We start from the raw sequence: 113,356 nt of genomic DNA on the forward strand, positions 1-113,356 counted from the left end.
AATTTTCAATCATTGGCTAGTTCTACAGAAAACCACAAAAAGGGAGATGCTAAGGGGATTCTGAAACCATCCTCAGAGGTAATGACCAAATTCATCTTGGGGAGAGGAATGTGCTTTGGTTGGGTGAATTGCTTTAATGTGCCTTTTAGTTCTGCAAAGAGAAGCCTAACACTTGGGAAGGATAGCAGAGACACAGATAAAGGGTATAAAATTTTGCTCTCATAAAATTATAAAAGATGTCTATACTGGTAGGAGAGGTGTTTTTATGTTTGGTGTTTTCTAATTTCATTGCCTGCTCTGAAAAACCAAAGCTTGAACAGAGGCTAAAACTTACAGAATAACATAAAGAGAAGTTAGTCTGTTCAACATGGCAGGAAAATGGGGTGAAGATCAGAAGGGGTTCCTCACAATGCTGGATGTTTTCCACCCAGCTTCATGTTTATATATGAAGTTTTATGTATGAAAACTTGCCCTCAGTCACCCCAAGTCTTCAACAAAAACCATGTTAACCACTAACGATGGCAGCCTTGTGTTTGCATTGCCTTAAGGAATCAAAGGAGCACCATGTCCGTGTTTTGGGATGATGCAGACCAAATATGCCTAGGGGAGCATTAAGAAGTAACGATGAGATGGCTGGGGTGAGGAGGAGCATTTGGAAGCAGGAGGTCGGAGGTGTTAACCAGGAAAATGTAATTGCTTACAGGAATTCTTGGAAATTTGAGATAGGAAACAGAATGTCTTGCAGTCAACATCACATCAGTATTTAAATAGTAAAAGAAAGGGGACCCTGAAAGAATGGAGGACTTGTAGACTTTGGGGTCACCCTGGGTCACAATATTCAGGCTTGAATCTCAGTGGTTATCTAGTTTTCAAATATTATTTAACCATAGAAGGTTTTTTATCAAATAAATTATAATATGGAACCCAATGTGTAATACATATAAAAATTGAGCTACCATGATGAAATGAGATAGGGGTTTGAATTTATGCCCACTTGGCCTTCCTGTTGGATCTCACGTTGAACGTCAGGCACCTCCATGGAATCCCAGTACTCCAGAAACACAATTTAAGTACCATCAATCTAGAACCCAAAGCAGGAATCCACTCTTTGATATTCCAGACAGTTTATCGTTCTGCCTGAGTGCTCATAACCCACTAAGCAACATGCCCCTTAGCCAGCTGTCACTGATGGGTGGTGTTCTTCCTTCTCTTCAACTGAATTCCTCAACTTCTACCCATTGGTGGGACTTCTACCCACTGCTCTTAGTAGAAAAATCAAAATCAGGGTAATTCCTTCCATGTAACAGCTCTTCAAATCTTCGAAGACCTCTTATATCCTTCCCTAAGATGTTTTTGTTCCAAGCCAAATAGTCCTCATTCTCTTAACTATTCTCAAACTATTATAAAGTTCATATATTACTTGGGGATCTGAAATTACTGATATTAATAGTAAAAACAAGTTCAGCATAGAAAGAGAGTTCTCTTACACCAAAACAGGGGTACATGAAAGAGAGGCACACTTTGAGGGTAGTGAAGGAAAATGAGACGCATTGATCTCCTGCTCTAAAAACAGCTCAGGATATACGTTCCGTCATGAGTACTGTGAGGGGGTGGAAATCAACTCCAACTTCACTCAGCTCAGGGATGTGCCTGGACTCACACCCTAGCCCTAGAAGTCACCAAATCAGGGACCTAAAGAGGATGGCTATTGGCAGCAGAGGCACTCAGCTCTTCCTAATAGTATTCTTGAAACACCCCTTAGCAGCTGGGCTCAGGAATTCAAGCCAAGAAGTGCTTAGCATGAGTTAATTTCACCTGATGTTAATTGGCAATTTGCATATCCAGAGAGTTACTGATGCTTGGACAATGACATGGAATCCTTTTTTTTTTTTGAAAGAGGGTCTCATTCTGACACCCAGGCTGGAGTGCAGTGGCAAGAACATGGCACTGCAGGTGAGTGCTACCATACCTGGTTAATTTTTTTGTATTTTTAGTAGAGACAGGGTTCACCCCATTGCCCGGGCTGGTCTCAAACTCCTGGGCTCAAGCAATCAGCCTGCCTCAGCCTCCCAAAGTGCAAGGATTATAGGTGTGATGCACTGTGCCCAGCCCATGGAATCTATTAATTGGCAATAAGTGACATTCTACATCATGGATCCATCAGTTGTTTCAGAGCAGGATGTATCTGCCTGTTAGCACTGTTTAGTAATAATCATTGGATTGATGTTGCACCTGGTTTTGGTGGAGCCTGCGGGAGTGAGGAAAGTGAATTTCAAAGGTTATGCCTATCACATAGCTAGAAAGTATCTGTGACCAGCTCACCTTCTATGAGAGACCATCATCACCACAGACGAAAGTTGAGCTCCCTGGCATCAAGCTGCAACACACATACACTGCTGGTAATTAGAGGCCTGGAGACAATGTGCACACTGTGCAACCCAGTAGTGGGAGGTCAGTGAGGCTTGCGCCTGAGATCTCAGGACCCTTTCCAAGCCTATCCTTCTGGGGGAAAGAGAAAGTGTGTGGCTGTACTGTCTCCTCTGCCTGTCATAAAGCTGTTCCACCAATGTAAACTGTCTGAATCCTGTGTAAACTGTGGGTTCTTTCAGCAACTCAACACTTGGGATGATTAATGGGTAATGAGCACAGTGAGGATGAGAAGGGTCTTCAGATACAGCCCTCAGAGGCCTTAAGGACGCTTCTGATGGGAGAGTGTTGTGTTTGGACTTTAAGCATACATCCTAGTAAGTGTGTGTGATGAGGTACAACACTTTAATTCTGTTGGACTTTGAGGAAGTACCTCCAGAAAAACAACAAGAACATGTTCTGGTTTGCTCCAATAGAAAAATATTTCCGACTTTAACAAAAAATACGTCCATCTAATGTTGCCAGGTGTGTATGCAAACAGAGAATGACCCAGTGTTAATCCTCATTTTTCCCCCCACAAGCTTCTTCTAGAAGCAGAATCGTGTTTCATGTATGATAAAGTATTTTCTCCACAAACAGAATGTTACAGACTCTTCTGAACTCTCAAACAACCATGTGAAAATAATGCTGGGCATACATGAATTAAGGTCACATCGCTATTGAAATAAAAATCAAAGTAACCCCATGTCTTCCAAGAGTTATGACAGCACCAACAACAAAACAGAAGCTTAGGAAGGAAGTCAGTTCTGGGGGGAAGAGAAAGTCTATATATGCATGCATGTGTGTTCACACACACAGTTCTCACACACCACATATATGTGGGGAAATGATCTATGTAAGGAATGAAGCAAAATATAATCATTCTAGTCTTACATCAGAATTTGAGTTGTATCTAAATCCGCACTCTGCCACCTGCCAGCTGTGACTGAACAAGGTTAAGTTATTTAACTGCTCTGAGACTAGTTTCCTCAGCTATAAAATGGCAACAATTTTTATTCTGTAAGGTTTTGATGAGGATTAAAAGAGAGAATTCATGTGCTGTACCTGTTATTAAATTAATAAACATCATTGACAGATTTCCAGGGGAGCAATTTTGACCAAAATTTGCTGACTTCCTTCCCTCCCTCTGAGGCTCTGTGTTATATGAAGAGGAAGGACAAAAGGAAGGGAAATGAAAATCAGAGAAGGGACAAGGAAGAAAAACATTGCTTGACAATTCTCTAATACAACGTGGAAATCATATGAATTTAGTTCTACTTGTCTGTACTAGAATAAAGCCCAAGGATCAACCAAGAAATCTCCCATCACTTGGCAGACAGAAGCTGCTAACACATGGATCTCCTGACCCCAGAGCCCTACCTTCCATCATCCCCTTGCCACAGAGTCAGAGACAGGAGGGTCACTCACTGGGGAGTGGAGGGCTGTACTTAGAGGATTTCTGGAGTCCTTTGTCATGTCATATAAACTACAAAATGCTGTGCTATTCCACATGCTTATTTAACCTGGTGTTTATAATTATCCTGAGAAAAGGCATAACTATAGGATCTGAACCGCCCGAAGCAATTATCTTTTAGGGGCTCAATCAAAATTCATACCTAGTTCTTCCCATCATGGTGGTTTTCTCCTTTATACCAGAACTGCTTCCAACCTGATGGCAGATGCTGCTGGCACTTGGTCCCCTTCGCCCCCGGCTAGTGAGGGTGCATGCGCAGTTGCGTTAAACAGGTTTCGCCATACCTTCTCAGGTGTCTGGATTTCTCATTAACTCTTGATGAGGGCTTTCTCAGGACCAGGAAATGCAGCTTGGAAAGGTGGGGGATGGGAATGACTGCAGTCCATCTTCAACAAGAGGGGATGGACAGGAATTCAGTGCCAGCTTCTGGCACATTCTGTGTGGTTTCCAGAGGGTCCTCCAGCACGGGAGAGCCCAGCTGCCCACAGTGGTAACAACCCACTCATAACACGTGTCCTTTAGTGACTTTATCCACTTCCTCAAATGTTCTTCCTGGAATCACCTCCTAGGTAAACAACAGGCACTGAGTCTTGAAGTTGGTCTACTTTTGGAGGAACCCAAACTGAGACAAATTCTAAAATTCATGTGGTTACACATTCACACCAAAAACAAACAAACAAACAAAAAACCAAACCAAAACAAAAAAGCAGCCAGTAATAATGACCATGGGTGGCTGAGCAGTCAGAACCTGAGGATAACATTTTCAAGGATTGAAAAAGTGAAGCTAACATTCTCCGCAAAGCAGCAAGTTATTTCTCCAGTTTCACCAAGACTCCATCTTGCCAGCAACTGCTGGAATTGCAATCTGGGCGGTGATGGCCTCCAAGGGCTCTAGTATGGCAGTTACAGATCCAGTTTGGATTTTCTAGCTATTAAACAAGAGATTTTAGAATATACTCAGAAAGGAGGATATTTTTTCTCAACTCAAGAAAACATCTGGGCCAGGTACGGTGGCTTACGCCTGTAATCCCAGCATTTTGGGAGGCCGAGGCGGGCAGACCAACTGAGGTCAGGAGTTCAAGACCATCCTGGCCAACATGGCAAAACCCCATCTCTACTAAAAAAGAAAATATAAAAGCCAGTTGTAGTGGCACATGCCTGTAGTCCCAGCTACTCAGGAGGCTGAGGCACGAGAATCGCTTGAACCTAGGAGGCGGAGATTGCAGTGAGGCAAAATCATGCCGCTGTACTCCAGCCTGGGTGACAGGGTGAGGCTCCATCTCAAAAGAAAAGAAAAAAGAAAGAAAACATCTGAATTCAAGTTGTAAAGTGTTTTTTAAAAACTGCAAGTATGATCAACACATTTACATTATAGAAGACAAGCACAATCATCTCGACATACATTCTAGATTTATCCACTTTGCACACATATTTTAGAAAGATTTTCAGGGATTCAGTATAATATCTTTAAATGACCACTTAATTTTAGTAAAAATAGATTCCCAGCTTCTGTTAATTGACTGTAACTATGGTCTGAGAGTGATTAGATTTTAAAGTGTTTGTGTGTGTAAAATTCTCACAGGAAAACCAGTAGTAGTGCACCGTACTGACGTGTGATGAGTTTTACTCTGCAGTTTGTCCTGCTCCAGAGATGCCAGACCAGTAAATTACATGGAGTAAGTTCACATAACACGACTGGTTTTATAGACTCTAACCATTTATTTAACAAATGGAAATTTCTAATATATAGCACTTTTCTACATTTAAAATTTTAGGGAGGAGAGACTCATGTTCTACAGTATACATTATTACAAAAGAGTTCATTATGAATTTAAATCAGCTAAAACACTTTCTCTAATAATTAGGATTATCATCCTTTAGTGCAGCGAGGTGACATTTTGTGGAAAGCGTCCATGTCTCTTTGTCAGAGGAGATGTCTTACCAGCACAACCTTCCTTCACTCTGACCTATCCATCAGAGAATTTCCTTTACCGGTAAAACAGATGGAAGTCCATTTCTCTTTTTTGGTTCCCAACTCAAGTGCAGACCTTTTAATTTAGGAAAGAACTCAAACTTATATAAACTAAAGAGTGAAGGTTGTTGTTTTCATTCTGTTTACTCACACACTGCTCTGTAAAGTCAAGGTTTTCTTGTTGATTTTGCTCACATGCTGATTGCTACGCGTGCAGCCATCATTAGTGCAAATGTGTGGGAGACTTTTTGAATAATGTATAGCACCCAAAGGAATGAACAGCAGACCCCCCACCCCCAAATTTAAATCACTGCTCTTGTAAATCCTGAAAGCCAAGGATCACTTGTGCCTTACAGAATCCGGGGGTTCTATCCCCAGGTGCAAAGTACATTTTCCAGGTTTCTCCAGGGCAAAGGCAGGGTGGACACCCTCATTAAACCTGTGCCTGATGAGGAAGAGCAACTGGCCGCTCTCCGCGTTGATGAAGATAAGTCTCTGGTTGCTGTAGTCCAGCAGGATGCCCACTCTGGCTGGACGCTCAGTCACGTGAACATCACTCACGATACCACTGTAGAAAAATGTGTATCTGAAATGAAAGAGAATGGGAAACGTAAAACTCTGGAACTCTCAAAGACCTTGATAAGGAAAGTCACTTGGGAATAACCAATTCTTCAGTTATTAACTCCACTTCACAATAAGGACTTGCAATAATGCTGTCCCAAATACTTTCTCTAGATTTCTTCTAGATGCTAAAATGCAGAGCTCATCCCAACAGATGAGCATGTTTAATAATTTTGCTCCTTCTACATCAGGAGGCAGTCCCAGAATAGCCAACATGCCTCCCTTGTGATTTTTCTCCACATTCTAATTCTCTCCCAGTTGCCCACATGTTTTAACTACCGCATTCATGGCATGTCATTCTTTTGAATAAAACTCCTTTGAGGCTGCCATGTATTTTTAAAAGTACTACAGGCTTGCCTTCCATACAATGTATTAATTTTACAGTTTTAAAAATTTATAGGTAACTTACATAACGGCCTTTATGAAGTTTAAGAAATATTTCATTATTTGCCAACTTCATCCTTTGTTTCCACTCCCCCTTCCCCAAACCAACTTTCCTTTTCATTTTCTCAAGGTTTTCTGCAGCCTTGCCACCAGAGGGGTTGCCTTTGATTCCTCTCTCTAATTCAGACAAATTCAACTCAACAATGATTCCTTGCACATATCTGTGTATCCAGCACTTTACTAGGCGCTCTGGGGGATGTGAAGGGCATGAAGTACTGTCCTTGCCCTCTGGGATCCCATACTGTATGGGGCAGGAAGGAAAAATTGCCCACACTTGAAACTCAGACCAGAGCTGGGAATACCTCTCAGGGCACAGATCGTCAAGTGTTTACTAGACACATTTAATGAACCTGTTTTGGTTGTGAAAGGAAAGGTTCAAGGCCAGGCTGGAAAGGAGAAAGTGCTGACCAGAAAGTTTGGGGTTTTCTCCTAGTAGTCTTTGAAACTGAGAATGGGGCCCTGAAAGTAGGGGAAAGAATGGAATGAGAGATGGAAGAAGAGAGATGAAGGAAAGGTCTATGGATGTGTAGGCTGTAGGGGTGGGAGCACAGCAACACCAGGGCAGTTTGGACCTAAGAATCTGGGTAAGTGACGGGTCTGGCAGGGAGAGCTGAGGATCTTTAAGACTTGCAACATCTGTCTTAAGGCCCAGAAGCTCAAGTGTAAGTATTTAGGGGATGGCAAGTTGGCAACTTCATTGCAGAAAGAAGCTCAAGTGGAAGGGCAGAGATTCATGGTGGTGGGGAGATAAGTGAGACTTTTGAGTTGATAAAGGACGTTTTCAACGCCTTGCTAATGAGAGAGATGCCAGAACACTATGACATTCTGGAACCTACAGAACAGCCTAAATGTTTCAGGTAGTAATGATGGGGACTGGCAGTGTGAGCTGGCTCTTACAGAAGGCTTTGGGAGCACATGGGCTCACACTCAGTCAGATAGGACAGGCAGGACTTGAATAGGTGAAAAAGAAGGAGAAAAATCCACACAGTAAGGGCAGCAGCAGTGATGGTGAGGTGGCCGAAGAAGCCCGTATGTGGCAGAGAACATCACCATTGGCCTGTTGGGTTTGGACAGGACACAGGGATGACTTTTTGGATGTTACGTGGATAAGTCAGTCAGGGGCCAGGCTCTAGATTTGCCCTGTCTAACACAGTAACCACTAGACATGTGTAACCACTTTCATTAAATTTAAAGTTAAACAACATTTAAAATTAAACAAAATTTAAAATTCAGCTTTTCAGTCCTACCAGCCACACTTCAAGTGTTTAATAGCCACATGTGGCACCATTTTTTCTATTATTGTAGAAGGTTCTATTGCATAACGCTGGTCTGGAGGGTTCTAAATGCCTAAATGAGTCATTTCTCCTCCCCTGCTTGGAAGGTCCCCGGTTCCTGCAGGCCCAGCGTTGGTCATTCCTTGAGCCAATCCCTACCCCGGAGGCCAAGTGGGGAAAGGTATTCCCTGAATCCTTGTCTCCACCAGTTCTGCAGGATGCAGAACCTGACCAGCCCTGCTTCTGTCTCTATTTCTGGCTTAGCACGCCGTTCTTCCACTAACCTCAACTCTGGCCCGAAGCCAAGCCTGCCTGCGTGGGGCCTCTCTGCCTGGCTGGCTTTGAACAGAGACCTGGTTGGTCTCTGTTCAAACAGGAATCATCCAGAAGCCTGGCTCTGAACACCTGCATGACCCAGGAACTGCTTCCCCTCCCCCTGGTGGACTGAGGACCCTTACTCCCTTGAGTCCCACCTCTGGCCCACACTCAGCGCAGACCCCTTTGGACACTGGTGGTAACTCCCCTCAGGGCTCCTTGCCCCAGCCTGGCCACATTCTTTCTGGCTGCTCCTCTTCACTGTGTCCTGCAGGTGGTCCCACCCAAGTTCTGACACCACTATAGATGTTTGTAGATTTTTGAGCAGAAAAAGCAGGGACATGATGAAAATGATGTTTTAGAAATATTTCCCAGTTGCAAGTGGGTAGAGACTAGAAGTGAGGGTGCAGGCTGGGTGGCTGCTGCTGAAACTGCAGAGGAGGTGCAGAAGCCTTGAGCTAGCATGGCAAGTTTAGGAATGGACAGGAAGGAAACCAGCAGACTCTCCTGAGACGATCTTCATGCCTGCTTTCCAATTGTGACATCTGAAAGCCTAGATTCTGTGAGTAGAATCAAGAGTAATACAGGTTGATTTAAAATCATTAAACCAGAAAAAGTAGAAGACAGGAGGGGCTGCCACAGGAGCACTCTCAGAGTCCCAGAGGCCAGGGTGCCCCAGGTGAAGCCCTCGAAGGATGACATGAGGGCCCCAAGACCCCGTCTCTCTGTGCTGAGACCACACAAAGGGACACACTCTTTCTCCCAGAATCTATGGCACCCACTCCAAGCCTGAAAGAGCCAAAGGCCAAAGCTGTAGGTTGAACTTGTCAACAAAATGTACAATTCTGTTTTCTAGAGTCCAGGAATTTGTTATTGGGGGTTAGTCCTTGGTGTGGGTTTTTTAAAGATTTGAGTAAGGACATTTTCATGAAATTAATATGCAGTTTCAGTTCTGAATCTACTAACTGTAAACTGAATTTGAGTGATTTCAACTCTGGGTAGGGGCTGGGTCCTTAAGCATTGCACAGCACTGAATATCAATTAATCAGAATTGCTCTGACTTGATGAAATGTGACTTTAAGTAGTGCTTGGAGATGGTGTCCTTATGAACCATCTCAGAGAATCAAACTGTCAAGCAGGATGCAGGGAGAAATGTGCAGCCAGAGATATGCAAAATCCCAATCTGTGGGCCTTTTCTGGGAACTTGCAAGCATTGAAGGCTTCTTTTTAAAGCATTACATTTAAATAATGCCTCACATTTGTATGATACTTTACTGTTCCTAAGCTCTTCCCTGTACCTGATTTCATGTGATCCTCACAACCCCAAAAGGTAGCAAGCCAGGCATTACTGTCGCCTGCTGAGCTAGATGATATAAGGTATGCTCAAAGGGTTAACCCACTTATGGCAAACAGTCAATAGGAGGCTAATTGAGGATGGAGCCAGAACTAAAATTGGAATCCTGGCTCCTAGTCCAGTGTTCTTTCTATTAAACCATACTGTGAGCATATTCAGATCAACATATGCCTGTCTGATCGCTCTGAGACTAACACAGGCTAATGGCTTTTTCACATCAACCAACCAAACAATACAGGTAATATAGAAGAGAGATTGGCAAACTTTTTCTATAAAGGGACAGATGTAAATATCCTAGGATTTGGCAGACATCTGTCAGCTCCACCATTGTAGTGTAATATAATGCATAAACAAATGAGCATGACTGTGTTTCTGCAAATTTATTTACACAGACAGGCAGCAGGTTATATGTGGCTTATGGGCTATAGTTTGCCAACCCCTGATATGGACCAATGTTGGGGGAGATGTTGGAGATCTACTTCTTCCTCACTCCTATTGATTCCTTCTCTGTGGAGGGACTCCTTTTAGCATAGAGACTCCTTGTGGTCTCTCTCCACCCTGTGGTGAGTTTAGAAGGAAAAACTGTGATGCAAAGCCCATCAGCCCCTCCCTCTTCCCTGTCTCTTACTGCTACCATGGAGACACACCTCCTTCTCTGCTTCTCCAGGCACCAACTCTGCCCTGCAGAGCAAGGAAGCTGACCTGGCCCGGGCTCTGGTTGGGTAAGTCTGCCTCATAATAGGGTTTAAGATAAGAAACCCTCTTCAGGTATGATTCACACACTCTAAAATCAGCTTCCTCAGTAATCAGAGTCAGAGTTTCATCTCCATATACTTGACTCTTGTTTTCTTTCTTAGTTGGCTCAGAACTTGGGCATGGAAGTGGGTGCTATTTATCAGGTCCCTCAGAGAGCCCTGCCTGGACACCCAAGCATAACATTTTGATGAAGAGGGGAGGGGCAGGGCTCCAGCTTACCTCTGTGGCTCAGAGCAGTGCATGTACCATGAGGTCTCCCCTTGTCCCAGGGCACCTGCCCGCATGGCCGAGCTGGAGCAGATGCCGAGTCGATATGCTGGGCAGTCTGTGACTGTGGTTTCCCAGTAATGCTGGCCACAGGAAGGCAGCTCCTCACCCAGCACTGACGGGATTCTGCGGGTGAAGTCAATCGGAGTATGATTAGCACAGGAATCGCCAGCCTATATTTCATGAGTGTAAACATTCACGAATTCACACAGTTTAGGCAGGATACTGCCCTTGGAAACTGCTGGAATTTAACTAAAGATACTCTTTGTTCATTGTGTCCCTAACCTTAACCAGATCACCACAGAACTCTCCAAACTCTCAACAGGCATTTGACATATTTCCAGTCACATACATACAACATGCATGTTGTATGCTGCATCTCTTAAAAGAGCCAGGAATCAGGAAATAACTAGAATAATGGTAGGACAAAAAGAAATGCTGCAGTCTCTGCCTATAAGGCGACTTCTCTTCATAAATACAAGGGAAGCAGGTAGGAAACATAATTTGCATAGTTTTCTTCCAAAACTTGCAAAAAAGAAATCTCCAAAACCTTAACCATGACTTCTATGCCTCCTGACCTTACTGGACACAGCCACCAAATGAGGTGCAGCTCTTAAATGACAAGACAGCTAGTGCTGGCCAGAGCCAAGTGTGGAATTAACCGAGTATGATTAGCGGTCAACACAGTCCGTAAGATTCTGGCCTCTTTGAACTGTAGTAGGTGCCCCTAAGAGGTTAGTTGAAGGTTTCCTTTTGTCTCACCTTAGCTATTTTTATAAGCACCTCAGTGAAATGAACCAAAAGCACTTTCAACTGCTGATGGGTGACCTTGTTTGCAAGAATTGCTCAATTTTGCTTGGAAATGGCTGAGACAGCAAGGAAGCATTTTTAATTTAAGCAGCGTTAACATTCAGTCAGCACCTCTCCTTCTCCCCTTTAACAGATGAGAAAATGATTAATGCAAGGGAATGTATTTCACTTTTCATGTCTTTACTCAACAACCTCATTTCAGAGAGGTGGCTACTGACAAGCCCTCACTCTGGAGCAAAGCCCAGCTGCCTGATATTTATGAGCTAATTTTCAGGTTAATAATAAATACAATTCTATAAAACATATTACAGTTATCATCAGTTATTATCTGTGAACTCTTACCCTCCTCCAGTCTATTTATTTTCTTTTAGATTTTTTGAGGAATCCAAAAGACAGAAAAGCTCAATCTATTTCTTAAATATCTTTTTTCCCTGAATTCACTCATTTGTATATTTTTAGCACCTGCAATGTTCCAGGCCCCATGCTAGATTTGAGGGATTCAAAGATGCACAGGATGGGGCTGCTGCTCGAAGATGACAATGATGAAGTGGCTGACAAATGACCCCACAAGTTATCTGTTCTTTTCCACAGACAAGATCAAAGGGTGCCAGGGTCCAGAGACGCCTTGGCCAGAACCAGGAGCAGGTAACACCTGAGCTTGACAGGCAAGTAGCAATGTGACAGGGAAACAGTGCAAGTCACTGCTGGCTGGCTCAGTGCCTTCTTGGGAGCACCTGGCAGCCGCCACCGACACCAGGGCGCATCAGCACCATCAGCAGCCTGTGTTTCATGTGTGTTATGGTTTTCAAGAGTTTCACATACCTTCTCCCATTCTGCCATTTTGATCTGCAAAATAACCCCCAGAGCTTGCAGGCAAATCACAGGGCAGTTTCCCCCACCTGTCCTCCACCTTTGCCTCTTCTTTTCTTTGATGCTTCCTTTTGCAGCAGCTACTATGGGAGCAAGATTCTGTGGCCCAGAAACTAGGAACTCAATAAAATGTCCTTCTCTTCCATGCCTTTTTTTTTTTTTTTTTTTTTTTTAAAGACAGAGTCTTGTTCCCAGACTGGAGTGCAATGGCACAATCTCAGCTCACTATAACCTCCGCCTCCGAGGTTCAAGTGATTCTCCTGCCTCAGCCTCCCAAGTAGCTGAGATTACAGGCATGCACCACCACATCTGGCTAATTTTTGTATTTTTAGTAAAGATGGAGTTTCACTATGTTGGACAGGCTGGTCTCGAACTCCTGACCTCAAATGATCTGCCCACCTTGGCCTCGCAAAGTGCTGGGATTACAGGCATAAGCCACTGTGCCCAACCTCTTCTATGCCTTTTCAAGAGGGTTGATAAAATATCTGGTTTGCTATAGAAAAATAATAAAAGAATTACTGGACCCTTTTGCCCCCCATTGAACCAGAGATCATACCTTAAATAGCCAATGTTTTAATCAAACCATCTGTGCTTATATTTCCAATAAAAATATTGACACTTGCTCCAAGTGATGAACTATCACTCAGTAGGGAACCACAGCTGAACAGTGTGGATGTGCACACACTGATATTTGAGACCACATCCCGATATGTTCACTGCACCATGAATATGCTCAGGGGAGGCCATCCTGAGGTGACACACACTAAGATCCTACTGCCAGGCCATCAGCTCACTTGTGCTTTCTTCTTCTACTTACTCTGTCAGCCGTCTCCTCTCAGCAAAGCTGATCACTGTCCCACTTGAGGAAATGTGTAGAGCAGGATGAGCTGTTTCTCTCAACAAGAGAAATCTGGTTCCTATTGCAGGTGAGAAAAGAGGATTAAAACATTGCCATGACGGCCGGGCGCGGTGGCTCAAGCCTGTAATCCCAGCACTGTGGGAGGCCGAGACGGGCGGATCACGAGGTCAAGAGATCGAGACCATCCTGGCGAACACGGTGAAACCCCCGTCTCTACTAAAAAAAAGAAAATACAAAAAAAAACTAGCGGGGCGAGGTGGCGGGCGCCTGTAGTCCCAGCTGCTCAGGAGGCTGAGGCAGGAGAATGGCGTGAACCTGGGAGGCAGAGCTTGCAGTGAGCTGAGATCCGGCCACTGCACTCCAGCCTGGGTGACAGAGCCAGACTCCGTCTCAAAAAAAAAAAAAAAAAAAAAAAAAAAAAATTGCCATGAGGACCAGTGCTGTTCCTAAGCTAAGCCCCACATTTCAGACCCTAGACTCTCTTTCCCCTGACATCAAAATCCCCCACGCAGTGTCTTCAGATCCACAGCTGAAAATTTCACTCATGATAAGGCCTTTGTGGATGCTGGTGGCTGGTTACCTCTAGCTGGTGCCGCAGGTGCGTCCTCACCTCTACACCACTAATAGAGGGGTACCCTCTATCAGTGCTCACCCGCTGTGCAGTGTGCTCCTTGCACCAGCAGCATCTACATCACCTGGAAACTAGTTAAAATTTCAGACTCTCAGACCCCACCGCAGCCCTCCTGACTTCAAATCTGTATTTTAACAAGATCATCAGGAAATCTGTGTGCATATTAAAATTTGGGGATGCAGGCTGGTGAGATGGTTCACGCCTGCAATCCCAGCACTTTGGGAGGCCAAGGCAGGCAGATCACAAGGTCAGGAGTTCGAGACCAGCCTGGTCAACATGGTGAAACCTTGTCTCTACTAAAAATACAAAAAATTAGCCGGACATGGTGGTGCGCACCTGTAATCCCAGCTACTCAGGGGTCTGAAGCCGGAGAATAGCTTGAACCCAAGAGGCAGAGACTGCAGTGAGCCAACATCGTGCCATTGCACTCCAGCCTGGGTGACAGAGCAACACCCCATCTCGAGAAAAAAAAATTAGGGGATGCACCGGTATAACCTAAAGGAGAAACTAACAATGGAAGAACAGGCACCATGTGGGGACTGCGGGGAGAACACTGCTGGAAGGGCAGCCCTCGCATCTTCTCTTCGTAAACATCAGGCTGGCCCTGACTATGTCACAAACAAGGCACAAGCACAAGATGTTGCTGGGTAAGCAGATCGCTTGTTGTGCCCACTCAACCTTGTGCCAGCTCTGGGTCTAGGATGAGATAAGAAAATGATCCTCTTTCCATTCCTCACTTCCTTTCACAAAAATTGAAGAGACAAACATTTTTTGTTGGCATCATCTAGGTATTTTCCCAAAAATGTCACTGAATAGTTTCATTACTTCCTTGAATTACTCTGTTGGTCATTCGTTCAACAAACATTAACTATCACAAACTATGTGTCAGGCATCAAGAATAAACAGAACAAGGCTGGTAACTTGTTCACAGAGTTCAAAGAATATCCCCAATCTACCACACATATACACACACCATACCCACAAATTATAACACATTGTGAGTCCAATAAAAATCATCTGGAGAGGCCAGGCGTGGTGGCTCACACCTGTAATCCCAGCACTTCAGGAGGCTGAGGCGGGCGGATCACCTGAGGTCACGAGTTTGAGACTAGCCTGGCCAACATGGCAAAAACCCATCTCTACTAAAACAATACAAAAATTAGCCAGGCATGGTGGACATGCCAAATCCCAGTTACTCGAGAGGCTGAGGCATGAGAATCACTTAACTCAGAAGACAGAGGTTGCAGTGAGCCAAGATCATGCCACTTCACTCCAGCCTGGGTGACAGATTGAGACTGTCTCAAAAAAAAAAAAAAAAAAAAATCATCTAGAGAGATTTCTAAAAACATAAATGTTTAAGCCCATCTCCAGATCAATTAAATCAGGATCTTCAGGAGTGGAGTGGAGGAGTGGAGGCAGGGAAACAGTATTTTTTAAGCACCCTGGCTGATTGCTAATAGGTAGCCAAGGTTGAGAACCTGTAAAGCAGAAAAACAAAAGAAATATCTTGACCTTTGACCAACCTTGGGTCCTCATGACAAAAACCTACCACTGACAGTAGGTTGGGAGTTTATAAAGTTGCCCTCTAGGACATCTTCTCTGAGGGGTAGAAAGGAAGGAATCGCTTGGAAATAGCTCACTGTGTGCAAAGGAGAAAGTACCTCTGGTGGAGATGAGAGCAGCTTCACTCTGTTCACTTGTCCCAAATGCATTGATGGCTCGCACGTAGAAAAAGTAGTTATCATTGGGTTGGAGGTTAACTTTCAGCTGGAGTCCTTTGATTCCAGAGAAAGATCTAAATACAAGAGGAAAATAATAATTTTAAATATAATGCCACGTGCTAAATGATTCCTATTTCAATTTGGTAGTGAATGAACATCTTTTATTAACAACAAATAACTTATTTTCTTCCCCTTTTATGACCACTGGATTAGCAAGCCAGATCCTACAAAATGGCCATTGTCCACTAAGATTACTTTATCAAATAATTTCTATTATGTGCTTTCCAGAACGCTCTTTGGAACAGAACCAGACACTTAAAAAAATTCAGAAAACAGACTACTATTGTGGTTAGTGAATCGCCAAGAATATAGCATTTTCTTTATCAATTTTTGGCCAGAGGGCACTTTTGGATTAAGATGATATTAAACCAGTCTACGATGATTTTGTACATGATCATCATGCTGAAGCCATCAAAGTTAATAGAAACTGAAGATCTTTAAGGAAAACGAAATCTTTTTTTTTTTTTTTTTTTTGAGACGGAGTCTCGCTCTGTCGACCAGGCTGGAGTGCAGCAGCATGATCTCAGCTCACTGCAAGCTCCGCCTCCCGGGTTCACGCCATTCTCCTGCCTCAGCCTCCCGAGTAGCTGGGACTACAGGCGCCTGCCACCATGCCCGGCTAATTTTTTGTATTTTTAGTAGTGACAGAGTTTCACCATGTTAGCCAGGATGGTCTCGATCTCATGACCTCATGATCCACCCGCCTCAGCCTCCCAAAGTGCTGGGATTACAGGCGTGAGCCACCATGCCCAGCTAGAAGACCAAATCTTTTAAAGCAAACTCGGTCTTGGCAAGAAAAGAGAATTCTCATTGAAAAAAAAAAAAATCCTCAAAGTTGCTATTCCTAAACTGCCTATTTAACTTAAAAGAAAAATGCTGATAGTGGTGTCTAATTGGCAGTGGGCTTGGCAAGTACACTGTAACAGCCTCACCACTTAATACAAATGGACTTGCTGGATTTGAAGATGGAGCTCTCTGAATCTGCCAACAAGCTAGAATAGTTTTGTGCTTCTTTCCCATTCTCTTTAATCTGTTTGATATCATAGCCTAGAGCATGAATTAAGAAAAAAAAAAAAAGCAAGCAGGGCTCTTTCTTTAAACTTCCATTTGGAGAGTCCTTAGAGTTACAAGTTAGATTCCTCGCTAACGAAAGTTCCTAACTTGGGTGCTGGAGAGCAAGAGTCCTGCTCCCAGGAGATATAAGTGTCAATGAATATAATACTACAATAGCCTTCATGTTCATTCTCAGAAGGGCAGAGTTTTTTGTCTTGGTTTGTGTTGTTTTTTTTGTTGTTGTTATTAATGAATATACCACAAAAGCACCAGAATCAAAGAGTGGTCACTGTTCCACAGATGAATTTTTTTCCAGGTTATTTCTACTTTTGCTGACTTCTTTCACTTCCTAATACCTGTCTTAGAGAATAACATGGAGAACTAGAAAAAAGAAAAAGTGTTCTTGACCCAGAAAACAAACTAATTTCAAACTTCTTAAAAGCAAAACATTTGTAAAGAATAACCACCCCGCCCCGACTCCATGTCTAAAAGGACAAAACTCACGTTGTGCTCCTCAGAAGGCAGGGGCAAGGGAAGCACTCTGGACCTGCTTGTGTAACTGCTGTTTAGTGCCCGTGTCCAGAAAAGGTCAGTGCAAATTCCTCAAATCATATTGGTTGTTATTTTAGAACTGATCACCCAACCAGGCCCTCAGGAGAGGACTGTCCTTAGATACACTCAGACTGGATCAATGACATTGAGCCCCATGTCCACTGACAACTAATTAGGCTTCAGTAATTAATGGAAAACCATGTCCTATGATTGAGAATGTAATTTCTGACTAACATCTAGAATATTATTTTGAGGTAGATGTATTGCTTATCTTACTGGAATCGATGACTGAAGAAGTGTTTTAAATGAACATTAATTATGATTAGTAACAAAATTATTGTCTCACTAAGCATACTTAGCCTGAACTAAATTTCAGACTTCATTCGCTCCCTAAATAAATACGTATCGATCACTTATCATGTGCCCAGGCCCTGTCTCTGCCTGTTATTCTGAGGGCTTGTTGAGGAGGCGGGAGTGGGAAGGGGGAAAGTGACAAGGATTGGTGGGGATATTTTAGCTTTAGAGACAAAGAGAACACACTGGCTTCATTTTATAACAACACAGTTGTTAAACAGCAAGGATACTCTTTTTTAGTTAAGTGTTTGCCCTTAAGATGATGAAGTCTGTCAAAGAGAAAATTCCACATATATAGTCAACTGCATGCTCTGTCTCATTGCTCATTTAAAGAACAAAGGTTCACATGGTATTGAAGTCAAAATATGGGATCCGTCCTGCTTTCAGTGCACGAAACAGGTCAGGCAGATTTGACAAATGTGCACAATGTCCTCACTGAATCTGTGAAGTAAAAGCAGCAGGCATGCAAACAAAAGTAATACGAAATGTGGTGGTGTTTTGTTGTTTACAAGTTGCCATCTTATGCTCAAGCACCAAGAACAAAGCAAAAAAGGTTAGAACAAATGGTTCGTTTCCTTGTCTGCTTATTCTGACTCCACTCAGATGTCACCAAAGTCTTCATGTCAGCTGTCCCTGAGTTTTAGCCTAACGAAAACTTCAAAAATTCTGGAATTTGAGATCTAAAGAGTAGCACTCTTCCAGAGATTATGATTTTTTTAATTTTAGAAACAAAAATCTGTCATAATTGCAACTAAGTCCATATGACTTATAACAAGCATTGCATAGTTTGCAGTAGAATTCAATTTCACAGAATACCCAAACTAAGGTGAGTGATCAGACAGCAAATGAAGCCACGATAGTTTGTTGGTGCTTAGGGATTTTATACCAGTAAATAACATGACTGACGTGACTATGATTGGAAGTCTACAGCCAATAATAAAATTTGAAAGACAATTAGAAATTTGACTCAAATGGTCTCATTTTGGGCCCTAATCGTGGGCTCCTCCCTACAAGCGCCATAGTGTAATGGAAAGAGATGGCTTTATGTGTGGAGGTCCCAGAGACACGAGGGCAGTGAGCAGCGCAGCATCTAGTGCCTCTGAGCAGCAGCCATGAAGTTGATTGCTGGTGGATGATAAGCTCGAGTGGAGCTGAAACTTATCACAGAGCATTGTGCCCAGCAGGCTTCAGAGGCCTCTCAACCTGCTCATCTCGCCCTTAGTAGCTCCACTGCTGCAAAGCAGAGAGAAATGACTTAGAGGAGACTCGCTGTCTCCTCAGAAGGCCTTGGGCTACCCTGTGAATGAGAGACGGTCTCTTTCTCTGTTGTTTCAGAGGCAAATGAGTGGAAGCCCTCAGCAGCTGATGCCTGTGAGGATAGCCTCTCTAGCTTGGGCCCTTTTATTCTGGAAAGTTTGCCATGACTAAGATGGACAATGGGGTGAGAATCATTTATGGTAGGAATTGAAAAGGATTTTTACGAAGTAAAAAATAACTGGGAACATAATGGTTAAGGGGGATATTAAAAGCATTCCCATTAAGTCAGAGAGAAACATGAGGTTAAACACATTGGGAGGTAGGAGGTAAAATTACTACGATTTGCAGATGATGGGACCGTTTATCTAGAGAACCCAAGAAAATCAGCTGAAAAACTCACATAATAAGAGAATTCAGTAGGATGGCTAGATATAAAACTGATACAAGAAATCAAAAGCCTTTATATACAAATAACAACTAGATAGGAGATAAAATGAAAAATCTTATTTAGAATAGTGACAGACATAAAAATATATAAAGATATAAGATCCATATAAAGAACATTTTTTTAAGATGCTACTGAGGGAAACACAAAAAAAGACTTGAGTGAAAGGAAAGGCATATCAGTTCTTGGATAGGAAAATGCAACATCATAAAAATTTCAATTCCCCCTAAGTTATTCTATAAATTTAACATGATCTCTAAAAATAACACATCATCAGGAGCAGGCTGATGGAGGAAGCTACGCATCCTGATTCTAAAGATCATATAAAATATAAACTAGAAAGTAGAAAAAAAAGTCAGGAAGGGACAACCTAATCTACCAGGAATTCTAAATTATAAAGCTATAATAATATAACCAGTATGGTCCTGGGGCATAAATAGATGGATCAATAGACAGATTATAAAGGTCAGGAATAGACTCAAACATACAGTCTCTTGAGTGTATAATAATGGAAGTATTTCAGATCAGAAGGGAAAATGATGGGTTTTCCTGTTGGGACAGCTAGATAGCCATACTAAAATAAAAAAAAAAAAAAGTACAATTTCCTACTTCACACAATCTACTGAGATAAATTCCAGATGATAAAATACCTAGTTTTAAAAATGAAATTACTGTATTGGCTATTACAAAAAACATGAGTGAATAAACATACACTCACACACACACACAGAAAGAGAGAGACAGAGAGAGGGGCAGGGGGGCATTTTAAAATATGCTACCCAAGTTAAAAGCTATTTTCAAAAGACATTGATAAATTCAACTCAATTATTATAAAAAATATACACAGTAAAAATTTTTTAAAGATTAGAAACTTGTATCTTAATAGGAAAGCTAACTTCGTTAAAAAAAAAACAAAAAAACAAAAAAACAGAGCTTCTACAAATCAAAAAGAAAAAATACCACAATCCAAGAGAAAAAAAATTGCTAGGAAATGAACAGTTTATAGAAAAGGAAGTACTGTACATGGCTCTGAACCATATGAAAAGATGTTCAACCTAATAAAAGAAATGCAGTTAAACTAAAATAAGATTTCATTTTCTACGAATTGTCAGAAGATCAAAAGCTTTATCATCCCATGTTTAGGCAAGGGTAGGAAGAACTAAGCACTCTTATACACTGCTAGTCGGAGTCAAATAAACAACTAAAACCTCTGTAGAGACAGTTCAGTAATATCTATCAAAACTCATAATGTACACACTTTTTAACCAGTTATTCTACTTCTAATAATTTAATTTACAAATATATTTGCACATATATGAAATGATATATGCACAGGGTTGTTTACTGCAGCATTGTTTGTGATGGCAAGAGAATAGAAACAACTTCAATGCCTCTCAATTGGTAAATAAGTTAAATTATATTCTTTTTTTTCTTTTTTCTTTTTTTCTTTTTTTTTTTTTTTTGAGATGGCGTGTTACTCTGTCACCCAGGCTGGAGTCCAGTGGCATGATCTCGGCTCATTGCATTCCCCACCCAGGTTCAAGTGATTCTCCTGCCTCAGCCTCCCGAGCAGCTGGGAAAATAGGCGCCTACCACTGCGACTGGCTAATTTTTGTATTTTTAGTAGAGACGGGGGTTTCACCATCTTGGCCAGGCTGGTCTTGAACTTCTGACCTCATGATCCACCTGCCTCGGCCTCCCAAAGTGCTGGAATTACAGGCGTGAGCCACTGTGCCTGGCCTAAATTATATTCTTAATACAATAAAACTTTTTTAAATTTTTATTTTTATTTATTTTTTAAGATGCAATGTCACTCTTGTCACCCAGGCTGGAGTGCAATGGCACAAGCTTGGCTCACTGAAACCTCCGCCTCCTGAATTCAAGCAATTCTCCTGCCTCAGCCTCCCAAGTAGCTGGGATTACAGCTGCCTGCCACCACGCTCAGCTAATTTTTATATTTTTTTTTAGCAGAGATGGGGTTTCACCACGTTGGCCAGGCTGGTCTCGAACTCCTGACCTCAGGCGATCCACTCACCTCGGCCTCCCAAAGTGCTGGGATTACAGACATGAGCCATCACACCTGGCCTAAAATTGTTTTTTCTAATTAAAGTAGTTTCATATGTATTGATATGGGATGCTTACCAAGGAATATTTTTAATCAAGAAAAGCAAAGTGGTGAAACATATATAGTATGCTACCATTTGTTGAAAAACTATAGATGTTTGTATGTCCACAGACTATCTGGAAGGATCAATATGAATCAGGTAGCAGTAATTGCTTCTGGGGAGGAGAATTGGGTAGATAAAGGATAGGTAGAAAGAAGACTTAATTTCCACTGTATTCTCTTTTATATCTTTTTAATTTGTACCATAAGTACATATTCTCTATCCAAATTTAATTAAATATTTTACTTTTAAGAGCTATATTACCCGTTCAGAAGTTCAGGAGTTGGTTGAATTTGTTTGCACAATCTCAAAGGGGACATTAGTTTGAACACTGTAAAGTAGCCTCTCCAGGAATTCGATAATTCAGCAATTTGTGTGGGATAGAAAAAAAGGAAAGGCGTATGTATGTGCTTAAGATAACTTCAGGGGTTGACAATTACAGCGTGTGGTTGTTCTCTGCACCACCAGGTCCAACCCCTGGATCTAAGCATGCTTTCTCCTCAGGGGAGCGGGGCAGCCTGTGTACAAACAGTATGGAGGAATCCAGTGCCATGATTCCTAGGAGCAGCCAACAGTTAGTGTCGTCACTGCAGTGTACCACAGATGGCTAAGTAGCTATTGTTTTTTAAAAACACAGTTGGCTCTTACTGACATTCACATTGGCAGCACTAACACTCAGGCAGTCAGTCAACACCACGTCGTATGAACTGTGAAGAGTACATGGCTGGGCCCTGAAAGACCAGCTAGTAAGGCAGTGTTCCCCAAGCCTGCCTGGGCATATCAGACCTTCTGAATCGGAATCTTAAGAGGGGCCTTCGAATCTAAGTGTTCAGTAAGCATCCCAGTTGATTTTTATGACCATTAAGGTTGGGAAAGATAATCATAAGATAATGTGGGGTAAGAAGGGGTGGGAAGGAAAAAAAAAAAAAAACTACTTGAGAACATGAGCAACACTAAATATAAAAAACTAACTGAATAGCCATGGCTGTTTGAAGCTACTTATAAAATCTTAACTAACTGTAAAATGGAACTTTTTGTTTAAGGTGAAACACTTGGTTAAATCAGGATTGAGAAGATTTTCCTTTTTAAAAAAGTTGGTAAATAATTTTTGAACAGAATGATTTTTCTTTTGATAAATGATGATATTATGAGACTCGATGGTAAGTGTCTTACTCTTAGTTCATAATAGTGTGGAAAATAACATGGGGGCTGAATGGTCAGGCTGGTCTTGAACTTCTTGGCCTCAAGCGATCCTCCCACCTCAGACTCCCCAAGTGCTGAGATTACAGGTGTGAACTAACATCACTCTTAGTTCACAATCATGTAGAAAAGTAACATGGGGGCTGAATGCTAACAGCCATGGGGCTTAGGCTTTTCTATAATTAGACATTCTTGCAAAATCAGCATAAGCAAAGGTCCCAACAGAAAGATTCTAGATTTTTGTTTTCTCTCTAGTTACTCTCCAAAGGCTGAATGGTATCATTTACATTCCAGGCAGAGAATCCCAGGAGCTTAGTAACATGCATTCCTCTGGATTCTCTAGGCCCTCCTTTACCCCTCCACAGCCACACAGGCAAAGAATTCCTTGAGATCCTCATAAAACTGCCTGCCTAGAATGGTGACTTCACATTATGCTTTCAGATCCTGTTTAAAATAATGGTTATATAGAGAACGTTTTTGTAGCTTTTGTAAAACTGCTCTTAAAGACAATCACTATTATCTTGTTCAATAGCCTTTATATAAAGATCTACATGAAAGATTCATCTTAGAGCTGAATGTCAAGAAATATAATTGTCTCTCTTAGTGAAATGTGCTTCCTTTTAAAAAAACAGTTGAGTTATATAATCTCTTTTTTCCTCTTGCTGTCTCCCCCTCTCTCCTGTTTTCTCTTTAACTGCCAGTAAGTTCAGATTTAAATTTTGTGTTCTGTGGAGGTTCAGTTCTTCACTTTCATTCTCCTCAGTCCTGCATTATTTGGCTCTTGTTCTCACAGGATTGTTTTACTGGTTCTACTATGTCTGGGTCCTTCATTGTGGACAACCTGAATTCTTTTGGAAATTGACAGGCCTAAGTTAGAAGTGAAGGAACTGACTGGGTTTCCATTGACTGAGGTTTTACTGTACAACTAGGAGGTGTATGGGAATTTAAATGATCAAAGTCAAATAAGGGTCACTTGGGAAAAAGATTTCATTTAGGAAAAGCCAAATGCCAAGATACTGGGTGCGATGGACAATCATCTTCGCAAAACTCCCTCTCCCAAAGGCTCCCTACAGAGGGATATGACAACTGGGTCAGGAAAACAATTTCACATACAGATTGGCGACTAGCTTTCAATTACTCAATGAGAATTTTGGCCCAATCATGTCAGTCACCCTCCTATCACCCTGGGAAGAAGGAGCAGGAATGACTGCCTCCTTTAGCCACAGGGTGCAAGGAAGCTCCAATCTCTTGCTGTTGACCACTGGTCAGTCATCACCTTTCCATCTGAAGGCCTAGGAAGAAAGATTGAAAGAAAAGAAAAATGCTGCGATTCCTCACTCTGCACTAAGTTCATTAGGAAACTTACCCTTATTTGTCCGTATTCTACAGACAGAGCAGTGGGTGTCCCCAGCTGAAAACACCCACATATGACAGGCAATTCTGTTCCTGCTCCACCAGGTGGGGCCCCAAAACCTGGAAGAAGGAGGAATATGAGCTCACAGGCTCAGCACCCTGAGCCCAACTCCCTGGAAATGCTTGCCCTGGAAGATGGCCCCGGGAGGGTCTCCCCAGCCCATAGCCTCAGCCAGGGCCAGGGAGCAGGAGACTCACTCCCAGCTACTTTCTGGCATATTGACTCTCACAGATTTGTCATTCAATACACGGCTTCTCTCGCTGCAGCCCACACAGCTAATCCCTGTACTATATTTCTCTCAGTTTTCCCTCCTCCACCCACACTTCTTCTGACTTCTCTCCACACAGGAGAGACAGAACAGCTGAGGAAACAGCAGAACGGTGGAAAATTTTTGAAAGTGTTTCGAGCCCACCCAACCTGAGGAGAGCATTCAAAGAAAAACAGGAAGAGGGTGAGTAGGAGCTCCCTCATCCCCCGCGCACAAGCCGGGGATTGTCACTCCCGCCTACCCCAAACCCAACAGGGGCCGACTGCTGGGACCGAGCCTCGGTGCCCACACGCAAAAATATGCAAATGTTTTCTGTGAGGATTATGGAATGGAGGCAATTGCTCAGCTATTTCAGACACTGCGTCATGGAACTTGGGGGCACAGTAGGCTCATTCCATTCCAACACCCACCATAAAAGTTCAACTAGCACTTTTGGTCTTAAATTGGAATCGCCAGAGGCCATCATACCTGGGGAAGGACTGCAGGTGTGAAGATGGACGTGTTTCTGTTCTGGCAACCAAAATTAGATTCCCTAATCTAGAGGACAAGCAATGCCCTGGCCCTCTCTCCGTGTGTGTGTGAGATAATATTACTCATCTTTTTTTGCCTTTTTGTTTTTCATTTCCTTTCAACTTGTCTTCCTACACCATACCAGAGCTTTGAAGCCTGCTTGCTTTATCAGGGCTTGGGGGTGGGAAAGACATGTGAACTCATTTAGCTCTTGTTCCCTGTCTTGTTTGCTGGTGATCCAGCCAGTTAGATGACTTGAAGTGGGCAAGGACAGAAAGAGATTGGCTAATCCCATTCATTCATTCATTCATTCACTCATTCGTGAAACAGACCCTTATTGAGTATCTACACAGGTAAGTCCCCCATTCATACCCTGTTTATGGTCCAGGCTCAGTTAAACTAAGCCACAACAAATGGAAGTAATCTTTGATCCCCCTAATTTCCCTCAGGGACCTCTGGATCAATTTTTGGATCTAGTTTAGTACTATAGAGTTTTTGCATGAAATCCAGAACCTATGTAAGGGTTATATAACCAATGGATAAATAAGCTTGTAAAGTCCTTCCCTATGAGTGACCCATGGGAAGGTTTCCAGTCCACAGATTAGACCAGTCCTATCTCCTGGTTAAGTATCCAAGCACTACAAATCATTCATTCATCCATTCTTCTTTACTTTGCTGGCACAATTTATTTTTTCCCCCATTTTAAGTAAGAGATTATCCTCAAAGCTAGACTAACTTTTTTTTATTAATCAGTGTTATGTGTTTGATGCTAATTGATATTTACTCATTCCAGTAACACATATTTATTGAGTAGCTACAATATACCAGGCACTGTCATAGGCACTGAGATGACAACTTCACGCAATGATCCCTTCATGGAATCAACAAAGGAATGAGATCAAACAAATCTTAGCTTGCTGTTCTTTTTCAGAGACAAGGTAACTTTATCCATTGCTGTGCAGAGAATCAAAGTGAAAAACGGGGTTCTAATACAATGAACAAAAAGGAGGAATTGTTTGCATTTATTGACTAGAGATGATCAAGTTTTGAGCTTCTTTATATATCAATTCCACTGTAAGACTTGTACTCCACAGCTGACATCTTAGAGATTGAACTACATAGATCGTAGTTAAATAGTTAATGTTTTACAGAATTTTGAAGCGTCGGACTGTGTAAAGAATGTTTTAAAGTTGGTTGTGAAAACCAGATGGTCAAAAGAACCACAACACATGGCCACTCCCAAAGAGCAGAATTTTCCTTCCGTCTTGAACTTTTACATTAAAGAACCAAAGAGATAAAAATTAGTTTTGTAGTCCTGGGACTCTGAGATTAAAGATTATTTCAGTCTGTTGATGCCAACCTAGGGAATAAGACATTGAGGCCTGTATTGATGGGGGATGGCTCTGATGTGGTGTGTCAGCAGTAGACTTAGCAAATGAACAGGGTAGTAATTTGTGGCCAATAAATTTTTTCCTGCTTCAAAAAATTATCTATTGCTAGACTCAGCAGGGATCCAGAGGTTGGAGAGTCAAACCTGGGCTGTGGACTGAACATACCATTGCACTTCCTGGCACTGAGGGGCCTCTTAGTACCTAAATAGAAAACAACTCCATCTCCAACACAGCATTAAACTATCAGCAGGGTTTCCCATGTGGAATTTCCCTTTATTTCTAAATTTACTGGACTATAACCACTCAATAGCAAAGAACCCCTTGTATTGTTCTATAACTACTATAAATTTTTGCTTAGACGGTCCCTAATATGTTTGCCTGCAACAAGAAAAATAAAAATGAATCGATTGGCAAGATCTCAAACAGAATAAGCTAATGACAAGCCTTATGTTTTAATAAGCTCGATGTTGGTCTTAATGAAATTGGTGGATGGTCTTTTTTTTCCTACATATGGAACTGTCATTGGTTTCTTTGGCTTTCACAAAGGATTTTTTGAAATGCATTGTTGTTATCAGAAGGAGTCTTTTATTTTTCTTTTTTTTTTTTTAATTGCAAGGGCCCTAGGATAATCAGGGAAGGGAAAAACACTAATGAGAGGGGATTTGAATGGTAGTGCCTTCTCTCTTCACATCTATGTTTTTCATGGGACAGAGAAAACTAAGGATGCACAGTACCACCCAGTTGTCAGGCTATTGAGGGATGCCTCAGTCTATTCAGGACAGCAGTTTTAAAACTAGTGGAAAGAAGAAGACAGGCCTGGGTTTGAATCCTGACTCCATACTCTCACTCCATCATTTCATACTTTGGCCAGATTATTTAACCTTTCTGAGTCTGATTTAGTGGAGATCACTACCTGCCTCATAGGATTGCTGAGAAGGTTCACTGAGAGTAGGCAAGTTCCTGGCCAGCTGAAGGCCATCCCCCCACCGTCCCTTCTCCCTGTAGCCATATTTATGAGATGACATGACTGTTCCCTAGTGAGACGGCTACTAGGTCTCAGGGTTTCCAGATTTCTGCTGATTTAAGTATTCAACTGTGCTGATGTGATTTATGCAAATGCCAGCTGGGGACGGATGCCACAAAGGGAATGAGTCATTTCAGAGCCTTCATTAGCAGGCTCATCTTGCCTCTGAAAGAGCTGGGTTTTCCTTACTGATGGTAGAAAACGGTGGGAGAGATTACTCTGGGACTCCGGCACTCCTGATACAGGGTTCTTCTCATATAGCATCAATGAATTTTCACAGTTAAGGTCCAGGACTCCCCAAAGTGACGTAAAGCAAGGGTTAACAGCTTAGACTTCGAAATCTGACAAAATGAGATTTAAATCCTGACTGCTAATATGAGCTTAGTAGCCTCTCAAAGTGTCTGTTTTATCTTAGAGTTTTTGTGAGGATTAAATGAGGCAACATACCTAAAGTACTTGGGATAGTGATTGGCACATAGTAAATGCTCAATAAAAGTCTGGTTTTTTTTTTTTGTTTGTTTTTGCTTTTTTTCTCTTCCTCTGTTTTGGCCAGACTTCACCTCTCAGCTATTTCCTAAAACCGAAGCCCGCCTTCCAGCAGTTGGCACATTAAAAGAGATGTTGTTTCTTGAACATTTATTATGTTTACACTTCTGCTTAAATGCCTACATCTTACCAAAACCTCCCCACCTGATATTAATTCATCCTTTGATCATTATTTTGTGAAGCCTGTCTCCCACTTGAAAGAAACTATCATCATTCCTCAGTCATATAAAATTTCACATCATAACTAAATAAATAGTTGTTGATCATGAAGATAAACAAGAGCTTAAATAATACACTTTATTTAAAGCTGTCCAGAGGTGGCTGGCAAGATGGCTGAATAGGAACAGCTCCAGTCTGCAGCTCCCAGCGAGATGAATGTAGAAGGCAGGTGATTTCTGCATTTCCAACTGAGGTACCCAGTTCATCTCACTGGGACTGGTTAGAGAGTGGGTGCAGCCCATGGAGGGCAAGCAGAAGTAGGGTCACCCGGGAAGTGCAAGGAGTTGAGGAACTCCCTCCCTTAGCCAAGGGAAGCCACGAGGAATAGTGCATTCCAGCCCAGATACTATGCTTTTCCCATGGTCTTCACAACCCACAGACCAGGAGATTCTCTTGGGTGCCTACACCACCAGAGCCCTGGGTTTCAAGCACAAAACTGGGCGGCCATTTGGGCAGGCACTGAGCTAGCTGCAGGAGTTTTTTTTCATACTCCAGTGGCTCCTGGAACACCAGTGAGACAGAACCATTCGCTCCCCTGGAAAGGGGGCTAAAGCCAGGGAGACAAGTAGTCTAGTTCAGTGGATCCCACCCCAAAGGAGCCCGGCAAGTTAAGATCCACTGGCTTGAAATTCTCGCTGGCAGCACAGCAGTCTGAAGTCGATCTGGAATGCTTGAGCTTGATGTGGGGAGAGGCGTCCACCATTACTGAGGCTTGGGTAGGTGGTTTTCCCCTCACAGTATAAACAAAGCTGCCAGGAAGTTCAAACTGGGTGGAGCCCACCGTAGCTCAACAAAGCCACTCTAGCCAGACTCCCTCTCTAGATTCCTCCTCTCTTGGTAGGGCATCTCTGAACAAAAGGCAGCAGCCCCAGTCAGGAGCTTATAGATAAAACTCCCATTTCCCTGGAATAGAGCACTTGGGGGAAGGGGCGGTTGTGGGCACAGCTTCAGCAGACTTAAACATTCCTGCCTGCTGACTCTGAAGAGAGCAGCATATCTCCCAGCACAGCACTCGAGCTCTGCTAAGGGACAGACTGCCTTCTCAAGTGGGTCCCTGACCCCCATGCTTCCTGATTTGGGAGACACTTCCCAGCAGGGGTCTATAGACACCTCATACAGGAGAACTCCAGCTGGCATCTGGCAGGTGCCCCTATGGGATGAAGCTTCCAGAGGAAGGAACAGGCAGCAATCTTTGCTGTTCTGCAGCCTCTGCTGGTGATACCCAGGCAAACAGGGTCTGGAGTGGACCTCCAGCAAACTCCAGTAGACCTGCATCAGAGAGGCCTGACTGTTAGAAGGAAAACTAACAAATAGAAAAGAATAGCATCAACATCAACAAAAAGGATGTCCACACAGAAACGCCATCTGAAGGTCACCAACATCAAAGACCAAAGGTAGATAAATTCACGAAGATGAGGGAAAAACCAGTGCAAAGCAAAGAGGCTGAAAATTCCAAAAACCAGAACACCTCTACTCCTTTAAAGGATCATAAGTCCTCACCAGCAAGGGAACAAAACTGGATAGAAAATGAGTTTGACTAATTGACAGACGTCAGCTTCAGAAAGTGTGTTATAACAAACTCCTCCGAGCTCAAAGAGCATGTTCTAACCCAATGCAAGGAAGCTAAGAACCTTGAAAAAAGGTTAGAGGAATTGCTAACTAGAATTACCAGTTTTGAGAAGAACATAAATGACCTGATGGACCTGAAAAACACAGCACAAGAACTTCATGAAGCATATACAAGTATCAATAGCCAAATTAATCAAGCAGAAGAAAGGATATCAGAGATTGAAGATCAACTTAATGAAATAAAGCATGAGGACAAGATTAGAGGGGGAAAAAATGAAAAGGAACAAACAAAGCCTCCAAGAAATATGGGACTATGTGAAAAGACCAAACCTATGTTTGATTGGTGAACCTGAAAGTGACGGAAAGAATGGAACCAAGTTGGAAAACACTCTTCAGGATATTATCCAGGAGAACTTCCGCAGCCTAGCAAGACAGGACAACACTCAAATTCAGGAAATACAGAGAACACCACAAAGATACTCCTCGAGAAGAGCAACCCCAAGACACATAATTGTCAGATTCACCAAGGCTGAAATGAAGGAAACAATGTTAAGGACAGCCAGAGAGAAAGGTCGGGTTGCCCACAGAGGGAAGCCCATCAGACTAACAGCAGATCTCTTAGCAGAAACCCGACAAGCCAAGAGAGAGTGGGGGCCAATATTCAACATTCTTAAAGAAAAGAATTTTCAACCCAGAATTTCATATCCAGCCAAACTAAGCTTCATAAGCAAAGGAGAAATAAAATCCTTTCCAGACAAGCAAATGCTGTTTGTCACCACCAGGCCTGCTTTACAAGAGCTCCTGAAGGAAGCACTAAATATGGAAAGGAAAAACCAGTACCAGCCACTGCAAAAACATACCAAACTGTAAAGACCATCAACACTATAAAGAAACTACCTCAACCAACGGGCAAAAGAACCAGCTGGCATCATAATGACAGGATCAAATTCACACATAACAATATTAACCTTAAATGTAAATAGGCTAAATGCCCCAGTTAAAAGACACAGACTGGCACATTGGATAGAGTCAAGACCCACTGATGTGCTGTATTCAGGAGACCATCTCACACGCAAAGACACACATAGGCTCAAAATAAAGGGATGGAGGAATATTTACCAAGCAAATGGAAAGCAAAAACAAAACAAAACAAAACAAAAAAAACAAAAAGCAAGGATTGCAATCCTAGTCTCTGATAACACAGACTTGAAACCAACAAAGATCAAAAAAGACAAAGAAGGGCATTACATAATGGCAAAGGGATCAATGCAACAAGAAGAGCTAACTACCCTAAATATATACGCACCCAGTATAGAAGTACCCAGATTCATAAAGCAAGTTCTTAGAGACCTACAAAGAGACTTAAGACTCACACACAATAATAGTGGGAGACTTTAATACCCCACTGTCAATATTAAACAGATCAATGAGACAGAAAATTAACAAGGATATTCAGGACTTGAACTCAGTTCTGGACCAAGTGGACCTAACAGACATCTACAGAACTCTCCACCCCAAATCAACAGAACATACGTTCTTCTTAGCACCACACTGTACTTATTCTAAAATTGACCACATAATTGGAAGTAAAACAATCCTCAGCAAATGTAAAAGAATGGAAATCATAACAAACAGTCTCTCAGACCACAGTGCAATCAAATTAGAATTCGGGATTAAGAAACTCACTCAAAACCACACAACTGCATGGAAACTAAACAACCTGCTCCTGAATGGCTACTGGGTAAATAATGAAATTAAGTTAGAAATAAATAACTTCTTTGAAACCAATGAGAACAAAGACACAATGTACCAGAATCTCTGGGACACAGCTAAAGCAGTGTTTAGAGGGAAATTTACAGCACTAAATGCCCACAAGAGAAAGTGGGAAAGATCTAAAACTGACACCCTAACATCACAATTAAAAGAACAAGAGAAGCAAGAGCAAACAAATTCAAAAGCTAGCAGAAGACAAGAAATAAGTAAGATCAGAGCAGAACTGAAGGAGATAGAGACATAAAAAAAACCCTTCAAAAAAAATCAATGAATCCAGGAACTAGTCTTTTTTGAAAAGATTAACAAAATAGACCACTAGCCAGACTAATAAAGAAGAAAAGAGAAAAGAATCAAATAGACCCAACAAAAAATGATAAAGGGGATATCACCACTGATCCCACAGAAATACAAATTACCATTAGAGAATGCTATACACACCTCTATGCAAATAAACTAGAAAATCTAGAAGAAATGAATAAATTCCTGGACACATACACCCTCCCATGACTAAACCAGGAAGAAGTCAAATTCCTGAATAGAACAATAACAAGTTCTGAAATTGAGACAGCAATGAATATCCTACCAACCAAAAAAAGCCCAGGACCAGACAAATTCATGGCAGAATTCTACTAGAGGTAGAAAGAGGAGATGGTACCATTCCTTCTGAAACTATTCCAAACAACAGAAAAAGAGGGACTTTTCCCTAACTCATTTTATGGGGCCAGCATCATCCTGATACCAAAACCTAGCAGAGATACATCAAAAAAAGAAAATTTCAGGTCAATATCCCTGATGAACATCTATGCGAAAATCCTCAATAAAATACTGGCAAACCGAATCTGGCAGCACATCAAAAAGCTTATCCACCATGATCAAGTCAGCTTCATTCCTGAGATGCAGGGCTGATTCAAAATATGCAAATCAATAGGCATAATCCATCGCATAAACAGAACCAATGACAATAACCACACGATTATCTCAATAGATGCAGAAAAGGCCTTCAATAAAATTCAACACCCCTTCATACTAAAAACTCTCAATAAACTAGGCATTCATGGAATGTATCTCAAAATAATAAGAGCTATTTATGACAAAGCCACAGCCAATATCATATTGAATGAGCAAAAGCTAGAAGCACCAGGCACGGTGGCTCATGCCTGTAATCCCAGCACTTTGGGAGGCCGAGGAGGTCGGATCACAAGGTCAGGAGATTGAGACCATCCTGGCTAACATGGTGAAACCTCATCTCTACTAAAAATACACAAAAAAATTAGCCGGGCTTGGTGACATGCACCTGTAATCCCAGCTACTCAGGAGGCTGAGGCAGGAGAATCGCTTGAACCTGGGAGGCAGAGGTTGCAATGAGCCGAGATTGCACCACTGCACTCCCGCTTGGGTGACAGAGCAAGACTCCATCTCAAAAAAAAAAAATAAATAAACTGGAAACATTCCCTTTGAAAACCCGCACAAGACAAGGATGCCCTCTCTCACCACTCCTATTCAACATAGTATTGGAAGTTCTGGCCAGGGCAATCAGGCAAGAGAAAGAAAAAAAAGGTACTCAAATAGGAAGAGAGGAAGTTAAATTGTCTGTGTTTGCAGATGACATGATTGTATATTTAGAAAACCCAATCATCTCAGCCTAAAATCTCCTTAAGCTGATAAGCAACTTCAGCAAAGTCTCAGGATACAAAATCAATGTGCAAAAATCACAAGCATTCCTATACAACAATAATAGACCAACAGAGAGCCAAATCATGAGTGAATGCCCATTCACAATTGCTCCAAAGAGAATTAAATACCTAGGAATACAACTTACAGGGGATATGAGGGACCTCTTCAAGGATAACTACAAACCACTGCTCAAGGAAATAAGAAAGAACACAAACAAATGGAAAAACATTCCATGCTCATGGATAGGAATAATCAATATCATGAAAATGGCCATACTGCCCATAGTAATTTATAGATTCAATGCTATCCCCACCAAGCTACCATTGACTTTCTTCACAGAATTAGGAAAAAATACTTTAAATTTCATATGGAACCAAAAAAGAGCCTGCAGAGCCAAGACAATCCTAAGCAAAAAGAACAAAGCTGGAGGCATCACGGTACCTGACTTCAAACTATACTACAAGGCTACAGCAACCAAAACAGCATGGTACTGGTACCAAAACAGATATGTAGACCAATGGAACAAAACAGAGGCCTCAGAAATAACACCACACATCTACAACCATCTGATCTTTGACAAACCTGACAAGAACAAGCAATGGGGAAAGGATTCCCTACTAAATAAATGGTGCTGGAAAAACTGGCTAGCCATATGCAGAAAACTGAAACTGGACCCCTTCCTTACAGCTTATACGAAAATTAACTCAAGATGGATTAAAGACTTAAACATAAGAACTAAAACCATAAAAACCCTAGAAGAAAACCTAGGCAATACCATTCAGGACATAGGCATGGGCAAAGACTTCATGACTAAAACACTAAAAGCAATGGCAACAAAAGCCAAAATCCACAAATGGAATCTAGTTAAACTAAAGAGCTTCTGCACAGCAAAAGAAACTATCATCAAAGTGAACAGGCAGCCTACAGAATGGGAGAAAATTTTTGCAATCTATCCATCTGACAAAGGGCTAATATCCAGAATCTATAAGGAACTTCAACAAATTTACAAGAAAAAACCCCATCAAAAAGTGGGCAAAGGATATGAACAGACACTTCTCAAAAGAAGACATTTATGTGACCAAGAAACATATGAAAGAAAGCTCATCACCACTGGTCATTAGAGAAATGCAAATCAAAACCACAATGAGATACCATTTCACACCAGTTAGAATGGCAGTCATTAAAAAGTCAGGAAACAACAGATGCTGGAGAGGATGTGGAGAAATAGGAACACTTTTACACTGTCAGTGGGAGTGTAAATTAGTTCAAGCATTGTGGAAGACAGTGTGGCAATTTCTCAAGGATCTAGAACCAGAAATACCATTTGACTCAGCAATCCCATTACTGGGTATAGATCCAAAGGATTATAAATCATTCTACTATAAAGACACATGCACACGTATGTTTATTGCAGCACTATTCACAATAGCAAAGACTTGGAACCAACCCAAACAATAGGCTGGATAAAGAAAATGTGGCACTTATACACCATGGAATACAATGCAGCCATAAAAAAGGATTGATTTCATGTCATTTGCAGGGACATAGATGAAGATGGAAGCCATCATTCTCAGCAAACTAAAACAGGAAGAGAAAACCAAACACCTCATGTTCGCACGCATAAGTGGGAGTTGAACAATGAGAACACATGCACACAGGAAGGGGAACATCACACACCGGGGCCTTTTTGTGGGGTGGAGGGGTAGGGGAGGAATAGAATGAGGAGAAATACCTAATATAGATGATGGGTTAGTGGGTGCAGCAAACCACCATGGCATGTGTATACCTATGTAACAAACCTGCATGTTCTGCACATGTATCCCAGAACTTAAAGTATAATTTTAAAAAAAGCTCTCTAGTTTCATTCCATTATTCCTAAGTTCCATGTCCTACCAAAGTAGTTTATCTCAATAAGCTTGGTTTCAAAGAAAAACTAAAAACCTCTCTATCAAAATATGAATATTAAGAATGATCTGAATATTAATCATGATACATGAAGCTGCTCCACAGCAAGGAGGTGGGAGGCTAAGAAAACACCACCTCGGTAGATAAGTTAACATTTACCAAATGCCTAATGGATGCACAGCCACTTACTGATGAATGTCAGCTTCAGCATCTTAGTGAGAGAGCGTCACATTTCTTTTTTCCTAGAAGAATCTCTTTACATATTTCATGCTTTTGGAGAGGCAGGTATGTCTCCATGATAATATATATGTAATTAGCTCCTTTATGTTACCAATATATCATGGAGACATTCGGATTTACATTATACACAAGCTCACTATTAGTTTCCTGAGTTAGGTGGTACGGATTCTGATCTAGCTAGTAAAAAACCCATAAAATATGCATAAATCCTGCCTAATGACTGAAGTTAAATATACCTCAAAGAATGCTCTATCATTAAAATTCACATACATTTTTCTTACAAGGGAGTTATTCTGCATTGTAGCATGTGTTTTATTACAAACTTGGAGTTCATTGATGAACTATGATAGAGCTGCAAATCAAGTCAGCAGCTTCATTAGCTCAGCAGGATTTTAGGCTACATTTCTCCCTTGGTGAGCAGAAGCCAGAGGGTAGTTTAGGGCCAGGAGCTTGGTTCCTGGGCTCTGGGCAGTCTCTCCCATGGAGAGGGCCCCTTACCTGAGGCCCTCGCCCTCAGAAGAGTGCTGTCTGCAGTACTCCAGAGTGTAGGTCTCCGTGGCCTCTGGGGTGGTGGGCCGCCATCGGATAGTGGCTGTGTTCCAACACACAGTACAGTCCTCAGCGCGGATCACAGGGGTGGAGGGTGCTGCAGAAAGAGAGTCAGGACAGTCGTGGAGCAATGCCAGCTTGCTTTCCTGGGATCTGAGAAGCACGTGGTCTTCCATGGCTTCAGCATGATTCTGTTTTTAATTTTTTTATCAGAAAATGAATTCTGTTTTAAAAACCCAAAAGGGATCAAATATAGATGGTGAAGTCTCTCTCCCTTCTCTGCCTTCCACATTGCCCAGTTCTCACCCATCCCCAAACAGCCCCTAATAGTAGCTTCCTATAAAGCCCACCAGACTTTCTTTATACATATACAAGCAAATCAAAATAAAGATTCTTTCCTCTGTCCCAGTACAAACAAGTTAGCAACGATCTTGTCCTCAGTAAGCGCTCAATAAAGGCTTGTTTTAAGTGACAATCTTGTCCTCAGTAAGCGTTCAATAAAGGCTTGTTTTAAAAGGCAAGAGGAAAGGATAAAGGGTAGGAGTAAACTATCTCTTCCCCTGAGGCAGGTTGCCATTATCTTAAAGGCAGTGCAGCCTTGGTTTAGGCTTCATACCCTGTGGAAAAGATTTCATCCTGAGAATGCATTTACAGTTAAATACCACTGCTTAAAACCTTTTGGGGGTTCCCAGCACCCACACACAGCCCAAGCTTCTTACTTTGCAAACATGGCCTCTCTATGTTAGCCTTTCTCATCTTGTCTTACCTTTGCTTAAGTCTAAGAAATAATACCAAACTTCTTAGAGCGTCCTGCACACTCCATACTGTTTCTTGCCTTGATGCCTCTGCTCATGTCTTTTTCAAGTGGAATATCCTCCTTTAACGCATTACTTCCTATTGATCCTTTAAAGCATTTTCTGCAGGCATCAGTTCTAGGAAGCAGTTCTGATCCTGCCCCTGCCCCAGGCCAACTTGAGTGCCCCTCTGGAGTGCTCTCATAATAACTTGTGTATATCTGGATATGGCCCTTACCACACATTTTCTATGATCTTCTGTTTTTCCATCTCCCCACCTGAGCATGAGCTTCTTGAGAACAGGACCCCAGTCTTATTCATCATTGTATAACCAGCACTTGGCACAACACTCAACACACAATAGGTGCTTAATAAACACTTACTGGCTGATCTCAAGAGTCCGTGAAGAATTGAGCTTTGTCTTCTGACACCCTTAGCATCCATAAGTGTTAACACTTATGCTAGCACCCTTAGCATCCATCTCCTTACCTGTCCTAAAGATTGCCCTTTCACTGGGCAGGCTACATCCAGTGAAGTTCACAGCCATCACCCACACTTGATAGCATCGGTCAGGTTCCAAATCTTCAAAAATGCAGTAGCTTTCTTTCACTGTCAGTCTGTATTCTTCTACCAACTCTAGCATAAGACACAATTAAAATCTAAGATGTCTTCCAAAGTTAATTAAAAGTTATAGTTATTGGAAAAAGTCATCCATGATTTTCTTTCAGTGGAAAACTCAAACTGATAACCTTACAGATACCATTATGTGAAAACCAGCTCCTTAGAATACATATGAAAGCAACAGCATTCTGAAAAGAGACACTTAGGATGACATAGTACTACTTGTTAACACTTATCAGAAAATAAGAGCATATTAGTAAGATTCTGAGCTTCATATACCACAATTAAAGTAACTTATTTCAGTAGCGAATATTAAAATTACATAAAGTATATGTTAGCTTAAATCTCAGTAACACATTCTCAAGAAAAACTTAAGAATCCCTGCCAATATTTCAGAAGAGTGTGTCCTAAAAAAAGGACAACTTCATGGTTTTTAAACATCTTTACAGATTAGTAAACTATTTTGGTATTCAGTATGACCTTCCAGGTTTCAAATCCTGGTTCCTTCTCATGAATTCCAGAATTCTTTCCACTAGAGATTTCCACAATTTATAGAAATACTTAAATAACTTTGATAGGTCATAAGCTACTCTTAAGACATTTTTCTTCTAAAATTTTAAAAATTATTTTACTTTGAATATTTTAGTAATAAACATTATTCAATATCATTCTGAACAACCCTACCAATTTGGGCCAATTTGATTATTCTTACTGAAATTTTATCTCCTTTAAAACATATGGTTTTCTTTGTAAATTTTGCCTATGGTAATTTCAGTTATCCCCCCCTTATTACTCTTGAATGTCACATCTTCAAAACTTTTCCACTTAAGAACCCAGACTGTTTCTTTAAAAGAAAATCGGGAGCTCTTCAACTTAGCAGGTCTCTCAACTGCCTCTCTCCTTTCCAATGAGCTGTACTTTCTGGACAGAAAGTTCAGTTTAAAGAACGTCATAAGGACTTGTACACTGAAGAATATTTCCCCCATATCCCAGAATTTGTGTCTGCATTTTCACTGGAATCATTCTTTCAGGCAAAGTCCTATGATACGGTTTGGTTCTGTGTCCTCACCCAGATCTCACGTTGAATTGTAATTCCCAGTGTTGGAGGAAGAGCCTGGTGGGAGGTGATTGAATCATGGGGGTGGACTTCTCCCTTGCTCTTCTCATAAATGAGTTCTCAAGAGATCTGGTTGTCTGAAAGTGTGTAGCACCTCCTGCTTTATTCTCTCTCTCCTCCCTGCCAGCCATGGGAAGATGTGCTTGTTTCCCCTTCACCTTCTGCCATGATTCTAAGTTTCCTAAGGCCTCCCCTGCCATGCTTCCTGTACACCTTGTGGAACTGTGAGCCAGTTAAACCTCTTCTTCATAAATTGCCGAGTCCTAGGTATGTCTTTATAGCAGTGTGAGCATGAACTAATACATCCTATTACCCTAGCACTCCCTTTAACAATGCGCATAACATATGTGACTAGAGACCCTACTAAACATGGCACGGTATCACAGACTAGATTATCAGATTAGCTAACTGTTATTAACACAGTTCAGGGCACAGAAACAATGAGACACAGGATAGGGAAGTGTTTGGGGTGGGGGTGGGGATGAAACCCACTAAAAAAAAAAGTACTCCAAGCAACAGCTATTTGATAAGAAGGGTCTCAGAGAGCCATGGTGTTTCAGAAAGCAGCTAGAAATAGATAGAGATGAAGTATAGTGTAAGAAAACACACACAGAGACAAACAAACAAAAGAATAAACTTCAGAGCTTGAAAAATGTGTGTTTGACCCCTGCCCCTGTCATGTACAAGTTGCAAGGCCTTGAGCAAACTACTTAACCTTACATCAGTTTTCTCACTTGCAAACAGGGATAGTAACATTTACTTGGTTGTGCTGTAACAGGCATGTGGAAATAGGTCAATAAAACAGGAGTCACTACATTACAGATTTAGATTTAGCCAACTTTACAGTGTGCCTATAACTGCTTTTTTATACTTTTTTCTAAATTAATTATCACATGACATTTCAAAAGACTTAAATATTAGTAATAGTATAATATATTACCATTCATTCCTGATTACAAATTGGGCACCTGAGTTAGGATGCCAAGCCTGCCACATGCTCATCTGGTTTCCATAGTATGTGGGTCTGCCTTCAACAAGCAACACAGAACGGCAGCACTCCCAGCTCTGATTCATCAGGAAGCACAACCTCAAACTGCCTGGCTTCCAGGGCTTATAAGAAGTCCTTCTGAGCCGAGAGATACTTACAGAGGCTCAGGTATAAGACATACCATCCATTCACCCAACTAAGCACTTTCATTTCTATCCACACATTAATTGGGGACACAGGAAGACTGCACCATACCTAGGCCCATGCCTTGGGAACTGTGAACACTGAATGAACCTTGTGGCTTGTTGGTGGCTTTTAGCAAAGACAGACCTGAGAAACTGCCACCCATTACATCTCATGCTTCATCTGCCATTCAGACCATTGCGGATCACACTGTCCTCTCTATGGCTTCTTCCCTAAAAGTAGAACATGTGACACTTGTCTTTCAGGCTTTTGTACTGATTAAAACTTTATTTTCCTTGAAACACTGGTATGTTATCTCCTTTCTGAAAATGAGAACCACTTCATTGAGCCTGTTATTCTGAGAGCTCAAAGCCAAATGTGAATCTCAATTACAATATTCGTGTTGACTATTATAATGTGTATGCCATTTTGTTTTCCTTGATCTTGATTCCCAAATTTTGCTTCTGTAGTTATTATTTCATTATATTGTTGTTGGAGTTTTATTGTTGTTTTGTAAGCAGCTATAAATGCTTTGTGGGAAGAGTCATAATACAGGTATATGTTTAAATACTTCACATGAAGATGCCTGAATATGCATATGCATTTGTATTTGTGTTAGCCATCCTACCATTTACTTCTTGGTCATCTTGTGGCTCCTCCATGCAGTAAACCTGAAATGAATCAATGACATCATCCTTGTTCATGCTCCAATAAACTGCAATTGTTGTGCTGGTGGCAGAATTTGGTTCCTGAGGTTCTAATCTAGGAGGCTGTGGAACTGGAATATAAACAAGATTTATTGTAACTAATGCTGTTTTTATTAATTTGTTGGGCAAACATTACCTACGCTTGTTGAAAAAAATTCAAACAATATAGAAATATATGGTATAAAAGTAGAAGGGCTTCCTTGTTCCCCCAAACTCCCAACCCCAATTATATTTTTTCATTTTTTAATGTAATTTATTTATTTATTTATTTTATTTATTTATTTTTAAGATGGAGTCTCACTCTGTCATCCAGGCTGGAGTGCAGTGGCACGATCTCAGCTCACTGCAACCTTCGCCTCCCAGGTTCAAGCAATTCTCCCGCCTCAGCCTCCCAAGTTGCTGGGATTACAGGTGCCCGTCACCATGCCTGGCTAATTTTTGTATTTTTAGTAGAGATGGGGTTTAACCATCTTGGTCAGGATGGTCTCGAATTTCTGACCTCAGGTGAACTGCCCACCTCGGCCTCCCAAAGTATTGGGATTACAGTCGTGAGTCACTGCACCTGGCCATTTTTTCTTTTTTTTTTTTTTTTTTTTTGAGATGGAGTCTCGCTCTATCACCCAGGCTGGAGTGTGGTGGTGCAATCTCAGCTCACTGCGACCTCCGCCTCCTGGGTTCAAGCAATTCTCCTGCCTCAGTCTCCTGAGTAGCTGGGATTACAGGCACGCACCATCACACCTGGCTAATTTTTGTATTTTTAGTAGAGGTGGGGTTTCACTATGTTGGTCAGGCTGTTCTTGAACTCCTGGCCTCAAGGATTCCACCCACCTCAGCTTCCCAAAGTGCTGGGATTACAGGCGTGAGCCACCGTGGCAGCCATATTCTTTACATGTAATTGCTGTTGCAGTTGAATGTGTGTCCCTCCGCAATGTTTTCTATGCTTTTGTACATATGCATATATATGATACACACAGAAATAAACAAAAATGTATTACAAAATGGGATCACTTGAGAATACTCTTCTATAGTCCTATAGTTGGAGCAATAAACTCATGTAGGTTAGAGGAAGCAACGACTGACTTGCTTATCCTTCAAAACAAAACACATGCTTTGCTAGATGACCAAGGTTGTATCATTCTGTATCAATATAGATTCTATATTCACAACAGAGGCAAACGAAACCCTTTTAAGATATCATTGGTATGTCTTCTAGCCTGAAAAATACTTGCAAAAATAAAATATCAAAATACACTTTCTGAAATGACCATCCCATTTTGTCTTTCCAATATGGCTATGCCTATCAATTTTTAAATTATTAACTTTTTAAAAATTAAACAAAATATAAAAACTACAGAAAAAGTAGCCTACTGATTCAGTATACATTTTAGACATCTAGTACAACTCTGTTGTTCTGAATTTTACTGACAACAAAATCCTTGAATGTTTTCCTAGAAACTTGTAAAGTTCATGATTATGTGTACAAACATTAATGGTATATGCAATGCCATAAATCAAGCTTCTATGCAATTCTCCCCCAAAACTTATGACACAAAATCTTTGAACATATTTTACAAATTAGAGAAAAAGATTATTCCCATAGTTGAAAAGATAGCATGATTTTTTTTTTTTTTTTTTTTTTTTTTGAGGTGGAGTCTTGCTCTGTCACCCAGGCTGGAGTACAGTGGTGCGATCTTGGCTCACTGCAACCTCCACCTCCAAGGTTCAAGCAATTCTCCTGCCCCACCCTCCCTGGTAGCTGGGATTACAGGAGCCCACCACCACGCCCAGCTCATTTTTTTTGTATTTTTAGTAGTGACAGGGTTTCACCGTATTGGCCAGGCTGGTCTCGAACTCCTTGACCTCAGGTGATCTGCTTGCCTCAGCCTCCCAAAGTGCTGGGATTACAGGCATGAGCCACTGCGCCCAGCCCAATAGCATGTTTTTACATTTATTTTTTGTGGTTATTTTTTTCCAGTCAACAATTTCCTGAGAGATAAGTTTACTGAAATATTAATAATACGGGCCAAATTTTATGAGATTACTTTATTAAAAGTGGACACCAAAGGAAAAGAAAACTAAAGGTCAGTTCAGCAAGAAGGTAAAAATGAGAAAAACATAAATGGTTCTAAAGAATGTAACAAAAAGAGACAACCTGAGAAGATGCAATAGCAATAAAGAGCTGAAGAAACACACAGTTGTGAAAAACGAGAAGCAGAAGAGAAGGGTCAAGTTCATGGACTTCAGTGCAGAGTGGCTGGCCCAAGGTTAAACACCAGATCCACCCCGTTACCTTAGCCTCAGTTTTCTCACCTTTAAAATGAGAAAACATTTTAAAGCATTACCTTCCAGGAGCGTTATAAGAAGCAAATAATATCTATCAAGTGCTTAGCAAAGTGGCTGACAGGTAACCAGCGCTAACATTCAGAAAGCAAAGGGGCCTTGGCCAGGAGCACAGGAAACAGCGGGGCGAGGCAGGAAGCTCCTGAAGATGAGGGCTGAACGAGGGACCCACCATCTGGAAAGCCACAGAGGCCACAGAGGTAAGACCTGTGGAGCGAACTGCATGCTAACGCAGAGGTCGCTGGTGAGAGCGCCTCCCCAGGGATCGATCACAGGTCAGAGACCCTCATACTGTCTTGGAATTTATTGCTTGTCTTCCCAGCAGGAAATGGATGTCACATTCTAAATGAGTCTGTCCAGATCAATGTAGTTCAGTAAATTTTCATGTTCCCCAGGTCTATAAAGGGACCAAGGGGAATGTTTCAACGATTGTCGATCATCTTTGAAGCAATATTTCAGAATTACTTGAGGCGTGAACAATGGAAATGCTCCCCCTTTTACCCTATGAATTATACATGGAGCTGTATCTGCTTTTTAAAAATGAAAACATCTTTCACATCTCTCTCTCTCTTTCTTGGGTAAATTAACAAACTTAAAAACTGATTAATTGATCCAAGAAAATCACTTAATTTTAAGGAAAAAGCAAAGTATGTAAGTTAGAAATTTTGTTTTAATGTGCTCCTTCCCCCAAAAGCATTAAAGTTAAAACACCTTTTTTCAGAAACAGGAAATACTTTTACTTTTCAAAGAATTCTAAAATGAAAAGGGAATAAGAATATTCCATAGATATAATCTAATAATAATGGCTGAATTTACAATTCTTATGTGGTAGAAGAACATCAGAGACCCGGAGTTTAGCAACTATGTTCACACTTTCACAGTAATAAGCTTGAATAAGTGTGATGCCGGCCAGGTGTAGTGGCTCACGCCTGTAATCCCAGCACTTTGGGAGGCCGAGCAGGGCAGATCACTTGAGGTCAGGAGTAGGAGACCAACCTGGCCAATGGAGCAAAACCCCATGTCTACTAAAAATACAACAATTAGCTGGGCATGGTGATGCGTGCCTATAATCCCAGGTACTGGGGAGGCTGAGGCATAAGAATGGCTTGAACCTGGGAGGTGGAGGTTGCAGTGAGCCGAGATGGTGCCACTGCACTTCAGCCTGGGCGACAGAGCGAGACTCTGTCTGAAAAAAAAAAAAGGTATGATACCAAAAAATACCAAAATGAAAGTTTAGGGCTTCATTATAAGAGGCTAAGGAATTGGGTAGAAGAATCACTCCTCTGCCTGATGAAACGTGCCCAAAAAGAGCTGCCACATTTGGGGAGTTAAGCATTAACCAAACTGGACTTCGGAATCTGTGGCCATATACAGATTTCCACTCAACCTGGCCTTTGGAACGTCCTCAGGAGAACAGCATTATTCACAATAGCCAAAAAGTGGAAGCAACCCAAGTATCCACCAATGGATGAACAGATAATGTAAATGCTGTGTGTATTTACAATGATCCAATTCCATCCAATACAATGGAATATAAGTCAGCCTTAAAGAGGAGGAAAAGTTTCACACGTTACAACATGGCAAGCCTTGAGGATATTACTCTAAGTTAAAGCCGTCACAAAAAGAGAAATACCATATGATTCCACTTAGATGAGGTACTTAGAATAATCAAATTCACAGAAACAGAAAGTAAAATGGTGGCTGCCAGGAGCCAGGGGAAGGGGAGAATATGGAGAGTTAGTGTGTAATGGATATAGAGCTTCTGTGTTGCAAGATGAAGAGTTCTGGAGAGGATGGCAGTGATGGTTGTAACACAATGTGAATGTCCTTAATGCCACTAAACTGTACAATTAAAAATGGGCAAGATGGTAAATTTTAAGTTATGTGTATTTTACCGCAATTTAAAAAAAATCCCCAGGTGCCAGCATCCAGGAAGCCTAGATTCATGTTTGTTTATCCACTATCTGTTTCTCTCACCTTTCTCAGCAGCACTCTGCCTTTTCGCTGTGGGGCAGACTCTGAAGCCAAACTCCCCTGCCACACACACCCCAACCGGTTGTGTTGTCTTGAAAATAGAACATTTTTCTTTTTTCTTTTTTTTTTTTTTTGGAGACGGAGTGTCGCTCTGTCGCCCAGGCTGGAGTGCAGTGGCCGGATCTCAGCTCACTGCAAGCTCCGCCTCCCGGGTTTTACGCCATTCTCCTCCCTCAGCCTCCGGAGTAGCTGGGACTACAGGCGCCCGCCACCTCGCCCGACTAGTTTTTTGTATTTTTTAGTAGAGACGGGGGTTTCACCGTGTTAGCCAGGATGGTCTCGATCTCCTGACCTCGTGATCCGCCCGTCTCGGCCTCCCAAAGTGCTGGGATTACAGGCTTGAGCCACCGCGCCCGGCCGTGAACATTTTTCTATTCCTCTCTTTCCTCACCTTTCTTCACCTGTCAAATGGCAATAACAAAACCTCCCTCCTTGGGTTGTGGTGAGATTAGATGATTTGATATGCTTAACAGTTCCCACAATGCCAGACATTGTGTAAGCATGGAATAAATCGTATGGGCTGCTACTTCTCATTGGAAAACTCACATCCTTTTCTCATTACATCTGCTTAGTTTAGGTAGGGGGTCATCAGATCAACTTTTCAAGTAACAGGTGAGGACTTCCGAGAGGTATCACAAAATGAACAAAAACTATTCAGCAGCAAGTCAACACCCTGGGCTCCAATTTTGTGAAACAGATGCACAAAGTAATATTTATGGCTCTGAGATCAGTCTCTCCATAAAAGGCTTCGAACCACAGGGACCGCCACTTGCACTTGCTGAGTTAATTGTTAACACTTTGTGACATTTTGACTCTGTGACCTCTAAAGTATATTAAATGTCCTCTCAATGCCCATTAAGTATTGAAAAGCATATCCTCCTAAATGAACAATGCCATATAATGAATCCCTTAAAAGCAAAAGACCAGCTCTGTTAATCAAACTTTCTTAGTTTGCAATCACTGCCCTAGTCTAATCCCTCTTAAAGACATTACAAGAAAACACTTTGTTTTGAGACATTTCTAGAGAAAACCCATTAAGATCAATGATCGAGTTTTTAATTTTATAAAGGGCTGGTGGAGTTTTGGGTTTTTGTGTGTTGTGTGGTGTTGTGTTGTTTCTGTCTTTTAGACATACAGTAGCCTTTTTAGTAGTAACTGAACTAAAACTCTTGATACAGGAATGAAAGTTAATCACCAATTTAAACACAACAGCCATCGTTTTTGTTTTTGTTTTTTGGGTTTTTTTTTTTTCTTTTTTTTAGAAATGGAGATCTTACTATGTTGTCCAGGCTGGATTCGAACCCCTAGGCTCAAGTGATCCTCCCGCCTCAGCCTCCCGAATGGCTGTAATCTTTGAGGTGATTTTGGAAGACGATAAAATCTTTTAAGGAGGACATCTGAGCACATTGTACAGTAAGAAAAACTTGGTAATTTCACTGAAACATGGCAGCTTTGAAAAATCTAAATAAGTTTCATTGTCCTGTTTGTTAAAATAGCACATTAAAAAATATTGTGAAGAGCTGGCAGGATGCTTCTGACAGCTGAGTAGGAGGCTCCTGGCTACAGACCATGGTGCTGAGCTGATAGTTCTCTAAGCTCATCTGTTTAGTTTGAAAAAAGGGGAAAAGAACTGAATTGAAAAGGGGAAAACCACCCATAAAGAGAAATCTGTTTGACACATAGAAAAACATTTGACTTCTTTTTTCTTCTATACCTGGCTGCTGGTATGAGGCAAACAACTCTCAAGAAGAGAGGGAGAGAAATCCTATTTTTAAATTAAAAAAAAAAAAAGAGGAGACCCTTTGGTTTCATGGCTCCTTCCACCTCCTCAATCTCCAAGCAAGTCATAAAGCTTCAGATGGAAATGCACAGAAATGAGATGCTCGTCTCATGCTCAATTTCAGAGTCTAGCTGTAACATTTTACAACTAATACTTTTCTTTTTCCAGTTACATGTCTTTGCATGCAAAATCTTTTGTATATATCATTGCATACAAAACAAACAAGCAAAAACTGCCATATTTCATCTAGGTAATTAATATATTAAAATGCTTACCAGCCACTTGTTTTAACATCTGGTCACTTCTTGCCGAGCTGTCATCATAATGTTCAAAAAGGGAAAACGCAGCAGGCATTTTCTCTAAAGAAGCAGTGCTCTCCATTGCAGAAAGCAACCTATCAGGGGAATAGAGCTCTACATAAGTCAAAAAATTATTAACATACGGAGTGAAGGTGAAAAACAGTTGTTCAAAATGAAGCTGGTGTTGGTAGTGGTGGTTTGCATAAGGCAGGGCCTCTCACTCTATCCAAAAAAGGATTTAAAGCTTTAAAGTCTTGAAATATATGTCTAAAATCTATTCTTAGGCAACTGGTAATATTGGAAATTTCATTCCTATATCCTCTAGTTAGAAAAGATTCTATCAAGCAATACAGTCTTAAGGGTTTTACCTATAAAGTTGGTCCTAAAAATTACTTCATTTTAGTGATTATTTTCTTTATTTCCTAAAGGGAAAGGATTTATATCCAAAGCTTTTCATACCCACTGAGGTTTCAAAGGATAAAAATGCTAAGAGCATATCCAGAAACGTATACACTGTAGATGTCTTTGTTCTCAAACCTCAATATTAAGCTTCTAATCATTTTTTCATTCAAAACATGTTTACCTACTATGACCCAGGCATTGTGCTAGGTACTGGGGAAAGAGCAATGAGAGAGGATAAAGCCTACTATTCATAAAAGACTAAACAAGCCACAGTTTCTAAATCAACAGCTTTATGGACTCAACACCCTCATTAGTTGGAATGCCAACTGATGCTAAGTATTTGTATCCAGATGAAATGTGGATTTAGACAAACAGCGACAAAAAGGTTAACTCCGAAGGGGAAAGAGGAAACAGAGAGTTTGCAAAAGAATTTATTTTTAGCATGAGAGGCCTCCAAGTAGATTAGCAGCTCTCCTCTGTTCACCTCTCTCACACAGGACTGGAATTCTCTTCTGGCAACTCAGTCGGCTGCAAGGAACTGCGTCGGCTTCATTTCCATGGACTTCTTGGTTTTCCCAGCAGACCCACTGCACTTGCTGTTGGAACTTTGTTCTCCCAGACACTTGCTCAGCTCCTTCCTTGACTTAATTTAGATCTCTGTTCAAATGTCAGCTCCTCAGAGAGTACGCTACTAATACAGCCTTGCCTGCCCCCTCCATTCTTCGCTAGGCTTTGTTTTACTTCCCCAGACTTATCACAGCCTCTTCGGTTTTTGTCTGTCTGCTTCACCAGAATAGCATTTATATGCGGGAAAGGACTTTGTTTTGTTCCCCACTGTATTCTAATGCATTACTTGGCACATAGTGGGCATTTAATAAGCATATTTTGAATAAATAAGAGGCCAATAATTTTGTGTGGGCGAGGATACCAGGATCTCAGTGATGGTGGATTTATGGTCAGCATGAAGGAAAAATATTATAAAACAAAACTGAATATTTAGAGTGACTTCTACACTTAAAACTGTCAGAAACAATAAAATTCACTATCATTTGATTTAGGGGAGGTGGTTCCAGAGGGGCTTCAAAGAGGAGGTAACATTTGGACTGGGTCTTAATGAGTGGGAGTTTCCTAGGCAGAAGAGAGAATAAGTAAGGGCGTTGCAGACAGAAGAAGGACATGAACCCAGGTATGGAGATGTGGCCAACTACAGCACATTTAAGGGCCAGAGGGCACCGTGGGAATTGAGAAACACAGACGGTGAGGGATGAAATAGAAAAGTGCTTTGTGGCTTGACTATGAAGAGCCTTTCATACCCACTGAGAGTTCAATTTTGTCTTTTAAGGCAGGGAGAGCCACAAAATTGTTATAAAAGGGAAATTTAGACGACTGTCTTGGCAAGTGTCTAAGGAAGGATCAGGGCAAGCAGAGGAGACAGGTCTGAGGTCAGGCGGGAGAACCCCACAGGGTCTAGATGAGGGAAGACAGCACCAGCCTAAATTAAGGCTGTGCAGATGGAGAGGGTGGAAATGATAGGCTCAGAATGAACAAAAATGGTGCCCCATACATGCACTAAGCCCTTTAAAAATACACATCACTGATGTGTATTAATGTAGGACATTTTGTAGCACAAAAGCTCTGATTGTAGGTACCACGAGCAAAATGTTCGAGTTTTCCCTTATGCACTGACGTATTCCAGTTTAACATCAGCATATGAAAAGGCAAGCAGACATCCTTTTAGAAGCAGGTCTTACAATGGTTGCAATTCCTTTTCATTATTATAACACAAAAGAGCAAAACGGAGAAAAAAATGAATCCCCTCAACAGAACAGCATTTTCTAAGCAAATGTGTTTTTCAAGACATGCAAATGTTGAGTCTAAATATGCTTGACAGCATTCCTTAATTTAAGCATTTTTAGTGTTGAGAGAAATCATTTAATAGACAAGCACTGCCTTTAGAGATATAATGTGAAAGGAGGGAGAAAAAGTGGCAAGGTAAAATAAACTACAGCTGACTCTTGGGCAAGACGGGGTTTGGGGCACTGACTCTCTGCACAATTGAAAATCCATGTGTGCCGTCTGACTCCCCAAAAACTTAACTACTAACAGCCTACTGTTGACTGCAAGCCTTACCAATAAGCCTTACCAATAACCTCAAGAGTTGATTAACACACATTTTGTATATGTATTATATACTGTATTCTTAAAATCACATAAACTAGAGAAAAGAGTTCTTCAGAAAATCATAAGGAAGAAAAATACACCTACAGTACTGTACTGTATTTATTAATACCTTAAGTTTACATCATCTCTTTACAAGATGAATCACCTGAAATGGAAGGCAAAGGTGGCCACAGACCTCAATCTACTGAAAAGATCAAACAATTCAACTTCTTCTTGTAATGTCATGACTTTTCTCTGTTTCCTGGGAGGACATCCAGGATCACTAGTGCCACTTCCTATGGGAATCATGGTGTTATTCAAGGTTTATGGTATTGCACTGAATATGGTTAAAAAAAAAATAGGCAAGAACCTAAGGAGATCACTTTTTACTGCAATATGCAATTTACTGGAGAGACTAACTGCTCACGGAGAGATGATCAGCATGACACAGTGTTTTAAGCAGAGATTCACAACACTTGAGCTCATTACAAGAGCAACAGGAGGTGGTTACAAAATTATGAAAGTAGTATGGTAGTAGTATAGCTGTAGAAATTATTTGAGTAGTACAGTATTACTACAGTTAATTTTATGCAGTTATGATTTAATACTGTATCTTTCTGTTTGTTTACATTTTTTCCCAACTGCATATGGTGCTATGGACAGTAGTGTTTGTGTGCGTGTTGATGTTTCTAATTTTTATAATAGATTTGTGTATATTTTATGATAGTAAATGATAAAATAGACTAATATTTACATATATTTTATGTACTTGTGACACACCTAACATTTCCTTAATTTTTCAACATTTCTGGGCTATGCAGTTCATCTTCTAGTTTTTTTCAAATTGTCACAAATCTCAAAAAAATTTTCCAATATATTTATTGAAAAAGATTCATATATAAGTGGACCTGCACAGTCCAAACTCGTGTTGTTCAAGGGCCAACTGTAGATAAGTAGCACTTCTTATAGAAAGGAACATCAATAACATCAAGACTTTGAGACAGAAGTTTTCTTGAGGACATGGAAACCTTTTTAGTGATGGGGTCCAGCTTCATCAAGTGTGTGCATGTGTACATGCACGTCTGACAGTGCTTTCTTTAATTGTTCACCTTTCTTCACCAAATCCCAGAATTTTGTTGTCTTTTTTCTTTACAGAAAATAATGGTTCACCCAAGTGTACTCTCCTTTAAGTGACAGGCAGCTTTAGCAAAAAATTAATTCACTGTCAACTGGACAATGAAATAGAAATTAATTAAAATGACACACAGATGAACACATTTAAGCACAAAGCTGAAGAAACAGTATTTACTATTAAGTGGATGTCAATTTATATTTGCAATATTCCGATGGTTAGAAAGGTAAAAACATTCTATTGCATTTTTGCAACTTTTCACTCACCAAATTTTCTTACTGAGCAGTAACTTCTGTGAATGGATAAAATATAAGCAAGCAAATATGCATCTACACTGTCCAGTATAGACGGAATGGCACTGTAAATCCATGGACTTTTTGGATAAAAAGAAATGTCAATAATATTTAGAAAAAAATATAATTTTTTTTTAAAATAAAGGAAACTGGAGGTGGGCGGATCACTTGGCCTGAGGAGTTCAAGATCAGCCTGGGCAACATGACAAAACCCCATCTGTACTAAAAATACAAAAAATTAGCAGGGCACAGTGGAGTACACCTGTGGTCCCAGCTACTCAGGAGGATGAGGCGGGAGAATTGCTTGAACCTGGGAGGTGGAGGTTGCGGTGAGCCAAGATCATGCCACTGCACTCCAGCCTGGGTGACAGAGCGAGACCCTGGCTCAAAAAAATATAGATGGATGGAAGGATAGATAGATAGATAGATAGATAGATAGATAGATAGATAGATAGAAAAGATAGACTGGAAACTCAGAATAAGGCCTGGGTATCAGTTTCCAGACCTGACTGGTGTGTCTTAGACTCGTCTGTGGGAATTGGTAACAAGCAGATTCCTGGTCTCACTCTGGAAATTTTGATGTAGTGGATCTGGGGTGGGACCGAAGGATCTTTGGTTAAACAAACTGCACAGGTGATTTAGGCACAGCCAGTTTGGGGAACCACTGGGACAAAGGATAGATTGTATAAACCAGAACTTTCAACCCTGGCTGTGCATTAGAATCATCTCAGAAGCCTTAAAAATGCTCAGCTATACCTCAGAGCAGTTAAATCAGAATCTCAGAAGATTCAGGCATCAACATTTTTAAAAGCTCCTTGGGGAATTCTATTCATAACAGAGCCACTGTTATAGAACACTTATTGATTAATGTCAATACTAGTATACAAATTGTTTTCAAAAACTAACTGGTAATATTCTGTTGAATAGAAGTTGTTTTAGGTAAATAGGATTCACCTGTGTGATTTCAATTACCTAAAAAAATCATATTTCTAATCTAAATCCTTTTTTATATTATAATACATTATAGATACAAATTTCTGATTTTATTCTATACTGTATCACAATTTGAATTGGAATGGAAGTAAACTGAAGATGATATTTACAATTTAGAAATTTACATTTAAAATTACACTGAAAGGAGAAAACATTAGGCTCAAACCAGAAGGAAAGACCTCAGGTCTTGCTATGGGGCAGGAGGAAGAATGTGTCAGATCTGTCGGAGAATTTCAGTATGAGATGCTCCGAAAGATAAACATAAATCTCATGTTACATGTTTTTATAGACAATATGTTTTCTTGTTGAGTGTTTTGCTTTTGGAAAGAATGAAGAATTCTCTTAGATGAAGTGTTAAATACAACAACAAAACAAAACAAAATCAAAAGAGGGAGATTCATTTAGGTTAGCTGAGCAGAAAGAGAAGAGAAATGCATGACTGTCTTTTGAAGAGAAAATGATAGAACAGTCCATTAAAATTACATAAACCACAAAATTACTCAAGGCAGATATGAATGATTCTTTCAAATACTCATATTTAACCAATGCATCTAAGTATCTGCAAAATGTTCTATATGCAGTGACAGGAAAGATGGCCTAGATTAGGCTGAAAATGCAGAATATATCTTGAGGAAGCAGTTAAAAATCTACATTATGATAATTGTTATTTAACTAAAGCACATGCAGTTTTCTTTCAAAGCTGTCATTTAGCTTTTAAAAGCACTGTGTCTAAAAGTGAAAATATTGTAGCCCACTAAATATTTTTTAATTGGCAGCTCATTTTCCATAAAGCACCAAAATATTAAAAAGCAAGCATCCAGTCATGCTATTTGCCACTACATTGTACCATGTTTTATATACCTTTCATTGATTTCCTCAAACGACTTAGGGAGAAAGAGAGAGGAAGGAGGAGGAGGAGAAGAAGAGAGAAAGAGAGAGAGAAAGAGAGAGAGAGAAGCTAATTAACAACAGAAAGAAAAAACAACCAGGAGCATTAAGATTACCCACTTTTGAAAATCATAACCCCCTAGCTTCCCTGAGGTTGTTTTTCTCCCAGCCTGGGCAGCAAGGACATAAGTGCTCAGAAGGCAGGGTGCGGGGGAGGGGGAGTGGGTGGGATGGGCAGTGTCAGGACAGGGATAGAGGGTGGTTCATTTGCAGTTGGCTCTGTCTCTGTGATCAGCAGGACTGGCAATGAGTTGCTTATGCTCTGCTTCTCTGTATTCATCAACCAATGGCTTAGCTTCCAGAACAGAATTCTCTAAAGCAGGAAAAATGACTTAAATGTATTCAATGAGGGATAGGTATCAAAAAATGTAATCAGTATTTATCTGAGTGATATTTTCTGTGTGCTTTTCTATATTTTCCAATTTAAAAAAATGAGTAATATTACTTATATAAGTAGGAAAAATGCCATCTTTTTTTTTTTATTTACAGTTTGCTCTTCTAGAGAGAAGTAAATTATTCTTATTCTTATTGAACAAAGATAAGGTTCTCAGGGAACAAAAAGCACTTAATTAACATTATGCTTCACAAGCAGTGCCCAATTTATGAATAAGAAGCTTTGCCTTAATGACACACAAAACAATGTAATGAATTTAGTTCTCTTTGAGAATGGCCATGTCCACTTCACCCAAATTTGCCTTGTCAAGAGCTGTCCCCAGAGGCAAATCAAAAGGCTAACATTGTCCTATTTTGCCTTGCTGTATCTCCAAACTTTTCGAAAGGGTGGGAGGATGGGGAACTTTGAAAGGGAGGTTTCCAGTCATCCTAAGAGCCGTGCTTCCCGCTGTGTGACAGTTAGGCTTGGAACTGCCTTCAGGGGAAACATCTCCACTATTTCTGCTTAATCCTGGCTTCATGGAGAACCAGTGTCTCACTGAATATTCTAGGGAATTGCAGGGAGCACAGAGGTGTCTCTGCTGGTGCAATTTGAGGAGCACCCAAGGGAATTTCCATGTCTACAAGTTTCCTGCTTGAATTAAGAAATCCTGTCCCCAAGAAACCCCTTGTAAAACCAACATATTTATTACCTGAGAGGGGTATCCCATTATGTCATCCTTTTGCACACCCAAATGTTACTCCCAGCCCCTTGGCCAGGTCAGAGGGGGAACAGTCCATATAAGTGGTCACTTCAGCTTGGGGAGTGAAGGGGACAGCCCCAGGAGCCAGTCTGAGGACACCAGCTGGCCCTCAGAGGGAAAGCATGGCAGGAACAAGGCTGCTTTCCCTCCCTCTTAGACAGTGACCAATCAATCCAGTGGGACACAATGGAATGATGATGCTGCAGGCTGTCTCCATGTATCTTTCAGCTGGATCTGGGTGTTAAGGCTTTCAGGGTTTGCTGGGCCTTTTCTATAGGCATCAGGCATGCCCAAATAATGCTTAAATGCCAGAATTATATAAATCCCACACAGAGATATAAATAATCTTAAGGAATAGTGAAAAATGAAGCTTTAAAAGTAGATGTGCCAGAGTGGGCGCAAGGTGTTTGAGCCCATTTTACTTGGCACTTACAGTCAAGAAGACAGCCTCGTCAAGCTCCTCTGCTTCTCTCACGATGGTCTCCAGGGTGTCCTTGGCAGTGTCCATGCTCTGCAGAAAGTGGACCATCTGCTCATGCAGGAACTCCATCTTCTTCTTCTTCACTTCCTCAAAGCTCTGGGCTTTCTCATCATACTGTGCTAAAACCTTCTTCATCATTTCCTCATTCTGTTCTTCTAGCTTTTTCTCATTTTTACTACAGTTTTCCTGAAAACAAACAAGCAAAAAAGCCCACTTCTGAATGAAGCAAGAAATGCATGCTTTTTTTTTTTTTTTTTTTTTTTTTTTTTTTTTGTGTGTGTGTGTGTGTGTGGAAACACTAGCCTTTTAAAGAATTGAGCTCTGGCATACTGATCGGAGAATCAGACATTACATGCACAGTTCAAATTTTTAACCTACCAATCCCTTTCACACAATTAGCTTTGCAATAAAGCAATAGAATTTACTATAACAGTATCATCAAGAAAGTTTTAGTTACCATAATACAAAAAAAAAAAATATATATATATATATATATATATTTGTATGGAAGTCTTGCCCACCTGTACTCACACATGATGAAACTTGAAAACGGCATCATGGTGAGTGAGGATCCCTGGCCTTCATGTGGTAGAGAGGCATCACTCCACTAAAATCACACTGCAAGGCAGAAAGCAGCCCAGATATGGAACGGGGGCTACCTCCCCAAATGTTCTCCAGTGAGATGGCAGATTATCCCACAGTGGGAGAAACTTTGTTGCCTGTCCAGACACACCCAGATGCCTGGCTATCCTCACTAGTGGGGCTAGTAAGATGAAACCAAAATTTACTCTCTAAAAAGGACACCTGGGGAAGGGGACACCAGAAGCAACTAGCATGTACTAGTTGATCTACAACATGAATTAAGCAGACCTCTCACAAGCAAACTGGGACATGGAGTGGCCCCAGGAGTAACGGAACTGTGCAGGAGCCTCTGCAGTGGCCTCAGGCCCTCTGCCAGTCCTGATTGACTGGTGAGGGTGCCTGGGCCATCTCTGTATAAGGATGGAGCATTGCTGGTCCCTCTCTTCCCTGCAGAAGGGACAGGAGCCAGCAGCTAGGAGAGCATGAACTCATCAGAGATAGTTGTGCTATGAGAGGCACTCACTGGCCCTGGGCATGGGACACTGGACAGTGACTCAGAGCATTTCTGCAGAGTTAACCCAGTGAGAGGCATGAAAACGAGGAATGTACTCTAAGACTTGGTTTCTTATCTATACAATTGGAACAATAATAATAACACCTATCTCATATAATTGTGAGGATTCGGTCAGGTAAAGCATATAAAGAATTTGCCCTATTTAAGTGTCTAATAAACGCATGTCTGTTGTTAAGGGCAAATCTTTTATCCATAGGCAGAAAGGAGTCTCACTGATTATGCACAGAGAGAAGATTTTAAGTATCCTCGCTTTGAATGGAACTGAACTAACAATGGCAAACAACACATACGCACAAAATCCCCAAGTCAGATCCCTTCACCTCAGAATCATTTACTTCTGATACTGTGAACAAGCCGGGTTAAGGTAAAATGGGTGTGTTAACTTACCTCAATGGTATTAAAAAAGGATTCTATCTCACTAACGAAGGCTTCAATCCTCAAGGATTTTTCTTGTAAATTTTCTAGAAATTCTGCTAATTGAACCTGAAGAAAAGAATTAAGATATCCTTAGTATATGACATTTAGGAAAAGGACTTCAACCAGTGAGCTCCAAATTCCTTATAAATTTACTATGTTTGGTAGAGACTTACTATACTATATCCACTAACAAATCAATCCTTAAATCTTCTTTACTGCCTCATCTGACTATAGATAATTCTGCATGATAAACAATTAGGAGGTTTTGAGTGAAAACCTCAAAACAACTACACAAAGACAGTATATCTTCTTAAGTGAAAGAAAAGACTTTCTTGGTAAATTGATGAGCTCAAAACATACTTGTTTTAATGAACTATGGATTTGAATGCGTTCTCTCTAGTAAGGCCTTGGTTTTTGTATGTTCTGAGAGAGGAGTCGTTTTGCTAAACTGGTCCAATATACTTGAGTAGTTTCTTCACATTTACACCAATGGCCTGAGAAGGTGATCAGAGTGCCACAAGGCCTGAAATCTAGCATACCAACTGAGAGAAACTGTCTACTACAGGGACCTAAAAGTTCTAACGACCCTCAAAGGGTTAAAATACCCAAGGGGTAATAGCCAACTAGAAAACGTATGGGGTGATAGGGGAGCATGGTACTCACTTTAGTGGTAGTTATAAACCTAGCAACAGTCAATCTTGCTAAACTTAAAAAATAACAAAAGAGAAAAAATAGCAGTTTCAGCTGTCTGATTCACTACCACAGACTGATGGAGATACAACATTGATGGAGGGCTCTTCAGGATCTGGTCTCTACTTCCCTCTATGGCCCTTACCTCTTCTCCACAGCCCCCAGGCTCCAATCACACAAGCTGAATTTTGTCCTTGCACTCTTTCTCATCTGTGCACCTTCATATGGCATTCCTTGGCTCTAGAATGTTGTCTCCGCTCTTGACTGCTAGAAGAACTCTATCTCATTTAAAGCTCACCCAAGCTTCACGTTTTAGACACCTTTGCTAACATTCCCCTTCCTACCCCACCATTTCACTCCCAGAAGGTTAGTTTCTCAGAACATTGTGCTTTCACAACGTTGTATTGATTTTGGGAATCTACAAGTCCATATTCCTTTTTTTTTTTTTTTTCATTCTCAATGATTAGCACAGTTCCTGACACAGAAGAGGAGATAAATTAACAGTGAGAATGCAGGAAGGGAGTGAGCGAATGAAGAAAATAAGTAACAGACAAAAGATAAGCACATGACGGGGATGGACTCAGGAGGGGACACAAGGACTTGGGTGATCTGTAACTGCAGCCATCAGCTCCTGGAACAGGCACAAATGCCTGCCCTTAAGATGCTAGAAAATTCTTTTTTTTTTTTCTTTTTTATTACACTTTAAGTTCTAGGGTACATGTGTATAATGTGCAGGTTTGTTACATATGTATACTTGTGCCATGTTGGTGGGCTGCACCCATCAACTCGTCAGCACCCTCAACTCGTCAGCACCCATCAACTCGTCATTTACATCAGGTATAACTCCCAATGCAATCCCTCCCCCCTCCCCCCTCCCCCCTCCCCGTGATAGGCCCCAGTGTGTGATGTTCCCCTTCCCGAGTCCAAGTGATCTCATTGTTCAGTTCCCACCTATGAGTGAGAACGAAAATTCTCAAGCTACAATTTTTTAAATTGCAACTGGCCAACTGCAGTGGCTACTGCCTGGAATCTCAGCACTTTGGGAGGCCTAGGTGGGAAGATTGTTGGTAGCCAGGACTTCGAGACTGACTGGGCAACATAGTGAGACCTTGTCTCCACTAAAAATTTAAAAAGTAGCTGGATGTGGTGGCATGTGTTTGTAGTACCAGCTACTCAGGAGGCTGACGCAAGAGGATTGCTTGAGCCCAGGAGGCTTCAGTGAGCTATGATGATCATGCTGTTGCACTCCAGCCTGGGCAATAGAGTAAGATCCTGGCAAAGAAGAAAAGAAAAAAGGAAGAAGAAGAGGAGCAGGAGGAGGAGCAGGAAAGGGAAGAGGAGGAGGAAGAAGGGGAGGAGAAGGAAGAGGAAGAGGAAGAAGAAGAGGAGGAGGAAGGGAGGGGGTGGAGGAGGAGGGGGGAGGAGGAGGAATTGCCAACCAACCAACTCTTACTAATCTTCATGACTGACTTAATGAAATGAAGGTCGCTCCTTAGCTTTAGTCAACTGGGTTCCCACCTTCTCCTTCTCATACTGTTTAGAGAAGATCAAGAATTTAAAAAAAAAACTTTAAAAATGATTTTAAGGCAGGAGATGTCATATCTCTCTACTTACAAAATTTGTTTTAAATTGATAATACTTAGATGATTATTTTTTAATATCTAAAACTCATAGAGATAAATAAAACATATTAAGAAGGCCAAAAATTTTCAGTCTTCTTTCTGCTGGCAATGCTCAGTAGTTGTGGGTTAAAACAAAGTGTCACCACAGAACGGGGCCCACTTCCACTGGGGCTTATGCATCTGATGTCTGAGATTTCACAAAAGAAGTTGCCCTACTCCCTAATCCCAAACTTTAACAAGTAAAATTTCAACAAAATTCTACCCTGGAGAACTAGAACCAATATCAGGCAAGTTGAGAAGGATTAATTTGGAAGTGAAAAAATGCCCAGATTCTAATATGTTATCCTATTGAATCCAAATGAGTCTGATAATTCTTTAACAAGGACCTAATTGAATGATCATGTTGAAAATCACTACCATTAGCAAGGTACTGAGCCAAGCAGTATGTGTATACAGTCAAGAACATGAGCTCTGGCATCAGAAAATCTGGGTATCAGCCCCAGTTCCACCTTCCATGACCTTGGGCAAATCATTAAAACTCTCTGAGATGATTTTATTATCTGCAAGCTGATGACAGTGATAGGGCTGTCAGAAAGATTAAAAGATATCCTGTAAATAAAGAACTTAAGACTGGGCATGGCGACTCACACCTGTAATCCCAGCACTTTGGGAGGCCAATGCAGAAGGATCACTTGAGCCCAGGAGTTCTAGACCAGCCTGGGCAGCATAAGGAGACCCTGTCTTTACAAAAAAAATTTTTAAATTAGCCCAGGGTGGCAGTGCATGACTATACTCCCAGCTACTTGGAGGCTGAGGTGGAGGGATTACTTGTGCCTGGGAGGTTGAGGCTGCAGTGAGCTGTGATTACGCCGCTGCACTCCAGCCTGGGTGACAGAGCGAGACCCTGTCTCTAAAAACCAAAAACAAAAACAAAAAATAGTGCATGGCACAGAGTAAGTGCTCAATTGTTATTGTTATTTAGTAATTTTAGATAATTCCAGCTGCCCTATGGAGAATGGATTAAAGAGGTAAGAATGGTGAGACCAGTAAGAGGGCTATCGAAAGGTAGAGGAAAGTCTCAAAGACTACATTCCAACAGCATCTTGGGGAAGTGGAGTATTTATAGTCACTTAAAGGAGGACACGTGTTAGGACTAACTTACCTAGAACACTGAAGTCCTACAGACATAGCCAGAAAGAATGCAAAAAAAATTTCTGCTTCTAACATGAATTTTATAAATTAAAAGGAAATACAAAGAAAGTAAAAATTTAAACTGTCTTAATGTATTATTTATATATAACTTGCAATGAAATGTCTCAATGTAATGTAAATGTGTCTTTTTAAAGGATGATATTGTAGATAATAGGAAGGAAACTGTGTTTTTCGCAGTTTTTTGCTCAAAGGTAATTTTTTAAATTTCAAATTATTTGGCATTTTTGGTAATGTTAAGGACTATTGCCACAAAATACCAAGCTTCTCAAGGGCAATGACCCTGTGTTGTCTATCGTGCTAGCCCCTAGGCCTAGAAAAATGTGTGGCACACAGTGTACACAGCTGTCTTCAGTATCTGCAGAGGACTGGTTTCAGGATGTCAGCAGATACCAAAATACACAGATGCTCAAGTCTCTGATAGAAAATGGCATAGTATTTTCATATAACCGGCGTACATCCTCTCCTATACTTTAAATCATCTGTAGCTTACTTATAATCCCTGATACAGTATAAATGCTACGTAAATAGTTATACTGTATTGTTTTTTATTTGTATTATTTTCATTGTTCTGTTATTTTTATTTTATTTTTGAGACACAGTCTCACTCTGTCACCCAGAGTGGAGTACAGTGGTGCAATCTCAGCTCACTGTAGCCTTGACCTCCCAGGCTCAACTGATCCTTCCACCTCAGCCCCTCAAGTAACTTAAACTACAGGTGTCTGCCACCACGCCCAGCTAATTTTTGTATTTTTAGTAGAGACAAGGTCTCCCTATGTTGCCCCGGCTGGTCTCAAACTTCTGGACTCAAGCAATCCTCCTACCTTGGTCTCTCAAAGTGCTGAGATGATAGGTGTGAGCCACCACACCTGGCCCCCTCTTACTGTTTTGTGCTTTTTTTTTTTTTCCTGGATATGTTTGATCTGTGGTTGGTTGATTCTAAGCACGCAGAACTCAAGGATAAGGAGGGTGGGCTGTACTCAATGAATGTCTGTCAAGCCTACCTTAACTAAATTCTTGGAGAAATAGTCTTAGTTTGCTTTCAGACCATTCTGCTTAAAGATCAATGATCAAATATTAATCAACTTTAAAACTGAGAAAATGTAAAAGCAAATTAAATGTGTATACATATATTATTAATTATATGTGTTTTAACATCTATTTACCTTTACAGCACTTATAGCTGTGTCAAGAGTTGAAACCTCATGGTCTTTGTGGGTGCCAAACACTTTGTCAGTGGCAGAAATTGGACATTTGCAGGTGTAACAGTATGTGTCAATCTGGGACTTTTTCAGCTCTTTTTGTGTCTTTTCAGTTACTAACTCAGAGGATAATTGGTTTTCTTCTTTCCTCTCGCTGCCCAACTCTTTCTGTCCAGCAGATGTACTTTGTTCTGTCTCACTCACAAATTCATTTTCACTGATGTGCTCAAAGGATTCCTTTCCTTGAGATAAGACATCTTCAGGTCTGGATTCTGAAGACAGTTCTTCTGATAAAATGTCTTGAGGAAGCACTTCATAATGCAAGGATTCTGCAAATTCATACTCATCCTGAACAGGGCTATTACGGAGCCTCTCTTCGCTTGGCTCAGGTGGGCCCAGGATTTTAGGCTCTTCTAGTGGTGTTTCTTGAACATGAGTTGCACCAGATGCAAATTCTTCCTCCGGGAAGGACACTTGTACTGGGACATTCAGATTGACCTGTGGACTTGCATTTTCGACTTCATTACCCTGACTGCCTGCTTCATCTGCATGCTCCAGAACATGATGGGTGTCTTCAAATGGAACTGCATAACTTATTTTTTGGGTAGCCACTCTGATGTCCTCTCTGATGGGAGCTTTCTTCTGCATTGCTATATTACCAAGAGTCTCCACATGGCCTACTGATTCTCCTTCCCCATAAACACCTTTCTGTTCTTCCAGACTCTTCTCCCTGCAAATAGTTCCAAACTTTCCCCAAATTTCCCCTTCTGCAGCTATCAGTTGGTATGAATCATCCCTACCAACTCGTTTTTCTTCCAGACCTTGGCCCTGGTCCTTTTGAGTTAGAGATGTGTCATGGAGAATGTCATCTTTGAGTATGTACTTCTCAAAATATATTCCTGTTCCATCATCAGTGTCAGAATTTCTGCTGGGAAATGATGCCTCAGAATTCACACTGTCACCTTCAGAAGCTGTCTCCTCTTCCTTCTTTTTCTCTCCAACTGCTTCTTCATACAGATCCTGATATAAAAATGCAAGTGCAGGTGGCTCCTCCAGAAGCTCTGGATTAATGGCTTTAATAGTGGTAGGAAATATCTGGGTTCGTGACAAAACTCCTTCCTCTGCTTCAAATAAAGGCATCCCAGGTGACTTTGAGTCCACATCTCTCTTTACGTCCTTTGAAACACTTCTGTCAGCTGATTTTTGGATACCTAAAGACTTTTGGGTCTCTGGATGAGATAATATGTCGTGGTCCTTTTCCAGTCCATAAAAACTTTCATCTAATTTCACCAAGTCATATTCATGTTCTAGTGAACTTTCCACTGAACTTACTGGGAAAGAGATCGCTTCTTCTGTAACTTCCTCTGAGAGTTTGTCTTCAACATTTAATTTCTGTGGAGCTTTCTGTTTTTCTGGGTCTGGGGAGATGTTATAATCAATCAAAGTATATTTTTCAAAATAATCCTCTTCGCTGGGAATTGTGGGCTGAATAAAAGATAAATCACCAGTTTCTGAATCTGTGGATGTCTTTTCTTCTGTATGACGAGTTTCCTTTTGTTTACTTTCTTTCAATGATGTGACAATTGTTTCCTTTTGTTTACTTTCTTTCAATGATGTAACTTTTTCATCAGAATCTTCTAACCTGCTCTTTAATGTTTTGTGACAAGCAACTGTTTCACTATCATCAGGGAGTGGTATGGTTTTAAATGAGGCTTTCTCTTCCAAATATTCTAACTTATCTTGCATTTGTTCACTTTCTTCCTGATCGATTGAAGAAATAAAGGCAGGAGCATGAATATTCAATATCTCACAGCCTTCAGAAATGATACTAAAGGCAGTCTTCTGATCTTCTGAAAGTCCAGCTGGCTTACTAGTCACTGTAAAGTCTTCATCTTTTGCATATGTGTCTTCAGGCTCCTTGGACATTTCTTTATTAGAAACCATTTTATCAGCATTGCTTGCTGATGCACTATATATAAATTGAGCATAGTTGCTTTTTGCTGAAGACAGTGGTTCCTTTACACGGGTATCTTCCACAGCCTCCAAGTGGTGCTTTGAAACAAGAACAGATTGTTTAGGCACATCGAATGTATCATCTTTAGATGTCTGAATAGTATGAACCGTATGCCTTTCTGGAGTCAATTCTGATTGTGGCATTTCTTGTTTCTTCACTGCATTAATTTCTGGAGAGGCTCCTGAAACTAGAGTTTGTGGTTTCACAGATGACAGCAAATATGGCAGTGTTTCTGAGCTCTTAGTTTCATCAAAAGGATAAGCTAAAGTCCTTTCAGATTCTTTAGTTGGAAATCCTTGTTTCATACTTTCTTTTGTGATATCTACTGAACCACCTTTCGATAGCTCTGATTCTCTGAACTGTTCTTTTTCTTCACTGTGATCTGGCATATCTCTGCTTGACTTTTCTAATACTAGATTTCCTTCCTGAGATAAAGAGTGGTTCTCTATTTCATCACGACAAGAAAGAGCCACCGGCAGGAAAGTCTTGGTTTTCTCCACCAAAACTTTACTTTCTTCTAAAGGATGTGGTTGGGTTGCTACTGCCTTTGCTTCTCTGATTTCTGGGTGAGCCTCTGAGAGCATGGCTTCTGATTTTTCAGTAACTGATGTAGCTTTAACTAATGAAAATGACTGAGTTTCACCCAAAGAATGACCTAAAGAGATACCTGATTCTTTAATCATAGACTCGGCTACATTCACAGAATAAGGCTGATGTTCCTGCTTCTTCTTTTCTTCCGAAAGCACATATACCTGATTTTCTTTTTCTTCACCTTTCTCCTTTTCAGAACCAACAATGATTTTGGGTCTTTCACTGTAGTCTTCATTTTGATAGAAGTGCTGTGGCATAGCATTGGCTTTTGATTCTTCCAGTTCAATAGATCTAGATCCATGTGTAATTTGTGTCTTCCCTATTTTATTACTATCTCTAAGCTCTAATGGGGCCACAGAGTCTTGTTTTTCTGCCAGCACCTTCTTTTCTGCCAAGGTATATGATCTGTTTTCCAAATTATCTTTCTTCTCAGTTGGACTAACAGACCTGAGTTTTGTTTCCTCTTCAGAAATTTTCAAGGAAGTAGGACTTTGCATTTCTTTCTTTAGTCTGTCTTCACTGAGATCAACTAAACTGCCTTTTGATTCTTCTACTGGCAAAATAATTGACTCTGATTTCTCTGATTCCTTTGTGATATTTTTACTTGCCAAGTTGGAGGAAGCTGATTTTGGCTGTTGTGGCACCTTATCTACTACATCAAATGAAAGGAGTGATTTTTCTTTTTGATCACTTCTTGGTTCTTCCTTAAAAATAGAAATATTCCATTTAGATGGAGGAGCAATTGCTGGCTTCTGGACTCTTTTACTATCAGTAACATGAAGAGGAACAATAGTTTTGGCTTCTTCCATAATCAATTTCTCACTGATTAGTGAATAAGGTTGAATTTCAAGATGTTTCTCACCATCAGCAGAAGTAACTACTGAGTTTATGTTCATTTCCTCTGAATTGTCTGAGATTTCTTTTTTTCCATAATCTTCCCTAGACACCTCAGAAATGGATTTTGGCTGTTGTAAATCTTCTACATTTGATAAAATTATGGATTTTTCTTTAACGTTTTGACCTTCATCAGATTTTACTAAAGTACCTCTGGATTCGTCAGCAGTTTTGAGTTTTACCTCTGATAATGAACGATCGGCTTGTTTCTCAGCTACATTAAAATTGGTGGGAATTGTACCTTCAGGCTCTATCACAGTCACTGCTTTTTCTACAGATGGGCTTGGCAGTGTTTCTAAGTCTTCTTGTTCAGCAACTTTGCTATCTTGAGTGCTTGATCCAAAAAACAAGCTGGACATCCATGATTTGAAAGATGAAATTCCTATCTTTCTCTTTTCCTGAGGAAGGTCTGGCTTAGCCACCTTTGGCTGTGTAGGTGGCTTTTCTGTCACTTCAGGTGACTCTGGGGATTGAGGCTCTTTTGCGTGGAGTGAGGAGATGGGTGTTCTTTGTGTGGGTATTTTCACTTCAGGTGCTGGTTTCTTTTCCTCATCAGCATCATCAATAACCTTCAACGGAACCATTTTTGATTCTTCCAGTGGCTTCTCTCCAGAAAAAGGAGGTGTGCTCCTGTGTCCTTCTTTTTCATTGCCCAGTGCTGGTTCCACACCTTCTGCCAGGAAATGGGCTGTTCTGACAGAAGAGGGGATTGTTTCTGACTTCACCTGTTCCACTGATAGGCCAGACACTGGTTTCTGGAGGAATCTTTCAGGAGGTAGTTTAATTTTTTCCTGGCTATCTTCTTTGGAAGGCCAGGAAAACTCTGTGTTTGCTTTCTCCAATAGCAAACTTTCACTCTCCATCAAAGAATGAATCTCCTTCTCCTCTGCTATATTTCTCTCTACATTTCCAGCAAGGACTAAAGACTTTGGTTCTTCAGCCAGCTTTAGTTTTTCAGAAGAGTAACTTTTACATGATAAGGTCTCTACATTACCACTGGAAGTATCAAGAGCAGATACCGCTTCTTGTGATGACAAATGAGATTCTTCAGCAGAATGAGGCAGGACCTGCTTTCTCACTTCATATATATGGTCCATACTGGACACAGCAGCCTTGAGCTGCTCTGGCCTCAGCTCATTGCTGCCAGAGGAATCCAGCTGCACAGATCCTGCTATTCTCTCTTCGTGTTGACTAGCCACATTTTCTGGCTTTCCCAACATCCAGTTTTCATCCTTTGGAGAAATAAAGAATTCTTCCATTTTTGTTTCTTTGACATCTGCAGGCTTGGTTGTCATAAATGATTTTGATTGTTCCAAAGGCAAATTCTCTTTCATAAATGAAAACTGCTTAATATCCAGATCTTGTTTATCTGCAAAAGAGGTGCTTACATCAGGTAATTTAACAGTTTGATCTGAATGAAGTGCTTTTTTTGTCTTCTTTTGTTCCACAAGGAGGTCAGAAAGAGCAATCTTTGATGGTTCTGTTACACTCTGGAGTAGCTGAGATGAATCTGGGTGGCCTGTTTCTTCACTTAGCTTAGCTACAATATCTCCCATGACTTGTGCCTTCAAATTTCCATTTGGTGGTAATGGGCCTATTTCTTGATTTCCTCCCTTTTTAAAGTGGGCTGGATGGCTAACCTCCTCTGATAATCCTTTCAAAGAAAAAGTAAATGGCTGAAATTCTTCTGGGTTGTCTCCTTCAGCTACAGAAGCAGGTGGTTCTTTCAACTCTAGGCTGACGATCTTGGGAGAGAAAGGTTTAATTTCTTCATTCTGAGATTCCTCCCTAAGCAATGATGAAAGCTCTGAAGTTGTAGGCATTATAGCAAATGCATAAAATTCTCTATTTTCTTCTTTTCCTTCTCTGCTCCTAAGCTCAGTTGGGCCTTTTTCTAAAACAGAATCCCCTGTTTCAGTTATGGGAGACTTTGCTTGTTTTGTACCTATGGATCCACTTTGTTTACCTAAACCACTAGCAAATTCTGACCCAGCATTTGGTAATTCCAACGGTTGGTGTGGCTTGTCTTTCTTCTCAGGTTCCAAAGACAGCTCTGCCAAAGCAACGTCTTGTTTTTCTGATGGGAAGTCTCCCTGATCTGTAGAAGATACCTCCACTGCCTGTTTGTTCTTGTCATCACTGAGGAGCAGTAATGTTGGAGCTAAACCTGATGCTAAATTTTCCAACTCAGGAGATGAACTTGCTATTTCCTCATCTTTGCCTTTTGGAATTATATGTTTGGATGCAGCTGACACATTTTGTGATGAAGGAAGTTCAGTTTCTTCCTTCTTTATCTCACCCCATAGGCTGAGTGAAAGCTCATGTTCAGGCCCTAACACCTCTGAGGTAGACACCAAGCTCTTTTTCTGTGATGAAACCAAACGTTCAGAGTCACGAACTGTAGAACATGAAAGACCTTGTTTATCTTCTACCCTTGCTTCCTCAGATTCGTCTGAATATTGAGATGATGTTTTGATTACTGACAACCCAGCTTTAACTTCTTTGGCTTCTACTTCTGACAAAACAGAATGCTCTGCTATAGAGGAGACACTTGGAGGTGAATCAAATTTAATTTCCTTCTCTGCTTCTGACCAAGCTAAATGTTTGGATGAAGTTTCAATGGGAGAAGCACTTTTAATTGCCACCTTGTCTTCTTCTGCAAGAACTGAATGCTCATCTGCAGATGTTACCAGTGGTGGCAAACCACTTCCTAAATCACCCTTTCCTACTTTTGTTAGGAATGGATGATCTACAGGAGTAACAAGAGATGAATCTGTTGAGATTTCTTCTTTCACTACTTTGGTTAAGTTTGAATCAAGCTTAGTTACAGATGCTGTGGTTGTTGAGGAACTGGGTTCCATTTCTTTTTTAACTTCTTCTGACAAAGCTGAAAATGCTAGTGCATGTGGACCATGTTCAACTTGCTTTTCCACTCCTGAGGAAGCTGAATGAAGCACTGTAGGTGTAGTTGTTATTTTAGAATCATGTTTCATCTCCATTTTTGCTGCTGATAAAACCTCAGGTCCAGATAAAGATGTTTCCTTTAGAGGTGAACACGGTTTTATTACTTCAGGCTCATTCTCGGACAACTTTCTCTGTTCTAGTTCAGAAGTCACGTTTAGAACTAATTTGGACTTGACACCCTTCTTTGGCTCATCTACCACGTCAGGCAAAACTGAATATTTCATCTCAGACCCTGTAACATTTGGAGGCTGAGGCTCCATTTTTTGATCCTGTGATCCATGTGCTGTAGCTTCTTGAGAATCAGGCACAATTTCTTCCTTTCGGACTTTTGACAAAGCCATCTGTTCATCTGCAGCTTCTAGAGTGAGTGCTGCTGTGGGTTCCTGTTCTTTCTTGATTGCAGGGACTGAATCAGGTAAAACTGCATGTGGAGATGCAGGTTTGGTTTCTTCCTTTACTATAGATGATTGTGCAGGTAAAGAAGCAGGTATTGCAGTTACTGATGAACTTGCCTCCCTTTCTCCCTTCTTCACTTCACTGGTTAAATGTGGAGGAATCAAGTCTTCAGACTCAGGCTCTAAATATGCTTGAGTTTTCTGCTTCTGTGCCAAAATTAGATATTCAGATACAGATGTTGAGGTTGTTGGAATATCTGGCTTAATTTCTGCTTTCTCTGATTTATCTGTTGAAGGCGGCAGACTCAAGTCTTCAAGCGGAGACATCAAAGGGAAAGTTTCAGATTTTTGCTTCGATGATGAACCGAACTGCTCAGATACAGGTGTAGCAGCTGTAGATCCAATGTCTTCCTCATCTGCTTCTGAAACGCAGGAATACCCTGAAGCAGACACTGCAGTTAATAGTGAATCAGGCTCAAGTTCATTTTTCTCTGTTTCTGAGATTCTAAATGGAGGGATTGAAACTTGTGATGCTGAGTCTGGAGAGAACAGTTCCGCTTCTTCAGTGTCTTCATCTGACAAAATAGTGTGCTCAGATGGCGATGTTAAACATATTGGAGAATCGCACTCAAATTCTCTTTTCTCTGCTTCCTGGGTTGCATACGGTGGAAATGAGAATTCTGACACAAATGCAGAATCTGGAGAAAAAGGTCCAATGTCTTCTTGATCTTCCTCTGATAAATTCGTGGGTGAGGATGCACCTTTTAGATTTAGAGATCTGTGGACAATTTCTTCCTCCTGTGCCTCCGGTGTTGCATATGGTGGTACTGAAAATTCAGAAGCAGACGTGGAAGAGGGTGTGTACCGCTCTAACTCGACTGTCTCTTCGTCTGATAGAACCACATATTCAGATGGGGTGGCTGAAAGTGGTGGGGCCTGGCATTCAGAAGTCATCTTGGTTGTGTGTGGTGGGAAAGAGTGTTCAGATGCAACGACTGAATCTGGGGAAGCTGGTCCAATGTCCTCCTTCCCTTCTACTGACAGAACTGTGTGTTCAGATGCAATGACCGAATCTGGGGAAGCTGGTCCAATGTCCTCCTTCCCTTCTACTGACAGAACCGTGTGCTCAGAAATACCTTTCAGTTTGAATTGGGATGCCTCATCAATTATTTTCTTTTGAGGTTCCTGTGTTGCATTGAGTGGTGCTGCATATTTGGAGATCAACTTTGAATCTGATGTGAAACATTCACTTCCTAGGTCCTCTCCTTCTGATGGGACCACGTGTTCTGATGTGGCAGTAGAAGGCAGTGGTGACTGGCATTCAGAAGTCTTCTCAGTTGTGGATGGTGAGAGAGAGGGCTCAGCAGCAGAGGTCACAGCTGGAGTAAACGATCCAGTGTCTTCCTTCTCTTCTGATGGAATCATGTGCTCAGAAACACCTTTCGATATTAACGGGGACTTATGGTCAATTGCTTTCTTCAGTGACTCTTTTGTTGCCTGTGATGGAACTGAATATTCAGAAGCAGATGTGGAGTCTGGTGTATAATGCCCACTTTCTGAGGCCTCATCTCCTGATAGGATCATGTGTTCTGGTGTAACTGTTGAAAACAGCAGAGACTGACTCTCCAAAGTCATCTCAGTTGTGGATGGTGAGAGAGAGCGCTCAGATGCAGAGGCTGCAGCTGGGGAATAAGCCTCCAATTCCTCATTCTCTTCTTCTGACAAAACTGCATGTTCGGCTATAGCTTCTACATCGGATGGAGAAACTGACTCACTTTCTCGCTTCTCTAGTTCATGGTTCAAATCCTGTGGTGCTAAATACTCTGATACGAAAGCAGAATCAGTAGAAACAGATGCAATTTCCTCTCTTTCTTCCTCAGACAAAGCAACATGTTCAGGAGTTGATGTTGCCAATAATGGTAGAATAAGCGCCTCTTCTTCGTGCTCCACTTCAGGGGACATACGTGGTGGGAAGGGCTTCTTGGAAACTAATGGGCTTGCTGGGTAATCAAGTTCTATGGTCTCTTCTTCTACTAAATTAGAATCTTCAGGTTCAGGGGTAGCAGCTACAGGTAGGGAAGTTTCTATTTCTTCTTTCTCTGGTTCTTCTAACATTAGAGGTTCAGAAAGAGAAATGGATGGCTCAAGCACGTTTTCCTCCTTCTCTCCTTTGACACTGGGATGGGTAGGGGTCAGTTTTGCAGAGACTGGTTCTGCCCTTTCTAGTGAAGTCAGGTCTGGCTGTTCTTGATCTGAGTCCAAACCATCCTGGGTAGATGCTGCCAGACCTGGTAACGCTGCCTCCAGAGAAATGGAATGGTGAGCAGAACACACGTCTTCCTTCTTTACCTCATTAGTAAATGATGGTGAGACTGAAGAGTCATTCTCTGAAGCTGCAGTTCCTGGTGAAGCAAGCTCACATTCTTCCTTTGCTGTTCTCAGGAACACAGTTGCAGGTGTGCTGGGTGTCACAGACGGAGGCTCCACTTCATGTGGTTTTGCTTCATCTTCTGGCTGTTGTGGCACTGACTGTGAATGCCTGAGCTGTATTCTTTGTTCTGCTCTGTCACTACTTGAATAAGAGGGAACTGTGTGCTCCAATGCAGATGTGGCATTTAGGGGAGAATCAGCACAAATTTTCTTTTGATCTTCGTAACTGAACATTGAGGTTAGGGATTCTGATCTTTTGGAGATTGAGCCTCTCCAGGGTGGAGCAACCTCTTTTACTTTATCCTCTATGCTTTGGGCTACTAATTTGCTTGTTTTGGACACTGTATTAGAATCACTATTGTCCAAATCTGGCTCTAGACTAATGGATGCATCTTTCCCTTTCCTATAATGTATTTCTTTAATTACATAACCCTTTGGCAATGTTCCATAAAATTGTAGAGGAATTAATTCTTCTTTAACCGAATTAAACATTTTAATTTTATATTGTACTGTTCCTATGTAGACTGGTCTTAACACTAATGGCTTGTGTTCTTTGTATATTGCCCCAGTGATTGGAGGTGTATTTGAAGTGGTCTTCTTTTTTCTTGCTTTATCATAAACACCAGTATATGACTTCTCTTTCTCCGTGGTTAGTATCTGGCTTGCTGAAGTTAAAGGACTGCCTTTTTTGTTTGTTGGAACATCTTGGGATTCAAATGAATTTCTTTTTTTGTTGCCTTTCCGGCGTAATGATGGTGAACCATGCTTTGACTTGTGAGTCCTTTTCCGAACCTTTTTCACTTCGTCCACAATAAAGGAAACATTTCCAGGAGGAGAGTTCACAGTTGACCCTTCCTGACTACACACACCAGAAGTCTGACTTTCTTCTGAAGCCCAAGGAGTAGAAGATCTACTTGAATTGATTTCCCAGGTTATCCCACTATCTTCCCTTTGGACTGTCACCATGGAAAAGGAGGGGTCAGATATGATACACTCCTGCTTGATCTTTCCCTCTTCATCCTGGTCTGATAACCTGCAGCAAATAATAATATTAATTATATATTATTATAATAAAATATCAATTAATTAATAGAATAAGTAAATATATTTTTACCAGGTAAAGGATTAATGTGAAATTAAAATATAGACATCAATATTGCCATCCATGTCAAAAGGAGGGATGTATATCAAATAAAGTTTAAAAACCAAAGTCAGGATACCCAATACAATGACATATCCCAGGCTGGAATGACTCACTATCCCACAAACTCAAAAAAGCTAAAGTTAAATGTACCACCTTCTCTCATCAGGATTGCCTTCCTGGTCTCCTCGGGACTCAGCAGTCACTCAAGCCCACTCTAGTCACTGGGATCTTCATAATAACTCTTGTATCTGTGCTCTCTCCATTACCACGATCACCACCTCACCCAGCTTTTCACCACTTCCCTCCTAGTCACTGCCATTAACTTCCTAACTGGTCAGCTGGTATCACAGGTACCTCATTTTCCCCCACTCTCAACCCATCGTGCCCCATCCTCCCAGACTGGCTTTACTAAACAGCTCAGTATGCCATCCCCTGCTTTAAATTCTCAGCAAATTCTTCATACCCACAGGAAAAAAAAAAAAAAAAAAAGATGTTCAAAATCCTTAGCTCTCTGATCCCTATCTGATATTCTTTCCAAGTATCTACCTGCACCCTATCTCTACAGGTAAATTCCTGTTTTGACAATAATTCACTGTTCGGCAAATAGATCTTGGGAACTCTGAGTCATGATAAAGAGAAAACAGGTCATTGAATAGAGAGAGGTCACAAAAAATATCAGCCTACTGTGCTTCACTTTCCTCATCTATAAAACAGGGATAATAATAGAACCTATCTTGTAAGCTTGTTGTGAAGATTAAATTAGTTAATTCATGCAAAATGCTTAGGGAACATTCCTGGCATGTAGTTAGTGCTCACTCAATAAACGTTATCTATAGTCAGGCCTTCCTGATGACAGATGATGAAAGGGGCCTGGGCATGGTCATTTTCAGCTGCTACAGGATACAGGAGTGTGGAAAGGCTGTGTCTGTGGACTGGTCTCACATCCCTTTGGAGACGGCTGGCTTTGGCCACCCCTTCATTTGCTATTGGGCCCCCATCTTAGACTCTGCAGTGCTCTTCTCTGAAATTCTCTTCTACCTCTTCCTCACCTGTACTTACGCTGTTCCTCCATTTAGAATGTGGAGCCCCGACCATACTCCACTTCTGCAACTGTAAATTCTACCTACTCCTCAAGGCTGGGTTTAAATTCCTCTGCTGTTATCATTCCTGACCAATGCAGCAGCCACGTTTGCCATCACTTTATAAACATATTTCCTCCTACGAGTATGCAAGATGAATCCTAACTACTGACTGGCTTACATCTGTCTACAGCAATAAAAACAAAAAACCCTCTGTTAAAACCACTAAACGTAAGTGTTAAACTAAGGCAATTGAAAAAAAATCTACAGTAAGATTTATGTCCCTTAGTAAACTGTTTTTATCATCAGTCTCTGCATATATCAGAGGTTCTTAACTCTGAAACATTATAAAATCACCTGTGGAAAGTCTTTTAAAAATACTAATACTGCCCCATACCCTTCTCCACAGAGATTCTGATTTAATTGTACAAGGGTCTGGTCTGCACATTGCTCTGTTTTTTAGGTTTTAAAAGCTGCCAGGTGACTAGAATATGTATTCAGAATCACTGGCTTGGCCAGGCACAGTGGCTCACACCTGCAATCCCAGCACTTTGGGAGGCTGAGACAGGCAGATCACCTGAGGTCAGGAGTTTGAGACCAGCCTGGCTAACATTGTAAAACCCCATCTCTACTAAAAATACAAAAATTAGCTGGGTGTGATGGTGGGCACCTATAATTCCAACTACTTGGGAGGCTGAGGCAGGAGAATCGCTTGAACCCAGGAGGCGGAGGTTGCAGTGAGCTGAGATCATGCCACTGCACTCCAGCCTGGGTGACAAGAGTGAAACTCTGTCTCAAAAAAAAAAAAAAAAAAAAAAAAAAAAAAAAAAAAAAAAAAAAAAAATCACTGGCCTAAACAATCCTAGCTCTGACACTTAAATAGCACATATCTTTCTTTCTTACTGTAAACCCTTCCTGGTTTGTTAGGTTGGGTGGGGACCAGGACCATAAGTCCTTGCAGGTGCACTCAACTTCCCTTATTAAGCTTCAGAGTTTCCCCAGCAGTCTACTGTAAAGGGGTTATGGCTGTCCCGAGATCCTGGTCCCCTTAGTTCTCAGCACTGCCTGGGGCAGCCAGACCCCTTGGGCCACTAGCCTGGAACAGCAAGCAGCCAGATCCATTCACCCTAGTGTGCTATAAATTATATCATTTTCTATACATGCCATGAGTGAAGGGTCAGGAAGAAGTAGTCGCTCCATTTTGCCACAACTCTGCTCTCACTTATTTGCTTGGGTACTAAACTGCTGAACTTAATTAGGAATTAATACTCTATCTTGGTCCTGAACAGAATCTTATTTTAAACTGTTTTTTTCAGGCTCCTTTACATACCTAATTAAAGCTATTCCACAACATTTTCAACTCATCCTATATCTTCTCTCTTCCATGTCACTTAGAAATAGGATGAAATTAAAAATTAAGGTTATGACATACATCTGGGAAGTCAGCATTTTGAATGCCCATGAATGTAGAAGCATTATAAAATTCAATTATAAGTTCAATTTAGAGTTAACTATTGATTGTAAATTCTATGTGCCCAACCAGAAAAGTTTTCATTACCAGCTAGAATGAATTCACGAGTGCTCAGGAGAGAACACACATGGTGGTCACAAGACAGGAGAGCCCTACTGAGGAGGATTCACTCACTCAATTGTTGCTTATTCATTTTCATTCATTCATGCATTTCTTTACTTAATAAAATTTCATTGAGTTCAAATACTAGCAGTACAAATATAAAGCCACAGAACCTTCTTCTAAGAAATTCAAAATCTAATATGGAGAGACAACTAAACATTCTTTTTTAAATTCCAGTTTTTCAAATTTATTTATTATTTTATTTTATGAGACAGAGTCTTGCTCTGTCACCCAGGCTGGAGAGCAGGGGTGCAGTCTTGGCTCATTGCAACCTCTGCCTCCTGGGTTCAAGTGATTTCCCTACCTCAGCCTTGGAAGTAGCTGGGATTACAGGTGCGTGTCATAATGCCCGGCTAATTTTTTGTATTTTTAGTAGAGATGGGATTTCACCATGTTGGCAAGGCTGATCTCGAACTTCTGGCCTCAAGTGATCTGCCCACCTCAGCCTTCCAAAGTGCTGGGATTACAGGCATGAGCCACTGCACCCTGCCTCCATTTTTATTTTAGATTCAGGGGGACTATGTGCAGGTTTGTTACATGGGTATACTATGTGATGCTGAGTTTGGGGCTTCTATTAATCCCATCACCCAAATAGTGAACCTAGTACCCAATGTGTTTTTTAGATCTTACCCCTCACTCCTCCCCACCTTTATAGTCCCCAGTGTCTACTGTGTCCATCTTTATGTCCATGTGTACCCAAGATTTAGCTCCCAATTATAAGTGAGAACATGCGATATTTAGTTTTCTGTTTCTGCGTTCATTTGCTTAGGATGATGGTCTCCAGCTGCATTCATGTTGCTGCAAAGGACATGATTTCATTCTTATTTATGGCTGCATAGTATTCCATGGTGTATATGCATCATATTTTCTTTATCCAACCCACCATTGATGGGCACCTAGGTTGATTCCATGTCTTTGCTATTGTGAATAGTGCTGCGATGAACATGAGTGCACATGTCTTTTTGGTAGAATGATTTATTTTCCTTTGGGTCTATACCCAGCAATGGAATTGCTGAGTAGAATGTTAAGAACATTTTAATACAGTGTGATAAGTACTATTACAGAAGATAGGCAAGATACAATTAGAACATAAAGAAGAGAAAACTTCAGAGGAAAAATACTTGAGTTGGTTTGTAGAAGAAGAAATAGGAGTTTGCTAACTGAACAAAGATAAGAGATGGTGTAAGGATGGGGAGGTCATTCCAAGAAAAGGTTATAGGATATACAAAATGTAGCATGAATAAACAGTCTGGTTCACTGAGAGACCCAAAGTTGAACAACAGAGCCAACAGAACTAGAGAATGACTATACAGTATTAGCATGTGTAAAGCCATGGCAGTATTACACTCAGTCTAAAGAGACAATGTATTAACAGAAGAGAAATGGTCACCATACCATTCAGTGTTCCCATCTATGTACATATCAGCTTTTCATAGTTAAAAGATATTGGCTCTGAAAATAATCTCATCAGCTGGGCGCAGTGGCTCATGCCTGTAATCCCAGAACTTTGGGAGGCCAAGGCAGGTGGATCACCTGAGGTAGGGAATTCGAGACCAGCCTGACCAACATGGAGAAACCCCATCTCTACTAAAAATACAAAATTAGCCAGGCGTGGTGGTGCATGCCTGTAATCCCAGCTACTAAGGAGGCTGAGGCAGGAGAATCACTTGAACCTGGGAGGCAGAGGTTGCAGTGAGCTGAGATCGCACCAATGCACTCCAGCCGGGGCAACAAGAGCAAAACTCCACCTAAAAAAAAAAGAAAAGAAAATCATCTCATCCATTCCCCTCCGACTGCATTCTCACCAAGCAACCTTCTCATTATCAGTTAGCATCCCACATAGATTTATCTATATGAGTGTAGTGAGACAAATAATGACTTGGGAAGCTCACTTCCTCCACACTTTCAGCATTGGGCAAGGAGAAGGTTCAGCTGATCTGAGTTAGATCAAGCAAACAGACTGATACCAGAGATGTCAAAGGCTCCCGTTTCATTTGGAGGATAACCCTTATCTGATGAAGGAAGTTTCCTTCTATTCCTATTCGCTCAGGCAGTTTTTTAAAATGATGAACGTTAAGTTTTATTAAATAATTTTTTTGGGTGGGGGATGGAGTTTCGCTCTTCTTGCCCAGGCTGGAGTGCCATGGTGCGATGTCGGCTCACTGCAACCTCTGCCTTCTGGGTTCAAGCAGTTCTGTTGTGTCAGCCTCCCAAGCAGCTGGGATTACAGGCATGCACCACCATGCCCGGCTAATTTTATATTTCTTTAGTAGAGATGGGGTTTCACCATGTTGGTCAGGCTGGTCTTAAACTCCTGACCTCAGGTGATCCAACTGCCTCGGCCTCCCAAAATGCTGGGATTACAGGCCTGGGGCACCACACCCAGCCAATTAAACAATTTTTTATGAAACTATGGAAATGATCATATTTTCTTTTCTATCCTGTTAATGTGATAAATTACAGTGATTGATATCCAAATAACAAACCCATCTTGAACTCCTGAACTGAACTCAAGATGGCTGTGATATATTATACTTTTTATATAATGGAAGATTTTCTTGTTTGCTAATACTATGTTTAGAAATTTTGCTCCCATGTTAATGAGTGATATTACCCTGTAATCTCCTTTTCTTTCTTTCTTTTTTTTTTTCTAATTGTTTTGTTTTTGTGACAGGGTCTTGCTCTGTCACCCAGGCTGGAGTGCAGTGGCATGATCATAGTTCACTGATACCTCAAACTCCTGGGCTCAAGCAATCCTCTCTCAGTATCCCAAGTTACTGGGGGAACCCGCCCCCAGTATTTCAACATAGATTCTTTATATTTTCCATAAGTGTCAGCCAGTTGAGAAATAAAGAGAGACAGTACAAAGAGAGGAATTTTACAGCTGGGCTGCCAGGGGTGACATCACATATCAGTAGGACCATGATGCCCGCCTGAGTCTCAGACCAGCAAATTTTTATTAAGGGTTTCAAAAGGGGAGGGGGTGTAAGAACAGGGAGTAGGTACAAAGATCACATGCTTCAAAAGGCAAAAAGCAGAACAACTAATAAGGGTCTAACAAAGATCACAAGGCAAAGGGTAAAGTCAGAACTACTGATAAGGGTCTATGTTCAGTTGTGCACATATTGTTTGATAAACATCTTAAATAACAGAAAACAGGGTTCAAGAGCAGAGAACCAGTCTGACCACAAATTTACCAGGATGGAGTTTTTCCTCACCCTAGTAAGCCTGAGGGTACTGCAGGAGACCAGGGCGTATCTCAGTCCTTATCTCAATCACATAAGACAGACATTCCCAGAGCGGCCATTTATAGACCTCCCCCAGGAATACATTCTTTTCCCAGGGTATTAATATTAATATTCCTTGCTAGGAAAAGAATTTAGCGATATCTCTCCTATTGCACGACCATTTATAGGCTCTCTGCAAGAAGAAAAACATGGCTCTTTTTGCCCGACCCCACAGGCAGTCAGACCTTATGGTTGTCTTCCCTTGTTCCCTAAAAATCACTGTTATTCTGTTCTTTTTCAAGGTGCACTGATTTCATATTGTTCAAACACACTTTTACAGTCAACTTGTATGGTTAACACAATTATCACAGTGGTCCTGAGGTGATGTACATTCTCAGCTTATGAAGACAACAGGATTAAGAGATTAAAGTAAAGACAGGCATAAGAAACTATAAAAGCATTATTTGGGAACTGATAAATGTCCATGAAATCTTCACAATTTATGTTCCTCTGCCACAGCTCCAGCCAGTCCCTCCATTCGGGGTCCCTGACTTCCCGCAACACCAAGTAGCTGCAACTGTAGGTGTTCCCCATCACACTTGGCTAATATTTTAATTTTTTGTAGAGACAGGAGTCTCGACATGTCGCCCAGGTTGTTTTCAAACTCTTGGCCTTAAACCTTCCTCCTGCCTTGGCCTCCCAAAGTGTTGGGATTACAGGTGTGAGCCACCATGCTCAGCCTGTAATCTCCTTTTCTTTTCTTTCCTTTTCTTTCTTTTTTTTTTTTGAGATGGAGTCTCACTCTGTTGCCTAGGGTGTAGTGTAGTGGTGCAATCTTGGCTCACTGCAACTTCTGCCTCCAGGGTTCAAGCGACTCTCCTGCCTCAGCCTTCCAAGTAGCTGGGATTACAGGTGGCCACCACCATGTTCAGCTAATTTGTTTACTTTTAGTAGAGATGGGGTTTCATCATGTTGGCCAGGCTGGTCTTGAACTCCTGACCTCGTGATGCACCCACCTTGGCCTCCCAAAGTGCTGGGATTACAGGTATGGGCCACTGCACCCGACCTATGTAATTTCCTTTTCTATAATGTGCTTGTCAGGTTTTTGTAGCAAGATTATGATGCCTCACAGAACAAACTGGGAATTGTTCCCCCTTTAGTCTCCTCTGGAAGAGTGTGTAAAATATTACGTTATTTCTCCCATAAGTGTTTGGTAGAATTTGTTAGTGAAGTAGTCTGGACCTGGAGTCCTCTTTGTTGTAAGGTTTTTAGTTAGCAATTTAATATTTAATAGTTATATGACTTCGGAATTTCTTTTTGTTTTGTGTTAGTTGTTATTTTGTACTTTTCTAAGAATTTATCTATTTCATCTAAATGTTTAGAAATCATTAGATTAAAGTTGTTCATAATATCCATTTAGGATCTTTTAAAAATGTATGTAAGACCTAAAATTTTACTCATTGTTTTGGTCATTCTTGATATTGGTTGTGTCATCTCAATTTTTTAGTTAATATTTGTACTACCTTTTTCAGATAGATTTTTTTTTTTTTTTTTTTTTTTGAGACAGAGTCTCACTCTGTCACCCAGGCTGGAGTGCAGTGGTACAATCTCGGCTCATTGCAACCTTCGCCTCCTGGGTCAAGCAATTCTCTCACCTCAGCCTCCCAAAGTAGCTGGGATTATAGGCACGCGCCACCATGCCAGCCAATTTTTTGTATTTTTAGTAGAGACGGGGTTTCTCCATGCTGGCCAGGCTGGTCTCGAACTCCTGACCCCAAGTGATCTGCCCACCTCAGTCTCCCAAAGTGCCAGGATTACAGGCATGAGCCACTGCACATGGCCAAGATAGATTCTTATGTCATTAATTTTCAAACTTTCCCTTTTTCTAACATGTGAAATCAAGACTATGTGCTTCTCTTTAAGCACAAATTGAGATGTATAACCTAAAGGTTAATATACAACATTTTAAAAATTATCAATCTCAAAATGTTTTAAAATTTCCTCTGTGGTTTCTTATCTGTCCCATATATTATTTGAAAATGTATTTTGCAATTTCAAAATACATGAGGATTTCCTAGTTATCTTTTTGTTTACTTTCTAGTTTAATTGCACTGTGATCAGAGAATTTATTTTGTATGAAGTTATACTTCAAAATTTGTTGAAACTTTCTTTATGGCTATATGGCCATTTTAAGAAAAATGTTTTTGGGTTCATGAAAAGAACATATGTTCTGCAGTTTTTCAACAGTGTCTTATATATGGTAACCAAGTGAGGCTTATTTATTGTGTTATTCAGATCTTTTTTAGCCTTAGTAATATTTTTTGTCTGCCTGTTCTAACACTGAGAAATGTGTTAACATTTTCTAACACAATTGTGGATTTGTCTCTCCTTATGGTTCTATAAATATTTGACTTATACATTTTGAATCTATGTTAATAGGTAAGAATAGATTTAGAACAGTTACATCTTTCCGGAAATTTTAACTTTTAATAATAATGAAATGTCCCTTTTATCTGTAAATAAAGACTTTTTTTCTAGAGTCTAGTTTGATACTATTAAAGCTTTGCCTCGATATTAATAACATTATACCAGCTATCTTTTCGTTAGTGTTTGCATGATATATCTTTTTGCATTTTTACTTGAAACCTTCCTATATCTTTATATTTTAGATATGTTGCTTATAAGCAGCACATAGTTTTTTAAAAATCCATTCTGACCATTTAAATAGAGCTCTCTGACTTTTAAATGGAGCATTTAGTCCATTTAAATGTAATATAATTGCCAATATGTTTGGAGTTAAATTTGCCATCCTATTATTTATTTTCTATTTGTCCTACCTATTCTATATTCCTTTTTCTCTCCCATCTTGCCTTGTTTTGTTTTTTCATTTTTTAAAAATAGAGATGGGGGTCTGAATATGTTGCCTAGGCTGGTCTCAAACTCCCAGACTCAAGCAATTATCTCACCTTAGCTTCACAAATTGAGCCACCATAGTCAGCCTTGCCTTATTTTGGATTGAACTTTTTTATTATTCCATTTCCTTTTCTATTAGATTGTTAGATATATTCTATTTGACTATTATTTTAGTGATTACCCTGGAAATTACAACATACATCTTTGACTCATTAATGTCTAATATAAATTGATATTTTTTACCTATTCCCAGACAACACAAAGACCATGAATCCTTTAATTTCAACTTACATGTCCTTATGTATTTTCAATCTCAATGTTAAGCCACATGAGATATAATTATTTTTATTGTCAATATTTATTTAGATTTACTTAGATACAGAACCTTTTTATTGTGCTTCATTCCTTCCTGTATCTCTAAGATTCCATCTGGAACCATTTTCCTCCTCCCTTTAGTATTTCCTCTGGTGTGAATCTTCTGGGGACAAGCTCTGCCTACTTTTTTCATTAAAAGTCTTTTTACACTTTCATTGTTGGAGAATATTTTTTCAGGATATAAAATTCTAGATTGGGCCAGGCACGGTGGCTCACACCTGTAATCTCAGCACTTTGGGAGGCCGAGGTGGGCAGATCACTTGAGGTTGGGAGTTCAAGACCAGCCTGATCAACATGGAGAAACCCTGTCTCTAGTAAAAATACAAAATTAGCTGGGCGTGGTGATGCATGCCTGCAATCCCAGCTACTTGGGAGGGTGAGGCAGGAGAATCATTTGAACAAGGGAAGGGGAGGTTGCAGTGCATTAAGATTGCACCATTGCACTCCAGCCTGGGCAACAAGAGCAAAACTCCATCTCAAAAAAAAAAAAAAAAATCTAGATTGGCAGTTATTTTTATCTTAGCACTTAAAAAATATCATTCCATTGTCTTCTGTCTTCTATTGTTTGTATTGATAAGTTGGCTGTCAGTGTAACTGTCGCCTTTTTGAAGATGATTTGGACTTTTTCCCCCCACTACCTCCCTACAGCTGTTTTTGGGATTTGGTTGTTGTCTTCAGTTTTCAGAAGTTACTATCATATTCTTAGACATCTTATCCTGCTTGGAGTTTGCATGGCTTCTGGAATCTGTAGATTAATATCTTTCATCATTTTCGAGAACTCCTCAGCCATACTCTGTTCAAATATTGCTTCTGCCTCATTGCCTCTCTTTTCATCTGAGATCCCAGTTTTTCACAAATTGAAACATTTCACTGTATCCTTTGTGTGCTTCATTTGGATGTTTCTTCCAATTTATCAATCAGCATACCAATTCTGTATTCAACTGTGTCTAAACTGCTTACTAAACATAATCAAATGTGTTATTTTTTATTATTGTATTTTTCAGTTTTCAAATTTCCAGTCTTTTCATTGTTTTCAGTTCTCTGACAAAGTTCAATTATGTCTTTTATTTCCGTATCCCCCATCCCTACAAATAAGTTAAGCATTACATAAGCATCATTCTTCTACAGAAGCCCTTCCCTTCCCATAGTAGTCCAGTTATGCCCTGAGCAAGCATTACTCTTTGTGAGATGAGAGTTTATAGGATTGTGTGTGCTCTACTACTTCTCTATTTCTGAATTTTCCCTGATAAACTCTAATTTATATTTTCATTGTGTGTTCATGTCCCTTTGCATGGCAAGAAGGAAATGAGATAATATTTATGAATGGTGCTTTAATACAGTTGCTGGTGATCTTCTTATCTCCAATTGTTAAATGGACATATTTTTCTAAATTTGTTTTTTGTGAGTTGTATTAGTATAAACCAGTTCTCCAAAAATGGATTTCATTAACTGTGCTAAAAAATATAACATCTGATATTTCAAAATGAAGGATCAGGGTCTGGAATATGATGACCATGCCAAAAATTCCTGTTTCTGGCCGGGCACGGTGGCTCAAGCCTGTAATCCTAGCACTTTGGGAGGCCAAGACAGGCGGATCACGAGGTCAGGAGATCGAGACCATCCTGGCTAACATGGTGAAACCCCATCTCTAATAAAAAATACAAAAAACTAGCCGTGCGAGGTGGCGGGCGCCTGTAGTCCCAGCTACTCGGGAGGCTGAGGCAGGAGAATGGCATAAACCCGGGAGGTGGAGCTTGCAGTGAGCTGAGATCCGGCCACTGCACTCCAGCCTGGGCGACAGAGCGAGACTCCATCTCAAAAAAAAAAAAAAAAAAAAAACCAAAAACCAAAAATTCCTGTTTCCTGTTCAGGTGGTGATCAACCTTCCTAGGTACACCTATTTCATCTTAGCTCAGAAACAAGTAACTTATTGAAAATTAAGTTATTAGAATCATGAGTGGAAAGAGCCTTGTGGTTTTATAATATTTCTCATTTTATAAATGAAAAAACATGAGGGAGGTAACACATATGTATGAATTGAATTTTTAAAGAGGGAAATGGGTAGCCATCATATAGGAGCTACAAAAGAATAGTTTCCCACATTTCTTCATCAATATCTTTGTTTTGAATTGATTCTCTCATTCTTTCCTTAAAAAATACCCTACACTTCTGAAGAAGTGAAATGGGTTCTCTATTTTTATCTGAAGGTTATGTTTGTATAACACGTGTCACTTAATAACAGGGATACATTCTGACAAATGCATCATTAGGCAGTTTCATCACTGTGTGAACATCATAGAGTGTACTTACACAAACCTAGATGGTAGAGTCTATTACAGAGAGACTATATGGTATAGCCTATTGCTCCTGGGCTACAAACCTATACAGCATGTTACTGTACTGAATACTGTAAGAAGTTGTAATGCAATGGTGAGTATTTGTATAGCTAAACATAGAAAAACTAAGTAAAATATGGCATTATAATCTTATGGGACCACTGTTGTATACAGTCTGTCATTAACCAAAATGTCACTATGCAGCATGATTATATTATTATACTTTGTTTCTACTGAGCTCAAGATTTGTATTCTAGGAACTCGTAGTTCCTTCCTCTGATCAGCAGTTAAAGTAACATTAAAGTTCTTTATAGGAATATAATTATGAAAAATACCTTTAGATTTGCATGATGCTTTCTTCTACTCTCAAGCAATCACAGTGCACTAACAGGAAGTGTATAAAACAAAAGAATGTAATGGCTAGGATATCTTTCTCATGAAGTCTTTTAAAATGCATTAAATATCAATTGTTATTACAATGGGGAAGTCACATATGATCCTGCTTATATTACAAGCTTTGAAAGATACATTTAAAGCCATAAAACACCAAGCAAGCTTGTGATCTTTTAATACAAACTTTTAGTGCTTTATGTGAGTCTTTAAAAAAATGGAATTCTTAAAAGTAATCATTAACTCTACAATTAATATTTCACCAAGAATTAATTTAATATTACTGTCTTTAGCTGAAAAAATACATGCATTGCTGAATAAAAGTTCAGCAAACTATAACATAAAATAGCTTAGGTTAAAAGGAACTTTTATGCCATTAGGGAGTTAAGAAAAAATTTCATGAAGACATGAATGAATAAATTGTTATACAGCATAATTATGCCATAATAGAAAGTGTTCATTTTGTAGATACACTAAAGACCATTCAACATCATTGTGAATGGAAAGAATAAGGATCTTCTTATCACAATGACCAGGTATTTTAGAAGCCTGGAAGTTAGGGCCCTCTACTATTTGAAACCTGGTTATCTTCCCATTCACTAATTCTATAACCCAGCCAAACATAGGCTTCACCCGTCATGCCTTTGCTGATATCTTTCTCTTCACTTAGAATGAATCATCTTTGTATATTTTATCTCTTATTTTTTTTAGAGACCAGATCATATATCAACTTATCCATGTATCCATCACTGATGCTGCAAGCCAAAAGTAATTTTCTACCTTTGAACTTCTAGAATCTTAATGTAATATTCTCCTATTCATCCTACTTTCAAGTTATTTTTATGGATATCTTAGCTCCTCTATAAGACTATAAACTTCCCGTAAGCAGGAATCAATGTCCTTTAGTGTTTCTTTTAGTGGCTGTCCTTATAAAGTCTTTTTAAAACAGTCACCTTTGTGTTCAGAGGAACAACAGCTCTTTTACTTTTGTACTCATATTTCATCAGCTTAAGCAATATTTAATTAAATCATGTTATAGCGATAACAAGTACAACTAGTATAAAAAGGTCCTGGAACAATCACAACTGATCCTTAGTAAAAGTACAACTCAAAAGAGTAAGTATGATTATTAGAGAGTAGCCTGCTAACAGGAGTGGTTTGCTTGCCTGGGGCATCATCTGTTTTAAGTCAAGATTTATTCACTCAACAAGTATGTATTGAGTTCAAATTATGTACTAGGTAGGCATTATGTTAGGTGTGGTCTTTTACAGCAAGATTACTGTTTGGTATAAATTTTTAAAAGGTCTTAAAAGTTAACTTCAAATTAATCAATTTGGTCTGCACTATAGATTTGTGATATAAATATAAATTAACTTTGCCTTAATCTTCTGAAATCTAGGATGTATATGGATGTTGCTACTGCAAGTAGCTCCACAGTAAAACAAACTGAGTGTTTGCCTAAGACCTCACCTGTACAACAGCATCACTAGATACAATCAATGTTCTCTCAGCTTAGTTTGAGTTGTTGTTTGTGAACATTTTCCTGTGTCATCTATACAAGAGTGTAGGAGTAAACTATTTGATGTAAAGATTCATATTTTTCAGCTCTTTAAAATTTCTCAAAATGCAGGATAGTAATTTACTTGTTAGTTGAGACACTAACTTCTCATTCCAGATGTTTCTTCTCAAGTAGAAGGACATCTATTAGTACAACACTGCTGGCCTAGCTTATCTTTATCACTCTTCCCCATTCTACTGTGGCAAAAGCCACAATTACTTTTTCACCAACCTAAAATATTCCTTGTGCTATGAAGTATATGAAGAGACGCTGTGGTTCTTCAGAGCTTGTGACTGGGTATATAAATCTGTCTATTTCTGAGATTCAGTAGTAGAAATCACATTGTTGTCCTATATCTAAGCCACATTCTCTGATATCAGCTGTATCAATGATGAAGTTGATATTTTCATCTCTAGCTACCATTCCTCTATCTACCAATTGCTTCAGAACTTCGACAAAGAAAAGAGAGTAATTCTACTAGTCAAATCCCAATACAAATAAATGGCCACACATACCATCTATTAGCTGGTAGGAACTAAAGGACACGACAGTAAGAACAGATATAATAGATAATCTATGTGCTTGTGAGTATCCAACACAAACGGACCTATGGACCAATTAGACCAAGAGAAATCCACCAGTTAGAACTCAGCAATGCCACGATCCCATACAGATCTCCCTCAGAAGCACACAGCATGCGCACATCTTTATTTGCATAAGCTTTAAGAACTCCAGAACTATAGTGGTTGACACAATACTCTGTAAGCAACACAGAACAATTTTAGAAGTACGTTACCCAGTGAGTGATAAGTCATATTATATCTACTGCAAAAATGTCTATGAGTTGGAAAGAACAGGGTTGACAATTTGAACCAGGTTATGCAAAAAACATAAAAGTTGGTATTCTTAAAGGAAATGTCTCAGGTTACTTTACCTTCAGGCCCTGCCAGCTCTACAGCTGCTTCTATCATCATCTGCTAATAGGAGTAAGGAAACCTAGATTCTAATCCCTGCTCTGACACTCACCAGGTATGTAGTTTCCAGAAACAGTAATAATAAGCTATAGCTCCATATCACTTAATGACTCTCCAAATACCTGCACATATATTATTGCCTTTGGCTCTTAGATTCATTATTTGATTTAGTCAACAAACATTTAATACCTACTATGGACCATATTGTTCTAGGCAATGAGCATACAGTAGCAAACAAAACCTCCATATACACATACATAATTCATTTTAATTACAAAAGTAAATAAAAATATTCTTGATATAAAAAATTAATCTACATAGTCTCCCTTAATTACTACCATCTCTATCTCTGTCCCATTACCAGAGATAACCCAGTTAATAACATTTAAATGAGCCTTGCAAAATAAATAATAGGAATTATGTTTTTAAGTTCTAAGAAGTACCCATAATATGCAAAGCAATGGGAATATAAAGAAGAATAACACAGTTCCTACCTTCCAGGAAATTAGAGACTAGCATACAGATATACCTGAAAACAGACTGTTATCATATAGTGTGACACATGCTTCAACAGAATGTGCAAAAAGCATCCCATGTGAGGCTGGGTGTGGCCACTCATGCCTGTAATCCCAGCACTTTGGGAGGCCAAGGCAGGAGGATTGCCTGAGCCTAGGAGTTTAAGACCAGCCCAAGCAACATAGTGAGATCCCATCTCTACAAAAAATTATAAAAACCAGCAAGGCATGGTGGACATGCCTACAGTCCCAGCTACTCAGGAGGCTGAGGCAGAAGGATGGCTTGAGTCCAGGAGCTCAAGGCTGCAGTGAGCCATGGTCACAGCACTGCACTCCAGCCTGGGAGATAGAGCGAGACTCCATCTCCAAAAAAAAAAAAAAAAAAAATAAAGAAAGAAAAAGAAAAGAAAAGAAATAAATCAGATATGGTACAGAGAAAGACATTTTTTAAACTTTGGGATACAGTGGGGCATGCTGTTTGAATACATGTGTGAGAGGAGGGGTCTGGAATATAATCACAGAGTATGACAGACTGATGTAAGGTTTTGCAAGATAAAAATGAGTTTTCCAGGAAACCAGGATGCAGGTGGTTAGAAGCAATTCAGGTAAAAGGAACATGTGCAAAAGAAGAGGGGTGTGAAACCATACGGTGTGTCTGGCTATTCTTTGGGGCACCTCCGCGAGTCTGTAATCTTCTTGAAAGTTGTAAAACCCAGTGATATATATGTTAGTATTATGCAGATACTTCCAAATGCTACTCCAACCTCCAAGTAGACTGGAAAACGACCACCATTCTGTCTTTCCTAGGACTTTGGACAGTCCTGATAATTAGCTAACAGTGGGATACACATAGACTTGTTATTAACAGCCAAGGTAACTTGAGTGATTGAGTGACTAAGACATAAGCCTGTCCTTACAACCAGGACAAGATGAAGATGCGATCCATGTGAAGGTAGGAGATTTCAAAGTAGTGAGTATCTTCTTTCCTACTCCCACTCCTCCCGAACCAAAATACTACATGTTGGCCACATGTATAAACTCCATTTATTCCAAGTAGGAAGTATCTACGTAGTAGTAGGTAAAGGTGTTAACATGACCCATGGAGAACTCTGGAATTGCAGAAATAATTTATCTCTCCAGAGTTAAAAAAGAGTCATTTGGGCTTTAGCATGAACCATCAATTTATAAATATTTAGGGAGTATCTATCTATTCAGGTCTTGGCCATGAGCTGGGGCTGTTATTCAGTTATATAAACTGCAAGCACACATCTGAATCTGCAGAGAAAAGTATAAAACTCAACCACTAAATTCTCCACTATTATAAAAAACTAAGGACAAAGAGATGCCAGGTCCAGAGAAGCAAAATAAATAAGCTATGGCGTGACAGCACTGTTACAGAGCTTAGTGACTGCTTTAGACCAAAACACAGGAAACTCAATTATCTGTGGTCTTGGGAGGTGGGCATTCCTCCACAGTGACACTGTTGACATTTGGGGCTAAGATAATTCTTTGTGATGGCAGGTGGTGGGGGTGGGGGTGGTGCAGCGGGGTTGGGGCTGTCCTGTGTGCTGAGAATGTTTAGTGGCCTCCCTGGCCCCTATCCACTAGATGCCGTTAGCACCCTATCCCAGGCTGTGACAATAAAAAATGTCTTCAGACATGTAATAGTTGAGAACCACTGGTGTAGGCAGACTTGAGAGTGAGAAAAGACACTTAGCCATAGGCAACACCAACCTTGGCTGAGGATACAAGTGAAAAACCATGGAGGATGAGAATGCTCAGGTTCCTGGGATTCCCAGCAAAGGAGTTAAACAGGCTTAACTGGTTAGCGCTGGAATTCTTCAACAGCTACTGAATATTAGTGCAGAGCAGAAACTGCATCCCACCAGCCACTGCTGTCAAATTCCTATGAATGCTGAGTGGTGGTTACTAAGAGACAGAGCACTTCATCTGAATAGAATATGTCAGATTGGGATCTTTTTAAAATAAACCAGTGAGCCACGATAGACTTCTCCCCACCTGTTACATTGACTTTTTTTTCCTAATACAATTATAACTCCATAAAAACATGAAATATGAGGGTAAATTGGTCCAAAAAGTAGGAGAAATCTGATCAGATTTCCTTCATGGCCTTCCAGCAATTTTTCATATTAAATTTGCAACAGAGAAAGAGCCCTTACGTTGTAGCCTTGAAAATAATAGTAGTAATACATTTAAAAATAAAGCCCAATCTCAAGCCTGTAATCTCAGCACTTTGGGAGGCCGAGAAGGGCGGATCACGAGGTCAGGAGATCGAGACCATCCTGGCTAACACGGTGAAACCCCATCTCTACTAAAAAAATATACAAAAAACTAGCCGGGCGAGGTGGCTGGCGCCTGTAGTACCAGCTACTCAGGAGGCTGAGGCAGGAGAATGGCGTAAACCCGGGAGGCGGAGCTTGCAGTGAGCTGAGATCCAGTCACAGCACTCCAGCCTGGGCGACAGACTGAGACTCCGTCTCAAAAAAATAAATAAATAAATGAAGCCCAGCTCATCTATTAGATGGAATCGGGGTTTGTCCATATACCTAGTACAGTGTTTGGCAACACTTTTTTTTCTCTGTCATTTTTTAAGAAGAAAAAAAATAGGCCAGGTGCAGTGGCTCATTCCTGTAATCCCAGAACTTTGGGAGGCTGAAGTGGGTGGATCACTTTGAGCCCAGGAGTTTGAGACCAGCCTGGCCAACATGGTGAAACCCCATCTCTACAAAAATACAAAAATTAGCTGGGTGTGATGGTGCACACCTGTAATCCCAGGTACTTGGGAGGCTGAGGCAGGAGAATCGCTTGAACCGGGGAGACAGGTTGTGGTGAGCTGAGATTGCGCACCACACTCTAGCCTGGGCAACAGGGCAAGACTCCAACTCAAAAATAAATAAACAAACAACAAATAAATAAATAAAACACCAATGCCTCACTCCAGCAGATGCTGCTGGGATGAACAGGGATAGGTGAAGTACATCCTAGCCCTGGAGTTTCAGGAGAGAGGACCCCTTTGCTGGTGCCAGCAGAGAGACTTGGGTGGCAGTGTGCTGGTTCTCCTGGGCCTGTTTGGATAAACCTAAGAGAGAGTCCTCTGGAGGCCCAGTGATGGAACTCTCCAGCTACAGAGAGAAGCATCCTTGAGATACTGCTGTACCATATGTGAAGAGGGAGTGAAGATGGAAGAGGATTAGACTGAAAACTGTGATTGAACAACAACCATACACATTCTCTTTAATTTCTGGGTGCTCCTCCACTGAATTTCGATCCAGGCCCACAATTAATGCTGCCAATAATTCATCAAGAAAAATTAATCATTATATTATGGTTACTGACAAATCCTCAGATATTTTCTGCTGGATCAGCTCTGGATGGTAACTCATTAGCACCATTAACTGTGTGTTGTCTTCAAGTACAGTATTGGAAAGTATGTTCTTTTGTGCATACATAACATGTTTAGAAAATTTCCCAGCTCCCATGTTTTTCTTTATTTCCAAACAAATGATCTATAAAGCATGTATGGGAATCTTTATCTTTTTTGAAAGTGGTTAATGTCTTTCTCCAATGTAGCCTTTGCAATCTGAAAGATTCACTTCTCAAGAACATAACTTACAAAGTCTGCTAACAAAACCTATATTGACAATTAAACTTCGCCTCTCTCCTCTTCAACTTTCCAAGCAATTGTCTACGTCGTTTACATTCTTTTTCTCTCTGTACCACCTTTAGTGGCTATTCCACTTTAGACAAATTCTGCCAAGTACGGTTGGTGGCAGGGGTGCCTGGTTCCTCTGAAGTTGAAAGCAGATCAGCAGCAGCCTGGCTACGGTGGAGCTGCCAGTGAAAAGCACCCAGAAGACCTACCTGATGGACCCATCGCCAGCCTCAAACAGCACCACCAGAAAAACACCAGAAACCTCTTACCTACAACATAACCGACAGTAAAACAGAACTTACAAAAATAAGTCTCTAAAATTCCACAGGGGGAAAAACAAAGAGATTAAGTAAAATCCTTACTGATACATTAGGAAATAACTTGCTAGTAGCTTGTTGATTTCTGACTTGAAAAACCTCAGAACTGGAGATTCAATAACTTTGTTTTTATAGAGGACTGTATCGGAATAAGTGAGATTACTGGAAAACTTTGCATCCCCAAAATCATTGTTATAAGACTTTACAGTGCTTACATCTCTTCAGGAGTTCTAAAAATTAAGATGAATTTCCCATAATATTCTCTTATTAATCACCCACAAAAGAGAAAGACAGAAAAACCCTTTAAAAATGATGTGCATTTGATCCAGTAAAATGTTTTAAAAACCATAATACAGACCACCCTTGTTAATACATTTTCCCCCATTCCTCAGTTGAACTCAGGGGAAAGTTCAAGATTTTTAGGTCCTATCTGTAAAAATAAAAAATTTATCTAATTACCAAATATAAATTTCACAGTAGGATATATAGGAAAACAGAAGCACACAAAAAAAGAAAATTAAAACAACCAGTAATCCCAGCACTCAAAGATGACCACTTTTCATATATCAGCATTCTTCATTCTCGGTCTATCCTGAGATATGCCTCTTTTACACAAATGATATGTTTTGTAATGTGCTTTTTTTTAAATTAAAAAATACATTCTGAACATTTTTTCATGCTATTAAATATACTTCTGCGACAACTATTCTCAAAACTTTTGGTCTCAAAACTACTTTATACTCTTAAAAATTATCGAGGACCTCAAAAAGCTTTTGTTCATGAGGGTTATATTTATCAATATTTATGGTACTAGCAATTAAAATAGAACTTTTAAAACTTTTACTAATTCATCTAAAAATTATAATAGCCTACTACACGTCAACATCCATAACATATTTTATAAAAAGTTATTTTCCAGAACACACAAACAAAAACATTTAGTGAGAACAATGGCATTATTTTATATTTTTGCAAATCTTTTAAATGTTTGGCTTAGCAGAAGACAGCTGAATTCTCACATCTGCTTCTGCATTCAAAATGTGAATAAGTTCTGTTAGTAAGAATATATAAAGAAAATCTAGAGACCTGTAGTTGGAAAAGGGAGGAGTAATTTTCAGATAATTCTGGATATTTTCTTTTTCTTTTTCTTTTTTTTTTTTTTTTTTTTGATAGAGTCTCACTCTGTCACCCAGGCTGGAGTGCAGCAGCATGATGTTGGCTCACTGCAGCCTCCACCTCCCAGGTTCAAGCAATTCTCCTGCCTCAGCCTCCCAAATAGCTGGGATTACAGGCATGTGCCACCAAGCCCAGCTAATTTTTTTTTTTTTTTTTTTTGTATTTTTGTAGAGATGGGGTTTCACCATGTTGACCAGGCTGGTCTCAAACTCCTGACCTCAAGTAATCGGCCCGCCCTGGCCTCCCAAAGTGCTGGAGTTACAGGCGTGAGTCACCGTGCCCAGCTGACATTTTCTTTATACCACATCAAAACTTAAAAAGTAGTAGTTTTTTTAAAGATTAGTTGCAATGTGGAATCTAAAAAAAAAAAAAAAAAAAAAAAATCAATGAGCTTTTCATCCTCCATACAGTCATGAGAGAACGAAAGTGGAAAATGCAAATAATGTTTTAGAACTACTATAAAAATAGTTTGGATCTTATGGATGCCTTGAAAGGAAACCACACTTTGATCACTGCAGTTCCACCACTTCCTATTTAATAGTTAACATAGCATTCCATCATATAACACTTTCTTTACCCAGTACCCCGTTTCTGAACATTAAGATTGTTTCCAAGTTTTTTCTGTACTAACTCTGACAAACATACTTACAGATACATCTTTCAGCACATTTTTTTCCTTAGAATAATATGGCAGTAGAATTTGAGACTCAAAAGCAAAATCATTTTTTCAGGCTTTTTACACATATTGACAATTTTTCTCTCCAGAGAGATTGATTAATTTGCATTCCTATCAGTAGTGTGTAGGAGAGCCACACATTCTTACCCATACTCTTATCAACACTGGGTACCATGTGAGCCCTGTCTGGATACCTGTTTGTAGAAAACCAAAGTGTCACTGAGCTGGCTCTTATCTCACTTTCATCTATGAAATACAATACTTTAGATTTACTGGAATTCAGTAGAGTACTTCTCTGGTAACTCTACCTTTTTTAAAAAATTAAATTAAATTAACTTAAAAAAAAAATTTGAGACAGGGTCTTGCTCTGTCACCCAGAGTGACAGAGTGGAGTACAGTGGCATGATCTCAGCTTACTGCAACCTCTGCTCCCGGGTTGAACCGATTCTTGTGCCTCAGCCTCCTAAGGAGCTGGGATTACGTGTGTGAGCCACCACACCTGGCTAACTTTTTTGTATTTTTAGTAGAGACAGGGTTTCACCATGTTGGCCAGGCCAGTGTCGAACTCCTGGCCTCAAGTGATCTACCCACCTCAACCTCCCAGAGGGCTGGGATTAAAGGAATGAGCCACCACACCCAGCTCCATTTTTTAAAATGTTACTTTCTTTTTTTTTTTTTGAGACAGAGTCGCACTCTGTCTCCCAGGCTGGAGTGCAGTGGCGCAATCTCACTGCAAGCTCCACCTCCTGGGTTCACGCCACTGTCCTGCCTCAGCCTCCTGAGTAGCTGGGACTACAGGCAACCGCCACCATGCCCAGCTAGTTTTATTTTTGTATTTTTAGTAGAGACAGGGTTTCACAGTGTTAGCCAGGATGGTCTCAATTTCCTGACCTCGTGATCTGCCTGCCTTGGCCTCCCAAAGTGCTGGGATTATAGGTGTGAGCCACTATGCCCGGCCAAATGTTACTTTCTATTATTATAATTAGTATTTGCCATGTGTCTTCTACTTAACGATAAGTTTCTTTTCTTTTTTTTTTTTTTTTGAGACGGCGTCTTGCTCTGTCGCCCAGGCTGCAAGCTCCGGTTCCCGGGTTCACACCATTCTTCTGCCTCAGCCTTTCAAGTAGCTGGGTCTACAGGCGCCCGCCACCATGCCTGGCTAATTTTTTTGTATTTTTTAGTAGAGACGGGGTTTCACCATGTTAGCCAGGATGGTCTTGATCTCCTGACCTCATGATCCGCCCACCTCAGCCTCCCAAAGTGCTCAGATTACAGGCGTGAGCCACCACGCCCAGCCTAACAATAAGTTTCTTGAGACAGAAACTATGTGTCATTATCTTAAGTCCATGGGATAGAAACAGCAAGCGGTAATGGCAGAAATAGTATTTTTGACCTCAGAGCAGCCTAGGTTTAAATCCCGGCTTCATTACTTACTAGCTATGTGCTATGGTCTGAATGTGTCTCACAAAATTCATATATTGAAACATAATCACTAATGTGATAGCATTAATAGCTGGGATCATTAGGAGATGATTAAGTCATGAGGATGGAGCCCTCACAAATGGGATTGGCAATCTTATGAAAGAGGTTGAAGGGAGCACCCTAGGGCCTTTTGCCCATCCACTGTGTGAGGACTTAGCAAGGAGGCTCAAGCCCTCACCAGACACTGAATCTGCAGCGCCTTGATCTTGGACTTCCCAGCCTCCAGAACTCTGAGAAATAAAGTTCTGTTATTTCTAAATTACTCAGTCTTAGGTATTTTGGTATAGCAGTAAGAACAGACTAAGGCACTGTGTGAGCTCAGGCAAATGACTTCCCCTTCCTTTCCCAGGCTTGAAGGTCATCATCAGTTCAACGGGGTGGCTAATATCTACTTTATAAGGTAGTTATGTTGAAATAATATGTAAAACATCTCGTATCATACTTGGCAAATGACAAATGAAAATACTTTTCTTCTCTTCCTTTTCCTTTTCAGTGTTGAATTAACCTTGTGAAGTCCAAACTTTGAAGATACAAGATACATAAACTCACTTTATTAATAAGCCTATAATAAGGTAAAAGGACCTCTTTAATAATGATTACCTCCAGAAAGTGTAACTAAGCAAAATTAATATGTTCTCTAATTATTCTTCCCTATATCATTCATTACTCATTGAATTCATTGATTCATCATCATCTATTATTCATTCACTTAGTCAACATCTTTGAGTGTGCATTTTGTGTTCCAAAGGCAAGCTACACACAGTCCCTAAACAAATAGAAATGTAAAATGAAATCCTTTCTAGTGCCAGAACCATTCATAAAGTTATGCTGAGTGGGCCGTTCTGCTTGTATGTCTCAGTGGCTGCAGGTGCATCATTCCTGGCCCTGTTCTGTTCAAAGATGACAATTCTTGCAGTGGGGCTTTAACACTCGTCATTTAGGACCCTGAAATGTATTCAAATACTAACAAGAAAGCTTTAACATTTTCTGACAAGCCATACCAAGAAAATTAGACAAAAGACACCAGTGAGGATAGGTGCAGTCCACACTGGAGTTCACACCTAGTTTTGATTTAAAATTAAAACAAAGCAAAAAAACTAAGAAGAGTTATTTGTGCATCTAGGAGTGCAGCTCAACTAAGGATGCAGGGTAAGGAGTGCTGGCTGATGAATAGCATTGCTAGAAATGGCAACATGAACCTAGGAAACAACTCATGTTCAGGGTACTAGTAGATGATGGGGAAGGGACAGAAGAGGAAACTGACACTCGCCCATGTCCCACTCTGTGCCAGGAACATATGATGTCCTTGTGCATCTCCATTCTCATTTACCCCCACATGTACCTGTGAAGCAGGTAGCAGTAACTACTTCTTTCAGAGTCTGAAGTTCAAAGAGGTCAAGTGGCTATCAACAGTGTATTCCAGAGAACTGCCAGTATTCAGTTCTCCAAGAGAACTCCAGTAGAGATTGAAAGAAAGTCCTAGACTCTGATTTGTGAGATCAAACTGAGATTGAGATTGATCAAGACCTTTTCTCTACCAGCTCCTGGATGGTATATGCTTAAGTTGGTGTTAGGTCACTATAGACCTTTCTTCAGGTCTGTAACTCTGTTCAATCAAGTTTAAAATACTTGCAATGGGAAGATGTGTGGTTGGGAAATAAAAGTTCTTTCAAATCTGAAGCAGGTTTTTAAAAATTTTCTGCAGGCATGTTGCGGTGATTAAGGGCTAATGGTAGCTTTGGGTTTCACCGTTGGGGTTATTGATGTCCAAAACATTCCTGATTGTAAAATATATATATATATATATATATATATATAATTTCTGGACATGTAGGGCATAACTCCAGTTTTAGGGGGTTCTTTTGGCTAGCTCTGGGTTAGAACACATGTGTTGCCAAGGCCTGCAAGAGAAAAATTTTTCATCTTATCTTACCTTATCTTATCTCATTTTGTCTTATCTTATCGGGACTGAGTCTCGCTCTATCACCCAGGCTGGAGTGCACTGGCACAATTCGCCTCACCGCAGCCTATGCCTCCCAGGTTCAAGCAATTCTCCTGCCTCAGCCTCCTGAGTAGCTGGGACTACAGGCGTGTGCCACCACGCCCCACTAATTTTTGTATTTTTAGTAGAGACGGGGTTTCACCATATTGGCCAGGCTGGTCTTGAATTCCTGACTTCATGATCCATCTACCTCAGCCTCCCAAAATGCTGGGATTACAGGCTTGAGCCACTGCACCCGGCCAGGAGAAAATTTTTTTAAAGCTGTTAGAAATGTTAAGAAGGGGTTAAGGCACTTGTGGTGATAAGAAACAAACTCTTTTAGGCTAGCTTAAATAGAGGGTCTTTATTTTAAAGAAATAAAGACTTCTCATAGGATCCAGAGGCCAGAGGTATATCCAGGCCTCCCAGTGAAGGGGAAACAGGAAAACCATCAGGAGTCAAGGGAGCTACTCTATCTCTGATGTGTCAATTTGGCTCTGGTCTCTCCTTGTCTCTGCAAGTCTTCTCTCTCTCTCTCTCTCTCTCTCTCTCAACATGGCTGTAGCCAAATGGCACCCTCAGTAACAGAAAATTATTTCCCAAAGAGATTAAGAGATCAACCAAGAACAAAGGCAGGGACTCCTGGCTTTCAGAAAAGTTATTTTATTGCTTTTCCCTCTTCTAATCTCTACATCCAAGAGAATGAAAATAAAGGGGTAGGAAAACTTCTGCTTGTTGGCATGACTTGCTTTGATAAAGGATGGAGCCTCTCCTGGGTGATAGGACCAGTTCAAATGGCTTTCAGACCCTTGAACACAGGGTATGTTCATAGAATTCTGGTTGCTCTACTTTGGGCGAACTGTTTTAAGATTTTAGAACACACTTGAGTGTGATACAGCATTCAGACCCACAGTGGGGGTCACACCCTTTCCCTACAGATTGTCACCTCCCCACCCTTCTACACTCTGGGATTCCTGCCTTGACAGATAGTTTTTATTTAGCATTAAATATACCTTTTTTTTTCCCCTGGACACCATCTTAGACACCAAATTATGCTCAGCAATTTTAGCTAATATTCTTCTTTACCACATCTTGGGCAGTTTGGACAGTTTCAGGACGTACCTTTAGAATTTTTTTTTTAACACAGTCTCACTTTGCTGCCCAAGCTGGTGCAATCATAGCTCACTGCAGCCTTGACCTCTGGGTTCAAGCGATCCTCCCACCTCGGCTTCCCAAGTAGCCAGGACTACAGGCGTGCACCACCATCCCAGGCTAATTTTTTGTAGAGATAGGCTCTCCCTGTGTTGACAAGGCTGGCCTCAAACTCCTGGGCTTCATCGATCCTTCTGCCTCAGCCTTTCAGTGTTGGGATTACAGGCATGTGCCACCATTTCTGGCCCTAGAATATTTTTTGACTGATAGAAAAATTAATAATTTTCAAGAAAAGATCAAAATAAAGTTGACTAGATCTCCAAAAAGTTGAGAAATGTCCTCCAAGCCCCTTTTCTAAAGCTAACTAAAGAGAATCTCTGCCTCCATTTCCAACTTACCAGAGAAGAAAATCTGACACTACTAGAATCTGATTTCCCCCCGAACCAGGGTCATACATACACTCTATTATAGCCCACCTGTGAGATGGTGACAATTCTCCAAAGGAGGATTACCCTAGGCATACAGACCAAAAGGCTTTAGAAGGAATTAACTTCCTGATAATAGCAAACAGTGACAGGATTTCAAAGGAGTTTTGAAACCCCAAAGCAGAAATACCAAGGTGTGTAAGACAGGTCATATTGAGGCCAGAGTGAAAGACTTCTTTGTTCTTACTGTAAAATGGAATGTTCATGCTGGAATAAACAGTGAATACTCAGATTCAGCTGATATTTAATGGGGGAAAACTTCAACCTCATATGGTTTTATCTGTTCACTGATCTATGTTGTATTTTCAATTCAATTTCCTTGGGAAATATTAACCAATTTATTCTATTGCTTAAACAAAGTGTTGTACATCCACAGAAATAGCAAAATATACTGCATCCTGTGTTAAATGATCTGAGGGTCAGGTAACAACATCTGAAGAACAGCCCAGCCCGGGGCCCCTTGCTGATCCAGCAGACATCTGACATCCAAAAAGACAGTTGAGCAAATACTCTCTCTTCCCACTTGGTGGATTCCTCACCTTGGGGGGCCTGAGGAGACAGAACTGACAGCACTAGATACTCTCCTAGTGATGACCTTCACGTCCCTTTTTAGACTGACTTGAGAGCTACTGAGGAAACAAACAGATGTGTAGCTCCTTGTTCTCTCTGGCAGTAGCAGGAGTCCCAGTTGCTGCAATATGGAACTGCTGGTGTGGATGTGGCAATAGCATAAATTGTGACATCTAGTGCCCCAGCCATGGCAACAGTTTACTCACCAGACGATTTTTTAAAAACTGCTTTATTGTGGTATAATTCACATACTATAAAATTCACCCTTTTAAAGTGTACCAGTCAATGGCTTTTAGTATATTTACAGAGTTGTGCGATCATCACCACAGATAATTTTAGCACATTTTCATCACCCCCAAAAGACACCCCATTCCCCTAAAGCATCACCCCTAATCCCTTCCACATCACCCTTCCAGCTCTAGGCAAACACAAATCTACTCTGGGTCTCTAAAGATTTGCCTATTCTGGACATTTCATATAAATGAAACCATACAATATGTGTTTCTTTGTGTCTGACTTATTCACTTAGCATAAAGTTTTCAGGGTCCATTCATGTTATAGTATATATCAGTACATCATTCCTTTTTATGCCCAAATAATATTCCATTGTATGAATATAACACTTTTTTTTTGAGACAGGGTCTTGCTCTGTTGCCCAGGCTAGAGTACAGTGGCAGATCATAGCTTGCCGTAGCCTCAAACTTCTGGGCCTAAGCAACCTTCCCATTTCAGACTCCAGAATAGCTAGAACTATACCATGCTCAGCTAATTTTTAAATTTTTTTGTAGAAACAGGGTCTCACCATGTTACTCAGGGTGGAAATGATCTTCCTGCCTTGGCCTCCCAAAGTATTGGTTGGGATTACAGGTGTGAGCCACTGCACCCAGCCCACATTTTATCTCTTTTTTTTTTTTTTTTTTTTTGAGACGGAGCCTCACTCTGTCACCCAGACTGGAGTGCAGTGGCAAGATCTCAATTCACTGCAAGCTTCGCCTCCTGGGTTCACGCCATTCTCCTGCCTCAGCCTCCCAAGTAGGTGGGACTATGGGTGCCTGGGACTGCAGCCACCACTACAGGTAGGAGTACAGCCACCATGCCTGCCTAATTTTTCGTATTTTTAGTAGAGACAGGGTTTCACCATGTTAGCCAGGATGGTCTCGATCTCCTGACCTCATGATCCGCCCACCTTGGCCTCCCAAAGTGCTGGGATTACAGGTGTGAGCCACTGCACCCGGCCTCTTTATCTCTTCATTACTTAATGGACATTTGTGTTGTTTCCATTTATTGGCTATTATGAATAATGCTGCTATGAATATTAATGTACAGATTTTTATGTGGACAAATGTGTTCATTTCTCTCCAGTACATACCTAGGAGTGGAATTGCTGACTCATACGGTAAGCCTATGTTTAACTGTTTGAGAAACTGCCAGACTGTTTTCTAAAGTGGTTGTAACATTTTACATTCCTACCAGTGTTATATGAGGATTCTGATGCTTCCACATCCTCTCCCAACATCTGTCTTTGCCATCTTAGAAGTGTGAAGTGGTATCTTATTGTGGTTTTATTTATGTGTGTGTGAGATTTTAATTAATTTCTTTTTATTGATATGTAATAGCTGTACATATTTTTTCAGTACATGTGATCATTTGAGACATTTATATAATCAAGTCAGGGTAATTAGGATATCCATTACCTTAAACATTTATTTTTTCTTTACCTTAGGAACATTTGATTTATTTTCTTCTACAGATTTTGAAATGTACAGTCAATTAATGTTAACTACAATCACGCTACTGATCTATCAAACACCAGGTATTATTTCTTCTAAGTGTATGTTTGTTTGTTTGAGACAGAGTCTTGCTCTGAAGTGCAGTGGTGCAGTCCTGACTCACTGCAACCTCTATCTGCTGGGTTCAAGTGATTCTCCTGTCTGAGTTGCTGGGACTACAGGCATGTACTACCACACCCAGCTAATTTTTTTTTTTTTTTTTTTAAATACTAGAAATGGGGTTTCACTATGTTGGCCAGGTTGGTCTTGAACTCCTGGCCTCAAGTGATCTGCTTGCCTCAGCCTCCCAAAGTGTTGGGATTACAGGTGTGAGCCACTGTGCCCAGCCCTAAGTATATATTTGTACCCATTAATCAATCTGTCTTCATCCCTCCCTCCCTGCTACCCTTCCTGGCCTGAAGTAACCACCGATCTACTCTCTATCTTCATGAGATCTTTTTTAGCTCCCAATGAGTGAGAACATGTGATATTTGTTTATCTGTGCTTGGCTTATATCCCTTAACATAATGATCTCCAGATCCATCCACATCACTGCAACTGATAGAATTTCATTGTTTCTATAGTAGAATAATATTCCATTTTGTCTGTATATCCCATTTTCCTTATCCACTCATCCATTACTAGACACTTAGGTTTTGTTGTGGTTTTAACTGGCATTTATCTGATGGATAATGATGTTGACCATCTTTTCATGTGCTCACTGGACATCTGCATATTTTCTTTAGAGAACTTCTACTCAGATCCTTTGCCTATTTTTAAATTGGGTTGTCTTTTTATAATTGAGTTGAAATAATTCATCAGAGCAGTTTCGAGGCATAGTTTGAGGGACTGTTCCTGTTTAATGACTAGTTCTCCAACCTTCCCATGATTTATGAGCTACCACTCAATTTTCTGCTTAAATTGATCACAGTTTACTTCTATTGCAAATCCAAACCCTAACTGGTGAAGATTCTGGAACCCAAAGCAGCACCCCTCACCTAGAGAAAATAACTTACATAAGGCTTTCCTAGCAAAATGAAACCTGTTCGGTGGCAGTGTTGTCACTAAAGCCTGGGTTTCTGAATTCATGAAAGTGTTAAACTATGCAAACTCAGTCAAAGGAAACTTATGAGATTGACAAGTGGAACTGTAGCAGGTTGAGCAGCAAGTATCAACTGGAACAGAAAGAGAAAGAAAAATCTAAGAGTTGTTGCCGTTTCTTGCCATTTTTCTCTAAGGTAAAGTAGACCACTGATTCCAGTCAGTTATTCAGATAATAAGGTCTGATATTCAGATGCCAGCATTCCTCTCTCGGACTTGGCCCTCCAGCCACAAAGGTTGTATTACCCTGCATCTCCCTGCCCGCCTAGGATGGTGTCCAGGGACTCCACTAGAATTTTCTTCCAAGGAATCAAGTATGTAAATGCATTAGGGGTCCTAACTCTATCAGATGCTTTAACTCCACGTTTGGTTTTCAGGCAGTTCTAGTTTATATGTCAATACGGTTAACTCTGTCCATGCTCCTCTTCCCCTTCTGTATCGGATTCTCTGAGGAGTCAGGTAAATAAGAATGTCACCCCCTCCTGCAGTTATCAGTGACTGAGGCCAAGAGTTTGCAGCCAGTTTTCTGCAGTTTCCTGGGTGATACCCTCGGTTCACTCCTGTGAGCAGGACAGACTGAGGCACAACTGTAGCACCCAGTGTGCTCTGGGGGCCCTCTCCTCTTCTAGGCACCCACTTCCCTCTTTCCACTTTCTAGTATCCTCTTCTCCCAGGAGAGTAACCTAGATCCCGTATTTGAAAGGACCTCTTCAAAACTGAATTCAATCTAAAGCAGATGCTGATAGGCTTAAACTATTAACCATTTCAAAGGTGTCTGCATTTCCATTAGTTATTCATCTCTCTCTATAGACTTGCATTTTGCCAGATCAATGACCACTGCTCGGTTTTCACTCTCCATGCCTTTTATTATCCTGGCATGAGGATAATAAAGAACAAGATAATTTGTTAGGAGGGTGGTAATACGAGTGGTGTGCATCAGACAGAAGGAACTGAGATCCTAGGGATAAAATGTTATGGTGAACCCCAACTACTCATGCATTCAACATCTCTTTCTTTCACTCTCTTTCTCTCTCTCTCTCTCTCTCCCTCCCTCCCTCCCTCTCCCTCCCTCTCTACCTCCCTCCCTCCCTCCATCCCTCCTTCTCTCTCTCTCTCTCTTTCTTCTGTTGTTGTTTGAGACAGAGTCTCACTCTGTCACCCAGGCTGGAGTGCAGTGGCGCCATCTCAGCTCACTGCAACCTCTTCCTCCTGGGTTCAAGCGATTCTCCTGCCCCAGCCTCCCGAGTAGCTGGGATTACAGGTGCCGGCCACTGTAATTTTTGTATATTTAGTAAACATGGGGTTTCACCATGTTCTCCAGGCTGGTCTCAAACTCCTGATTTCAAGTGCTCTACCCACCTCGGCCTCCCAAAGTGCTGGGATTACAGGCTTGAGCCACCGTGTCCGGCCACAACCACCATTTATTAGGCACCTACTCTGTAGCAGGCACTGTGTTCTAGCTGTTGGCAATGCAACAGAGAAGCAAGGCCCCTTCCCTCATGGAGTTTCTATTCTGGCGGTGGCAGTAACGAATAAAATTTCAGATAATGATAGGTGCTATTAAGAGCAATGTGAAATAATGAATAACGTGACCGTGAAAGACATGAAGGGAGTGAACTAAGCCCATGCGGCATGGCAGTTGAGGAAAGCCTCTTTAAGAAAGTGTCATTTGCACCAAAACCTGAATAGTGGATTTAAAGAAGCATTCCAGAGAGAGCAGACAGCAAGAGCAAAGACCTGGATGGAGGAACAGGCTCATTAGCCGGCTGGCTGGAGTGTCGTGAAAATGCAGTGGCATGAGATGAGCTGAGAGAGGTAGACAGGGGCCAGTCAGGGAGAAAGTGGGAAAGTTGTGGTAAAGACACAGAGAGGCGAAGTATCCTGCCCCACGTCACATAGTAAGTGGCACAGCCAGGATGATCATCTTGGTCTTCTCAGTTCTATCAGGTGTTTTTTTTTTTTTTTTTTAATGGAATGTAACCTGATTTATGCTCAAAATTGTGATGGATGACTAGGGGATTTATTGAAGCTCTTCTTGGAGCTCCCAAAATTCTAAGAAGAGCTGAAGTCAGTTGTCTCAATCTCTTCTCATGCCCTCTTGGGAAAAAATAAATAAATAGAAAAACTTCAAAGTTCATGATGCCAAAACTAATATAAATTGTCTTTTAAACAGAGAATCTGAATTTTATACATATTATGGTAAATAACTGTTGCAAGTTTGTTACATGATCCCATGCAGCATATAAGGAAGTTATTTTGGTGCTACTATCTTTGGCCTTATGAAATGCAGTCACACTGGATTGCCTAATATCTATTTTTAAACATAAGATCTACTCTCATTATTACACATCAGGAAACTTAATATTGCTAAGATGCTGGTCAAGATTAGCTACTATGCAGATTTTTTGAGTCTTTGATGCTTTTACCTTTAAAAAAGTTTGAATTGAAATGATTATTTAAAAATAGCAAAATTGTACTCAAATATAAAAGAAATAAATTGGCTAATAAAAACAGGTGTGTGTAATATACACATTATGTAATCTTGAGGTGAGCACTGAACTGATGATGGTTCCAGCACGGGCCTTGCCAGTAGACTGGGGTTAGAATCCTAGCTGTGCTACTTACCAGCTGTCTGAAATTAGGTAAATTACTCAGCATGGGAATGAAAACACTGCCTATATCACAGAGCTATTGTAAAAATAACTCCAAATAACAAGTGATAGTGCTTGGAAGAGATTAGATGTTCCTTGACTAAGTGATGGTTTCCCTCCTCTTATCTGGGCCTCTGTTCACTCATCAGAAGCATGAGGGTAAAGGAGATGACGTGTGAAGTCCCTTCTAGGATAAGAGTCATCAGCAGCCAGGCTGTCTTGCCAGACTCTCATTAGAGGACAGTGAAACCTTTTGTTGTAGGCAGATGGAGAAGGACTAACAAGAGGGACCAGAGGCTGACTGAAAACTCCCAGGGAGTCTCTGAAGCAAGGAGGCTTCAGAGACTGGGACTTGAGGGTCCTAGCAGGTCCCTACCTCAGCTCCCTAGGTCCAATTCATTGTACCAATGCATTTGCTTTAGCTAATTACTTATGAGATTATTTATTTAATACCTGTCCTTCCCAGAGGCTAAACTTTGACGATTAATAACTTTACCTGTTTTGTTCACTCCATGTTTATATTGCCTGGCACACAATAGGCCCACAGTAAATATATTTTGAATGAATAAGCCTCTTTTCTTACAGTAAATACATTGTTTTTTGTTTGTTTTGTTTTTTGTTTTTTGTTTTTTTTGAGACGGAGTTTTGCTCTCTTTGCCCAGGTTGGAGTGCAATGGCATGGTGTCAGCTCACTGCAACCTCCACCTCCTGGGTTCAAGTGATTATCCTGCCTCAGCCTCCTAAGTAGCTGAGATTACAGGCATGCACCACCACACCCAGCTAATTTTTGTATTTTTAGTAGAGATGGGGTTTCACCATATTGGCCAGGCTGGTCTCGAACTCCTGACCTCAGGTGATCCGCCCCTCTCGGCCTTCCAAACTGCTGGGATTATAGGCATGAGCCACCGCGCCTGGCCAATAAAAACATTTCTTTAAATGGAAGAAATTAATTTTATTTATAAATCAACAATTTAAGTGCCCTTGTGAAATCAGCCATTAGGAGGAAATTTGTAATGAATGTAAATTTCTCTAAGTTTTCTTAATCAAAATTGTATATATTTATGGTATACAACAGTGAATGTAAATTTCAATTTTGCAAGTGAATTTTTCTTAAAAGGAGGCATACTTACATGAAGAAAACACATTAACAGCTCCCTGAGAGGGCTCTGAGCATTTAGTTTGGTGGACTGAACAGTAGCATCAATTAATTTTCCCCCATATCTTGGACTTTATCAGATTAGGCTGAAGAATTTTGGAACTGAATTCACTTTGGTTGTCTTAACAGAAAAATTTTCTCTGAGCAAAAAGCAAAGTCTGTTCTTATTTTTCCATCTATGATCTAGCTGAAGGATCAGTCTAGGGGTGACTTTCTGACAAGTCACAGAAGGGGGCACTGATGACTGCAGACACCTTAATTGAACAATCCTTCAGTACTTGTCACTGTTCCCTCCAAGCTACTGCCTTTCCAGAGTCACTGGGCATTATCAATCCCTGGTAAATGAACTGCCAACAACCAACAAGAGTCTTACCTGATCTTACAAGTTCAATACCCCAACTAAACTTGCTTCTTGTAGAAGTCTGGAAGACTTGCCCTTGACTCACACACTCATTTATTCATTTATTTATTCACACCATTCACTTATCCAATCAACAAATATTCTCAACCCTAAAAAATCCTGAGATGACTCTGGATAATAACAAGAAAGTTTAGACAGAGCAGCAATTAGCAGCACAAGAGCTGGAACCAGTAACTAAAGGAATACCTAACCACATATTGTGCCTGGAATATCTTTCTGCCCAATCGCAGTGTCACTCTACAGAAATCTTTCTAAATCTCATTTTAGGAAGAACGTCTTTGGATATTCCTCTGTTAATATCCTTAGTGTAGTGCTTATGATATTACATTGAAATTAACCGCTTCCACTCACCAGACTGAGCTCCTTGAGGGAAAACAACTGTGTCATCCAATCCTCTTTGTGTCCCTGGTATCCAGCACAGGGCCTGGCATATAGAACTTATTACCAACGCAGCAGTTCTCCAGATTCCAATGAAGCTAGCAGATTTCTAGGTATTATCAGACCTGCATTGTCCAGTATGATAGCCACTAGCCACATGTGGCTATGAAGCACTCGAAATGTGGTTAGGTAAGATGAATTGAGACATGCTATAAGTATTTAAAAAACATCAAATTTCAGAGACTTAGTACAAAATAGTGTAAGATATCTCTAATAAGTTTTTCACTGATTACATGTTGAAATGGTAATACTTTGGATATTGGGTTAAATGATTACTAACATTCATGTCACTTGTTTCTTTCTACTTTTTAAAATGTGGCTATTAGAAAATTTAAAATTAAATATGTGGCTCACCTTATATTTCTATAGGCTAATGCTGGACTAAATCAAAGGTTATTTTCATGTACAGCCACAACCTGTCTCTTGTATTTGATTCTCTTAAGTCATGTTGGTAGGAAGGGGAATTTGGCTTACCGACTAAAGAAGATTAGGTTTTCATAAAGCCTGTTTTCAGAATATCCAGGGAATATAGACTTTTTTAATGTAAAATTTTATCAGTATGTCCTACACTTTTTAGTAAGTTTGCCTTTTTAAAGAAAAAATAATGATAATTCCAACTCTTGCTGTGTTTGACTCTTCGTTGAGTCAAAGTCTTACCAAGGACATATAATATCCATGCAGCCAACACTTAAATAGCTCTTCAGTTTCTGGCTACAAGTGACTATGTTATCTTCTATCCTCCCTCAGCCTCTGGCATCCTGAGCAGTCACCCCTCCCATTCTGAGCTCTTTCCACTGACCTCAGAAGAAGGCTGGCTCAAATAACACACTTGTCAAAAAACCTAGGTAAGCACATCTGTGGGAGACACCATATAAATAGATATACGGAAACAGAGTGCTCTGTACTGATAACGAAAACCACTTACAAATTCTCTGCACCTTCCAAAAGGTTGATTTCCTACAAGGACTAGTTAAATGTGAATGTCACTAATAATTTTAATTCTGTCAGCTTAGACAGACCTGTTTTATAGAAGCACTGGCAAAGCTGCAACTGAAGGTGATTTTTAAGTTTTGGGTACTGCTGTAGCAAAAATCCTCTGTGCTTAAATAGAGAAACGAAAATTGATCATCAGAGAATGACCCAAAATAAAAATGCTGAAAAGTTTCTAAGTGATCTGTGGGAAAGGCTGAAAGAGTTAGCTTTCACTGGTCTACAGCAAGAGAAATACAAAAATAACAGTTGTATTTACTTCTGTCTCCTCTCTATACAGGAAACCATGAGTTTGAAACATTTAACATAGCGTTTGGCACATGGTGTTTAATAAATACTAGTAAAATGAAAACACAAATATATAGGTGCTTATTATTTAAAGGAATCACTGTGCTTTCCTTGTTTTTTGTTTGTTTGTTTGTTTGTTTGTTTGTTTGTTTGTTTTTATCCAGACTGGTATAGTAGACAGAACATAGCTTCCAATTTTACTCAGAATAAAATTTAAAGTCCTTACCATGGGCTACAAAGCCGTACATGATCTGCAACTCAACTATCTCTTAGCCTCGACTCTGACCACTCTCTCCCTTACCTTACTCTGTTCCAGCATCCTGACCTCCTTGTGTTCCTCAAACAAGACACATATCCCTGCCTCAGTGCCATTGCACCTGGTCTTCCCTTTGCCTAGAAACTCATTCCTTCAGTATCTGCTCAAATGTCACCTCATCAGAGAGGCTTTCTTTACCACCTCATTCAAATACATCCCACCTGTTTATCCTGCTGTTTTGTCCTCATAATGTATTACCACTTGACATACTATATGTTTTATTTATTTGTCTCCCCAAACTGGAGTGAGTTTTAAGCAGGGCAGAGACCTTATTTATTTTGTTCACAGCTGTATTCCTTGTGCCCAGGAAGTTTTTGGCACATTGTAGGAGTTCAATAAATATCTGCCAAATGAATAAATTAATGAACATTAAACTGGAGTCCAGACTGGGGTCTACTCCTAATTCTACTCCAAAAAATTCTGTGGCAGACCGGGTACGGTGGCTCATGCCTATAATCTCAGCACTTTGGGAGGCTGAGGCAGATGGATTGCTTGGGCCAAGCAGTTCAAGACCAGCCTGGGCAACATGACAAAACCCTGTCTCTTATAAAAATACAAAAAATTAGCCAGCCTGGTGATGCACAGCTGTAGTCCCAGCTACTCAGGAGGCTGAGGTGGGAGGATCACCTGAGCCTGGTTAGTTAAGGCTGCAGTGAGCCATGATCATGCCACTGTACTCCAGTCTGGACAACGAGAGTGAGACCCTGCCTCAAAAAAAAAAAAAAAAGTGTGACTTTGAGCAAACGACTCCTGACACTCAGTTTCTGAATCTAAAGTCAGACCGGTTGGGAACAGATACTTCTAAAGCCTCTGCTAGCTCTAAAATCCTGTGGGTTTTATAATCTGCCTTTCACAAAAGTTCTCTGGTGAAGTTTTAGAAACATAAAAATATTTTTTGATATCCACAAACTACAAGCACTGTGAGGCATTTTATTATGATTCAAAACACCGCTGCAATGATGAAGCCTTCTCCAACCCTTCCAGGTAGTATGGATCCCAAGACTTTGAGGTGTCTCACGCAGACCTTTTCTTCCTTAAATCTCTTCTAACAGCTAACGACATAATTATATTTTTCTGTTTCCCCAACTAGAATGTAAACATGAGGACGGTAATGGATTCTTAGTTATTTTTGTATCCCCAGCACCTTGCATTGTCTATGGCAAATACTAATAGTAGGCACTCCATGAATGTTTAGTGAATGAATAAATAAAAAATGAAATAGGATCATTATTTATACTGAAAGCTGAGACCATCTCTCCCTTCATGGATGAACAGTGGGCAGAAGGTAGAGCCTTCCTGCTAATAATGATTCATCTGATGGAATCAAAGAAACTAAAGCTTAATGGGAAGCTACTAAGAACCAAGCACTCCTCCACACATTCACATAATTTATGCAATCCTTACGACAACCTGATGAATTAGGAGTTCTTATTATTTTACAGACGAGAAAACTGGGCTCAAAGAGGACAGAATTTGCCCATTATGGAACAATTAACAGGATTCACAATCAGGCCTCTTGATGCTATATGTCACATTCATATCACTGGATGATATATCAGGATAGTTCTCTGATCCAATATACATGTTGGTGTATGTAAATGATGAGCTTTCCTGCACGACAAAAGCATTTTATAATTAAAGAGAATTTTTCCTCAATTCAGAAAGGTTACTATAGATAATTACATATCATACCTGAAAGGGTAAAGGAAAGTTTACAGATTACTTTGTGCCTTTTGAATTTTTAAAAATAAAGATTTGTAAACCAAAAATAAAATTCTAAGCCCCCTGACCGTCTGAACGGATCCCTCCTTTCAGCAAGGGCATTCCAAAGCTAACCTGAAAAACTCACTCAGGCCATGATGGGTGGGGAGATGGAACATGCCTCACTACATCCCCCTCCCTTTTGGAATTACTGATAGAACAACTCTTTCAGTCTGATAAGAAACATTTACAATCTATTCTCTCTCAAGCTGGCTACCTGGAGGCTTCACCTGCATGAGAAAACTTTGGTCCCAACATTCCCTTATCATAACCCAGACATTCCTTTCCACTGATTCCAAGTCTGAAGAGAATAACTTAACTCTTTCAACCAATTGCCAATCAGAAAAAACTTAAACCTACCTATAATCTAGAAGCCCCCACTCCCTTCAGTTTTCCCACCTTTCTGGACCAAACCAATGTACATCTTACATGTATTTGATTGAGGTCCCATGTCTCCCTAAAATGTGTAAAATTAAGCTGTCCCACAACCACCTTGGCCACATGTTCTCAGGATCTCCTGCAGGCTGTGTCATAGGCCACTGGTCACTCATAGTTGACTCAGAATCAGTCTCTTCAAATATTTTACAGAGTTTGACGCTTTTTTGTCATCATGTGCTTTTCCTAAATCCAGAAGTTTTGCTGACTTCCTGCTACCCTTGTCATCTAATAAAAAATAAATTGGATGCTTTTTCCAGGCCTCCATTTTCCATATTCTCTCATGTTTCCCTCCACTCTATTTATTCTGACCTCTTTACCTGGTGTCCACCTTACTGTCTGTAGTCAGAGCAGGCTGAAGTTTACTGCAGACAAATCATATCCTTTTCTGAAGGCCTTGACCTTTGTCAAATGGCAATACAACCCCAAAGTGGTGAACTGTCAGCTGCTCACATTTTAGTGTAAATGAGTTTTCAGATTCTCTTGGTTGTAAATGTGGTTGGGCAAGGATATGAGGATCGCAGACAACAGTAAGGGAAAGGTAATAAAAGCTGGGGTTGACAGACTTCCCCTTCTCAACACTGCCAAGGGATCACAGGTCCCCTACTCCCTGATCCACTTCCTACAGATGCCTTCTCCTCCGCTCTTCCTGTTTGTAGTCCCTACCCACTACTTCAAGGCAGCTCCAGCCCAATACTCCCTCTTCTGCCCTTGCACAGTACCCACCGTCCTTCCCTCCACCTCTATATAGCCTCACACTCCCCATGTCAGGGAAACGTTTCCCCACAGGGGAGAAAGTTAGGGGAACTTTTTCCACAAAGTCCTTGAGGCCAGGGACTGTGCTTGCTTCCCACTTGGTAGTTGCTTGGTAAACATGTGACATGCATTCAGGACTTCTTGCCTGACCGTCCATCCTCCTCAATGCCACTCTATGGGCTACTTCTTCAACATCGGCTTTGCTGGCTTTGATTAGGTAAGCTGGGCGTTCTGAGATGGTACACACCCACCTGCCACCTTCAAAGCCTTTCCACTGTTACGAACAGACTGAAAAAGAGACATCACTGACTGACGCACAGTCAGGGAAAAAACCCAAAACCCATACTCAAGGAGAACCAGTGAAGGTTGAAGCAAATCCAAATAGAGATTAGATTATTTCTATTATTCTCATTTTAGGGCCTTCTTAAAGAAAGGGACGGAGGGTGGGAGATCGAAGGGTGGGAGGCGCATCTTTTTTACATAGTATTACTTCATCACATTCACGGAAACTGATACTTGGGACCTGGAAAAAAGAAGTAGGGCTTGAAGAACAGAGAATAATGAAACTCATGCTTCTTTTCCCCCAAAGAATTTATGGGCCTTTGTATCAAAATAAGGTCACCTTATTGCAGCCTAGTCCAGTGCTAGGCCGCCGGGGAGACCGCCATTCATCTGAAGGTACCAGTGCGCCTTCACCGCCTCCACCCCACCCCCTTCTCTAGCTCAGGATTTAGCGATTGTTCCTGTGCCTTGGGCCAGATGTACGCGTTCCAGCACATTTCGGCAGTTAGGCAGGACCTAAGCAAATCCTCAGGAATAAACAAGAGCAGCGAGTCACAAGGAGCTGGGGGCGGGGGTGATGAACTCTGCTGCAGGCGGGCCTGTCACTCCAGCTGACAGCGAGCACCTTCACCTTCAAGTTCTTTTAAACGGCTGTGCACCCAGAGAGTAAGTGCCTAACTTGAGGGAAACAACCCCAGAGCTTAAAAACTTAAAGCAAACAAGCGAGGGAGCTGCTAGCTGCCCTGCAGGCCCTGGGCCGAGGAGAGAGGCTCGCGCTACCTGGCGTCCGGCTCCTCCTCCGACTCCGCCGCCGTCTCGTCCTCCTCCCCCTCCGACTCCTCCTCTGTCTCCAGCTCCCGGGTCGCCTCGTCGTCCCCGTCGGAGCCGAGAAAGCTCTCGCCAGCGTGGTTGCTATCGCGGCTCGCCATCGCCTCTCCCGGGCCGGGGCCGGAGTCGGAGCCGGAGCCGCCCGCGCCGCGCCTGGTGTTCTCCCTCCGACTGCTCTGGCCCCTGCCCTCCCAGCCCTGCCCCTGCGGGGGCGGCTCGGGTTCCAGGCGCCGGGGCGGGTGAGCCCCGCGACTTTAAATAGAAGGCGTCAAAGTTTCGCCACCAAGCTTCTGGGGCCCGGGCTCAGCTTCTCCTCTTCCTCGAGCCCTCCCCCGCCCCCGTTTCGCCAGATCCCTGGAGGGCCTTTCGGACAACTGGAGATCATTTTAAGGAGCGCGGGCTCCGGCTGCACCAGGGGGTTCAAAGGAGGAAATACAACCTAGCCCCGTCTCTATTTCCTCCAGTGAGTCTTTTCGGTTTTGAACTACTTTTTGGACCCTTTATCCCAAACAATAACTACATCCTGAGCGGGGCACTTAACTACCACGCACTCTGCTAAGAGTCTCGCTTTCATTACCTCGATTCTGCGGTGGTACCTGTAGAAGGTTTTACTGTAGTGCTGGTTTCCCAGATGAGGAAACTGAGGCTCCGAAGAGCTCCAGCAGCTCAGGCTCTCATTGCTAGTAAAGTGACCCAATGAGAAACAAAGCTGCCCTGCTCAAAAGCCCAGTTTTGAACCATTATTCCGTCCCGGCTCCCTTTATATCGCAAGTCAATATACTGTATATTTTCTTGCTCAGTGGTCCCTGTTATTGAGCCAGGAAACTTTATCTCCACTCATCTTAAACCTTGAGAAGGAGCAATTTCCCCCACGTTAGCAAAAAGCTAAGTTTTGTCTGAAACTGGCCCAAAGGCCCCAAACCTTTCCCTGGATCAAGTTGTGGTTAAAACCCCTCAATGGCTTCCCACTGCTCAAAGCCTAAACCCCAACATCCTCACAAAGGTAACGGTTGCCTAACAGGCCATGTTTTACCTGTCCAGTGTATCAGTGTATTTTTTTTTTTTGAGACGCAATCTTGCTCTTGTCTCCCAGGCTGGAGTGCGATGTCGCGATCTCGGCTCGGTGCAACTTCCACTTCCTGGGTTCAAGCGATTCTCCTGCCTCAGCCTCCCAGTAGGTGGGATAACAGGCACCCACCACCATGCCTGGCTAATTTTTGTATTTTTAGTAGAGACGGGGTTTTACCATGTTGGCTAGCCTAGCCTCAAACTCCTGACCTCAGGTGATCCACCAACCTCAGCCTTCCAAAGTGCTGGAATTACAAGTGTGAGCCCCCGCGCCCAGCTGGTCAGCTCTCTTTAGAAGTCAGGAGTTCCCAACATTGTCAAGTCATTCCACTGTGTCTTTACACAATTCCTTCTGCCTCAAAGGTTCGTCCCATTTTTACCAGGATACCCATCATTCAAGATACCACCTTTCTCTGAAATCCCAAAGTTAAACTCTGTACCTCTTTCAGGTTCCCACATAATCCTATACAGATTATGTTTGTATCTCCTTCCCCAGCAGACTTTGTAAGTTTACTACTCATCTTTGTCCCAACATTCCCATCCTTTACAAGCCTACACACTAGCAAAGTAGCTAGCACACAGCAGGTACATATAATGGATGCTCCCTGAAGAGAACAGAACCAGACCTGCTGACTGTACAAATTGAGGTATCTTTACAATAAAGATACTCATTTCATGAGAATGATTTGATGGCTAGAAGTTAACATTTATTTTTAATTATAGCAAGTCAGAGTTGTTAAATATGACTGTAAGCTGGGGATTATTCACCAGTTACACTAGTTGCTAAGCATACATCTGTAGCTAATGAACTGTAAATCTTTGAATTACAGTATAGATACATCAGCTAGTGGGACATAAGGAGGGAAAACAGCAGAGTCAAGACTTCCACAGTTCACTAAACCAGATTTAGCATCAGCAATATTTATTCTCTTAACACCAGCTAAACTTTACCATCAGTAATCCCAAATGACCATGCTCATCCAGGACAAAAGGAATTCAATCGCAGCTGTGGGAATCTGTTACACACTAATCAAAACCACAGGTAGCCATTCTATGTTCCTTCCATCATTTAATTAAAAATTTCTTACAAACATTAATGTCCATGAGATTTATTTGCAAATATCCTAGTTCAAATCAATCCAAAATTTGGAATTGTAGTACAGATTGCACATTTTAAACACCACTTTAACAACATATGCAAACACAGTCAGCCCTCCGTATCCATGTAGGATTTGTGAATTCAACCAAGGATGAAAAATATTTGGGGGGGGGGTAGGGAGAGGGAGGAAGAATGGTTCCATCTGTACTAAACAGGTATAGACTTTTTTTTCTTGTCATTATTATTCCCTAAACAATACCGTATAACAACTATTTACATAGCATTTACATTGTATTAGGTATCAGGTAATTTAGAGATGATTTAAAGTATACAGGAGAATGTGTGTAGGATATATGCAAATACTACGTCATTTTTTATAAGGGACTTGAGCATCTGCGGATTTTGGT

The 113,356-nt window shown here is 40.8% G+C and overlaps 1 protein-coding gene across 1 annotated transcript; it reads right to left on the minus strand.

Moving 5' to 3' along the window:
* Nucleotides 1-5,577: 5,577 nt before the first annotated feature.
* Nucleotides 5,578-110,990, minus strand: CMYA5 (cardiomyopathy associated 5). Its single transcript, XM_010386005.2, has 13 exons — nucleotides 110,735-110,990; nucleotides 60,611-70,967; nucleotides 55,894-55,989; nucleotides 54,303-54,536; nucleotides 52,647-52,669; nucleotides 46,782-46,900; nucleotides 40,274-40,423; nucleotides 37,226-37,372; nucleotides 35,892-36,039; nucleotides 15,715-15,848; nucleotides 13,381-13,480; nucleotides 10,836-11,009; nucleotides 5,578-6,438 (listed from the first exon to the last, which is right to left on the minus strand). Exons 1-13 carry the CDS (start codon nucleotides 110,881-110,883, stop codon nucleotides 6,192-6,194), a joined length of 12,078 nt encoding a protein of 4,025 aa, XP_010384307.2. The 5' UTR covers nucleotides 110,884-110,990; the 3' UTR covers nucleotides 5,578-6,191.
* Between the last annotated feature and the right edge of the window lie 2,366 nt (nucleotides 110,991-113,356).

The sequence above is a fragment of the Rhinopithecus roxellana genome, chromosome 3 (genome assembly GCF_007565055.1).
Source record: "Rhinopithecus roxellana isolate Shanxi Qingling chromosome 3, ASM756505v1, whole genome shotgun sequence".
NCBI lineage: Eukaryota > Metazoa > Chordata > Mammalia > Primates > Cercopithecidae > Rhinopithecus > Rhinopithecus roxellana.

Bases quoted from the DNA above. Each gene is read 5' to 3' on its own strand.
- CMYA5 (XM_010386005.2), bottom strand. From the start codon at position 110,883: ATGGCGAGCCGCGATAGCAACCACGCTGGCGAGAGCTTTCTCGGCTCC. The intron at 37,373-40,273 runs GTAGGATGGCTA...GTCTTATGCTAG, and splicing joins AGATGACCAAGAAGTAAATG to AGTTGGTAGAAGAATACAGA. The intron at 11,010-13,380 runs GTAAGTAGAAGA...CTTCACCCGCAG, and splicing joins GAGAGGAGACGGCTGACAGA to AATCCCGTCAGTGCTGGGTG.